Here is a 144,179-nt window from a genome sequence, read left to right as displayed (position 1 = left end):
GGCGGCGGAAAATTAGGTGGGTGGATGAGGTTAAGTTCCCAGAGGTCAAGTGGGTGCAGCTAGCACAGAACCGGGTTAATTAGAGAAATATGGTAGAAGCCTTCGCCCTGCAGTGGGTATAGTCAGGCCGATGATGATGATGATGATGAACATCGCAGAGCACGCGGACGCCTCTTTGTTTCACCTCCATCTAAACGCAGCCGCCGGCAATCGGAATCCAACCCTAGTACTCCGGCACACTGCACCACTGCGGCGGTACACGTATTTTAAGGCGAGAGCCTTTACTGGCACATGCGACATCCGGTGTCCTTTCCCACTATAGCTGTCAATAATCCTGACAGCCACGCCGGACAGTTCTTGTCTCGCGTAATGCCAGCGCTGTTACCATGGAGAGTGATTAGTTAATTATTGCGTAGTTAATTAAAATTTGGTAATACGTTAATTCGTATTAGGTAATTAGTGACTAGGGAAGTGAAAGTGATGATTATGACAGATGACTAAGACGACATCACTTGGTAAGTCGTAACGTCACCGCGACGTCACATCCGTTCATGACGTCTAGACTGGTCATAACAGGGCCATTTGTTTAACCTACACCAGCTACACCGGTGTAGCAAATGTCCTATACCTACAATAGATTTTTGCTGCACTGGTGTAGCTGGTGTAGGTTAAACAAATGGCCCTACTGTCACCAGGCATTTAATGCATTAGGAAGATGACCCCACTTCCATCCAGGCGTCCGTGCGGTGCCTTTCATTTGGCGCTTCCTCAAATGCTGTACCACACAGCATACGGAAGCAGACTCAGTACATCATGCATCAGCGGCGTTTAATAATAATTGGTTCAGAAGAAAGGAAACGCGCAGTATGTCACACTCATTCTGCCGACAGCTGAACCACACCGTAAGGGAAGGGAGGAAGGTGGGAGTGAAAGCGGCGTTTCAAATTAGTTTACAGGAAATACAAGGAGCAGTATCTGTCACAATTCTCCGTAACTGAGTCATCAGAAAAAGACGCAAGGTAGGAGTGAAGGAAGAGAGAGGTGCCGTAGCGGAGAGCTTCGGACCACCGCGCAATGACGCTTTGTTGTTGTTGTTGTTGTTTGTTGTTGTTGTTGTTGCTGTAGGAAGAAGGGAGGAAAAAAATTTGGAGGACGCTTAAGCTTCGCCTTCAAGAGTGGAACGTGATAGCGTTATTGCACCTCGTCGAGAAAACTTACTAAACGCAAGGGTATTGGGGCATCCTCGCGCCGGTACCCGCGCGGCCCGAAGGGCAGAAGCGGGTGAGCGAAGATAGTGATCTAAAGAAAGGAAAGACGCTTGATTCTACAACCTGTGAGGGTGCACGGCGAAACGTCAGGGGCGAGTGGTGCGCCACGTGTCGGGGCAGCGCCGCACATTGCGAGGAGGGGTTCTTCTGTGTTTGCCGCAAGATGGCTCTGCATGTGTGCAGAGCGCAGAAGAAATGTAGCGGAAACATACTTCGCTACTCGTGTAACTGCGACTTCTGTAACATGCTCATAATTACCGATATACACTGCAGCATAACGTTCTACAGCATGTTTCTAAGGCAACACAGCATTCACTAGAAGCGCTTTTGTACCGCTTTCAAGCATCGAACTCGTGGCTGAGTGGGTCATCAAAACCAACTCAGCCACGAGTTCGATGCTTGATGACCGGCAATAAAGAAAAAAAAAAACTCGTGGCTGAGTGGTAGCGTCTCCGTCTCACACTCCGGAGACCCTGGTTCGATTCCCACCCAGCCCATCATGGAACTTGCTTTTTATTTATGAAGTGCATGTTTATTTATGAAGTGCATGCCGGGATTTATCGCTCACTGGACGCCGACGACACCGGCTTTTCTGCGACACGAGCTCCTTAACGCTACCGCGTTAAAAAAGCACGGGCCTGCTACTGGCTCTGTTGCTGAGCCACATCCGCTGCCTCGTGCGAACAGAAGAGAGAAAGTAGTGAAGAAAGAAAGAAAAAGAAGAGCTACAGACGCGCGCCGCAACAGTCGTCGTCCACCACCTAAGTGGTGGCGGGTGCAATGATAACCGGTGCAATGATAACCTACACTAATATTATTTCGTTCCCAGGAAGGAAAAGGCGCAGCATCTGTCACACTTGTTTTTGTGGACACCTGTACCGTGCCGTAAGGGAAGGGAGGAAGGCGGGAGATAAAGTGGGGAGAGAGAAAGAGGAGCCGCAGTGAAGGGCTACGGAGTAATTTTGACCACCTGGGGATATTTAACGTGCGCTGACTTCGCACACGGATGGCCTACAATAGATAAAAATTTGGTGGGTGGCTAGCCCCCGCTGCAAGCGGCGTTGACCTACCGTCCCAGCCCCGTAGGGCCAGGAACAACCACCCAAGATCATAATCCCCCAATGAGGCTTTCGCGTCATCGCACTTTAGTGGTCCAAAGTGCCCGCAATGATAACCGGTGCAATGATAACCTACACTAATATTATTTCGTTCCCAGGAAGGAAAAGGCGCAGCATCTGTCACACTTGTTTTTGTGGACACCTGAACCGTGCCGTAAGGGAAGGGAGGAAGGCGGGAGATAAAGTGGGGAGAGAGAAAGAGGAGCCGCAGTGAAGGGCTACGGGGTAATTTTGACCACCTGGGGATATTTAACGTGCGCTGACTTCGCACACGGATGGCCTACAATAGATAAAAATTTGGTGGGTGGCTAGCCCCCGCTGCAAGCGGCGTTGACCTACCGTCCCAGCCCCGTAGGGCCAGGAACAACCACCCAAGATCATAATCCCCCAATGAGGCTTTCGCGTCATCGCACTTTAGTGGTCCAAAGTGCCCGCTAGAATTTTTTTTCCTGAAAATAACAAAAATTGGTTCAGAGGGAAGGAAAGGCGTTGTATCTGTCTCACACGTTCTGTGTACAACCGGATTTCTTTCGAATTCGGTTCGGGTTCACGCCTTTCGGGTTCAGGTTCGGTTTCGGCTCCGGAGACCCATTCCGTTCCGGTTCGAACCGGTTCGACTCTGCCCGAACCAGTTCAAACGGGTTCAAATGAGTCCAGAAACAAAAAAAACCTTCGTGTGTATTTTTGCTTCACTTCTTTAATGCTGGGTTGTTTTTCCTGTTTCAGTACATAAACCATTTTAGGGGACACTTTAGACCACTAAAGCGATGAGGTGAAAGCCATTATTGCGTGCTAGATCGTAGCCCTCCATTACGGGTCCTCTATCCCCATCCCTTCTTCCACACCCACCTTCTGTATTCTCAGACCCAGCGTATTGCAACCCGTGAGAGCGGAACCTTACCCGGCTAGTGCACCTGTTATAGTGGGGCGATGGAACTGCAGGGAATTCAGAGCCAAGCGTAAGGCTCTGGAATATGCCGTTTAGGCCCAAACATGGCTTGGTTTGGTTTGGTTTGTGGGGTTTAACGTCCCAAAGCGACTCAGGCTATGAGAGACGCCGTAGTGGAGAACGCCGGAAATTTCGAGCACCTGGGGCTCCTTAACGTGCATTGACATCGCACAACACAAGGGCGCCTTGCTTTTCGCCTCCATCGAACAGCTGCCGCCGAGGCCGGGATTCGAACCCGCGTCCTTGGGAACAGTAGTCGAGCGCCGTAACCACTGCGCTACCCCGGCGGGGTAGTTTTGGCCCAAACAACCAGATCGGTAGTCATAGCACTTCAAGAGACGAACACAGAAGCAAAACTTGCAGGGTATACAGCTTACAATGAGAAAGTGTTGGCTGAGCGCCGATCGATCAGAGCTACACTTCTACACCGCAATCTAACTGCAAACCAACTAGATTTGGAAACACCGGAGGTCTCATACATTTATACAAATCCTGCCGAACAAACGAGCACAATCTCCCCTTTACATTCTAAACGTATACAGTCCGCCTAAAGACAAATGCACGAAAATAGCCACACTCTTTCGTAAGGCGCATGTAGCCGCTCATAATGGAATGTTGATGACTGTTGGATACTTCAACGCACCCTATGCAGAATGGGGCTGCTCAGTTAACAGCAGAAAGGGAACTATATTATGGGAGACAGCTCAGACGCTAGGGCATACCTTACTCGTCGACACTGATAAAGCATTGGTAACAATGTAACTAGAGATACGTGCCCTGACCTTACCTTTGCTAGAAATATCCCCTATGCAAGATGGGAAAATCTAAATACAAACATAGGAAGCGATCACTTTGTATACGTACCACATTCCGAGCCACCCATTGCAAAATGCGTCCCCAGGAAGTGAAGCACGCGAATTGGGACGCCTTTAGATATGTCCGCTCGAAAACGCCAGCGGTATAGTAGATTTAAGACAATGGACGCCGCAAACACTTCAAAACTGTGACACTGGAGGACCGCAGTCCCAGCCCGGACGCTAAGCTACTGCACATGATTGAAGCACAAAGTATTCATGCTCGATGGCGTAAAAAAAAATAAGCACGATCGACGTTTAAAAATTCGGCTAAACCGGCTTGAAAAGGAAATCGAAGCTTACCCGTGGGAACTTAGCCGAGAGCAGTGGCATCAGACTTGCGACCGCCTTAATGGGCACGTGGTGCGAAAGCGCGAAGAGAGGATAACCGATGGTCACTTAGGGTAACAAACTGGATTCCAAGGGAAGGAAAGCGTAGCAGGGGGCGGAAGTTAGGTAAGCGGATGAGCTTAAGAAGTTCGCAGGGGTCAAGTGGATGCAGCTAGCACTGAACCGGGTTAATTGAAGAAATAATGGAGTGGCCTTCGCCCTGCAGTGGGTATAGTCAGGCTGATGATGATGATGATGATGATTGTGATGAATGGGCAACTGGGCAACAAGAACACATGGTTTCTACTTAGACAGTTACTCGATCCTACGAGAACTAAGGCCGAATACCACGAGAACCTACATAGGATCTCGCAATCTTTCCAAGGCACCGACGAAGAGCTCATGACTACATTAAAGGATCAGTACTTTAACACCTCCCAGGATATACCCACTCCACATGGGTTCTCAGGATTGGATAATCCTCCCATGGATCGCGTCTTTACCGCAGCAGAGATCAGCACTGCTCTTAACCAAATTAACACCACCTCGGCACAGGGAAGGGGGGGGGGGGGGGGTCGTATTGCCAAAACATATCCCGTAGGCACACTGGAGCAGACGACGTTCTGAACGAGTTAAACGGCGATTGTTGCTGAAAGGTCTCTCGGAACGCAGCCTAAAGGTAACATAACTCACTGTAAACGGCTATTGTTACTGAAAGATGTCTCTGAACGCAACCTAAAGGTAGCATACACTTATTGACGCAGGAAATGATAATGGGAAATGAAATTGCTTAGTGTAACTGTTGTCATGCCGATTGTTACTGAAAGTCTCCCTGAACGCAACCTAAAGGTAACATACACTCACTGAAAGCAGGATATAATTGGGGTGAAGGCAACTGCAAAAACATATTCAGAAAAAAATTACAACATAGGAGTCGAACAGATGTTACAGTGGCGTCAGTGCATAGATGGGTGACGGGAACGGTGGCCTTTAAATGCGTTCTTATTCGCTTTAGACAATATACACACTATTTGTCGCCAGGTGGCGCTGCTCAGAGGAATCGCAGTGTCGTCTGCTGGAGTGCTCCTACGGGATATGGTTTGCTAATACGCCATCGGGGGAAGATTGCATCACCAATAAGATGCTGCGCAATTTAAAGGACTAGAAAGTAGAGGCGCTTACGGACCTCTTCAATAGGTACTGGACAGAGGGCAGCGTCCCTGACGAATGGAAGCACGCTAAAATTATTTTCATACCTAAACCGGGCAAAATACTCGAAACGGGGAACCTCCGCCAAATCTCGCTAAGGTCATGTCTCGGGAAGGTAATAGAACATGTTGTCTTAAACACGCTCTTTGTGCACACCGATGCAGAAGGCGCGTTTCCCTCGTCCATGATTGGGTTTCGAGCAGATCTTTCGACTCAGGACATCATGCGGAAAATTCAACATGATTCTAGATCAAAATCGGATAATAGCCACGCGAACCGTCCTGGGACTCGATGTGAGTAAGGCCTTCGACAAAGTGTCACACGCTTCTATCCTCACTCATCTCTCACAGATGAACGTAGGCAAGCGGACATTCGACTACATCGCTACCTTTCTGAATGCGCGTACGGCTACGCTTCATTTTGCTAACACAACTAGCGACAAAATTACGCTAGGGACGAGAGGAACACCGCAAGGCGCCGTACTTTCACCTTTTCTCTTCAAGATCTCTATGAGCAGCCTCCCGCGTCTGTTAGATGATATCCCACACACATCACGTCATTCCATATACGCCGACGGCATCACCATATGGACCAATTCTGGCTCCGATGGAGAGATTAGAGAGTCATTACAACGAGTTATCGACACGGTACTGTTACACGTGCAGTAAAAGGGTCTTACGGGTTCACCGGCGAAATCAGAACTCTTAGTTATATAACGAATAAACAAGCTTCACAGGCAGAACCAGATTCTCGAGAACCTATCCAGTTACACATGGACAGCCATCCGATACCCCCGGTAGCCACGATCAGAGTTCTCGGAATGTTGATTCAGAATAATATGCAGAACACAAAAGCTATAGAACGGCTACGCGTCACGGCGCACCAGATGGGTGGGCTGGTGAGACGCATTGCCACACGTCGCAGGGGTATGAGAGAAGCCGACCTGTGCAGGATCATTCAAGCCTTCATGATAAGCAGAATCATGTACGCTTGCCCGTACTATCATCTGCGTCGTAGGGATGAATATGCAGTTAATAGTATAATAACAACAGCATACAAAGCGGCCCTTGTCTTGTCGGTATACGCCAATTCAGATCGACTACTGCAGTTGGGAATTTTTAACGCGCTACCTGAACTAATTGTAGCCCATAAGACAGCACAAGTGACCCGCTTGTCACGCAGCGTTGAAAGACGCGTAATTCTCGACAAGCTCCACGTACATCCCACTGAAGAGGTGTGCGCAACATTTCATTTATTGGCTAACATTACTAGTAGACAAGTTGTTAAACTAATAGCCAAAAGCATGCTACCAGGTTGACATGATGCCCTCAGGAAGAAAAGAGCACAGACCGTTGAGAAACAGTACGAGGATTATCCACAAGCAGTGTACGGTGAGGCAGCTCAACACATCAAAAATCAACCTTCTTTAACGCCGTAACATTTCATGCTAGCTCCATATCCGAGGCAGAGGAAGTAGCTATCCCACTGGTCACCGTGGATCTCCGCAACAAAACTCTTCTAAGTGACTCAAAGAGCGCCGTTCAAAATTTTGCCATATATTCTGTAAACGCACTCGCGACGCGAATTCTAGCAACCGATCTCTCAGTCACAACATCAATCTCGTATGAGTTTCGGCTCACGCGGGTAACTCCGCAGACGAAGGGGTCGACCGTCTAGCCCTAGGCTCGACCAACCGGGAGACAGGAGATCTATCGGGAACGGACGCGGCCGTCGAGGCGTCGCGCACATACGCGGAGGTAACAAACTTTTATCGCGAGCTAAGATGCACGCACCCCGCCCCTCACCCCGATCTGGACCGGGTGCAAGCCACGACACTCAGACGCCTACAAAAAAATACCATTTGTAGCCCCTACCGACTATAGTTAATTATGAACGGAGAATACAACCCTGAATGCCGGCACTGCGGTGACGGGACGCATGCCACTCAAGACCATATACTATGGGAATGCGCCAGCAATACCCCTTCAGACACTCTTGCCAGCTCCCTCAGCGGAGGGACGGGGCAATCTGTTTGCCTGCCCAAGAAAAACTACGCAGCTGGCCCTCATCACGCGAGCTCAAGAGGTCGCCCCCGACTGGAGGCCACCCTGGACTCGCCCCAGCCCGAAATAATTCCTTTCATTTTGTGGCAATAAATGTTGTTACCACCATCTTTACGACGTGGTACATGCGTCCACGGGGAATTGTGACAGATACTGCGCCTTCTTTATTCTGTAAATCAATTTGAAATTCCGCTGATGCCTGCTGTAATAACGCCTCCTGGGTCTGCTTCTGTTCGCTGTGTAGTGCGGCGTTCGAGGAAGAGCGAAATGAAAGGCGCCGCATAGGCGCCTGAATCGGGCGCCGGGGCGGGTGAGCTTCGTCTATGCATGAATCACCTGGTGACGTCATGAACAGTCGCGACGGTACATGGCGCGCCCCTTGTCGAACACAACCAGCCTTCAATTGAATGCATCAAAGTTCACCGGTGTTCTATATTTCGTTTACAGAAAATAGAAGGCGCAGTATCTGTCACTCGTGGATTCCCGCTATCCTAACGGTAGACAAGGGGAATTATGATGAACGTTTCACGATCGGAGCAATAAATTAAACAAAAAATATCCGATGCGTGGCGCAGTTGGTAAAGCGCGCGCTCGGTAAGGGATCCAAGGAATGGAGGTTCTGTTCTCGGTGGAGACAATGTTTATTTATTGTTAGCTATCTCCTTCGAAAGTGTGACACCCTCTTCCGACAACGATTAGGCGTTAAAGGCTTTCGCCTCACTAAACGCTAAAATTTCATATAGCAGTACGTCTCTTATTTTTGTCGTAAGATGTGACGGGTTCTAATCGGTTGTACAGGCGTCAACAAAATGTTTATAATGAGTGACCGAGAATTAGAGCAGGATGGGAGAAAAATAATGATTTTCATTGGCACATAACCAACTAAAGCTGTCACGCACCGAAGGTAAAAGAAAATGCTTCTAGCTGCGCTCTTCCGGTACAAAATATTTCACATGAATTTTAGTTTAGAGCGAAATCTCTACTACGACAAGTACACAAACGTTTCGTCTGGCTGCCAGGAAAGGACTTTGAAATCAGATCAAGGTCGAACTAAGCACACACCCTAAGATTAACTATATATATATATACCATGTATGACTATATATATATCGCCTAGCATGCGGGCCCCTTTACATTTCGCGTTTCCATACAGGTAAAAGACAAAGGCACCCGTGTGTTATGGCCCGAAAGACGCTGACAAATGTCCTCTCCACCACGTATTGGAGTTCGAGTCATTATCGTATCTGCCGGAGAACCAGATTAATTCTCTCACTCCTGTGGCCGCGAGGAGATGCGACCACCGCCTTATTGCACGTCATGGTTGCCTGCATGGGCAGACTATATAACGTCTTCTATAATATTGAGGCTCTTAGACTGGTATGTTTATTCGCATAATTTACAGTAAGCATATCATGACATTATATTATATTAAGGGCTCAATGAATGCTGCCAGCTTTTTTTTTTTTTATTTGCCGGCATAAAAGACCGAAGGAAGAGCTCATTGTCAAGGGTTGTTGACGCTATCCGTGTTCGATGAGAAGAGAGGATGTACTTTAGTTCAAAAATGCTCTCTCGGCTCTGGCTTTTGTATATGGCACAGCAAGTGCTACTGTAGATAGTGAATACAGTTTTGGGTGGGCCGCAACTTCTCCAAAAATTTTAAAACACTCCAGTCTTCGATTATTCTGGGCGCCTCTTCAAATGCGTAAAGCAGGCTTTGTACTTCATCAGTTTTGAGAGAACTGCAGCTGTATCCGATACCTTGCAGGCAGTCTTCTCTTTCCCTAAGAAACGCTTCAAACTGAGCTTGTAATCTCTTAGGGGCAGATTCTGCTGCCCGTTGTTGATGTACTTAATTGCCGCCGGCGATCCTACAAAGCTGCTTCCGTGTTGTGACCAAATGCTGTTTTTCTCGGCACGTTTCCTCGCTGGTCAACGTAATGTGATATCGAAGTCCCCACGCTGCACTTCAGAGGTTGCACAAACAATTACTGCCATTCCCTCTATTTTTTCTATTTTTTTTTTCATTTCCTAAGGTCTAGTCGAAGGGTCCTTCGGTCCACTTGACTTCGTCCCTCTCCCTGCTTTTCAAGGTCTTTGTCCCTAACTCCCTCGTCACCGCGCAACTTGCAGACCATGCATTCTAGTCATTAGCTACGTTTTTTTTTTCTCAATAGTGCACTTCTAGCTTTTAGTGCCACTTTATAGCCAGTCTTAGGTATTCGCATCAGTAATGATGGCTAATGCGATGAAACGCATTCTTTTCTTCCGACACCGTAGTTTTACAGGCCGAAACGACCGCACAGCAAATAGAGCTTGTGAATTAATACTCCTACCGGTAACTTCGCTTGCTCCACCCAGCCTTCACATTTGAACATCGAAGCTTTATTCCTGGCATAGTCTGACATGCGAAGAGAAATAAAACGAACAGTCATCGCTAGGGACAAAAGGAACATAAGACAAAATGTGAAATAGACTTATGAATTCATATTTGTGCTAAGTTCAGATACAACTCAAGAACATAACGCTAATTTGCTGCCCAAGGTGGCCTTCCCACCATGAGCGCCGGCTTATCATTCTGAAGTCTCAATCAACCAAATTGCGTCTGTTGGTGTCGCATCGCATACGGCTGCTGTGCACGTGCCCTGTGACTCATTGCGACGTCGTCGAACGATAGGAAAATAAAATGATTTGTGTGATATTTTTAACAGATTTATCATTTCGTTTTGAATTGTACACGGTTATATATTTATCTAGCACCCAGCACCTCCACCAAATGTTAAGGGAAACTTACACAGCGGTAAACGCCAGGTAACTCTCAGAAGCACACACCACCAGCACGAACCCAGCTTAGCCTGAGCGTCGTCTTCTTCACAACACCACACCAGTGCGTCGTCGTCTAGATATTGCGCACCGTAACAATATGTTACTCAACTTACGATTTATCTGCAATTATTTCACTGTCTCGGAACCTCTCGAATGGTTCCTAGACAGAAAAGGTAATGAAGGTAAATTACCAGCAAAAGTGGGTCGGAACAGTACCACGAACCGATTCGGAACGGTTCCTCCGATTTGTTGCGGTTCAGGTTCAGTTCTAAAATGGCCAAAACATTTCGGGTTCGGTTCGGTTCCGGTTTTCGGTTCGGTTTCGGTATCGGTTGGACACCCTGGTTGGAACCTCCGGTACTGGGCTGCCATTCACTTCTACGATACTACTGGGGGAGAGTAGGAGTGGCGCTTCTTGGAGCGGATGAGCAGCGATTCGGACTTACCTGGGGAGCAGGATTTTCGGTCTGGGGTGCTGCTTCCTGTAAGGTATATTCTATACCGCTATCACTGCCGTCAGTAGTCCACAGCGTGAAGTCATGGGCATAGAGGGTATGTTTCAGTTGGGGTATGTCTGACAGATTCCTGAATAGGGGGATCAGGATGACGTTAAACGAGAAGAGAGGACGGACCATTGCGGGGTGCCAACACTCTGAAGCGTGTAGGTCGAGGGAGAAATAGGGCCGAAGTGTCTCTCAGCCGTGCCGTCATAGAGGAATGCTCGAATCTAGGTGTACGTTCGCGCACCTACATTCAATATGGATAGGCAGCCATGATCGCCCGATGTTCGATGTGATCAAAAGCTTTGGATAAATCCATAGTTAAGGCTGCTTTAGTGTGAACAGGAAAAAGTGGGTAAAAATGTTGTCAGTTGTAGCATGACTTCCCGTACGGATAGTTGGGGCGGAATTCCACCATGCTGTTCGGATTAGTTTAGTTTTCTGCCATATGTGTTGTGAGCCTCGCTAACTCAACGCGCTCGAAGAGCTTCCCGAGGCATGAAGTTAGCGAAATCGGACGAAGGGTTTTGAGTGCAAGTGGTTTGTTGGGTTTTGGTACGAATATAGCCTTCGCGTGAAGGCAGGATCTCGGGAGGACACCTTCCAAAAAAGTACGGTGTACCGTATGCAGCAGCAACGCTCAGGCTTTCGAATTTCTCCACTGCATATGCTGCAGTGATTTCGGTTCGTATCCAACACCATTGCTAACAAAATCATTATTTTTAAAAAAGATTATAAGCATAGCCGCCTGATTAACACAGTAGAATAACCCTTCATAACTGAGACACAGGAAACGCAATGCTGCTGAAAGGGCCTGCTGCGCCACGATATTCCGTGACAAATTGGGTTAAACAATCCGTATTTTTCTCCGTGTACGCCTGAACTGCATAGCAGCAGTTTGTCCTCCTGCTCCTTGGTGGTCAAATGAAAACCCTCTGACCTTGACCCAAGGTGACTTAGTGAACCTTTCTCTTCTGAGGTGGTAGTACTGCGTACTAGCGGGAAGGTTGAGGTTGTAGTTTCGCTGAACAACTGCTGCTGAGCTTACTGCTGCACCTTGTGCTTATAGTATTTGTATTGCCCATTGCAGGGAAGTGTACTGGCAGAAGTTCTCTGAGAAGAGCAGTATTTTACTGGCGAATAGTTCCACGAAACGAGTGCTGAGCTGGGACAGCAAAGACTGTGACATCCCTATACGGCTGTCCCGAACGGTGTTTCGTTAGCTGACGAACTGCTTACCCGGGAGGAGCATCGAGCCCCACCACTGCCCGTCCAGCTGATCAAACGTCGGGAAGCTATGCGGGCTACATAAACTTGAACACCTGCGTCCTATTTGCAAATTTTTTTAAGCTCTGATTTCTGTCGCGCTTCTCTTGTCCTATGTAAACCAAAACACGTAGCTTAGATATGGCTAGCAATAGTAATTGATGTGGTTATCAACGCCTGTCATAAACACAAAAAAGATAAGTATGTGTTAGGTCTTTAGATTTTTCGATCTTTTATTTTTGCGGTATGTTTACTCATACGCCCTTAAGATGTCGTTTGTTGTTCCGGCACTAACGATTTATGTTAGTTCTATTTCTTTAAGGATGAACCCGAAAATGCCTGCATATTAGTACAGTATCAAGAGCTCTGAGTTGTCTGCTTAGATTGGATGCGCATAGCAGAAAGATTAGTCCGCGCAAAAGGGAAAATGCGTGCTGATTAATCATGGGAGTAAATAATACGTCTCTGTGCGCGCAGGTCTCGTATGATATGTGCAATTTTGAGCAGTGCTTACTCTCGCAGAATCTGAAGGAAATTTTGCTACTTCCACTCCATCTGTGTGAAGCGTTAATCTACAAAACTTCTCGCGAGGCGTCTTCGGTGAAGAGGACCTGTACTTTCTTCTTCTCAAACTGCAGCCACACCAAGCGTATGTTGTGCAGGTGGCTCTACACTTCCGGAAATGCTTTGTCCTCGCCCTTCGACTCAAAGTGCAAATGCTGTCCTCTCATTTGTGTCTCAGTTTCTGACTTCTAGCCGCTTTGGTTTCAGAAATGGTGGTTTAGGTTTGGTGCTGGTATACTGCCACACTGCGTTACAAGCCTCGTGAGCAACACACAGTCTAGATTACACTGTCAGACGCATTAGACGGAGCGTAGAAAATGGAATGGAGCCCTTAACTTTCATAAAAGTAAAGATGGGTACCTGAGCAGCTTATAACTACACTCCTAATGGTACCGCTCGACTACTTAAAAAGTTCAGGGCCTCTGGTCGGCAGCCTACTTTAGTGAAACGTGGCAAGTGACCGGGCCGCGGTCACAACAGAGGCTGCCGGCTCAAGTCTGGCCACCAAGGTCAGGTCAACAATCAGTTCAGATGTAAAACCAGATGTCCAGCAAAAAAGCTTTACATATGAAGATGACCCATGTTAATCAACTTTCACGGCCACTTCGTAGTAAGCAAGGCACCTAAGCTCAGTAGTACTTGAGAGCGGGCTAGTTGGCTATACGACTCTATATACTCATTATCTCCACTTCATCGAGTATGCGTTCTCATGGACTACATAGCAGAAGCAAAGACGAGGACACCTAAGCACGTGTGCTCGGATCTAAATGCCTGTTCGGAATACAGGATTTTTAATGCAGCAGATATATATTCTGGACAGAATAGTACAAAAGGCTTCAGCAAGAGCATCCATCCGATGTCAAAGGCCTGCGCGGGAAGATTTCTTTGCGTGGTATTTGTGTAAGAGGTAATTCATCCAGTAAAGGCACTGATCGCAAAGGCTTTCTATTTATGACAGGGGTTCGCACCCACAATGGCAGTGGTCCTGAAAAAAGCTGTTCGGCATATTTTTTAGCAAATATAAAAGCCACGATTCTCCTTCCCTATTGATGAGGCAGCACATAACGTAGAATTACTAGAACCCCGTCAAAAATTTGCCGGCTCGTTTTTTTGCGTGACCGCCTCTCATGTATGCTGAGGTTAAACATGCCACACTGATTGCACCCGGAAAACTAGACACACACACCCTCACTCCTTGGCTCCAATTTTTTCACGAGCAAATACCTTTAAACAGTTTTTTTTTTTTTTTTTCAGAATTACCACTGAATGGAATTCCTTGCCTTCGCACACTTTGATAGCCAGTGACTTTGTTGCAGTATTGCTATCGCAACAAAATAGAGCTGCCATGTTACCCATAGCCTCTGTGTCCACCACAGTTTCCAACACACCCAGATAAAATTACTAGCGGAGGCTTCTCCTTGCGAAATAAGTGCGATGACTTTGGACCTCCATAGAGGGCCAATTTACGCGTTTAGAACAGCTTCAATTTCCCTTTAGCTCGAATAATCAAATATTGTACCAGTAGGCAGCGCTTTTTAAAGGTTCCGGAATTACTGTATGCCACGCATAGGGTAATGTGTCTGCTTACGCAGGTTAGTAATTCGCGGCTCGCAGCAAGTACCAGTCTTCCTGTATTTGACATAAATAGCGGCACAAAGCAATATCAGACGTGCTTTCTGTGCAGGTATTCCCGCATTAGAGCGCAAAATATAAGGACATGCGTATGGGCAGACTCGCGAATAACGCTGTAGTACTGCAATAAAAGCTAGGCGCAAAAAGGTAAGTAGGCGGACTTTTACCCTTGTGTGGAGGTGCTATAGTAGGAAGTTGGAGAGGTTGTGCGAGATATCTAGAACTGAAGTAGCCCACTCCTCGCCGGCCACAAACAAGGGCCCGTCTCCTCCCTTTCCTGCCTAGCCTGTGCTGCAGTGTCACAGAAAGTTCTTGGCGAGTTCACCATCGCTCGACGCATGGTTAAAGCCTACAATGTTTCACGGGAACTACTCTCAGAATAACTATTATGTCTACTTATTCGCTGCAAATTTTCTCGATATTAATGCCTCCTAGTAGTGTTTCAACAATGTCGACTGGCAACAGCTCCTGTAAGTTCTCTGTTCTATTCTCGGACGCTTGGAGCCTACGAGGCGACATGCATAAATAAACTGTCTCATTGTCTCATTGTGTCGCTGTCTCGTGTCGTTGCACAGACATACACGCAGAACATAAGCGGGAGAGGTGAGTCCGCCCATAGCCGTGACCGGCAACGCGTACCCTTGCTCACACATTCTGCTGTTTGAAATGTTTGTGAAACAGGCTGACATGTGAATAACTTTTTGTATAATCGTGTTATTCATACTCCTGACATTTCTTTTGTCTTTGGTACCCCGTCACACATTTCTCCGACGCTTGGAGCCTACGAGGCGACATGCATAAATAAACCAATATACCGCGGCTGAATCGATTACACTTTTCGAGAATAACTGTGCCAGCACCCCTTCGGCTGCATTCTTATCGAATGAACTCGCATGTCTCGATTGTGTGCTTTGCTATTACGATGTCATGGTGGGGCAACTACGATACCATTGTATAAAACGTTTTTTTTTTTTTTTTCAGCGATAAATCATTGCTGAAAAACAGCGCTTTGTTTTTATGTCTTGTCACTCCTGACATTTGCGCTGTTTTTGCAAGACGTTGAGTTGTAGTTGAAATAGTTCAAAAAAATGATTTAGCTGATTAGGAGAGTGTTCGCCGTGTCCTCAAGCCGGGAATCCGTTGGTTGAAGTCTATGCACAAAATCTCGCAACCAAGAACCCATATCCCACAAGGTCGGAGCTGGACAGGGCCGCATCGAATCCACCAACGTTGGTATTTCTAAAATGGGTATGGCTTAGTTACTCAGCAAATCCGTACCATGTGGAGAGATGTTCATTCTCTCTACAAACCTGCATACAGCTACGATAGAATCGGAGATAATGTTATTAATATTGGTATATATATAAAACATCCGCGTGTCGACGGAATTGCATAAACAGGTTTGGGGTGCGACCTGATGCCGGTGAACACCTCCGGCAACGCACTCCCTCACCAGAACAGGAGTTGGCCACCCTGATGCAGTAATTGGCCGCCACCTCCTATGATAAGCTCCATAAAACCCCGGCCCTCAGTCAGCAGCGGCTGCGGAACAACTGACCACGGCGGCGGTCAGACCTGTGACGCAGCAGGGGGTGCTAAGAATTCCTGGCTCCGTTGGACAGGCCGCCATTTGAAACTGACCTTGGCAACGTTTAACGCTAGAACCCTAGCTAGTGAAGCTAGTTTAGCAGTGCTGTTAGAGGAACTAGAGGGTATGAAATGGGATGTGATAGGGCTTAGTGAGGTTAAGAGGCCAAATGAGACATATACTGTACTGAAGGATGGGCATGTACTGTGTTATCGAGGTTTACCAGAAAGGCGACAACTAGGAGTAGGTTTCCTTGTCAATAAGTATATAGCGGGTAATATAGATAAATTCTATAGTATTATTGAGAGGGTGGCAGGAATCGTAATTAGGCTTAATAAGCGGTATAAACTGAAGGTTGTACAGGCCCATGCACCCACATGCAGTTATGATGACCAGGCTGTGGGAAGCTTCTACGAAGATGTAGAATCGGGAATGCGAAAAGTAAAGACGCAGTGTACTGTAGTAATGGGCGACTTCAATGACAAGGTTGGGAAAAAAGCAGGCAGGAGACCAGGTAGTAGGTGACTATGACATTGGTTCTAGGAATAGCAGGGAGGAGTTACTAGTTGAGTTTGCAGAGCGCAATAACTTACGAATCATGAATACCTTCTTCAGCAACCGGAATAACCGGAAATGGACATGGAAGAGTCCTAACGGAGAGACTAAAAATGAAATCGACTTTATAATGTGTTCAACCCCCGCCATTGTGCAAGATGTAGAGGTAATCGGGAAAGTGCGATGCAGTGACCACAGGATGGTGAGGTCCCGAATTAGCCTAAATCTGAAGAAGGAACGAAACATATTAGTAAGAAAGAAACCCATCAACGAATTAGCGGTGAGGAGGAGGGCAGAAGAGTTCAGGATCTCGCTACAAAATATATATTCAGCTCTAATCGTGGATGGTGACATTACCTTAGAAGCAATGAACAATAATTTCAGAGATATCATTACTGAGTGCGCGGTAGAAGTAGGCGGTAGGATAGTTAGAGAGGATACCGGTAAGCTGTGTAAGGAGACGAAAGATTTGATTAAGAAACGCCAGAGTACGAAAGCTTCCAATCCAACAGACCTGATCGAATTGGCCGAGATATCAAAGCTAATCAATAAGCGCAAGGTGGCCGATATAAGGAAGTATAACACGGAGAAAATTGAGCATGCTGTAAAGAACGGGGGAAGCCTTAAAGCGGTAAAGAAGAAATTGGGCATAGGCAAAAACCAGATGTATGCGATAAGGGACAAGGTGGGCAACGTCACCACGAATATGGACAAGATAGTCAAAGTAGCCGAGGAGTTCTATACAGATCTCTACAGTAGCCAAAGTAGTCAGGACCACAATGAGATTGGCTGTAGGAAAAAACAGCCCGACGTTCCACCAGGGACGAAGGAGGAGGTCAAGAAAGCATTAGAAACTGTGAAAAAGGGGAAATCAGCTGGAGAGGATCAGATAACTACAGATTTGCTGAAGGACGAGGGGGATATCGTGCTAGAAAAATTGGCCACCCTGTATACGCAGTGCCTAGTGTAATCGACGGTACCGGAACCATGGAAGAATGCAAACACTATCCTCATCCATAAGAAAGGGGACGCTAAGGACCTTAAAAATTACAGAACAATCAGCTTACTGTCTGTTACGTATAAGGTATTTACTAAGGTAATCACTAATAGAATCCGGACAACCTTAGACTTCAATCAAGCTAAGGATCAAGCAGGGTTTCGGAAACGGTACTCTACTATCGATCATATCCATACCATCAATCAGGTGATAGAAAAATGCTCGGAATATAACCAGCCCTTATACATAGCATTCATTGATTACGAAAAAGCATTTGACTCAGTTGAAACCTCGGCGGTGATGCAGGCATTGCGAAATCAGGGGGTAGACGAGCCGTGCGTGAAAGTGCTGGAAGATATATATAGTGGCTGCACAGCAACCATAGTTCTGCATAAAGCAAGTAATAAAATTCCCATAAAGAAAGGTGTTAGGCAAGGAGACACAATCTCCCCAGTACTATTCACAGCTTGTTTAGAGGAAGTATTCAGAGACTTGGAATGGGAGCTGTTAGGGATAAGGGTAGATGGAGAATACCTCAGTAATCTGCGATTTGCAGATGACATTGCCTTGCTAAGCAACTCGGGGGATGAACTGCAAATAATGATTAGTGACCTAGACAGGGAAAGTAGAAAGATAGGCTTGAAAATCAATGTGCAGAAGACTAAGGTAGTGTTCAACAGCCTCGGAAAGGAACAGCAGTTTACATTAGGTAGCGAAGTACTGGAAGTAGTAAGCGAATATGTCTACTTAGGACAGGTAGTAAACGCAGATCCGGACCATGAAAAGAAAATAACAAGAAGAATAAGATTGGGATGGAGCGCATTTGGCAAGCACTCACAGATTGTGACTAGCAGCTTACCGGTATCGCTAAAGAGGAAAGTATATAACAGTTGCATCTCACCTGTACTCACCTATGCGGCTGAAACGTGGAGGCTAACCAAGAGAGTTCTACTTAAGTTGAGGGCAACCCAGAGGGCTATGGAACGAAAAATGGCAGGGGTAACATTAAGAGATAGGAAGCGTGCAGAGTGGGTCAGAGAAATAACTCAGGTTACCGATATACTAGTGGAAATTAAGAAGAAGAAATGGGCATGGGCAGGACATGTAGTGCGAAGAGAGGATAACCGATGGTCGCTTAGGACAACAAACTGGATTCCAAGGGAAGGAAAGCGTAGCAGGGGGCGGCAGAAAGTTAGGTGGGCGGATGAGGTTAAGAAGTTCGCAGGGGTCAAGTGGATGCAGCTAGCACAGAACCGGGTTAAGTGGAGAAATATGGGAGAGGCCTTCGCACTGCAGTGGGTATAGTCAGGCTGCTGCTACTGCTGCTGCTGCTGCTGCTGCTGCTGCTGCTGCTGCTGCTGCTGCTGCTGCTGCTGCTGCTGCTGCTGATGATGATGATGATGATGATGATGATGATGATGATGATGATGATGATTACAAATATTGATTCGTCCATTTGATATTACAAATGTTACTTAAACGAGTACAGAGCTTATTCGCATGATGTCATTGCAGGTTTGCTGAAACCATGGCATGCGCAATTAACATCAAAGAGAGAGAGGGCCTACAGAGAATAATGACACTGCGTCGGTGAAATCCGAGATCTGGTTAGACGGCTTTGCAAAGCGTCTCAAGTGTCGGACAAATGAGCGGTGCTATATAGTGGTGCGCTGCCGCCGTTTCGAACCGCCCAAGAGAATGTTTTTGCAGGTCCTCAATTCTCAATCACGTGACACATGAGTGACGTAGCCTACATGTCCCGTACGCGTATCTCGCGGAGTCTTTTTTTTTTTTTCCTTGTAAGAGGAAGCGCTCGCGGCAGTTTGTTTTGTCCACGCCATGGCTCCTCCTCCAACACAATCTTCTCCCCTCCCCCGTGCTCCAAGCAGTGCTGGTGCTGACATGACTATGAGTAGCAGAAAAACTGAATTTTCCTCCCCCAGGGGAATGAGTAAGCGCAGATTCTGTGCGTTTGCAGTCTTTTGCTTTCGTTCTTTTTCTTCCGGTGGTCTGGCGGGATTAGAGCTGGTATTCGAAGCGACACAGGGACTTCAAGTCGCGAGTCTGCTTCTTCGCAGCGCGCTGCAGGGATTGTGAGTTTGCTTCCTCACTACAATGAAAACATGCAAGAGTACTGACCTTATGCGGGGCCGCAAATACATTGAATACCTGCGCACGAGTCATTTGCTCACACGCGAGCCCACAAACATGCAGTTTTGTAGTGGCAAAAAAAACAATAACTTTAACTGCATGAGAGCATATTGTGCGTAAACGTTGATGTTCGGCATTAAGCTGTGTGAAATTATACAAGATGTTACTAGCTTATGGGCAAGAAATTTTACGTCCCTACACAATTGTGACTCCAGGAACGTGGTATATATGCTCGAGTGTGGCGAGTGTCAAATGCAATACATAGGGCAGACCGAGAACCCCTTCCGAATTCGTTTCAACAACCATCGCGCGCACAGCAAATCTCTCCCCCACCTTCCCCTGTCCAAACACCTGCAACAGAAAAGTCACAAATTCGACAAACTTAAAGTTTTCCTACTCCAGAGCGGCTTCCATAGCAACCGCGAACGGGAACAGCGAGAATCGTACTTTATATTTAAATTTAATTCCCTGCATGCCGGTATTAATGAGAGCCCTGGTATTCTTTCTCCACTTTAAAGTTCAGTTACCCCGTAAATTCCTTCCTCAAACACACCCAAAATGGCCTAGTCAAGCTTACTGCCGGTGGCCCAAAGGAATGTCAGCCTCCCCCACCATACACACAATGAAGGTCACACAATTCCTGCTTTTGTCGCCTGGGGTCATACCTATTACTGTGCTTCCTTCCATGTGCCGTTTTTTTTTCCCACCTGCACTTTCTTCCACTCCCCGCCTGCACCTGCTTTTTACCCCACCCATCACTACAATGCCATTGTACTCTGCGCACCTGTCTCTCTTTCCACTCTTTGCATATAAAACCTACTCCCATTGCTTGCATTCACACTCCTGATGAAGGCCAGCTTCTGGTCGAAATGTCGAGTCTAATAAAATGTTTCTTTAAATGAAGCGTACCCTTCGCTCTATATATATATATATATATATATATATATATATATATATATATATATATATATATATATACATATATATATATATATATATATATATATATATATTGTTACGATCAAATAAGAAGGGGTGTTTATTTACAGTGCTGATGTATCGATGTATCGGAACAAGATGAAGCCTACTAGCGCCCAGAAACCAACGCTTCTCCTTCCTCTTCTGCCACACCATCACCATCATTCATCGTCGTCATTAGCGTGACATTTCCCCCCTGCTCAGACGAAGCCCTCTGGGCGTGTTCGTGAGCCGTGCGAGGCTGACACGGCTTCAAGCAGGCAACATGACATAGTTCGGTTTTGGCACATCGGCGACCCGATGCTGTCAGGCGGGCTATTTCATAAGTTAAATCACTATAATGCGTTTGATAACCACATATGGGCCGTCATAGTGGACCAAGAGTTTTTGATGTAGGCCACGGCGCCGAATTGGACGCCATAGCCAGACTAAATCACCTACAGAGTACGTGACCCGCCGGTTACTGGCGATCGTAATGCACTTTAGAACTTTCTTGTGAAGCACCAGGACGTAATCGGGCGATTCTCCGAGCTTCTTCGGCGAGGCAGAGGGTCTCAGCCAGGCAGGGGTCTTCACTGCTTGTGAAGGGCAGGATAGTATCCAGAGAGTAGCGTGGCGGTCTGGCATAGAGCAGAAAAAATGGACTGTACCCAGTCGTCTCATGCGCGGCGGTATTAAACGTATACGTGATGAAGGGCAGTATGGTGTCCCAGTTCTTATGCCCTGCGTCCACATACATGGCTAGCATGTTTATAAGCGTTCTGTTGACGCGCTCAGTCAAGCCATTTGTCTCGGGATGGTATGGCGTCGAGTGCCGGAAAGTTACGGCGCATAAACGCATGAGCTCTTCAACAACATCAGCAGTGAATTGTCGGCCCCGGTCAGTGATGACAATTCGTGGCGGCCCGTGTAGTAAGATGAATGAGTGCAGCAAGAAAAGGGACACCTGATGCGCCGTAGCAGATGGAAGAGCGGCGGTTTCACAGTAACGTGTGAGATAGTCCACGCAGATTACAATCCAGCGATTTCCATCCACGGACTTCGGAAACGGACCTACGAGGTCAATGCCTACTTAATCAAACGGAGCTGTCGGGGTCTTCACAGGGTGCAGCAAGCCAGACGGAGTTGCAGTTGGACGTTTGTGGCGTTGACATTGCTTGCAACTGGCAACGTATTGTTCAATCGTCGAGCGCATTCTAGGCCAGTAAAATCTTTCCTGAGCACGGTGGAGTGTTCGAACCGATCCCAAATGCCCAGAAGTTGGATCATCATGCATAACACGCAATACTCGCCTTGGGACCTGCAAGTAGGTATCGCTGGCCGACAGGCGAATAACTCTTTTTCTATAGGAGGCCATCATGCACACAAAAACGGCTTGTAGGTACGTTGGCTTGGGCAAAGAGAGGCTGCAGACTGCTATCATTTTGCTGTTCCGTTTTGAAAACATTCGTGTCGGGGAACGCTGGCTCGAGGGTCGATATATAATTGTCTAAATCGTCGCTTTCAGGTCCACTCGTGGCCATTGGCATCCTAGAAAAACAGTCTGCGTCTGCATAACGCCTCCCGCTTTTGTACACTACGGCAAAGTCATATTCCTGTAACCGGAGGGCCCAGCGTGCGAGGCGACCACATGGGTCTCGAAGGTTCCGCAGCCAACAGAGTGAATGATGGTCAGTTACGATAGTAAACGAACGTCCGTACAAATATGAACGGAAACGCTGCACAGCGAAAACTACAGCCAGGCATTCCTGTTCGGTGGCTGTGTAGTTTCGCTCCGGCTTGCTCAGGGTACGACTTGCGTACGCGATAACATGCTCTCGTTCATCGTGCCGTTGGACAAGGACTGCACCGAGACCGATTCCACTAGCGTCCGTGTGTACTTCTCTCATTGCAGTAGGATCGAAGTGACGTTGGATGAGTTTCGATATTGAAAGAAACCAGTTGACGGAATGACGCGTCGCAGTCTGGTGTCCAGTCAAAAGTAGAGTTTTTGCGGAGAAGGCACGTCAATGGGTAAGCAACGTCAGCAAAGCGATGTATAAAGCGTCTAAAATACGAACACAACCCTTGAAAACTGCGCAACTCCTTCACTGTCTGCGGGTGCTTAAAAGACTCAACAGCGGCAGTTTTCTGGGGATCCGGCATTACACCATCACCATTGACAAGGTGTCCTAGCACCAGCGCTTGGCGTTCTCCAAAGCGGCACTTTTTGGAGTTCAGAATTAGGGCGGCGTAGTGCAGACAATTCAAGATACGTACTAGACGGTCATTGTGTTCTTGGAAGGATTTCCCAAATATGACGACATCGTCCAGATAGCGAAGACAAATGTCCCATTTTAAGCCGCGCAAAACTGTGTCCATAAAGCGTTCAAATGTGGCTGGCGCATTACACAGCCCGAATGGTATAACATTTAACTCATAAAGGCCATCTGGCGTTACGAAGGCTGTTTTTTTCTTATCCGCAGGGTCCATTGGAATTTGCCAGTAGCCAGATCTGAGATCAAGACAAGAAAAATAGGACGCACCAGAGAGGCAGTCAAGGGCATCGTCTATGCGAGGAAGAGGATAGACGTCCTTTTTCGTAACATAATTTAGACGCCGATAATCGACGCAGAATCGCCACGAACCGTCTTTCTTGCGTACAAGAATAACAGGGGCAGCAAAGCTAGGGCTAGAGGACTCTTGTATCACCTTCTTCCGTAGCATGTCCTCCACTTGCTCATGAATTACTTTGCGCTCAGGTGGGGACACGCGATATGGCTTTTGACGAATGGGACGAGCTGAACCAGTGTCGATGATATGATGGGTCCGATGTGCAGGGCGAGAGGTTGGTCCATCTGTTTGAGAAAAGTCAAACATAGGCGAAAAAAGTCGAAGAATATCCACAAGAGTACGGCGTTGAGGTGAGCTGAGATCGGCGCTGATCATGCGGAAGATCGAAGTTTCATCAGCAGGCAGAGGTACGGTGGCACTCGTAGCATCTGTGACCAAAGCAACGACGTGGGGCGCATCGGGTCCACAGGAGGCAAGCTTCAATCCCGTTGGTAAAACTGCGGGCTCGGACGATGGATTGATGGTCCATAACGAGGCACTACCGTGATGCACGGAGATCATACAGTGAGGGATAATTACATTTTTCTTCAGGCATGCTGAGTGAACTGGATGCACCACGGCCTAGAATGAAACCTGCTCAAGAAGTGGAACAGACGCGGGGACGAACATGGCAGACAAGGGTGGAACTACTGTGTCTTCGGTAATACTAAAAACTGTTTCTTCATCACGGCCACTTTCAAAACGAGTCGGCAGATGCCAGCCGTCAAAATGAACCTCTTGACTTCGGCAGTCCACGGTAGCGCCACAAAACTTCAAGAAGTCCATTCCTAAAATGATGTCATGCGTAGAGTGGGGTAAGACTACGAATTCAGCTTGAAAAATTGCACCACCCACAGACACTTGCGCGCTACACACACCCAGTGGTCGCAACGCCTCTCCACTCACACCACAAAACGTTGAAGCACGGTCATATTCAAACATCACTTTGCGTCCCGACAAGCGCCTAAACTGATTACTCATCACAGACACAGTCGCACCCGTATCTACCAAAGCTAATGTACACACACCATCAATGAACACACGAATTTTGTTTTTGAGCATTGCAGTTGGAGGGATGTTGGCACACAGCACATTTCCAGCGGCCTCACCCTCATCGGTCGTGCTGGTTAGTTTTCCTGATGGGGCGACATGGAGCGCCGCCGCGGTGATGGAGAACGACGTGCACGGAAGGCGGGTGGAGGAGTAACACTTCGCTTAGACGCTGGGGAATGGTCGCGGAGATTCCCGTTCTGGATGTTGTCGAAGTACCCACAGGGAGTATTGGATTGCTGTAAAACGGGGCTGTATTGCCGATTGTTGGGTACTGCTGGAGGCACCGGGCGGTTATAGCGTGGCGGGAACCTACTGAGGCAGTACCTGGCGATGTGACCTTCGACGCCGCAGCGGTAGCATATCGGTGGGGAAGGTATAAAATGCTGTTGTGGGTACGAGCCAGGCACAGCAGGGCACATCGTAGGTCTGGCTGAATGCTCACACTGCACAGGAATCCTTGTAGATCGAATAGAAGATCTAGGTGCACTTGAGGTGACGTCATACCTTGGAGCTTCAAGCATCGACGCAGTCGGGTTGGCAAAATACATTGGCGGGTAGTGAATAGAAGCTGCAATTTCAGGAGCTTGGGAGAAAGGCTGCACTTGAATCGCTTGTGGTGGTGAAGCCGGCCGTCTAGAGGCCCTCTGGACAGAAACCTCAGCAGATTCATGCAGGGGAAGCGTGTTGATCCGTAGAAGTTCTTCGCGCACGATTTTCCGGATAATTGACGGAAGATCTAGTTGGGCATGGTCATCAAGACTGGCCACGGTAGGCACGTTGGCTAGCCGCCCAAATTTCGGCGCAATACGACGTTTTAAAAGCTTGAAACGCGCGGATGTGTCTAATGACATCGGAGACAGTGTCAAGGCTGTCTTTGGCGATTAAGAAGTTGCACACGTCCGCCGCGATACCCTTCAAAATGGGACCTACTGTGTCTTCCTCGGGCATGTTGGAATTGACACATTTGCATAACTTGAGGATCTCTTCTGTGCAAGTTGTACAAGTTTCATCGGGCAATTGAGCTCTTTGTGCAAGGGTCTGCTCAGCCCGCTTTTTGCTGGGAACAGAGTCGCCAAAACGCAGTTTTAACTCGGTGGCGAACCGTTCCCAAGTCGTTAAGTTATCCTCGTTATTCTCAAACCAGGTCATAGCCGTGTGAGTGAGAAAGAAAACGACGTTTGTTAGCATGGTAAGAGGGTCCCACCGGTTGTACCGACTAACTCGTTGATAATCAAGTAGCCACTTCTCAACGTCCTCACCTTCTTCTCCGGCAAAAGGTCGTGGTTCCCGGTAAGGCTGGGACGGAATTGGGCTGGAGTGGGCAGGCATGCCGCCAGCCTGGCTTGCAGCGTCGCGGCTTGCATGGTTTGAGTCGGCGTGGTCCATGATGGTCGTGAGCGGTGGCAGTCCAGCGATGCGGCGACTACGTCGAAGCTCCAGTTGGTCTTGCAGCGCTGTAGGTAGGGATCGAGGGATCGTACGGAGCACCTTCCACCAAGTTGTTACGATGAAATAAGAAGGGGCGTTTATTTACAGTGCTGATGTATCGGAACAAGATGAAGCCTACTAGCGCCCAGAAACCAACGCTTCTTCTTCCTCTTCTGCCACACCATCACTATCCTTCATCGTCGTCATTAGCGTGACAATATGTGTGTGTGTGTGTGTGTGTGTGTGTGTGTGTGTGTGTGTGTGTGTGTGTGTGTGTGTGTGTGTGTGTGTGTGTGTGTGTGTGTGTGTGTGTGTGTGTGTGTGTGTGTGTGTGTGTGTGTGTGTGTGTGTGTGTGTGTGTGTGTGTGTGTGTGTGTGTGTGTGTGTGTGTGTGTGTGTGTGTGTGTGTGTGTGTGTGTGTGTGTGTGTGTGTGTGTGTGTGTGTGTGTGTGTGTGTGTGTGTGTGTGTGTGTGTGTGTGTGTGTGTGTGTGTGTGTGTGTGTGTGTGTGTGCGTGCGTGTGTGTGTGTGTGTGTGTTTGTGTGCGTGCGTGCGTGCGTGCGTGCGTGCGTGTGTGCGCATGTGTGTGTGTAACTTTTAAGGTGCAAAAGCGGCCGATTGAGCCAAGTGCACGCACACAGCAAATCTTCAGCGCTCCCACTGCCGCTCAGGCCAAACCAGCCCATACCTCACAGCTAGGGGGGAAAAAGAAAGGAAGCAAGCGTGCACACTGTTTTGCCGAGGGCAGCTCAGAACCGTCACTCGTTTGAAACCACGCTCTCTACGTTGCCTAGCCTACCCGCCCTTCCTTTCAACCTTTCCCCACTAAAAGGAAGAAAAAAATACAGAAGAAAGCGCGCGTCCTGTTGAGTGCGGACGGCTAGATGCTCTCTCTCCAGCTCGAAGCCGCGCTCCGACGGCCAAGCGCTTTTCTCACTACCCCAGTACAATAAAAAAAAATCGACAGGACACGCAGTTTATTGAGGGCATGATTGAGGAGCTTGGTTGCACAACTTTCATTTCCACCGGATATGGGCGTCCTCTTCCACGCCCCCGGCACGCGTGCCGGGGAAGACGGGGAGTGGTGCGCCCTCGGATTAGAGGCTGGCAGGTAGTCTTTAGCTTGCTGCGGCTTCTTCTGCCAGATGGACGGTGCGGTGCTGGATCGCAGGGTCCGCGCTTCGCAGCAGGGTACCCCAGGCTACTGTACTTGTAATATTTTGTCCTACCCCTGGAGATTGTGGGCACTCCCAAATTATGTGGTCGAGGGTCCCTCTCGCCCCACAGTGTTTGCAGAGGTCATTGTCCCTAAGGTCTGGTAGCGCGCGTGAAGCGCCCAGACCGGGTTCATGAACGTATTAGTTTGTAGCCGCCTCCACGCGACAGCTTCTCTATTATTTAGTCTAACATGTGGCGGGGGTACCAGTCTACGTCCCAATTTATAATGGTCGATGATTTCCCGTAATTTTGCAGACGCTCGTCGTATGCCCAGTGTTCGGGAGGCTCGACGGCTACGCCGGCTTAAAAAAAGTGACGTCAGGGCCTCTCCTAAGTTCTTTCCTTCCTCCATGCTTTTGTTACAGTGAACTGTACTTTTATGTCATGTGATTGCACGTTCAGGATCTGCAAAAATATCTTCGTAGTACAGGTACAGTGAACTAGAATATTGGGTAGTGTGCTCACAAGCGCCGCTCGAGGTGTCCCCGCCGGTGTCGACGGGGAGCGGCGGTGGGCGGTGGCGCTGCGCGCGTCTCCACGGTAGGTGCTTCGAAGCGCGCGCGCTCCACGGGTAAAAGCCAGTGCCGCGCTCGGCCGGCGTCGCAGTAGCCGCGCCGACAAATTGAAATATTACCGCGACATTTGCGTGGGTTTTGCTGAAATCGTTAAGCGGACCTTGAATTGAACTTTATATCTGCGCTGTGCACATGTTCAAACAATGTTAATCAATGCGCTTGGCTCGTTGGGACGTTCACGTAGTGTATGTCACTCGAGCCTGCATTGTTTCACTGGAAAGAAATTATAATGCACTGCATATTCGGGGGTTATACAGCTCTTTCCATTAATGCTTAAAGTCAATAGTAATAGCTTGGGATTCATGCCAGGGATAAACGAGGAATGAAGGAGTGTCGGCCGCAACAACTGCTTATTCACAAACACCCATGCTGCAGCACACAAAAACAAAAAGGACATGGAGATGACAGGTAGAATGAATGCATGTAATTCTGACAAAGTAAAAGGAAAGATGCATTATTTACAATTCCCGTTTTTCGCAGCACGGCAGCCGCACCACAAGGTTTTCAAACCAGCTACTGCATACTTATGTGGAGAGACATAAAGTCACTGCTTTATGAAACATGAACAGATTTGTCACCGCTGCGTATATTTATGTTCACGTATTTTGCCGCTTATTTCCTTCACTTGCTCCAGCACTTCACAACAACGTTAGCAATGGCTTAGTTTGAGGTGTTTCGCCCGTTCTCGTTTTTCTGCCTTTTTTTTTTAATTAACCCCTTTCACATAGAAGTGCAGTCTGGTGACTAAATAAAACCTTATTACTTCTTCAGATCGGCCTTCTGCGTGAACGGGGCAACCAACTTCTTTATGCAGTCTATTTCTAACCATTTCCAAAATATCAAGAATACGTTCAGAATCTGTTCGTTTGGGGCCGATTCCTACTCTTCTGTTGTTACGGGTATATCGGGCAGACTAGAAAATTTTGTTTTCGAGGGCCCGTATGAGTTACAACACCAGTGGGTTTCCTCTTCCTTCGTTGTCTTTCTTTCGGTATATTTTTTGAAAGATAGGCCGGCAGATTCGGCAATAGCGTCGGTGTGGCATCGGGGGATAATGCTGGCTTCCCACGAGAGATGCGGACTTTTTCCCCTTTCACAATATGAACATAGCCCCGTAGAACGAAACGAAGTTCGAAATGAAGCTCACAAACAGCACAGCTCCACAGCTCTCATCCAGCCGCTTGTCCGAGTGACGGAGGTTGATCTCCCACTGCTTCCTTAAAAGTCATCTTTGGGAACGCCTAGCAGGGCTATTTTTGGGCCACCTTTAGTATGCACATAGCCAGTCTTGCATCCAGGCGCGTAGCAATTTGACGACGGTTTTGACGACGGGCCGGCATATTTTGGTTTGGGCCTATCTGCAGTGACGCGGTAAGTTTGTTGTGCGGGTATATGTGAATGATATATGTGACCACGTGAAAGCATCCACTATATTCCTTTACGCCGATGACCCTTTACTAGTATCAGGCAAACCTAAGTTTTCATGTGCCTTGGCTAACCTTCAGGAGGCGCTATTAAATTTGGTCATTGGTTTGTCTCAAACTTAATACAAATAAATGGCACTAAATCCCGGCTTGTCTGTTTTCGTAGCCCGCACAAAGATGTACCAAATGTAGGTTCTATATATTTAAACCCCTCATATTGCTATTTGTGTTCTTGTCAACCTATATCTAGCGTCCCGTCGGTTACGTATCTTGGTTTAAAGATACGGTATGTGTTGTTTTTTTAACTGCTCTTTCACATGGAGTTAATAGGAGTTTGAAAAACATCGCTACAAGCGTCCTCTACATGCCACAGGAGAATTTGCCCAGCAGTGTCTTTAGAACAGCCGGTTTGCCTGCTTTTGACAATCTTTTTAAACAAATTGTAGTACTAAAATATTTTTGGAGCAGTGCATACAGGCACAAAAACACGAAACCGGTACCGTTAAGACATGTTCCTCGTTATCTTAAACCGAGAGTCCGCATTCATTACGGTAAAGCAACAAGACGCTATTATGTTCCAGCCATCCTCAACGAACTACTGGACGACGTATTTTCTTTGACCACCCGCAAAACATTGAGAGTTGCTGTTAAAGCGTTAGAGAACATATAATATGTACTGATGTTGTCAGTTCATTTTTGATAGTGTGTTGTGCTAAATGTTTCTTTTTTTTTTGCCTCTGATGGAGTTCTGATGTGGCGCGAAGATTGCAACGGCTGCCGGTTGTCGCCGCACAAGCCCGCTTGTGGCTTCGGCGCTTCCGTATGTGTATGTTGTTCTAACCATACTAAATAAATATTGTTATTATTATTATTATTAGCAGTCTGTCCCAGTGAATTAACCGGTTAGTACAGGCCACATGTCCGCTTACCCCCTCATGTGCGAAAGAAAAGCACAAAGAGTTCTGATCTCCAGGCAGAACACGCATACACCGACGCACGTGGTGTAGTCAACACTCACTTTCGATGGGAGCTTAAACAAGAGACTGAACTGGCCTTTACTGAACAAACGCTTGAAGTGACCTTCGATAACCGCCAAAAGAACATGCGCACAGCAAAATAACAACGAAGCCACAAATGCACACAACGCAGTGACAAATTGAACCGGCTGAAAGCGACGGGCGGAGCAAAATCCTACCGTGAAGTCTACCGTGGCGCCACCTGGTGCCGGTGCTGCAAAGCAGTCGCCTGTCGACGCACGCGGGGCCTCCGCTCCCCGTAGAGCCGCCGCGGAGTGAGCACACTACTATCAGTTCAGTTCAGTCGTTCAGTCGTGTCCGACTCTTCGTGACCCTATTGACCATGTCACGCCACGCTTTCCGGTCTCTCACTATCTTCCTAACATCACATAACTTCATCTGCAGTGCCTCGAGGATGCCATCTAACCATCGCGTTCGCTGCCTACCCCTTCTCCGGCAACCCTCAACCTTTCCCAACATCAAATCTTTCTCCAGCGACTCCTCTCTTCTCATCAGATGACCAAAGTAGCTGAGCTTTAACTTTAGAATTTGACCCTCCAATGAGCAGTCAGGGTTTATGGTCGACAATATTGACTGATTTGATCTTCTGGCAGTCCAAGGAACTCTCAAGAGTCTTCGCCAGCACCACAATTCAAACGCGTCAATTCTTCGGCGGTCAGCCTTTTTCACAGTCCAACTCTCGCATCCATACATCACAACTGGAAAGACCATAGCACGAGTTATACGGATCTTGGTTGGCAGACTAATGTCTCTGCTCTTTACTAGGCGGTCAAGGCTAACCATTGCTCTCTTTCCCAGAAGCAGGCGCCTCCTAATTTCATGGCTGCAGTCTCCTTCCGAGGTAATCTTGGAGCCCAAGAAGAGAAAATCTGTCACTGCTTCCACTTCTTGTCCCTTGATGCTCCAGGACTTGATAGGGCAAGACGCCATGATCTTTGTCTTTTTAATGTTTAGTTTAAGCCCAAACTTCTCACTCTCTTCTTGTACGCGCATCAGAAGTCTCTTGAGTTCCGCTTCACTTTCTGCAATTAAAGTGGTATCATCCGCATATCTAAGGTTGTTGATACGTTTTCCAGCAATCTTCACTCCAGCTGAAGACTCGTCCAGACCGGCCTTCCTCATGATGCACTCTGCATATAGGTTAAATAGGCAGGGCGACAGTATGCAGCCTTGCCTCACTCCTTTCTCAATCGGAAACCAATCAGTAAGACCATGCCCAGTTCTGACTGTGGCCTCTTGCCCTTCATACAGGTTCCTGAGGAGACAGATGAGGTGAATTGGAACTCCCATCTCTTGGAGAGCTTGCCACAATCTGCTGTGATCTACGCAGTCAAACGCTTTCGCATAATCAATAAAGCAGAAGTAGATGGGTTTCTGGAACTCTCTTGCTTTTTCCATGATCCAGCGAAGGTTGGCAACTTGGTCTCTAGTTCCTCTGCCCTTGCGAAACCCAGCTTGCACGTCCGGAAGCTCCCGATCCACATACTGCTGCAGCCTACCTTGGAGGATTTTCAACATCACCTTGCTAGCATGCGAAATAAGCGCGATCGTGCGGTAGTTGGAACAATCCTTGGCACTGCCTTTCTTTGGAATGGGGATGTAAACTGACCTCCTCCAATCCTGTGGCCACTGCAGGGTTGTCCAAATCTTCTGACATAATGTATGCAGAATGTTAACAGCGTCATGGTTGAGGTTTTGAAGCAACTCAGCTGGAATGCTATCAATTCCGCTAGCTTTGTTCTTAGCAAGGCTGGCTAAGGCCCATTCAACTTCACTCTTCAGGATGCCCGGCTCAAGATCAGTTATCACAACCGTCTTATGTTGGGTTTGCACATTCGAGTCCTTCTTGTACAGTTCTTCTGTGTATTCCTGCCACCTCTTCTTTATCTCTGCGGCTTCAGTGAGGTCCTTGCCTCGTTTGTCCTTTATCACGCCCATCTTAGCACAGAAGTTTCCTTTGATATCTTTGATTGTCTTATACAGAGCTCTTGTGTTCCTTAATTGGCTGTTGTCCTCAACTGCTTGGCACTGTATGTTCAAGAAGGCATTCTTATCTCTCCTTGCTATTTTCTGAAAATCCGCATTGAGAACCTTGTATCTTTCTTTTTCCCCCATAACTTTTGCCATCCTCCTTTCCTCAGCTATTTGCAAAGCCTCTTCAGATAACCAGTTTGCTTTCTTGCATTTCTTTTGCTTTGGAACTACCTTAGTAGCAACTTCTTGTATTATATCACGAACATCAGACCACATCTCTTCGGGCTCTTTGTCTTCTAGATCTAATTCTTGAAATCGATTCCTCACTTCCACAGCATATTCTAATGGAACTTGATCCAGATTATACCTGAAAGGCCTTCTAGTTTCCTGCGTTTTCCTCAATCGAAGCTTAATCTTGGCAACAAGAAGCTGATGATCGGTGCCACAATCGGCCCCAGGCCTTGTTTTTACTGCTTGTATAGCGCTTCTCCATCTCTGCCGGCAAATAATATAATCGATCTGATTCCTGTACAGACCGTCCGGTGAAGTCCATGTGTACAGGCGCCTCTTGTGCTGTTGAAAATGAGTATTCGCTATGGTCAGGTTGTTTTCTTGACAAAACTCTACTAGCCTCTGCCCAGCTTCATTTGGCTCACCAAGACCGAACTTGCCTGTAATTCCGGATATTTCTTCACTCCCTACCTTGGCATTCCAATCTCCTATGAGAAAAACGACGTCTGATGATGGGGTGCGGTCTAAAAGGCATTGTAGGTCCGCATAAAATCTCTCAACGTCAGCTTCTTCAGCAGTAGTGGTCGGTGCATAGACTTGGATAACTGTTATGTTGAAAGGGTGACCTTGGATCCGAAGTGAAATCATTCGGTCGTTTTTGGGGTTGTACCCTAGCACTGCTTTGCCCATTCTTCTGTTTACTATGAGAGCGACCCCATTCCTTCTCTTGGATTCGTGCCCACAATAAAAGACATAATGGTCGCCGGAGTTAAATTCTCCCATTCCGGTCCACTTGAGCTCGCTGATACCCAAGATATCAATGTTCAATCTGTCCATTTCTCGCTTGACGATATCCAGAATATACTGGCTAGTGTGCCGTGCGAAGGGCTCTCTCAATGGGAGGAGGTGTCCGCGCCGGCGATGCCTTCCAACTTTGGCCGCCAGGGGCGCTGCTCATCGTAAAGGTGCCGTCGACGCCGTCGGCCGCCAGCGCGCCCTTGATTTGCCGCAGCTGCGCTGGCCGAGCCATCAGTGGGTTCGAGCGCTTTGGACGCGTCTACGCTGTTCTTTTGTTTTAGTCGTTTTGTTTCTTGCATTCATATGAGATAATTAAATTTGCAACGACTAATGATGCTAAAAATAAAGCATCAGAGCAGGGAAAAGGCATGTTTCGTGTCGCTCTGTCGGAGTGGCTACCGCTCAGGACTAGGTTTCTATGTTCGGTGTGCCATCGGACCCTGCGCAGCTTGCGTAGTGGAAGCGGCTGATTAAAAGACAGGACCGCAAGTTGAATTCAACGTGCGTTGTCTGCGAAAAATATTTTGAGGAGAGCTACATCGAGAGAACGTTCAAAGTGACAGTAAACGGCATCGTCAACGAGCTCGCTAGAGATAGACCACGAATTAAGCCCGAAACCGTGCCAACGCTATTCGACCATTATCCGAACCATCTTCTGCCTAAGAAGACATCGAAAAGAAAGTTGAGGAACCTCTGCGACCAACCGGCCGCTAAACGACAAAAATGCAGTGCCGTAATGCCAGTGGTGCAAACGACAGCCATGCACGCACCGTCAAGGATGTTTGACAATGCTTCCAAGGAGCTGGCAGCAGAAGAGCCGAGCGAGAACTCAAGCCCGCAGCAGCAGACGTGCAGCTTTGAACCTCGGGACCCGTTTGACTCAATTTACATACCTGCAACTTGGACCAAATTAACCGAAGCACCTGCTGGATCTGTAGCCTACGCGCGTTATCGAGTCTAAAAAAAAAAAAAAAAAAAAAATAACTTTGTCACTTTGTACATAGAAAAAGTGATAACTTTTGGAAGCCTGAACGCAGTTCTGTGGACACAATAATGTATATTCTCGGAAAAGAGAAAAAACAAGCGCGTACAATACAACAATGTCTAAAGCTGAAGATAGAGCTATATAGGTAGAGTGCACTGGAGGGTCTTTGTTCCGAATGTGGCCTGCAACCAGCTGATTCAGGAAGCACATATCATTCATGGGAATATATTTTGCAGAAAAAGTGTCGCTTGACCGTCAACTCTGAAGGGGTTAGCTGCGCTTAATGCAAATACCAGCGGAGGCTTACACAAGATGCGCAGAAAGAAGGAAAAAGCATGCAACTAGCCAAATAAATGCTGCAACATTTCTCGCGCTCTGAGAAGAGCTAAGAGAAAACTGGCATGGAGCGCAGAACAAGTGGCTCTATTGAAAGCGCAAAATGAGGAGCTAATAAGTGAGTCTGTGGTTAAAGTTTTTTTCTTTTTTTTTTTTTTTCAAATCCCGCGCGTGACCTAGACAATTGTGACCGTACAAGAACCGCTCGGCTGCTGAAACCGCGAAGCCGAAACTGGTGAAGAAAGTAAGATTAATTATAAATTACTTAGCGGTGGTAAGCGAGAAACCACGTGGAGAATTATACAGGAATACCTAGCGCATCATTAGCAAGTGAAAAAAAAAAAAAAATACCACCAAAAATTGGTATCAGACTACTTTAAAATTATTGCGGTGTCGTATGTGCGGCCTTTGTCCAAAACCTTTAGCGGTGCATTTCTATATTTTTATTTGTTTATTGCTGCTGCGCCTTTTTGCTCAAATTTTACTATATTGTAGACTTTGTAAAAAAAAAAAAAAGAATCAGTGATACAATCACCACTTTTGTTTCTTGCCTTTCCTTCTGTTACAAACGAAAGCACACCGCATAATAATCATTTATGTATGAAGCAACAATTAAGTGACTTCCTAATAAAACAAATGAATAAAGAGTAAGAACAAAAACTGCAGTCAGATTCAGACTGCTTGTGTTTATTGTCGCATGCGATCTTTGAAAACATGCGCGCGTGCAATATATGTTACGAAAAAGCAAGATCGCCCTTCTTTTCTGTAGCATATATGTGACGCTATAAAACGTTACTAACCTGATATATATCACCTTAGCAATAAGCATGACTGAATTGCAGAAACGTCGACGTAACCTATCCGAAAGCATGAGGCCCGTATACGTATTGACGTTCATAGCACTTGACTGCGGCATCGCGATATACCATGGACCATAAGAAAAGACCGAAGAGTAAATAAAATTCAAAGTTGGATTAATGAACAGTGTAAAATATTAAGGGTATTTTCTGATACCTATGTCACACGGACAACAACAGTCGTCGTCGATCCGTTCCGGGTTAGATCGCGATTGAGAATATAGTTCCCATAATTCGGGACAACCACCTGGGCTGACTGAGCGCTCACTCAGAAGGAAGATGCATACGATACCTTACATCCGTAATCGCGATGCGTGGATCGCAATCGAGTGGCTCTAGATCAAATAAAATCGTCATCGGAATATTTCATAGCAATATATTGAATCCGGCCCGGACTCGATCGTTTAATCAAAGATTAACAAACTATTGCAACCAACGTGTCAACTTTAGATGGTTTTCTCAAATTTCTTCTCTCGCTGGATATCAGGAAGTCAATATGTGTTCTGCTTAAGACCTTATCCGGTTCAGCTGAATAAATAAAACAGATATATAGCAGACATGGACCAGACAGTATTTGTTAAACGCTTCCTCGAGCGCTATTTGAGCGTATGATTTTCTCCGCACAGTACTAGGACGGTATGAATGTCTTCCACCAAGACTGTTTTTAGACACAAAGTGCGCTTAAACCGTCAAGAGACAGGTTTCGCAGTGAAAAGCGCAGCGCGCTATCCGGACCTATATGCCGCCTATGCTGCCGAGCGCGCGAACGCGGAGCGATAGCACCTTAGCTATTGGTAGCGCCGCCCCGCGGTGGCGGCGGGAAGGCATCACCGCGGCGGACACGCCAGCGCGCGCCCTCGGCACACTAGCCAGTATATTCTAGGCACTATAACACTACCCAATAATCTAGTTCACTGTAGTACAGGGTTGCCACATCTTCCGCCTGCTAAACCTGGTGGGGAATAATTTTTAATTTGAGTTTTAGTCTTTGTTATAATACGTAAGACGTTGTTTTACACAGAATTCCACGTCAAACTAAATAGGCCTACGAATCCTGAATAATTTCTAATCACATTTTTTTTTTACTTGTTTCGGTTTCAGTTTCAACAGCCGAGCGATGGCTGTCAAGTTCAGGTCACGGGAGGAATAAAAAACAATTTCATATGATCGTTCGTCTTTCGTTTGAATGCATTCCGACGCTAAAGTCAGCCTGTCAAATGAACAGAAATCACAACAAACGAAGAGTCCGCCATTATATTGAGGTTGTTTCTTGCCGCGTGTGACTTAGACTTTAGTGGGGCTACATTCGAGCCAGCCCGAAGGGAAATAAACTCTGGCAGATTTCCCAGCACCTGCGATGGACGATCTTGAACAACCCGCAAGATCATACGAGGATAGGCAACAGCGTGAGCATAGACACCTCTCCAGACCTCACATTTGTGAATGGTATCAGGGATGCAAAGTGGGTAAACACCGGACAGCCACTGGGAAGTGATCACTATATCCTTTCCACGATATTTAGTGCTGCTAAGCACAAGGACAAGTTGAAAGGAACTCGAGTGACGGACTGGGACCGATTTTGGAAAGTCAGGAATGATACAGTGAACGGAGAAATCGAGGACTTAGGAGCCTGGGTTGAGGCACTCAAGCAGGCCGTGAAGAGTACCACAAAAGAGGTTCCAGCGGAGGAGGAGGGCTCTACGGCTGACTCCAGATTGTTACACATGTGGGAAGCACATGCGAGTCTCCTTCGGAGGTGGAGGAAACAAAGGCATAATGGTGTCCTCCGTAGAAAGATGGCCAAGTTAGAACGAGAAATCGAAACGTACACATTGGAGTTACAGTGCAAACAGTGGAGGCAGATTTGTGACCGGATGAATGGGCAATTCGGATGCAAAAAAACGTGGCAGTTGTTGAGGCACCTTTTTGACCCGGCGGCAACCAAATCTGCGCAGAAGGGGCAAATGGCTAGGTTAGTGCATCGGTATCAAGGCACGACTGGGGAGTTTATACATGAACTCCGAAGACGTTACATAAACGCAGAGGCAGGCGGTTGCTTGCCGGATTACTCGGGAGAGGAAACCCCTGAATTAGATGCAGACTTTACGGTGGCGGAGATGGAGTTTGCAATGGGTCAGCTTCGTACCACGTCAGCAGCTGGTCCGGACGGGGTTACTAATAAGATGCTGAGGAACCTGGATTTCAAGTCAGTAGGGGCACTCACGAATTTGATGAATAAATTTTGGGTGGCCGGGGAGATTCCGCCAGAGTGGAAGCATGCTAGGATTACATTTATTCCTAAAACAGGGAAGAAGCTCTGCATTGAGAATCTACGTCCCATCTCGCTAACGTCGTGTTTAGCCAAATTGATGGAGCATGTGGTCCTGAACAGGCTTCAGGGTTATGTAGAGGACAAGGAGCTGATACCTGAAACAATGATTGGTTTCAGGGCTAATTTATCAACGCAAGACGTAATGATACAGCTCAAAAAAGACATGGTTGATCCTGGGTACGGCACGGGCACCAAGGCTATCTTGGGGCTCGACCTAACTAAGGCCTTTGACAATATTACCCATGAGGCAATATTGAGGAACCTATCGGACATAAGACCAGGGGGTAGAACCTTCCGGTACATCAGATCGTTTCTGGAGGGTAGGACCGCGGAGATTATAGTAGGAGAAATGAAATTGGATCCTTTCCCATTGGGGGGCAGGGGGACACCGCAAGGGTCGGTATTATCGACGTTCCTATTTAATCTCGCCTTGATCAAGATACCACCCAGGCTGCAAGGGATATCGGGACTTAAACATACATTTTATGCGGATGACATTACTCTTTGGGTAGCAAGATGCAGTGACGCACATTTGGAAGAAACTCTACAGCACGCGGTGGATATTGTTGAGGAGCTAGCAGGGGAAGCAGGACTCTCGTGCTCTCAGCCCAAGTCCGAGCTTTTTGTGCTGAGGAACAAACCAAGAGGGATACATGCGAGGCACTATGTGCCGCCACCGCCTTTAGAGGTCAAAGGGGGGGGAGTGCCGGTCGCTGAGGTCCAAACGATCAGGATCCTGGGTATGTATCTGCAGACTAACAGGAAGAATAGCGAGTCCTGGAAAAGGCTTAAAAATACGGTCAATGCTACCGTGAGGCTAATCAGGAGAATCGCCAATCGTAAGAGAGGTGTTAAGGACTTAACTGTGTAAGCTGGTGCAGGCGTTTGTGCTCAGTAGAATAGTGTATGCGACGCCTTATTTGAAGTTGGAGGCGACGGAAAAAGGCAAGGTGGAGGCTATGATTAGGCAGGCGTATAAAGCGGCCCTTGGGTTGCCTCACAATGCGTCTACCGAAAGGCTGCTGGGATTAGGGGTGCACAACACCCTAGAAGAACTGGCGCACTTGGTGATGCAGCTCGGTAGGCTTTCAAAAACAAAAGCAGGAAGGGACATATTGGAAAGGATCGGCATTGGAGTGGACGCTCCAGCCGGTGACACTAAAATTCAGATTTGGCGGGAAATGCACGAGGGCTTGTACATAAAACCTTTGCCGAAGAAGATATGCATCCAATACATCACGAGGACCGCAGGAAGGCAAGAGCCAAAGCTTTACATGCTAATTACGGGAAGTACAACGGGGCAGTCTATGTAGATGTCGCCGAGTATAAGGACAAGGACGCATTTGCAATTGCGGTGGTGGACGGGCGGGGACGCTTGATTGCCTCCGGATCAGTCAAAACCCGCTCCCCAGAAACTGCAGAGGAAGCGGCGATAGCACTAGCTATTACTAGTAGTAATGCTGACTTGATCTTCAGCGATTCCAAAACAGCCATCCGAAATTTGGCGAGGGGCAGAATATCTGTCACAGCGGCGCGATTGCTGAATCGGGCCACTGGGCGAGGGACTACGGAGGCGGAAATTGTCTGGGTACCAGCACACTCTGGGAATCCTGGGAACGAGACGGCTCACATGAATGCTCGAGGTTTCGTCAGCCGAGTAGGTGAGCCGGACGTTCCGGGAAGGTCCACGAGAGATGGGCTGGTATCCTTTCATGACATTACTAATCATTTCAAACTTGAGCGGAGGATTTACCCACCCCAGGAATGCGTCTGGCGACGATTGCAGACTAGATGTTTCTTCAACCCATATGTGTTGAGCAAAATCTACCCGGACATTCAGCCGGAGTGCAAATGGTGTCAGGAATTGGCAACCTATGATCACATATTATGGAGCTAGAGTTACTGTATATGTTACCAAAGGTAGCATATACAGTAACTCTAGCTCCATAATATGTGATCATAGGGAGTGCAAATGGTGTCAGGAATTGGCAACCTATGATCACATATTATGGAGCTAGAGTTACTGTATATGTTACCAAAGGTAGCATATACAGTAACTCTAGCTCCATAATATGTGATCATAGGTTGCCAATTCCTGACACCATTTGCATATACAGTAACTCTAGCTCCATAATATGTGATCATAGGTTGCCAATTCCTGACACCATTTGCACTCCGGCTGAATGTCCGGGTAGATTTTGCTCAACACATATGGGTTGAAGAAACATCTAGTCTGCAATCGTTAGCATATACAGTAACTCTGGCCCCGCCGGGGTGGTGCAGTGGTAAGACGCCCGACTACTGTGCCGGAGTTCCCGGGTTCGAACCCGACCTCGGCGGCTGCGTTTCGATGGAGGCGAAACGAAGAGGCGTCGTGTGCTGTGCGATGTCAGCGCACGTTAAAGATCCCCAGGTGGTCGAAATTACTCCGTAGCCCTCCACTACGGCTCCTCTTTCTCTCTTTCCACTTTCATTCCCACCCTCCTCCCTTCCCTTACGGCGCGGTTCGGGTGTCCACAGAGCAAGTGTGACAGTTACTGCGCCTTTCCCTTCCTGTGAACCAATTTATAATTTATTATAACTCTATATGGAGCTGTAGCATAGCACCGCCACCGGCGGATATTATGCGTGATCCTTCCCTCGAGCAGTGGGACAGTAACTCTATATGGAGCTGTAGCATAGCACCGCCACCGGCGGATATTATGCGTGATCCTTCCCTCGAGCAGTGGGAGGCCGTGTTGTCCAGCTCAGACCCGGTCGTCCAGACCATGGCCGTGGAGTGGGCCACCCAGGTCGCCGTCAGCCATGGGTTGATGGCCATCTAACACGGAATCGTCCACACGTGCTCTCTGACGAAAATAAAGTTTTTCCATCCATCCATCCATTGTGACATCTAGCCATCTCTCGGCTGCTGAATCCGGAACCGAAACTGCTGAGAAAAAAAAAATGTTCAATTATAAACATCCATCCATTGTGACATCTAGCCATCTCTCGGCTGCTGAATCCGGAACCGAAACTGCTGAGAAAAAAAAAATGTTCAATTATAAATTATTTAGCCGCTGTATGCAAAACCGACGTGGTGGTGCATATAAAAGATGCCTTATGCATCATTAACAAGAAGAAAAATGTCATAAAAATGTTGGTGTCTAGACTTCTTTCATCTTTAACGTAGGTTAGTCATCGATCCTTTCTCAAACTAAAAGCACATAAAAATGTGTAAAAAATACTACTTTCTTCTACTTCTTTTATTTGATGTTCTGCCAATTGGTTTTAGTAGGTGTTTTTACAGTAAAACCACCACGTATAAGCAACGGCAGCTGCGTTTTATTTATTAGCGCCTGCTTACTGCTGCCACCTTCCGCTAACGTGGATCGTTTTCACACTTAACATCTCCAATGTCGCGTCCATCATCGCCAGCTATCGCAGCGGAGCGCTTGTGCGTTGTGCTCTACTGGTGCTTGTATGCGAGTGTTCAAAGCTACCTAGCCTTACCATATTTCATCCCATTTCTCATGCGGAGCGCCCCGTAGATCATCCAACGACCACGGGGCGCCATGAATTTCGGAAAGCTGCTCAACGTTGCCGAGAAAAACCGCACGGCTTCGGCAGCCGAGGTGAGACCCATCGCCTCCTCAAGCTGCTGTTTCAATGTAGGACGGCTGCCGTTGGGACGTTGATGCTGTCTGTGTGTAAATTTTCCCGTCTAGGCTCCTGCTACGTGTTTCCTGCGAAATGACGCTGCGCCTCTCAATTCGACCAAAGCTTCGGCTTATTTTTTTCTGGGATCGGGGCGAGTCCGTAAGTCTTTCCGCGTCCCAGAACACCGGCCACGGGTCGTAACCACGGTGGACGGGAAGTACCCGGACACTCGTTGCATCGGCCGTGCGGGTCGCGCAGGGATCCGTGCGATTCCATTCCGTGCTGCACCGTGCCATGGAACGCATGGTCGCGAAATATTGCGCATCCTAGGTGGCCTTCTACGCAGCCCGACCTGTCAGCTGTTCCGCTTTTCCATCTCCACTTCGGTCGGCGGCGTGCTACCTGAAGCCAATGCCTGCGAGCGCGGCTGCTGGCGGCTGCAGTGATACATGGGCACGTTTGTGTGCTAGTGTGTGTGGCGCCGTCGGTCGATGCCGAACGAAGATTGGTTGGAAGCGCTGTGCGTGTCTTCCATGGACCGTGCCGTGGTGATGTGCGTTGTGCGCCTTTATTTCCTTTTGGTGCTGGCCTGTAGGATTTACCAGTGGCTACCTTCGTGCATTTCCCCCTAGTACCCATAAATTGCTTTCAGTCAGTGGTGGTATTTGTTGCTAAGGTGAACAGACGAAGTATTCTGGGCTCCCTTATAGCTGTAACCAAATTTTTTGCTGTCCTAGAGCTAACATTTCCTTAAATGTAGGAAACAAGATTTGTTGGAAAAGTATTTTGCAGTTAAAGGCGGAAAGAGATGAAAAAAAAAAAAAAAAGAAAGGTAATTTATTGAACCCCCCTCCCTCCTCGCACCTTACAACAAATACATTTTTTAACTGCTGGTATTTAAGTGGGGCATATGGTGTCAAACAGTCAGTGGAGTACACTGTCACAAAGTATAGCAGCCCTTCCTGATCTGATCTGTATCCTTGTTTTCCACTTGATTAAATTAAATGGTATTGGGCACTGGGAAGCACTTTATACCAATGAATATTGGAACACAGCTAGACTTTTATTAGAACTTTGTTTTCATGTCTATGCAGTCATTTGGTGCAGTTTTATCTTGTCTGTGCTTTCGGCAAAATACAAATTTCTTCTGGCAGTGTCAAAGACGAGCATAGAATCTTAAGCAGGGTATGTTGCCGGGCTGGTTGCTTTTTGTCGGTCATTGCAGAACCACAGAGCTTCTAGGCAGAGCAGGGATGCACACAACAGTGCAGTGTGTACGTCCTCTCTCTCTACTTTTCTACTCTTGATGGGGTTCCATAATGACCGACATGAAATCTTGCTTTGAACTTTGAACATGCAGCTATTTTTCTTGGTTTCTTTCTTTTTCATAGATTTTTACGTAAATGACATCTGAAGGTTCATTTTTGTTAACCTTGACAGTGGTTCCATCTCCAGGGCATAGTTTCATCTTCAGTTGCATTGCTGCTGCACTAGGTACATCGCGCACCCCTTGTCGAACACAGCCAGTGTTCCGTTGAACGCATCAAAGTTCACTGGTGTTCTATAATTGGTTTATAGGAAAGCAAATTCACAGTATCTGTCACTCATAGAATCTCGTTAACACGACAGCATAGCAACGCTCGGGTTTGCACATTTCTCGATGCAGATTCTGTAGCGATCTCGAAATATTTTTTTTTTATTTGATTAATCGACACTCATTGCACACTTCTGATCACTATCATGCATTTATTTGGCTCATTAATTCAGAAACACATCCACTTCCAGTTGGTGGGACGTCACATCCCTTGGACGTCTATTTCAACGTCTGATTGATTTTACTTTTACATTTTTGGCTCTAATTAATTAACTAATCATTTTATTGACATAATATTTTTTGTTTAGCATCCTCACACTATTCTCTTGCGATTGCAACCACTCATTTGATCTCAACTCTTACGAGGACGACACAGGACTGTACACACATTTTGCACACACGACCTTTCTGAATAGCCTAGTAATGCTTTCGCATTAATAATTACTGCCTATAGGCTAGCAAGAACATTAGCAGTGTATGGGCACCAAAGAGAGTGTCACATCACCCAGGGTATAGGTTGAGAGTTGGGGGTCTCTTATTAGGTTTTTAATGCAGCCCTTGTTGCCTCTCGCTTACATTAGTGTAAGTGAAGCGTGGGGCATATCTAAAAGAAAATGTTTTGAGCGCCATTTGGTTAGCAGTACTTTTTTGTTCCAATTGAAGGAGCCTGAGTGTGCTGTCGTGTGTGGAGACGCCAGAGCAAGAAAGCATACTTCAGCACTGCACAGGCCATTGTTTCACAAGCAGAAGCAGCATGTGAGAAGCAGTGGGAGCACTCGCTGTGGCCGCTTTGCCTTATTTTTATTTGCTTCTTTCTTTCCTAATGTGGCACCATCACAGTCTAGGGCGTAATTTACTTCAGTGCAACAGCTGATGAATACAGTAGGCAAATATGGCATTGAAGCCATCTGCCAAGGGCCCCCATCATGTTAGGCACAAACCAGAAAGCAGTTCAAGGTGAACATGCAGAAATACACATCTGAACGTCATGCTGTGGTACAGGCGTTATTTTAAATTCTCATGCAAGCCTTGAATTTGAGATTATTGTGGTGATTGAACATTCATTTGATGAGAGAAAAAGGGCTTCAAGAGTAACTGTGCTTTCTGCACGATTCATGTCCAGCCATTGCATCTTGCCAATGGGGAGCCATGTCCTCGGTCTTGCCAGCCACGCTGTCCGATTAGTTCAGGTGCGATTCAGAGCAGTTGTGTGTGCCGGTTCAGGTTGTGTCGGCGAGACTGGCCATCCCAAAGGACTTGTCGGCTGTCTAAATAGAGCAGTATATAGGGGCTAGAGTGAGATTTGGGGCTCATGGCGTTATAACTGGTCTTGTGAGGTTTGTTTGAGAACTAGTGAACCCGCATGTTGAGCCATTATCCCATGTCTTTGGGTGGATACCATGCTACCAGTACCAGGCATTGTTGCTGAGCCAAGTAGAGAAACTTGAGAATAATTTGTGTCTGAACTAGCTGGTACATTTTTGAGCTGTCAGCTTGTGAACTGACACAAGAGAAATACTTGGAAGAATTCTGAGGAAACAATTACCCAGACATGCCTGATATTTTGCGTGGCTGAGCACTCCTGTAGCCCTCCATGCTTCCCTGGACTGTGCTGCCTTTCATCACCGGCAGGTTCATAAAAAAAATAGTGCTTTCAAGCACCACTGGCGTGCGATATCTGTGATGGGCATGGTGAAGGGAGAGGGGGGTGCAACATGCCAAAATTACCGTGGTCCATGAGGGATGCTGTAGTAGATGCTTTTGGATTAATTTAAACGTCTGAAGTTTTGTAAATATCAAATCAAATCAAATCAGATTTATTTTCCAACAAGTGGATGGTAGCCTGGGCTAAAAGCTGTACAAACAGCTTGACATACTCTAACATCCCAGAGCATGTCGGCATTTTCAGTATAGCTTATATTCAAAGAATAGGAGAATGTTCTGTGCTTCCTAAAGAATGCAAAAGCGAGAGAGGAGGTGACGGGGCCAGTGTGCACATTTTTAGCTAGATGAAGGGGCTTATCAATGGCTGTTGTCAAACTGACCATTCTTTTTTCTGTAGGAGTTAAACAGCGTCATCTGAAACACATGCAGACCCTTGAGCAGATGTGAGCTGGTAGCAAAACACTTCACCATTCAAAGTCTATTATTTGGCGCAGAACCTTAAAATGTATGTGCTGGCTGTTGCTAAGTCCTTATGCTGATCTAGAGGAAGGAAAAAATGCCTAGTTTCTTATTCTTTCTTTTATTGATTCTGGTGACCTTCGAACACTGTGTATGGGGGGCTCACTTATTAGTTTCGGGTTGTGGTTAAAAACTTGGTCGAGTGCAACTTTAGGTGGTTATTGCATATTATGGCACCTTCCTGCCTTTTATCAGGCTGAATGTTCAGTCTTTTCATTTTTCCTTTCATTTTTTCTTATTGCAATGGCTTGTCTTGCAGCATAAAATGGTGAGCCACAAATGCAGGTATAGGCCAAATTCTTCAATATCTAGTAAGGGCCGATGATGACCTAGTATCCATGCGTCCGCATCCAGCAATCAATCTGGGGAAAGCCCGCATAAGACCACGTGTTTCTGCTGCCCAAAGAAGTACGCCATCTGCCTCTGAGATGGGAGCAGGACAGAAGGGGCAGGCGTTGTCAAACGCGACATCATAGTGGGCTGGCCGCAACCAGGTTACCGCGGTGGTCAGGGCGACACGAAGGCGCAACCTTTAAAGGAAGACTTCTTTCCAGCGCACAATACCACCAGTGAGGTCAATGCCACACGGTGGGAGAAGCACTCGTTTAGCGTGTCGCAGTCTCCAAAGATGAGGCGGCCATTTCAGCAGGATGAGATGATGTTGTGTTGTGGCTTGCTATGTCTACCAAGGCTTGAGTGGGATGACTATTTCTATGAGTTCATTGACTGTGAGTGAACTGTTATGGGGAGTGTTTCAAATGTATCTTGAGTATAATTTGTCAAAGCTTCAGAATTTAGAACGCTCCGCCGAATGCGGATGCTGCATTTTTCATGCTGCACTCCTAAGGCTTTTCGAGTTTACCATGAGCAGGATAGATAACTGCGCAGTCTAGTAGGAGACGAAAGTTCATCTTGAGAAAGAATCTATGCCAGCTTGCTCACTTGTCTGCCTTGAGATGAAAATTAAATGATGAGCGCAAAGGCAAGGCAGTCTGGACTGTCGTCTTTTTCTTTTTGTACATGAATATGTGTGTGCATGCAGCCAAAAAGCAGTTTCAGTGCTTGTGCTATACAAATGAACACAATTTCTCTCCAAAGGCGCTTCTGCTTGTGGTCTGGCAGCACGGTTGTCGTCCTTTTCTATAGCGAAAGCTACACTGCGGTAGGTTTTCAAGCTGTCGGCGTGGCATCGTGGAAGATGAAGAAAAGGAAGAAGAAGATGGAAAAGAAGAGAAAAAGAAAAAGAAGGAGGAGAAGAAGAAGAGGAAAAAAAAAGACTAAGAAAAAGAAGTAAAAGAAGAAGAAGCAGACAGATAACTTTGTAGTTGAGAGGCGAACGACAACAGCGAGTTGCTAGGACAGAAGGTTGGTTCGAACGTTCTGATGGCGGTGTGCCCCGGAGTTCGATGTAAAGACGATGTCATACCACTAAAAGTCTTCTGTACCCGAATGAAAGTGGTCAATGACGAGAGTCAAGGGGGGCTCATTAGTGAAGTGATTCCTCTATGGCATAAATAATGCTGAACCATAGAGTAAACTACTATGCACAAAAGCCATGTCTTACTTTGAAGCCGAGCCTAAATGTAGTCATGCAGATTGCTTTCGCGTACCTCTAGTTTTAACCACAAGCTAAGCCACAGCAAATTTTTCTTTTTGTACGTGAATGTGTGTGTGCAGTGTGCATGCAGTGAAAAAGCAGTTTCTGTGCCTGTGTTACACAAGTGAACACAATTTCTGTCTAAATGCGCTTCTATTCATGGTCTAGAAGCACAGTTAAGTTCCTTACAGTAACCATGCTGGGGTGCGATGTGTGTGCAGACGTCGGTGAAGCGGTACAGCACGGAGGTGGCCCCTGCTAAGAAGGCACCACGCAGCAATGTCCAGTCAGCTGCCATCCGGGCGTTTCTGGAGCGCAAAGAAGAGGAAGAGCGCCGCAGGCGTCAGTGGCACATTTTTTTTTTTTTTTTTTTTTTTTTAAGAGCTTCTTTTGAAGGATGCTGGAATGGCACCTGGTTGGTTATATGTTATGCTTGCAACACGCTGTGCATTTGCAGACAAACTGTTCATCTGTTCTGCTTTTTCCGTAAAATGTCTAGCGCGTTGCAAGCACAACCTTTTGATGGAGCACAGGTTCCCGGCCACCCACATTGATCAGATGCTTCTCTAGCCCCTTTTAAGCAGCCCCGCCAAAGTGGCACAGTGGTTAAAGCGCTCGACTACTGTTCCCAAGTACGCGGGATTGAATCCTGGCCTTGGCGGCCGCTTTTCGGTGGAGGCGAAAAGCAAGGCGCCCATGTGCTGTGCGATGTCAGTGCATGTCAAAGAACTCCAGGTGGTCGAAATTTCCGGAGTCCTCCACTGTGGCGTCTCTCATAGCCTAAGTCGCTTTTGAACATTAAACCTCACAAACCAACCAACCAACCATTTTAAGCACACCTTAACTTTCATCACAGCCCACATTGGTGGTGCAGAATCTTTATTGCATGCAGATCTCTGGAAATACCTCTGCAATAAAGAAAGGCCCTCTTTTTTGTGTCCATGTGTGGGCACCCACTTATGTTTCGTGCAAAGGGTTATACTGAAGGTGTTGACAGTTGCCTTATGACCGGATAAAAAAAGAAATTTGGGGTGGTGTTTAAAAAAACGTTTGGCCCACAAATTTGTACATTTTGGGTTGTGGGCTATGCAAAACTATAGAGCTAAAGATGTTCATTTTAAGATATTGGAAAAAATTTAGTATAATGGTGGCATGTCACAGAAAAAAAATGTTTTTTAAACAGATGTTATAAGTAAAGCATGTTTAAAAATTAATGACTGTCACTTTACATGACCAAGAAATTTGAGGGAGCAAATTTCCCAATGTGCATTTTGTAGCTTGTGGTGTCAGAAAAAGGATGGAAAGTTGTAAGCTTAGTGGTCCAAAAGACCGTAAGAGAATTTAACTTGAGGGTGAAATGCAGTTTCTGATTTATACGCAGCATGGTGTTACCTGACCAAGGAAAGGCCGCTACCAAGTTAAATGCATAGTTTTGAACTATTAATTAGAATAGTACAAGTGGGCAAATAGTACTTATTCTGAATAAAATACAAATGGTGGACCTCCACTAGCAAATAAAATACGAATAGTATAGCTTTCATGACAAATGAAGCCACAAATGAATAGTGATAGCGCTGAATCTAAATATGAATTGAATTTTAGCACTAATGTTCGCTACTTTTTCAAATAGTCATACAAAACAAGGAGTAATATGAAACATTGAAACGCCAGCATTGGCCCTGTGGCATGATGCTAACTTTTCGAGTTAAAGCCATAGCAGTTAAAGGACCCAACAGTAATCTTCACTAGCGGGCGACAAGACGAATCCGGCATGTTAACTCTAGGAGCGTCAAGTAGACAAATTAGTTTTTCTTATTGATGACAAAAGATAGTGAACTAAAGCCACACCTCAGGATATGAGACAGGCGACGGTGCACATCAGCTATGATCTTCAAGATCAGGCCTGAAAACAAAGTTGCTAAATTCTCTAAACCTTCCCTTGCCACTCAACCTTAAAGGCCATATATGAGCACAGGAACGCTTTTACATGAATGGCTGCACTGTGTAGTGGTACTGACCTTTCCATCCTGCACATACTAATTGCTACAAGATGGTATGCATCATTGGTGCAGTACCTATTTTTTGAACAGTTGAAGAAGCATACTATGACAGGCCTTATTCGAACTTCATGCTGTTAATTCGAAAAGCACTCGAAAACTTCATGCATATTTTAATTTGTTTGTTTGTTTGTTTGTTTGTATTAATTCTGAAATAGACTGTTTGATTCATTTGCATAATCAAATATTTGATTTGCTGTCCGAAATATTTGAATATTTGCACATTCCTACAGAAAAGGCATGGCAAAGACGATAGTGCTTAGGGAGGTGCTACTCAGGTGAGCTGTGTTCGTTTGGAATAGTTTGGAAGCTTCGTAAGTTTACTGCAGTCAGGCACTTTATTGTGATTAAGGATTAGTAGCTAGCCACATACGATTATGTTAAATGTTACTGGTTTCCCAAACATTTAGTTTAGCTGGGTACTGTTGAACAATTACGTTGTGTCCCTAGGGGCATTGAAACCGAAATCACGCAACCAAGTGCACTGCCATGAGCAAGTGGCACATGGCGCCGCACGGGCTGTATGCCCTTTTTGTGTTTAGCCAGGGCTGGAGCCAGTGCTTGATGTCTGCGTGGGCTATAACATGCAATCCAGATGATGGTAGCTATACTGGCATCATCAGTTTAGGCTGGCTGTGCATGAAACAAGGTGGCAGTGGCTCTTGTACGAAACAGCTGACACAGGACACATGGGAAGGTTTTTGCCTAAAGGGACACTGAGGTCAGATTAAAGTTGGCCTGTACCACATTTTTATGGCCAAGAGGCTGCGTGCAATTAGGGCGGAGCTTTTATCAGTGGGAAAGGCTGGGAGATGAAATACAGATATTAGCTTTATCATTTTCAAAAACAAGCAAACTTGGTGCTTCTCGGAACAGGATCCTGAGGCCAGGCTACACTTTCCTAACAGGAATCACAGAATCCACTTCAATTCGGACACCATAATTGGAATCGAGTATACTGGGAAAATAGTTAAAATTTTCTAAGTAATAAATGTGTCTTTTTGCTGCAAGTACCGTACGATGCAGGACACATTAAATGGCAACTCCGTGGGTTTTCCAGCATTTTGAGTATAATTTCATTATATTATCTGAAGTCTTCCCTTTCCTGTGCAAAAAAAAAATATATATATATAGTTCTGCAAAACATCAAATAGAAGCATTGAAAAGAGCACGAAATCAGGAAACTGACACCCAATATAGGTTCCAACCAACCTGTGGCATCACAACTGACCAACCTCTGATGTCCAGGATACAACCACAAAACCTATCGTGTGCGCATTGATTAGCTAAATGGGTGATTGTAAACAGTTGAAGTCAGTGCTTGTCTGAAATGACCAAATGCAAGTTAAAACTTTCATCCTGCGGCAAGCGCAGAGCAAATATGGATGGCCGTGTGTCCAGTGACATCGCACACCAAAGGTTGCCTGTAGAAGTCTTCCCATTTGAAATCATGAAATGGGAAGCGCCGTCTAAATTTGTTTGCACTGCAACAAGACATCGGACCAGCGAGGAATCTGGCACAAATAGGCAGCAAAACAAAGAACATGTACAGTAAATGTTCCAGTGAAATCTGAGTGGGTTAGAAAAACGCCCCCAAGAGGTTAAAATTTCCGGATCCCTAGACCGAGTCATTTTGGGATGTTGAACCCTATAAACAAAGCCAACCATGAACATGAACACAGCCAGTATGAGCCATGCTTTCCTTACTATCCCTAGCGTGACTACTCCGGTCCTCTGCTGCCTTTTTCTGTGCAGAAGAGGTCTGCAGAGAATGAAGTCTCTGGTTTGTGTGGCCATGGTTTCAAGGTAGTGACCTATCACCTAGTTTTCTGAGTCATTTCAGAATGTGCCTGCTACACATCATTGGTGTGAATGCTGAGTTTGTCAGCCAGCTTGATTAGATTTATGAAATTCTTGTCTGGTGACTGCGTTTCCATATTGATGGCAGTGCTCTCAGAGTGTTAATATAGCTGCCTCTTTGTGGCCTTGTGCAGAGGTGGAAGAGCAGCGGAGGAAAGAAAAGCTCCTCGAATTGCGCGCCCAGAATTCCAAGTCTAACAAGCGTGCCAAGGTGAGTTCACAGAGGCTGCCTTGTGCCCTATTCATGGGAAAGGCTTCTGTGGTATGACGCATAGTGAGATAATAATTAGTCCCAGCAATGCTGTGTTCATGTGTGTATGTGCGTAAAGGATGCAGGCATAGAAGTTGACTAAGTTCAATGCTGTTTCATGGGACGGGTTTTTTTAGTTTTTTGTGCAGCCGTGGCACAAGAGGGACTAGCAAAGAACAGAATTGTGCCCTCCGACAATTCCTTAAGGGGATGCAGAGCCATGTTTAGGCTTCTGAACCAGAGTAGTTCCCAAATGTACTCGTGTTGGACACAGATTAAATCTACAGCTACCCAAATCTTTAACTGGCGTGTGCGACAGCTGCCTTTTCTGGGTCCCTGCCCCTTAGGATGGATCAAACTTGCGGAAAGGTCGAGATTAAGCAAGCGCTTGGTGGAGCTCTGCTTAGACTTGATCTTTTCTCAGGTTAGCTCCTTTGTAACATACAGAAGGTCAGAAAAGGCAGCTATTTCATGCACTAGTTAAAAATAGGGCCTAATGTACATGTTGCAGGTATCTAACTTTTCCTGATATGTTGACTTAACTGCAGTTCGTTGCTTGCTTACACGCTTTAGTTTTGAATGTGGAGCAGCCACCCCTAACAATTTCTGTGTCGTCACACAAGATGCCACAGTGGCCAAAAGTGATGCAGTGCAAAGGCTTCAATTTGTACAATGTGGCAATCAATACATACTGCATTGGAATGGAACACTGTGGCCTTATGCGAGTGTCTCTGGCCACTCCTCACAGCAGTGGCTGGTGCAGTGCTGTGGTGTAGTGATTACTGTTGTCGTCGCCGTGTGCAGGTCATGGCATCGCGCACCAAAGACAACAACTTTGGCCGCATCCGGCTGACGGAAGACGAGGAGGAGGCACGGCGCAAGCGGGAGGAAGAGCTGCGGCGCAAAATGCTCACCGACAAGGTGGAGCGCATGAAGGCCCGCATCAAGCTGCAGCAGGAGGAGGAGGCCCAGCCACACAAGCGCAAGCGCAAGCGCCGCAACTCCCAGGGGGAGGTCATCTCAGAGCCCGAGGTCAGTTGCCTTCCTTTGATGCATGCCGGGAAAAACGGCGGATGTTCAGTTTTTCTCAGTCCCCATACATGTACCTCTGTCTGCGCTTTCAAACTGCGCAAAAGAAAGACAAAGTTTCACCTGTAGCAGTTGAATTTCTCAAGGGTTACTTGTTCCACAATACAGAATGTTGGGCGAATTGGTTTCAGACTTCGATAATTACTATACGCATTTGATGGCATAAAGAAGTGCCGTTATGTCTTCCTCTCAATGCCGTCAAGTGCGCTGTAGTTGTAGGAGGCTGCTTGTTCCTGCTACTACTTGACTACTAAGGACAGCATAGTGCAGTTTCATCGATTTCATTGCCCATTCAGAGCTGGAAGCAAATGTTGTATGTACTGCTGTCCTGCCCGTGGCATCCTTTCGTTGTCCTTTTACCTGTTGTTCAGCACCAAAGTAGGTTTGGAATGTTGATGTAGTTTTCTTATTGGATATGCTGCATGAAAAGAAGAAAACAACAATGTACTACTTGTGTTGTCCAGCTCTTCTTTTTTTTTCCTTATCACTGCTCTAACAGTGAAGGCTCGTTGTACTCCGTTGTTATTGGCACACGGACGAGTGACGGTTGTGCTAGGAGCGTCAGGTTGCCACGCCTGGCGAAAATTTGGCCCCCCTACACTCCAGCCGCATTGACATTGGACAAACACTATGCAGCTGGTGGCACACATGTGCACAATGCTGTTAATCAGGCATGGCGCATCGTGAAAATCACAAAGCAGTATCCCAGTAGCGGCTGAGCTTTCCTCAGTCATGCACAGCGCATCTTGGGTTGACGGCACTTCAATGCCTGACACAAAATAGGCACATGTTTCAAGTCGCTGCCAGCATAGTTGAAGTGCCCAGAAGTTGCCCAACATGTCGTCAGTCAAGCGACGTTGAAGTATATAGGGTACCGTTATGCACAAGGTGATGTCGCTGTGCTGCGCACATGTGAGTGTGTTAAGTCAGAGTATAAGCGCGCCTTGAGCCTGCCAGTAATGTTTTATATAGTGTACATTGGCTGAGTCATTTCATAGAGGTTTTGAGAGCTTTTTAATACAGTAGAACCCCCCTATAGTAAATTCGGATATAGTAAAGTTAAACTGAAGTCCCAGTTCAGCTTCCATAGACAACTGTACATTTTCCCCTCTTTATAATAAAGACATTTTCGGCAAACATTGGTTGTAGTAAATTGCGTCTGGCCGCGACGACGACTCCCACGATATGACATCGCCGCCCGCGCACTACCGAGGATCGCGAGGAAAAGATTTTTCGTATCTAAAATTTAAAAAATAACTTCGAGTGTCCTTTTAAGCAGCTTTACCACCAGACTGAGCAGCATTCAGGAAAAGCCTACTTTACGAAGGTCTTGGAGCCGTGAGGGAAAGCACGCAACACAAGGGGGGGGGGAAGTAAAGCTGCCTACAAACATGGAAAGTAGGCGGCGCGGTCTGTTCAGAAAGTAAGGGAGAGTAAAAGTGCAGCAAGAAATAGGAAAGGGGAAGAAATGGAAGAACATTCACGGCACTGTGGAGCACATAGCATGAGGCATCAGAGGCAAAAAGTGGAGGTGCAGCGTGTGCGATCTTGCAGCACTTGACTGCCATGCGCATTTATCATTTATTGCTTCTTAAAAAACAGCAACGGCAAAACGTAACACCGTGTTCATGTAAGGCTTTGGTTTTCACATGAAATCAAACTTGGTTGTATTTGTAGCCGCAGTGTCCTCATGCTTAAGAGGTGCTTCCACAAGATGTAAAAAATTTTTATAACTGGAAAGAAGTTGCACGGAGAGATGATAAGAGAGAGATGAAAAATATTTCAGAGCTTTTTTTTTTTTTTTTTTTCTTCATTAAGCAACAAGACGTGTTCAGGATGTAGGCATTTAATTTCCAGACAGCATCTTCACGACCGTGTCATCACCAACAACTGATATAGTAAAGACCCTGATATAGTAAAGATTTCTGCTGGTCCCAGTGACTTTACTTGTTTATTTTGTATACACGATACGGGACTTCGATATGGCAGTTGTGACAACCACTCTTGGCACAAAAGACGTGCTCCCATGTGCTGCTTACAATTTTTCAGATTACTATCAGTTGGGAATAGATGCTGTACAAATAGAACTCATCAGGAAGGCAGGCTCTTCCTCAACTATTGCACAGTAATAATCATTTACTGAAGAGTCCATGAACAACCTGTTATTCTTGGTCATACTTGAGTTATTATAAAAAAGTAATACCGAGAGGTTTCAGAATGTCTTTGCAGGGGGTGTGCGCTCTGGTGCTCCCGAACGACGGCTGTCTAGTTCCGCAGCAAATTGTTAAAGTCAATCCTTGTAAGGCGAGCAGTTGACGTTATGTTTCTGCCAAAACTGCAACTCTCTTTTGATAGCAGTTTGGTTCTCACGTTTCTGTTTCAATTTATTACGCAGAGCTCGATTTCAGATATATACTGTCATTGAAGTAAACTTAGGCATTCACTTTGACAGTGCCTTCACTGGATATCGGTCAGTCATGCGGCATTGTTTGAGGCTATAGCAGGGTTGACCGAAAAGGTGCAGAGAGTGGTGTTGCCCTGTTCAGCCCAGAGTTTCACATCTCAAAAAGAAAAATCTGAACTGCACCTAAAACTTGTTTCAAAAACTAGGTTAGTTGCCAGTGGCTACACAATAAGCTGTGCACACTAAGCAGGCACATATCCAAAGTGTGGCCACCTGAGGTTATTTCTATTGGCAAAGGGACACTGCTAAGAGAATTAAAAAATTCAGTTGGGCTGTGCCTTGGATATTTGGCTGCTTGGGTCTCTCCTGAAAAAGATTGTGGCCACTTTCCTGAAACTCAGAGAATACAAAGGGTATGCAAGCGCAGCTGCTCTGAGGATAGAGCAGGGGTCGGGGCATGATGAGCGGCGCTTTCGAGCAGGAGCCGGTCTCTGCCTCGCAGAAGAAGGATCCCCCCGAGCGCAAGCCCCGCAAGCGTAAGTACGAGCTGTACACGGGGGAGCCCTCTGGTGGCGAGGAGGAGGAGCGTCGCAAGCCGCCCGCACCCAAGGTGTCATCCCGGCCGCCGCCCATCGTGGACTACCACACTCTGCTCCAGCTGGCCAATGCCAAGCAGCACGAGCCAGTGGTGATTGAGCGGCTGGCACCGGCCAAGACCGAAGATTCGCGCCCCCTCACCAAGCAGGAGAAAGAACGCCGTCTCGAGGAAGAACTGCACCGCAAGGTGGGTCATGAGAGGATCCTTGCGGATCTGTTGTCGGTGTGATTGCTCGTGGTGTGCCGCATTGCTTGCCCCTGTATTCTCCTGCAGGTTTTTGAAGGGACACTGAGTACAACTTTATCCATCCCTTTTTATTTTGGTTCAATAAACGGCCCCTAAAATTATATTTGTGGCAATGTCCTAATGCAAGAAATCCATAGAGGTTGTCCATTAAAGCAATCGAGTCAAATTGAAAGCTTTGCGTGGAGCGTATACTTTTTAAAAAGTGCTCCTAGCGACCACTCGTGACCAATACAGGCGTAGCATCCCCGCGCGAACCTTCCATATGATGTCGTCTCATGTGCTTGCTGGGCGCACCCGCTCATTAGACACTCCGAAGTTACCCGGGCGGGACAGGGCGTGGGGGGAGGGGTGGGGGGGGGGTGCCGTAGCGACTTGTTTACTTCTGTTTTTCTTGCACGCCAGCATGGGCTGAGTTGAAGAGGTAGAGAAGGAGCTTCCTTTTCAATTGCCCATTAGTACTTCAGTGTTAATAAGGTAGCTTACAAGTTTTTGTGTTCCGGTAACAATTGATGGGGTACCTAATCCTCATACGAGTTTTGTAGTTTTCCTAAATAAAGCTTTCTATGGGCCCTTTAAAACTGATTCTGTTGCTTCTTCACCTTCAGTTTACTCAGCGGCGAGGGTCTTACTTATTACGTTTAAAAACTTTCCTGCTGCTCGTTTCAAACTCGTCATGTCAAGACCGAAAGGGACTCTATGATCCAATTAGAAAGGGACTCATGTGAAAAGCTATTTTGAAGTCGTAGCAGTCTACTTGCAAAAAATTTTTTGCCCTCTCCTAGATTATAAATGTGTCATTTTTCATGAGAGAAAGGCCTTTGTCATTAGATTATGCTAATGCTTCAGTGTAGACCAACTTCAGTTTGTCCGAATGCTCCTTTAAGCATTTAGCATATTCTTTGTGTTCTCTGTGGGGGGCCCACGGGCATGATGTCTGGTGGGTTCCGAAAGTGTTGCCTTTTGCGACATGTAGACTTCAATTGTGGTGGCTCTAGCCTGCAAAGGCTGAGATGGTGCCAACCTGCGATATCATCAATTTTTTGTTTTTTTGTTTTTAACTTTATACATGACCGGGGGCGGCAGAAAGTTAAGTGGGTGGATGAAATTAAGAAGTTCGCAGGGGTCAAGTGGATGCAGCTAGCACAGAACCGGGGTAACTGGAGAAATATGGGAGAGGCCTTCGCCCTGCAGTGGGTATGATCAGGCTGATGGTGATGATGACATGGCATGAAGAGAAAAATCGCACTGCAAACTTTGTGTAAAAAAACACTGAAAATTTGAAAGGCAAGATTATCAAAATAAGCACTGTACAAGTACAAATAATTCAGGCTATGCAAAATGTGATACATTGTCTCTTAGGTGTAAAAATTTATTGCACCCATCTGCAGATTTCTGCTTTTAGTGCTGTTTGGAAGCAATGGTCACGATTCAGTTTCTGAGCTGGTTGTTAAAAGTCTAGCATACCTGTTCTCTCAACTTCACTAACGAAGTGTTTGCATACCTAATTATTAAGGAACTAATGTGCTGAAGTTCATTTTGATGGCATGCTGTTCTCATTCATTTTAACTCTGTTTCTCGTCTCATAGCATAGTTTAGTTCTTGCGTTTTCAAACCTTGTATGGTTATGGCTGGCGCATTTTGCGGCATGTTTTGCTACAAGTGGCAGAGTGTTGTCTAGTTTGTCATAAGAATTGAAAATCTGCTCTAGCAGCTATTTTCTGAAAGCTAACTGCTCAAGATCCACCCGGCATTGCTGAAAGAGCTTCAGAATTGTTATGTACTAGAGCTTTCCTTGTCACTGAAGCCCTAGCGAATGGAAATTCCTAAACCAGCAAGTGCACAGAGTGAGCGTGTAACTCAAGAGCAAGCTTAAATTAGAAACATGCTTTTCTTTAACCACTAGTTGAAGTTCTAAGCTGATATTGTCCCTCCAGAATAAATGTGTTGTGGGCAACCTCTCTCCCCTGTTCCCCATCAGTTCCAGCGTTCCTCACCATTGTATTGTATTGTATTGTATTCGAGCATTGCCAATGAGTTGAGAAAAATTCCTTTCACATTGTGTCCCTTCCCAGAATGACATATTGATACTTGTGCCAAATCCCCACCGCTTGGCCCCGTAGGTATGCCGTGGCAACTTTCACTGTAAAACATTTTTCCCCTTTTGTGCATTGCTGTGGAACAACATCCTGCGGGTTTTGTGCTTATCCAGCGCTGCTGCAGCAGTATGCCTTGTTTGCTGTGGTCTGCCCTCTGTACCACTGGGTGCACTCTGGCTTCTTTGCAGGGTGTCAAGGTGCCATCCAAATTCCCACCAGCCAAGCGGAAAGATCGGGCCTCAGGGCAGCAGCCATCAACGGCAGCTGTCAATGGCAAGCGGCCACCCACTGGCCCTGACAAGGCATCCAAGTTGTCGGAGCGGACAGAGCAGGCGGAGCGGTTAGAGAGGGCGGAGCGGTTAGAGCGGGCGGAGCGGTTGGAGCGTGCAGAGCGGTTAGAGCGTGCAGAGCGGTTGGAGCGTACAGAGCGGTTGGAGCGTGCAGAGCGAGAGCGTGCGGAGCGTTCAGAGCGGTCAGACCGTTCTGAGCGTGAACGACTCTTGGCAGAGCGCCAGCGGCTCATGGAGGAGGAGGAACGGGAGCTGAAGGAAATGGAGCAGCGACTGGCTGAGCGTCGCAAGGAGATTGCACGCAAGCAGCGAGAACTCGAGGAGAAGGAGGTAGGTGATCGATGAGCATTCTCTCTCACTGCTGCAGAAACGTTGCCACTGTCATTGCAATATTGGGGCCCATATTTGATGATGTCCACTTTGGTCCCCGCCAACTCTTAAGAGCCCCAGTGCAGAAGTGGCTGCTACGTGACAACAGCTGGCATTATGGCTCGAACTGGTCTATCCATTGCAACAATTATTTTATGGTGCTAAATTGCATATTGCACCACTTGTTCTGTAGGTACTGAAGATCTATACAATGGCATTCAGTAGCAGATACAGGCAGCTGCATTTTATGTAAAACACAGGGTGCTTCTGCACAGCTAATGCGATCCAATACAATGGTGATGTCGGCAGTTCTTTAGACCAGGCTCATTTGGACATGTCATATTGGTTGACCTATCCGGAACGCAGGCCCTCAAGTTGGTGCTTATGGAACCTTGTAATTCCGTGCTTTGTGTTGGAGGGCGATTGCACCCCATTGAAGTCTCCTCATTATTCTGTGGCAGAGTTGTGTGCAGGATTTATTTCGTCCCTTGCAGGCAAAGGCAGCAGCTGAGAAGCGATCATCAGACAAATTGGCGCCACCCCGGAAACCTCCTGGCCAGCCCACGGTGCGTCCCGTCTCCACAGGGGGAGAAAGGAGAGACCGGGAGGGTCCTTTATCAGCCAAGAAGCCATCCAGCAGCAGTAGCAGTGTGGCCAATGACCGAAGACCCAAAAGCTCAGCTGAGGCCGCTCACAGTCGGACACCATCCTCATCCATCTCCAAAAAACCATCATCATCATCAACATCATCATTGTCATCTAAAGATGTCCTCAAGGTGAGCGACTTGGGCCATTGCAGCTCACTTGCTGTGTCTTTGGCTGTGATGGCTTGCTCAGTGCACTGCTGCTTCAGTGTACGCTTAGAAAGCTGGTGGCCAGTCAATCAGTGGAGAAGAATGCAGTAGCTTAATTAAAACCGAAATGCCATAAAACATCCTGTACCCTGAAATGCACCCCCAAGTGATTTGGCGAGCTCGACATCGAGAGCAAAAACGCTTAAGCTCTTTTGCACTACATCTAACACACCCACCTGGTCTTCAGTGCTGGTGTTCGGCATGTTTTCGTTTTCTTGCCCAGGGGTCCTTAAGGGAAAATAAATTATATTGATGATGACTTGATTGTGGCAGAGAGCACTGTGATCATTCTAGTAGCAAAAGTCACCACAAAGCTCATGTAACTTGTAGATTAGCAGATTACGCCACCAAGCTTAGCTTTCACACTTTCTGCTCTCAGATGTTGAAAGGAGGGATGTGTAAAAACTAAATACTGACTTTTTGGCTCGAAGCAAATAAGTAAAAGCACATTAATTTGAACTTCGCGGACCGGAGAAGTTTGAATTATTTGAAGTTTAAATTATCTGAAATTCGAATTACCGAATGGCCTCAAAAAAAAACTGACAAGAACCACTTTAATTGTGGTAAACTTATTTGGGGAAACATTGGGCTATAGTTTTGTAGTTTTAAGACAAGAACAGCGCAATAATGAGTGTTTTCCGAATTCTCAACAATGCTTTATTGCATGCACACTGTCGGGGGTCGGTGCTCCCGACAGAGTGCATGCAATAAAGCAGAACTGCTCGAAAATGGTAAGCGCCTACCTGGCAACCTCCACAGTGTGATGTGATAGCGGCGATGACTCCGTTCACCCTGCCTTGCATGTGACGCTTCACCGCATGACGTATTGAACAGCACTTGACAAGTGCAGATTTTCGGAGCATTGGGAGAACCATGGGGATGGAAGCACGGGAAACGCACAGTATCGCCAATGATGCGTCAATGATGTGCCAGTGTATGCTTTCGTATTGGAGTCTACCTGCCGTTTGCACTTTTATGTTCTGTACATTAGCGCAATTGGTTGTTAAGTGAACCATGAATGTGCTCATCAAACAAGAAGTATACAGTAAAAGCTCGTTAATTCGAACTTCAAGGGACCGGGAAAAAAGTTCGAATTATCTGATGTTCGAATTATCGAATGGCCTCGACAAAACTGACCAAAACCGTTTGTACTACAATAAATGTACCGTATTTAGTCGCGTAACGAACTCGCTCGCATAATGAACCCACCCAGCCCCGATTTGTGCCTACGAATCTGAAAAAAAAAAATAATAATAATAAAGGCGTCAGTCGTTAGCGCGTCCCTCTGTTTCGCGCCTTCACGGTCCACAACACATTTCTTGGCAGTGCGTCAAGATGCTGCGCAGCGATAACGGCGTGTTTATCTTTTGACTTTAGCTCGGGCAGGGGGGAGGAAAGCGAACTTGGCAAAGTGCCAGCGCTTATACAGTTGTGCAAGCCTCCTTTTCAGTACGTTCGCTTTATCATGCTATGAGCGACTTGGGCGGGCGGCACCGTCTACTGCCACTCCAATCATCGGAGCGAACGGCGCTAAAAGCCGGCGTCATGATCGCAGCTGACTCGTGTGCTTCCGTTGACGACTGATGGGTGGAAGGATGGATGGCTATCGCAAAAAAAAAAAAAAAAAAAAAAAAAAAAAAAAAAAGTTTAACTCATAGTGCTCGTTCCAGATCATAGCCTTTTATGGGCATTGGCTGGGACCGCGCCGACAGTACTTATCCCTATTTCCAAATTAACAGGGTTGGAATTAACGAGTATTTGGTTGCGAGCTACGGAGGTTGCGCAGAAGAGAGAGCAGGCAGCCGCCGCCGCGCGGCCATGCACTGACCTTGCCGCGGCCGCGTCCCCTCCCTTCAACGCCGCCGGCCGCCACGCCAGTCATGGCGTCATTTAAGTTTTACCCACTCTTCCATGGTTTTACCTGGTTCCTTATTCTGTCCCCGTTTCGGACGTGCGCAGCCTCTAATTATGCCTACCGATCGCGGAGGTGTTTCTTTACCTTTTTTTTTGGCCGCATGATGTGCGTCAAGCCGTCCAGACGCGGCGGCGCATAGTTCTAATTATCCGTAGCGGAACCGACTCGCTTTTGAATTAACGGGCTTTTTTATACACAGATCTCTATGGAGCTTGGCCGGACCAAGTAGTATAGTTCGAATTATCCGAAAATTCGAATTATCGAGGTTTGAATTAACGAGCTTTCACTGTACTTCTAAAATAACTTTCACCAAGAACTTGTGGTATTGTGAGGCTTCTAGAAGTGTTTGAGTGGGCAGAGCCTTCTAGAGTTTTAATGGGGGTGGTTAGAGGCCTTTAATGATTGAGGATGGTTATGTGGGTGGTGGGCAGGCTTTCGTAGGTGGGAGACACACCTTTTGGACCCAAAGGTGAAGGCTTCACACACCAGTGCCAGCGCTGGATGCTTTCTCTGAATGTGCATTCTAAAGAAAGTCACCAAAATGCATTCAGAAAGGAGAAATCAAGATAGTGTCTTTTGCAGAGAAAGCCAGGATACTACTGCCTGTCTGCATATTGTGTTTTCTATTTCTAGAATGGCAGCCGACCACGCGACGTCCACCCTTCTGCCTCCAAAAAGCCTGTGTCATCGTCCAAGCCCAGAGTCGAAGACGAGGATGACGAAGACACCTTCTACGCCTATTCGCACAAGCCCAAGGCACCGCTGCCCAAGGGTTCCTCCTCATCGTCATCACAGCCGACCAAGAAGCTGTCGTCTTCCTCTGGTGCAGCTGACGCTAAGCGCAGCTCCTCCTCCTCCTCAGCGTCTTCTCAGCGGCCTTCCTCGCACAGCAAGGGTGACGGCCGGAATTCAGTGCATAAATCAACGGCAGTTCCCAGCAGGGCCCGAGAAGAGGCACGCCGGAAGGACGACGAGAAGCCCATGTCACGGGTGAGCTTGCATTGGTTGCACTGGTCTAATAGCCTGGTGTGGGGTGCACATTTCTGGGTGCTTAAGATGGAACAAAGGGAAACAAGTGGATATATTGTCTTACCTGGTGCTTGCTGGCGACAAGGTTGCAGGAAGAAAGTAGGATATGACTGACACAGCTCAAGCATTATGTGTGTAGACGAGACGCGGTTTGTTGCGATCGGAATCTGTCAATCAAGCAGGCGGATGTAAGAAATCAAATGCGCTTGAACGCAAAGAATTGCAGCATAGTGGCTCTACAGTGATGTCCCTTCTTACAAGCCCATTGCTTGCAAACAGACAGACAGTTCAACACATGCTTAAGTGCTCTGAGAAAGGAGCACTGCACCAGAGAAGGTGACTTTATTGGCATTATCCCTTTATTGTTTATCCCTTTACCCCTTTCTGCTTGTGTATTCATATTAAAGTATCGTGTGGCTTGTAGAATTACTGTGCCCGAAAGGTGTAGTGTTATCAGCTGGCACTCAAGCAACAATGACTGGCAAGCCTTTATAGTGTGGTGTCACTGGTTTGAAATTCTCACCAAAGTATGACCAACTATTCGCTGTTTTGCTTCCAAGCCAGCTGCTTTCAAGCACCGAACAGCAATTTCTCCTTCTCACCGTTGACTCCTTTACACCCGCAAGAAACGGAACTGTCTTACGCAAGGCTACGGCTTTACACAAAAAAGCACTAGTTTGTCATGGAATTTTAAACAAATTGCAGTCCCATGTATGCTGACCCATGAAGGAGTCCTTTGTGGAGCCACCACCATATCTAGGTCGTTAAAGTCGTCAATGTCGTGCACGGGCCTAAGGTTGACCTGCAGTATCAACGCAGCCACACACACACACATACCACTTATGCAAAGCCGAAACTGTGTCTCCTTTATTGCCACTGTTCCACATATAGGCAACTCTCTCAGCAGCACAGGGCTGTTAAGTGTTGTTAGTTGCCTGTTTTAATGATGATCCTGTTGAGGGGCAGCATGCCCTCTACAGCCAATAATTAGCCAACCGATGTTTTGGACTCCAGTAATTTGGACTCTGTTGGGGGCCGTCACATTCCTCATAGTAGTGTGAGCATACCAATCCGTGCCAATATTTCGGACACTTTGGAGCCCAAAAAGTTGATATTTCAAACTAAAGTATCCACCAGCAATATTGCGAAGGTAGTTTTTTATCTCAGCCATAACATTCTTTTTTGAGGTAACATAAATGCAAGCAGGCTCTGTTGTCATAACCAACTGGTTCTTGGATGCATCGCGGCACATTCGCAGCATGACCTGTCAAGAGTCTGCAATTTTGACACATGGTGGTGGTTGTGGTCATGAAAGTACTATGACTAACTCAAATATGATGTGATATTATCGCTTGAATACTAAATGCAGGAAGTGGCAGACCTCGAGCCATTTTGTGCCAATTTCTTGCTGCAAAATTGTTTTGTTTTTTTGTAAATTCAAAGACTTCGTGGACCTTTCGGTTATACAGATCATTTCTCAAATTATGTCGAGTTCAGAAGGCAGCACTATCTCATTAACAAATCTTCTTTGTTCAGTAGCACAAATCATCTGCCAAAAGCGCGTTGTAATTATACCTCATTGCCGAGTATCATAATCACTGCGAGTTCTTTTGTTCTGTCTGGCTTCTGTCCTGCAGCATGCTTTTTGGCACTTTGAGAAATAGAAAGAGGAAGGAATTGCTTGGGTCGTTCTCTTCTTGCCCTGCTTGTGAAAACATCTCTTCTTGGAACTTGCCAGATGCTTACTAGAACCTCCACGTCTCTTCAAAATTTTTCAAACTGCTTCCCAATGGGAAGAAGTATAAAAAAATATGACAATATATATGTGGACAACTGGTCATCATTTTGCAGAAATTGTTTTAAAGCGATTGCTGCCCCTGTGGTACTGATGCAGCGCAGTTGAGTGCATGAAAGTTTGGTTTGGTTTTGTGGGGTTTAACGTCCCACAGGGACTCAGGCTATGAGAGACGCCGTAGTGGAGGACTCCGGAAATTTCGACCACCTGGGGTTCTTTAACGTGCACTGACATCGCACAGCACACGGGCGCCTTGCTTTTTCGCCTGCACGTGTGTGTGATGAAATTCGTTTGTTTATACCAATTAGGGTTCTGTGGTGGCTAAAGCTTGTTTACTCTTCAAATGCTTCTCCTCACCTCGTTATTGTTATCACTTTTCAGCATCACTAACGATGTTGCTGATGGTGTCATCAGTGATGTAATCAGTGCTGGTGAAGTCTGGATAATGTTCCAGCACCTTCTGGTGCACCCAGGGTCACTGATGCCATTGCTGATAATGCTACATCAGACAGCCCACAATGACCGGATGTGCCAAGATAGGTGTGGAAAGGGCCACTAGCAGTGATCGCTGGTGAAATGTGAAATGCCGTGCCACTGGTGTTCACTGTGGTATGGTGCCCCAGCACCATATTTTTCATGTATTGTTGATGTGTGTGGTGCATTGTGTGCAGCTGAGTGCGGAGGAGATTGCAAGGCGCAAGGAGCAGGCGCTGCGCATCAAGCGTCAGCTGGAGGAGAAGCGCAAGCAGCCCGAGGAACCCGCGCCCAAGCCTGCTTCCAAGAAGCTTAGCTACGAGGAGCAGTACGAGGACCTGTACCGGCGGCTGCAAGGAGGTCAGTGTGCCTGCTGCTTTCCCATCTCTTCTCGCAAACGGAATGTGTCAAAGTGCCTAATCAATCCTAGCCAATCAGCCAACGCGATGATGGGCTGTAAATTCACGGGTCTCCAGTGTTCTCGCAAAGCGCCTAAAAGTTCCTCGCTGATGGGTCTGCACTACACGTGTTGTGCACACTCCCCACGGCTGGCCCAAAGTTGCTGACCGCTGCCAGTAGGCAACATCAGAGCTCATAGGTTGTCTTTCATCCACTTCTAGGCATTGTTACAGAAACAAGGGGCCCATATTGAAAAACAGATTTTGGCACTGGTGCATTTGAAACAGGTCTTCATGGAAACTGCTTTGCTAAATGAATTTGGTGCAGTCAGTGCTCAAAGTCTGGCTTCATTGGAGGGAGGTCTCTAGTGGTTCCAGCACAGGTGGAAAGAGAAATAAAGAGGGAGAGAGAAAGTGCCTGGTGGCCAGCCTCACACATCGTTTTATACAAATTTAAGGGGAGAAATAATTTTTTTCTCGGGTCTTGGAAAATATCTTAATGGCTTATTAAAACTAACTGAGGAGTTGCCGGACCAACACAGAAGGAATCTTCTGATGATCGCTGATGTACCGCTGACAAGAAGAAAAGATGTCAGTCTGCTTTCTATTCATGCAGTCCTTATACAATATTCAAGCGCAGAGGGACCCCTCTTAAATGCTGGTGAGGGGGTTACAGACCCTCCTAGTTACACGCGCCCAAAACGAGGCCAGCTAGGTTCAGTAGCGTTCCAAAGATGTGCTTGCTACTACTAGCAGACAACTGCAAGGAAAAAAACATCAAATTTTTGACGCCCAATGTGGGGGGTGCAAGCATTATGTGAGTAAACACGGAAAAGCAGCTTTACAGCTTGTGTACCACAATATCGCGATGAGGCACCAAGAATGTGGTAGACGGTGCAACAAAACGAGTAACATGTGCGGAACAAAGGAATAATGACAACTAGACACAGAGACACCTCACAAAATGGCGGAACGAAGACTGTCCCGACTGCACAACTCAACAAGCATAACCTATGATGATTGATGATATACCCGAGCACGCTATCGCTGCCTGGTAGTGTGTGTACACAACTAGGCCAGCTAGTTTCAAAAGCGCTCCAAAGATGGGGCTTGCTACTACTAGCAGGCGACATTCATGGTGGTAAATTTGGTGGTGCAGTGATTATATGAACAAAAATGTGAGAGGGGGGGGGGGGGTAACCATTATGCGAGCAAATATGGTATATGTCAAAGGTTCTTGCACAGACCAACCATAGACCAACAAAGGCATCGACAACACATATTTTTTCCGATGCTAGCCAGCAGTCCGCCGCCATGCTATTAATACATCCTGCACTGCACCCAAAGCATGCATGCACCTCCATGACTCATTAACATGCACAGCGTTCTGCGCATGCTTATGTTACCCACACAGTGACTGCGTACATTCAATTTTTCAGTCCTGGACTACTTGCTGACAGATCTCAGCTTCCGCTGTGACACGAAGTAGCGTTATGGTCACATGACCTTGCCAGCTTCCACAATTGGCTCACGGTGCCAAACATCAGTCACCACAGCACAGTTCTTTGGTAGTGATGCCACGCAATCATTTATTTCATGTCGAGCGTGTAATACTAAAGATAGATAACAGAGGCACGAATCAATCGATGCTTTTCACGAACAGAGAGTAGCATGCCTGAATGCTAAGCATTCGACAGATCTCGGTATGGCAGGGTTCGCTTGCCGTTGTTACTCGTGAAGTTTTTTCATGGGTCCAGTTTATTGCACTCAAAAGCAGATGAAAGCCTTTGCAAAAGCATTTACAACAAGCTTTAGCTGTTCCAGTACACAGAGGCTTGCTTGCAACGTTTGAAGGCCTGCGCACTGAAACGATCACGAAACAAGTAACCTTAGGACTGCACAAGCAAACAATTCATGCTCAGGGCTTTCGACGCATTCATGTGTATGAAATTCAAGACGAGAAAACGAAGATGCAAGATTCAAATGTTTTGCAGCTGCTTAGGGATCGGCTACGAAGCTCGTGTTTGGGTTTAATGCATGATATCATCTGCAGGAACATGAAAAGTACTTAGAATGCGCATGTGGAGTCTAAGTCACTATGGCCGCTGGCACGACGCTACTTTCTCGTGAGCTGTATTAATGGGTGAAGCTTCTGAGCCGCCCGAGAAAAATCGGACGCTGGACTCCTGTCAGCAAATAGTCCAGAATTGCGTGGGACTGCAAAATCGAATGTGTCCACTGCATACACTCAAATAAGGTTCCTAGAAACGTTTTCACACAACGCTGCTCTGGATGGAGGTGTGACATTGGCATGGGCATGGACAAGGCGCGTGGGTGCCGGTGCACGAAGGCACGAGGTGGAATGCAGGTTTAAGTGTTTATTTTTATAAGGCGGGTACTTGCGCATAATCATGCGAAAATGTAGACAGAAGTGCGGAGGAGGCGTGCCCCTATACAATGATCTTGAGCATGAGTAAATGGCGGTTGTTTTTGCAACGAAGAGTGTGTACACGCGCCGAAATACTTCACCGTGCCGTCTTGCTGATCACAGTTCCTAAAATAAATAAGCAACTTTTGTTCTCTTAATTTCAACTGCTGAAGCATGAAAAGACTAAGCTGTCACCAGCTCTGAAATGGGTTTCTAGCGACACTGCAGTTACGAGAGCCAATGCTGGCGGAGCGCTCGCCTCGGTCATAGTGGTAATTGTGTGTTATCTTTTTCATCATTGTTCTTTCGGGCCCTCCGTGCAGCAGATGTGCAGAGAAGTTTCCGCTATTGCATGCTTGCTTTCGCATCTGGGCTTTGCTCCATCACATGTGTTTATGGACGACATGCGAAACCATGCAGCCGTCGAAAGCAGAGTTTTGAATGTGGCTACTGCGCCGTGTGCACGACGCATGCCAACATCCAGAGCAGTGCGATGGTATGGCAATGTCAGAGCAAACATAAGACTATGAACTGCTTCCTCCAAAAGTTTGTATTCCTGAATTCTAGGACTTCAAATATACTACTTCATAAATATCTAGTGTTTTAGAATGCTGCTAATCATTTCGAGGCTCAAATCGAATACCGCATTATTTGCTTCAACATTCGATTTTTTTTTAATACATATTCGCTCAGCCCTAGTAGAAAGCTTTTGTGTGGCACCTTTAAAAGTTGCGCACGAAGCAATGCTATTCCTCTTCTTATCATTCCTTGAGTGTAGGTTTGTGCTCACTAATACAGGTAGTGGCGAGGGAACCCATATGGGCTGCTGGACTTTTCTTATTGGATACCGCTCGTGTGAGTTGATTGGGCTCGGAAAGAGAAGGAAGAGCTGTTTACAGAATTGGGACAAGGCATCGCATGATATCTCACTTCCACTTCTGAAGGTCTGCAGGGAGCGGAAGAGTCCGAAAGTGTGTTTGGAAGGGAGAGGGGGGGGAGACTGTGACACGAAACTTGGCTTCATAGGCCACGTCTGTTGCTTAGTTTATGACACTACTCAGAAGTTCCGCTGCCTTGGGTGTTCTTGCATGACGCGCACTTCTACTGTATTCTGAATGATTTGGATTCTAATGTATAGTATCATTCATAGAGGTGCGCACTGAGTGGCCATAGGTGAGGGCTCCAGCATGTGGTTGATGCATCGCCTCAGCAGAGCAACTCATGCATACTAAGAAAATGTTTGTCACATTAGCACTAGCATTTTCTAGAAATAACTGAATGCATTAAGCCAGATAGCTTCCTACTTCCCGAACCAGAGGCAGTGCTTGCTAGAAGTGCATTCGCTATCTCGCATGCATTGGGCACGCATAGAGGTTGATTTGCGTTTGGAGCGCTGTAGGCCAAGGGTAGTGAAACTAGTGTTGTCTCTCAATTTCCTTTCGTCGTGGGAAAGCTGAAGGGTACGAGAACAGCAGAGAAAGACGTGCCCAGAGTGAAAATAGAAAGGCTTCGGGTGTAGAGCTCAGTACACTTTTGTTTGTACATTGCTGTCAGGCACCGACAGAACTGTCTTGTGTGCCAGTGTAGATCTACACTGTTGAGGCAAAACTTGCAGTGGCCTTCTCCAGCCTCTTAGGCGCCACTATAGCTGAGCGGTGTTGTCTGTATTGTGCATGGTGCAGTCCAGTACATCGAGTCGGAAGAGGACGATGACGAGTACGAGGACGAGGAGGACGAGATGGATGACTTCATCGACGACACGCCACAGGATGCCGAGCTGGACTACTCCCAGCACATTCGGGAGATCTTTGGCTACGACAAGAACATGTAAGCGGACATCTTTTATCCTTTCTCGGCTGTGTTGTGTGAGAATTCGCACCTTGGTTCTAGCAGACCTCTTCACAACCCTCGTAAAAACCAGTTTGACTGGGCCGTTGAGCTCTTTCCTGTGCTACGAAAGCAGCGCATTGCCCAATATGGCAGTTCCGTCCACCCATCTATAAAATTGTGTATAACCTGTACAAATTTTGCACTGTACCTTAGGGCAGTACCCTGGGACCTTTCCTCTTTTTGGTGTACTACATCAATGGTATTTTTAGTACTGTTGACAGAAATGTTAAAATTGGCCTGTTTGCTAACATCCATATGCTGTACAAACCTGCATCTTTACTTGCTTAACACATTGTACTTAATAATTTGCCAACTATTTGCCCTACCTTGATGTAACAAATGGAAAATGAAAATCTCTGCAGAGACAGCAGCTCTGTTATCTGTAAGATGAAAGATAAAAAGGTTTTTTTTTTTTTCATTACTTATTGCATAAGTCACAGTCCTGCAACAGAAGTTTCAGAATACACTTAGTACTTTGGTGTTATCATAAACTCTCATGTAGCGTGGACAGATAATATATAACATTATAAATTTATTAATCAGCATTTTGAAAACCTGGATGCCAAATAAAGTTTTTAGCCTATAACTATTAATAAACTTCTAATTTGTCCAAGTTAGAGTATGCATCAATAATTTACGACTCCCGCACAAAGTAAGGAATAGATGATTTTGAAAAAGTGTAGCGGTGCACTGTTCATTTGTCCATGGACAGTGCACCATTGTCGGTACACTGTCCAGTTTGTGAATCAGCAACGCTGATTCACAAACTGCTCCAATGACTTCAAAGCGATATTACCTCTGTAAAAGTGGAAAAGCGTCGTGCTTGTCATTACGCACTTACTTACTTGTGGAAAATTAGGTATTTCACCTACGGACTGCCTAAAACTATTGGCCATTCTTTAGACTCGCCATCATCGTAACTGCTCCATTTCTCCATACTTTGCACACATAAATGCATTTGAACTTTCCTGCTTCCCTCAAACTGTTTCAGATTGAACCAACTTCCCCTAAGATGTACCTGAAAATTAAAATTTTGAGAATTCATTAATGGATTACAGTAAGCCCTTGTTTAGATCAGCTCAGTTAAGAAAAACTTCTGGACGAGGTGAACAATGCAAAACCATTTAGCTGGTATTCCATAGGGATCTGTGCTTAAAAAAAAAAAAAAGAAAAAAAAAATAGAGAGAGAGAGAGTCCACTTAAGATAACTGTTTTGTGTGTACTCAGTTAAACTGAACTTTTGCAGTGACTGCATACCTCAGCAGTGCTGTCCAATGGGATTCACAGGGCACTCCCTTGGCACTGTCAAGGAAAAAGTGTACAAAAAATGCTTTTACACAAACAACACCCAGTGCAGTACATATTGCGCTTTTGTGCAATACTGCAGGGAAGCGGTCTTGCGCATGCATGTGTGCTTTCTTACGAGAACCTTTATGAGAACTTATGAAAATGCAGAAGTGGCCAGATAGCACCGCCGCATGTATGGCTTGCCATGTATGGAAAGGAGCATGGAGTGCCTGTACGTGGCATTGGCAACAGCTATGCTGCAGGTGTAGCAATGTAGCTTAAGCAGTGGCCTTGTAGTGGAGAATCTGCCTCGCATTCGGGAGAGTACCAGGTTTGACTCACAGCACGGGCTGACTTGTGTCGTAATGGCGAACGTGTGGAGATCCTGGACTGTGTAGGTACAGGGAATCATCCAGGGTGATCTTGTTATCTGATGCACGGCGGATGCTCCCTCACTGCTATTGCTGCTTAGGTTTCAACAAAAATGGCATGCTACAATTTTGACAGAAGTCGTATGCCAACTGGCTCGGCACCTTTTTGTAATATTTTTTTGTAATTTTTTTGAGGAGCTGCACATGCAGGCACGGGACGTGATTGGTCTTTGTCAGTTTGTCTGGCGCAGAGAAAGATGAAATGAAAAATGTGAAAGTGTTGTTCCTGTCGGAAGGGCCCTCAAAAGCTACTGAGGGGTTAAACAGTCGCAGAAAAGCTTGTAGGCACCTTCCTACATACCCATAACTGGGGCAGCCGTTTTTCAATACAACCATGACTGCAAAGTCTAACTGTAGCAGTCATTTCGAAATGTCTTGAATGACATTTATATGCCTTGTGTTTTTCGTGCAGGTTTGAAGATGACGAGGATGATGAAGCTATGGAGTCCAGCTACGCGCAGCAGATGAAGGAGGAGGTTCGAAGGTGAGAGTTGCAGGGTAACCTCGCAGCAGGACTGGCCATATGTTGCATGCCAGAAACCGAGGCTTATGAACCAGTGTTTGTTTCGAATGTGCCCACTTGAACCTAAATACGTGCCGTGTTGAAGCTTTGCTGGATGCAAGTACAGTAGAACCTCAATGATATGTTTTAAAAATATGTGGGGAAGAAACATTATGCAGCAAAACGTATCTGCACTGCCTGATTCTGAAAAATTTAGCTGTTGAATGAGGAATTTTCTGACAATTTCACTTCATAAAATGACTTAGATTAGCCTTTCTTGGCATAAGCTGCAAACAGCCTATTTTTTATTTCTCCCATAATTCAGCCTGCATTTGCGTTGGCGCTAGTACGGAAGAGGTTTAGTAACACATACGGTTCACTAACAGCAACGCCTAGTTTTTGGATGCATTGCCCCCCTTACACCATAACACTGAGGAGGAGCCATTGTGATGGTTGACTTTCGCCGCACATTTACTATTCATGCTGCATTCTCCAGACATGGCCCGCTTGTATGTAAGCGCATACTAGGTAGTTGGAATTCTCAAATGCTTCGCCACTATGACCCTAAGGCGTTGCAAAAGTTGTGCCGTGTTTCCCATCTTCAAGTCGTGTCTCTGCCTCTCATTTGTTGATTCATTATCGTTCGGCTCTGTTCCTTTGCAACTATGCGCTGCAAAGAAGCCACCATGGTGTTGAGCACCGCTTTTTTTCGGTGGTCAATGTGGTGCACCACCAGGTTCGGGCCACTTGTATGTTGGCACATGTGCAATTGTCGCCAAACTTATTATACAGCAACAATATGTTGAAATCTTTGGATTGTCAGAACTGGGAAATTATGTTAACTGGGAACATATAGACCAGGAGAAAAATATTGTAACTATGGAAACTTATGTACCACGATTTTGGGCTTATGAATCGGGAAATCATGTGACCCAGTAACGTATTAAGAAGGTTCTAGTACTACGCAGTGAACAGTTCATTGGCTTCACAGAACAAACAGCATACACGCTGTAAATGCTGGTTTGTCAACGTGCATGTGCTCAGGTAGCAAGCATCTGGTGTGGAGATACATGGATCAGTAGGCCTGGAACTTATACTAATCGATGTAATCGGGGAGCAGGTAGAGCTCAACGAGCCCTCCAACTACTTGTGGTCAGGGGCACCTTTTCGTTGCCTGCGTTTTCTGGTGGCAAACATCCGTTCGATGGCACAACACTGCTGAGTCCTTTCTGCCTTGTACACGTTGAAGGTGTGCCCTTAAAGGTCCACGGAAACGGCCCTCAAGAAACCACTGATACAACGTGTTCAGTGTGTAGAACACATCCTTTTGAGCAATAACGCAAAGTATAACTCCTTGGAACAAAGCCAGCGATTTATTATTAATTTTTAAAAACAGCGTTTTTTGAAATTCGCGGGCAGAGAGATTGTCGCTTGGCGGTGTCGCATGGAACTATTTCCTAGTCCCGTGACGTCACGGGTCGGTTGACTGGCAAGGCTTGCTAGAAGCTGCCATTCGCTGCGGTCACTGCAACCATGACGTCACGGACACACTTCCGGTAGCTGCGAAAGTCGTCTGCTCGTGCGCTGCTCGAACTCTGTGTGGGTTAGGTGGCCACTGCCCATTAAGTGCAACAACCGAAGCGACGCAGGGATCGGCAGAACGAAGCTGCATTTACAAATATCTTATTTATATAACGTGGTTTCAGGAGTATCGGAGTGTCGTCCGACGAGGCGTCAACAGCACAGTCAAGCACCGCACGATGGCAGCACCTCCTCGACCGCCGTAAACACCGCCGTTGTGGCCCCTCCTCCCGCATACCGTTCGCGAACGACACGGCGGATCGTTAGCACCGATGTCCGAAATAAAGCGTGCTAAAATTTGTTGACGTCTGGAATACTGAGCCGAATATCAAGTATGAAGCCCTCGTGAGGATCGCTGACCAGCAGCAAATTGCTGGTAAGAGCGATAGCCGTGATACAAGCTAGTTTCTGCTCAAGCCAGCTGCCGCTGGTGCATTTCGGCTGAACTAGCTCTGCGATTAATGCGTCGGCAGAGTTAATCCTATAATTATTTTACTATGGCAGGATAGGAATCACTATAAGGCAGTTTCATAAGTAGACGATTTACGACAGCGTTGATCATGTTCCAAAGCGTCGACCGCCGCAGCTTCGAAGCGAAATGTAGGCCTAGCGACGACTAGGGACGGTCACGCACGGCGCCGGCGTTCGCCGCGCTCGCACGTTCCACCCCCGCGGTAATTGTGTAACGTACCTCAGCCTGCTCGTGGCATACCGTGCTGCAAGCGTTGCAAACTCGTGTACTTTCATAGCTAAGGCCGCGTATTTTTTGACGTTCTGCTCAGCAACAAGCCGTTCAAACGATACTGTAGGCAAGACAAGGCTTCAGTACGCAGTCGCTGCGCTGTCGGCCGTAATCGAAGATGTCGGGCGGCACCATAATCTATACATCGATCTTTAAACGTGATACAGTGGGCAAATGAATAACTGTGAAGCAGACCCGCTCGTACGTTTCGCGCACTCGTGCGCCGACGAGTAGCTTCCGTCAACAGACGCCGTCATAACCTCGGCGCCGCAAACCGAGGTCGTCAAGCTCGGTTTGCGGTAACCGCGGTTAGTGGTGCAACCATGGTTTGGTCCGCCGTGTAACATGGGATAACCACGGGTTCGCGGTTACACTAACCGTCGCTGCGCGAACTGGCGAACTCCTCCTCAGGCGTGTGCGAGCGAGGACGGGTTGGCGCGAGTACGCCAGCGAGCGAGCGCGCGGCAACCGGAAGTTCGTTGAAGTGACGTATGTCTGGGCGGAGCTTTGAACTTGCTTGTATTCTGTTTTTTTATGGCTCCCTTCGGCGTACGAGTTGAGAGGGAAAATTGGAAGGGTCATTTTTAATCGCCGATATCTCTGGTGTTGCAGAAGCTAGATCGAAAATTTTTGCGGGAGAATGATGGGTGGTTCAATAACTATCAGTGTTATGGCGTTGTTTACCCTTCTTTGTGACCCCTTTCTGGGGACCTTTAAATGCGCATTTTCATCTTACTGAGAACTAACTAAGTGAGGAGAGACAGCCCCGCCGCAGTGGTGCAGTGGTCAAGATGCCTGACTACTGTGCCAGAGTACCTGGGTTTGATTACGACCGCCAGCAACTGCGTTTCGATGGAGGCAAAACGGGTGCTCTGTTGGGATGTCAGTGCATGTTAAAGGTTCCCAGGTGGTCGAAATTATACTCCACTGCAGCTCCACTTTCGCTCTTTCCACCTTCACTCCTGCCTTCTCTTCCCTTTCCTTACAGCCTGGCTCAGGTGTCCGCAGAAACAAGTGACAGATACTGCTCCTTTCCCTTTCTGTGAACCAATTATTATTATTATTATTATTATTATTATTATTATTATTATTATTATTATTATTATTATTATTATTACTACTACTACTACTACTACTACTACTACTACTACTACTACTACTACTACTACTACTACTACTACTACTACTACTACTACTATTGAGGAGACACATAATGCAGCAAGCACCAAGAAAAATGCCAGAAACAGCTAATGGTTGACTGATTGGTGGCGTGGCCCTTCTTGTCTGCGCAGTGCAAGAATCGGACTCAAAGAGGACATTGAGGACATGAAGCGTGAAGAGGAAGAGCTGCGGCAGAAGCAGTTGCGGAAGCTGCAGATGATGCGCAAAATGCACCGCAAGCTGTAGTAGTGCTCTCCCCCTCCCAGCGACATGTTGCAGCCATGGTGATGTGCCACTGCCGCCCCAGAAGCCGCTGTTTGCAGGCTGGAGCAAGGACGAGGTGTCTGCCTCGGGAAGTTTTTCCATTGTGAAAGGGGGGGGCCTCCTTCACGCCCATCATTTGGCCACTGTCATTCGTTGTTGTCACTGCAGCTTGGCTCACTTCCTGCCTCGCTGGGGAGATAATCAGGCAGAATGCTTTTGCATGGAAATGCTGAACATCTGTGGGGAATGTCGTCGGTACGTACGAGTGCAATGGTCGGTAGCGGATATGTTGTCTACGCAGTTGCAGTCATGACTGCTGCGCAGTATGCATGCTGAAGATTGCCTTTATACATATATATATATACATATATATACACGCATGAGCTTTTCACTGGTTTGCTGGGACACAGACACCTTGTCTGCATACCGATTGCAGATGTGAATGGTGTATTGCTGTAGTTGTTGCTTTCATGTGTGGGCCAGCCAGTATTGGTGCAAGCTGGCTGTCCCACCATTACCTTCTGTGCTCCTTATGTCTGGCACAGATTCTTACAGGCTATCTTCTCCCTCGCCATTCAGGGTGTTCCATTATTGACACACAAAGTGCCGCATATTTGGAGTGGCCTGTATGCTTACCACCTGCACAAAACAAATGCAGTCGTAAGGTTCGTGCACAAATTCTCTTGTGGCAAACCGAATGTTGCTGTCTTCGTCAACCACAACTGCTAATACTGTGTGCTGTTGGCACTGCCTTCGCTCGCTAAGTCATAGTGTTGACCTTAACTTGTGTTGGGTAAACCTTGATCATAAGGCATGCCTGTCTATCTCAGGCAGGGTGTCGGCATATTATGACGCTGCAAGTTCATACTTGTGGCTCACGGGTGAGTGGTTAATGTTGGTGTTGGTCAGCCATTGACCCAACGGCCTAACCTTAGCCGAAACTGCCAACACTCTCGAGCCACCAAGGTGGATCTCTGCCAGGCTCTGAAGGCTGTTTTTCTTTTGCTCTTTATTTCTGTGAAGTGATTGCCTGATGTTAACTCTCTACATTGACTGTGTTCAGTGCTCAGAGGTGTGCACACTTTCTTCACATTTCTGTGCAAGGGTGGCGTGTGTGTGTGTGTCAATCTCTTTGTGCATCTTATTCGAAGCTAAGCGGAAAGCTTCGACCCTCGGTCACGAGCATTTTTCATTGCGATGAAGCCCTTCGCCCAGCTTAAGGTGCTGGCGTGGTGCTTATTGCGGAGGAGGCTGGCATCTCGTGCCTCTTCGGCATTATTTGAATGTATGGTATAGAGAAGGATAGGAAGTAGCCCGTGCGCCTTGCTTGCGTGGGTGCCTGTGATGGGAGGCTGCAGTCAGCCCTTGAGGAGTCATATTGACTTCTTTGGTTTGATTAAAAAAAAAAGAATAAAATATTTTTGACAAATTACTCCACTGTCCAAGTCTCTTTTCCAACATGGCAACACCACGATATGAAGGCGTTAATCTCTGCATCACTTTGACTCGACCGTGCACCTTGCAAGCGAGAGTTGAACTTTGCAGCACGATCACATGGATGACCACCATCTTCTGGAAGCTGCTGTTGGAAGCAGAAGGTGTTTTCATCCGTATTTTACTTCATGTAACACTACCAACAGCCTCTATCATGGAGAGCAACGGTCATGTGGTCTCCTAAGCCCAGAGAGCAGAATGCATGTTTGTACAAGTCCAAGTAGTACATCGTATGTTTCCACAAGAAAATACTGAACTGAATGCTGCTGCTGAAGCACACAGAATTGAAGTGTCTTGCTGTGTACCCTCAAATGGATTGCTTTGGCGTTTAGTACAATTAGTAGATTCAGACACAGTTTGAACCATTCCCTGCTTGTGTTTGCAGTGAGAGGAGAGCAGTGCATATTGAATGATAATTAAGATACTGTTGCCTCCCAAAGTGTCTCTTCAGCCAAGCTTGTGTAGCCTTTGGGTATTAAGCAGTCTTTGCGTTGGGGCTAGCTAGCCGATCCTTACGCATGGACACCTTTGTAGCGCAACACATTCAATGAAAAAAAATAACGAAGATAGGACAAGTGCTAAAGTCGTCAATAGTCTGTTTAGCATGAAAACCTCTGGATATAGTTGTCTTCTTGAAGCAAAGTGGAGGCATTGGTTTCAAGTTTCCTGTAGAGGTGGGAAACCTGTTATTCCTAAGCGTGCAAAAGCCTGCATAGAGCCAAATGTTGGCATTCTGCTGAGCACAAGGTTGGAATTTCTGTAGAAAGTTTAAAAATTGTACTTTAGTACTACTATGGGTGTACTTTAGTACCCGTACGTGCGGTAAGGAACACCTTGATATTCTTTTTGGGGGCATCGTCCAAACTTCGGTTTGGCCACATCTTAAGAGAGATGGGTCCTGTAGCTGGAAAGTCACTGAGAATGCAATGCATCATACATGACATGTTGCTTCTGTTTATTTAAAACCTTTAGAATTCCGTCGTATCTATGTTGAAGACATCAATGTATGCCTTCGTTTGTCTCTCTTTTGCAAGCTTGTGCAGCCTTTGGGTATTTAAGCAGTCTTTGCGTTGAGAGTGAGAACTGGACTACCGCTTTCGTTCCATTGCATAAAGCTCTGATTTGGTTTATGGGGTTTAACGTCCCAAAGCGACTCGGGCTGTGAGAGATGGCACAGTGGAGGGCTTCAGAAATTTCGAATACCTGCGGTGGGAACCCGTAGGTACCCTCATCATCTGATCGGTACTGCTCTTCTTGTATGAATTACACTCCGCTTGTGCCTGGTGACTCTGACATTGTGACACTGTTCGACTTCTGTTGGGAGCTTTCAAGGTGGCATGACATTATGTCCTTAGCTCATCTCTATTCTTGTGTATTAGACATAATGTGATGGCTACCCGAGGACGAACTGCCTTTATGTCTGCTTGTTTGTTCCTCGTTCTAAGGAAATCTGTCTTTAGATATGATGTCACATTTTTTCCAGCTTCTTTACAGGATCCTGTCGTGGCACTTATGAGGCAAGAAAGGCTTCTGCCTTAAAATGGTTTGGTACTCTTCGTCTCTACCTTTTACAAAAATTATGTCACAAGTGCTGCATTTTGTAGTTGTCATTAGCATTGTGGCAGTTTGCTGTGCTGTGCGATGTCGGTGCACGCTAAAGAACCCCAGGTATTCACTGCGTCATCTCTCATAGCCAGAGTCGCTTTGGGACGTTAAACCCCATAAACCAAACCAGAGCTCTATGGGATAAAACAAAAGCTGTAGCCCAGTTCCCGCTAAGTTTAACCAGCTTTTTTTGGACGTGCTGCCAACATTTTTCTTCTCTTGCATGCGTGTCCAACTGCTACATAGGCAAACACAGTGCCTGAAGTTCAAACAATATGTTTCTGTGGAGTGCCACTTTTCTTTTACCTTGAAATCAAAGAAGCACAAGATTGGTACATATTGCACATGTTTATTTACACAAACAGTTGTGTGACTCAGACAGCGGTGTTCTATTCCAGAGCAGAAAACCTGAGTTTTGGGCAGAGCTTGTCCAGCAAAAGTGTCAACTGGATGGTTCATTAAAAAGAAAAAGCCTCGCACCTGCACGTGCTTTCTCTTAAAAAAGGCTTGTTTCAGCACTTGGGCTATGCGTTCAATAGCACTTAAAATAATTAACACATCAGTGCTGGACATTTACTAAATCAGTTTATATTTTTCACATCACATATAGAACTAAGGATTCTTTCAAGTTTCAGTATTTTAGGTACCCATCATTTGGTGTCCAAATTTTTGAGCTCTGAGCATCAAGATGAAGATATCCTAACCACATAAGCGGGCTTTAGACATTTCAAATGAAAACGAGCTAACCCAGCAAGGTACAACTGCACACACAATGTAAGCAACAAATCCCATGGGCCTCTTGTATGTTTGAGGCATGATCGCACCATAAATGCTGTCATCCATGAGCACTTCTGCTGGAAAGCCATATGGTGTCACTACCCACATTGAGCAGGGACGTTTGGCCACTGCACACTTCTCACAAAGGAACTGTAGCGAGACCACGGTTCGCTCCTTGCTGCACACAGCAAATGGACACCAACAACTACAACCAAAAGCAACAGCCGGCACTTTGCACCACCATAAAGCATGATCAGATTTGGTCCAATCCTTTAGAAATGGTATTAAGTTCACAGCCTTCAATCACAATTTTACACACATATTCATTCTACGATGACATGCTTGGTGTCGTACAAAGACTGTCCACATCTGGTCAGGCTGGCCTAGGCAAAGGTCCCGAAGCATTAGTTCTACTCGTATTTGGAGACTCATTCATCTGTGTAGGTGATGGGTAGGCAACCACATGCTTTAATAGTAAAAAATTACTTCAAATGGTGCCCTTATCATCACTGATACCAAGCTACTGCCTACAGATGCTCCGATGACAGTAGTTTTCATCCACTGCCCCCATTCTACACTTGTGTTCAATGGGCCTCTACTATAGCTGCAGAGCCATTACATATAATACCTTTTGGGAAATGGAATTCTTTATACTAAGAACATCATTTTCGTAAGAGCACGTATGCTTGCAAGAGCCACGAAGTGCAAAAGCGTTCAGTCTGTTACCTGTTGCTCAGAAAACTAGCGAATTGCGAAAAACGAGGGAAAATAGTACAAGAAGGTAGCCACAAGAATGGCATACCATTCTGCAAGTGTCCCATCTGAGCGAAGGGGCAACAAGCTCTGACCCTGTCACTTGTCACACCCACCTGCTGGAACAAGCATCATAGCAACAGGGGCAAGATGGCTTAGGTTGGATGTTTTGAAACAATGAAACCAGGAAGCGCTTTAATAGGACTAGCAAAAACTGAAGTGGTTGTAGGCAGGGCTTACAAAATGTTCATTTAGTGGACACAAAGCAGCTGTGCCCTTTTTGGGAACCACATTTTTCAATGCATCTCTAATATGAAAACATGCTCTCCAGACAGTTGCCAGGGTGGAATTATGCAAAAGCCAGTAGAGCCTATGGTTTGCTGCATTAATGTGGCCAATGAAGAGAAGGAGACATTGACTAGACTAGCCTAACCAGACTTTTCCTTGCCTGTATTTTGAGAACAATGCCTGAATGATGACTTTTTCTACTCTCCCTTGTGGGCCTAGTCCTGATTTGCCATACATGAATAGCTGCAGAAAAAAGCTTTCTGCAGATTATTCCACACTGAAAGTAGGTCTTAGTACAGTGATCTACTACAAGCTCATGAGATTAAAATAGTCGTAGTAGGAGTATGTCATCCCACCGAGAGGTGAATCACATTATCTAGTAGTTTTTTTTTTCTTTTCTTTTTTTACAATTAGTTACTGCTGTGGATACATTATGGACACTTATGTCAAGGAACCAGTGTCCAATGAAGCACAACTGTACTCCCATATTGTGTTGATATGTTCTACAGGCCAACTAATTCTGCAACAAGAAAAGGTAACTGGAATGTTGTCGAGGCAGACCAGTAAAGCTCCATGCTGTCATCTTACCACTAAGACGGCCGGCAAAGCGCACCGAGAGCTTGGCGTTGCTAATGCATCCAAAAAACATTGCCGTTATGGCATTTGACCCACTCTGTAGACACTGAAGTCTCGTGCAGCGCTCAAATTTTTTTCAATGTGACAACTCGCTTTGAATGATGCCAAGTACTGAACTGCCAATGTTCAAAAGGCAGGTCTCGCCACGTGGTTGAACAATTGCAGGTGAGCTCGTGCCAATCTTCATGTTGGATTTATCCAAGAACATTTTGCGTAGGTCTTTTGAAAAATAACTGGCGTGTGAAATCTTTGGAGGCAGCTATTACGATAGTAGCTTTTAACAAGAGGGCTTGCATTCAGCCAGAATGCATGACTTTTCATATCAGCATAGTTGGCATTAATCTCTCGTTTTACTTTTTGCAATTGGAGCTGAGCTGGTACCTCACCTTGCCAGCGATTCCCACATTGGTTGGCCCCCAAGTAAACAGGGCATGTTAAGGCGAGGGTAAGGAAAAAAAACAACAGCAAATTATGGTTGTGAGGGATAGGTAATGTGCATCTGCGTGTTTTGGCTTGATATTTCAGTTAACCCTTAAATGAGCATTAATCAATCTTCTGCAAAATAAACATTGATTTCAGTCTGACACTGGTGCCTCCTTTTCCTTCTCTTTGTCACAGTCCTTGTTGTGGGGTTCAGTAGAACATTTCACAGTAGACATGAACCATGGTGGACCATGGTAACAGTGCCTGTCCTGTCCATTGCATATTCTGCTTCGTTCTAAGGCTATGCTGTTGGATTTCACTTATCATCCTTGTCACATTAAGTGGAGAACCTACCAGCCTTCTAGGCGTACACCATGCGAGACCAGTGCCTGTGTTTTCTCGCCTGGCTGAGCATTGCTAGCTCCTACAAGACGTCCCCGAAACAAGTGTGGCCCCAGAAGTCCTGAGGCATATACACTGGCCAGCAATCAGGGTACACAACAGATACTCAAGTTTTGCAACTCTTGCCCTCCTGCTCGGCAGATGTACACAACTACTTGAGCAAACAGACTGGAAAACTAGTAGTGGGTCATCACACTCCATCCACTGGACACTCGTAGAAAAATAGTTGACTCGTGCACATGAGGAGGCTTGGTGAAGCAAAAAAAATGACAGGATCTGTGGCAACGGTGCAACAGGCAACATGCTTTAAAGCTCCTTAGTCTGAAATGTATTCTATACAATATATATTATATATATAATCTACACAGTACTACTAACACACATTGTGCGTATGAGTCATCTCCTTTGAGGCCACACAACCAAAACCAGGACCAGAGTCTGCGCAACTTCTCTAAATGCACCAGTGCTGACCAGCAGCCATTGGCAAACTGTGTCCGCAAATCACAAAGCATACACAGTGTTGTGAGCCATTCCTGTGGCCACCACAGCACATACTAACGTGAATGCACTGGCAACCATGGTGAAACCAGCACCATAACAGTCTTCCTGCTCTGCTACTGCCACTTTAATGAGACTCGATAAACTGTTTGACGTGGTTAGAACAGCAGCACGACAGCATTTGCCATGGTGGGTCCATGCAAACTAGACAATAACATGACCCCAACTGGCCCAGCAGCCTCATATTTACTGCAATCTACGCCAAGCAGCAGGTGGCATTCGGTAGTGCTCCCTAGCAGTACAGTGAGCACTGTATGCTCACTGTACGCACCCTATGCACACAGAAACATCATGAAAAAGTCAAAGAATTGGTACGCTTGGTACAAGCCTTTCATCCAACTCAATGTTACGAAAACAAAACACTTTCCACATTCCAAAGATTTCCATGGCTTCTTTGTTAGATATCCAGATGATATGAATGACATTGCTACCAGCATATTATCCTGATCTCTTACAAATGGTTTAAACAATATGCTTCTGTATGCACAGCAATACTTGGATGCCACTGAACCACCTTGAGTAGAGAGAGCTCAGAAGAGGCCTGGAGGGGGGGTACCTGACTTGCTGTCTTTCCTTTTCTTTTCGGAAAGAATGCTTAGTGTATGAAGTCCCTTTCTCCCCAAGTCCTAGCTCAACACAGTAAAGGCAGTTTAGCACAAAGCTGAGCCATGCCAATGCCATCCAGCACGTGCATACTTTCACTGATCACGGGAAATGCTCAACTCTGCAGTAAGTGACTTTTGTTCAAAAATACTGAGCTGCATGCTTTATGAGTACACAAACAGAGACACAAAGACATTGGCCAGAGGATGTGCATTAGAGCTTCACAAAGTTTCAATGCTCTTTTGACTAGCTACAAGGAATATACACGTGTGCACATTTAATCTTTGTCGCAGATTCGTTCGGACCTGCTTTCGCAGCAGTTTTACACATTAACGCACATGCATCGATGCCAGAACAATGAAACCATCAGTCTTGAACAGGTCTCTACTAGTTACCGCCTCTGACAACTTTGTGCATGCACTCTGCTACGACCAATTTTCACTCATCATAAGGACAGCATTACAGTGACTGAGACAAAACAATGCAACAAACATTTCTACCAGCAGAAAATACTCACACTGCAAACCACAGTTACACTTTTCGTCACAGCACTCGGGCTGTAAATTTTCACAACTCATGACACCTTGACTAATGATGCACATCACAGATCCAAGCACATTGATGACTGGGAACAGTGCGGTGACAAATGCTGTACTCATTGGCATTCCAATAATGCAAACGCCTTATATGGTAACGTCTCATTTCTATTCGTATACATATTGTGCGTGGACATAGTTGAAACGTAAAGCCACACTACTTTTAGCATCACAGCCTGCTTCTTGATTACAAAAAACTACAAATGAAAGAGCAGCAACCAGCTACTTCAGCATCGAGAACTAATGGCTTGAGGTAAGTACAGGTGGTAAAAGCTCATACAGCCACGCGCAAAACATCACACGGCTGCATGTGTGGTCTACTGAGGTTTCAGAAAATATGACTGCTAGCAGACCGACAGATTTTTGGTTCTCCAGTGAACCGACATGAATCCCAATGAAAAATATATATATTTACACTTTCAGGTTCATGCTACCTTACTTCAAAGGTTCTCTTAAAGAAAACCTGAAGCACTCATAATTTCTTCATTACTGAAGATGTTTTACAGGCTGTCATACAGCATGCATGAAACTTTCAATGCTCCATAACACGATGTCACTGTGCTCTGGTGTGAACGGTGGGCACCAGTGGGCCACGCTACCACAATGGGCACCGGCCAACTTGGAGCTCAAGATTCTGCTCCGCGACCTGCCACCCGCCATGGTCAGCAGGAACACGGACGTCTCAGAGAATCTGGTGAACGGCAGCATTAGGATCCTAAAGGAACCCTAAAAGCTAGCAAATCCTACACTTAAATGTGAATCTTAAGTGTACTAAACTGCACCAAATGAGATAGGGTGGCCAACACGAGAGTCTGCTCACATAAAATTTCTCCCATCGGTCACAAGGTGACTAGGTAGAAGCACAGTAGGCTGTATGACTACCGTTGAAAAAACGAATGCAAGCTTATCGTACCAGCCACTGATGACAAAGACACCTGGTTTTATACAATGTTGCTCGAATTTCACATTAGCGAGTATTGCAATCGTTGGTTCATTTTATAGATTGAAAGCTCGCCTTCACAACCAAAGCTGCGAAATCCGGGCGACTTTTGAAGAGTGACCTTGATTTAACCTTGTGAGCCTATAAAACGAAAGTGTGGTGCTGCGTATCGAACCTGAACCATGTAATTTCATCAATGCTGCAGAAATGATGCAAATAGGTTTCCAACATATTAGTCAACCAACCGAGTTTCATAAAAATGAATGCATTGGCATAGAGGTACTGGCTTAACAGAGAACTAAACCAGGCTAAGAACCTTTTGCTCGATAACTCACATTAAAACCCTACCAATTTTTTTTTACTTTACACTTGTTCTTAACAATGCTATCAAGAATTTGCCCTCACTACTTGATGCATAAGGAAACTAGCCAATGGTAGCATTTCAATGATCAAACACATGCTATGACAGTTAGTGAGATTTGAAGAAATATTAGATTTGGGGAAGGGTAAGACACACGGCCACCTCAACCGTGCCTTAAGGGGAGAAAGGAGTAGCAGGGGGCTCCACAATAACTTCCATCAGCTGAGGATCTTTAATAGGCTCAGACATTGCACAACACACAAACACCTTTTGCATTTTGCCTCCCCTGAAAAGCAGCCATCGTGGCTGGAACTGAACCTGCCAAACGCCTTCAACCCCGAGCCACCATAGTAGGTTCTTAGAAGCAAATATGGTAGGAGACATCAAAAAGATAGTTCTAGAACCCCTTAAAGTATGACTGAGCACTCCTTGGACAGAGTACTCACTCTGATTGCAGCACAGCTGAAGAAAACAAATTAGGTATGCACTAACAACTGTGTTTACAAACAAAGGAGGCACTAAGGGCGCAGCATCAGACTGAGGGGGAAAAGTGGGCTTAGTTCCCTTAGTAATACACGAAAGCGAAAGCTTTCAAATCAGTTTTCTAATATCACAAGGCACCTATGTTGCCGTCATTCGGTACCAAGCAAAGATGAACACCCTACAACAAATTTTGAAAGCATAAAACACCACCTCAAAGACTCAGCATATTTAAACACTGTGAAACGTATGGGGGTGCGAGTCAGGAGTGCAACCCATAGAAACACATGTAAACCCAACTTACCGCAACATTTTTCTCATTTCGCAGAGCACGAGCAGAGGTGGCCGGTGCGACAAAGTATGGTATGCCATTTCAGAGGCAATCTATTTTTAAAACGCCACTAAAGATATGTGTTGTGATGCCATACATGTTGCCGACAGGCTCGTTATCCGCTGGGTGTTCCTCCGAATCACGCAGGCTTCTCTTGTAGTATGATATGCTGCTATATGCACTGAATTTGCTTGCTAATAACAGTCGTTCCAGGTGAGGAGCCCAGACAAAACTAGATACTAGATTCAACAAGCACTCCTCTAAAGTCATGACAATGGTAAGAAACAGAACGACCCACTGTAACAGATGCAGTCTATTCGATCGCAGACGGTAACGCTACTTCTGTGAGCAGACGAGGCCTTTTGCTTGACTGCTGCTGCATGCAGTCCGTTTATCATGCTGTGTGAGGAATGTCTTTAGCTTTAACGTCTGTATCATAGCAACGGCGGTATTCAAGAAGGAATGCAGCCTGCATGGCAGCATGTCGGACAACACAAGCTGTCGCAATTGCGAGAAGCGCCCTGCGTGTAGCTACTTTTTTAGGGGTATGTCGGTCTTTAATCTGCACATTTATCGAAGCACTTTAAAAATTGATGGGCATCAAAATCACTTAGCATATATTGTTACACTTTTTCTTCAAGACATTCGCTAACTTCTAATCACGTCATGTTTATTGGCGCTCCTTTAAACCGGAAAAGTATTTTGTAAGTTTCTTGCCTGCACGAGTTTCTTTGGGCCGTGCTTCCGACTTATACTCTTCTACGTTTCATGTCGTTTTAAAATTAATTACTCCTCCTTTGTAATGGGGTTTAATACCTTCACAATGTGTTCTTGGATGTTCACAGTTACTCTGCATCAAACGACATCATAGGTGCACTGTGAAATCAGAAAGCTGCTTAGAAATTTCTTGGTTCCATGTATTCCTATGGCCGCTAAGCCTTCTTTCCACCCCGTCGGCTCAGCCTGGCGACAATAGTGCCACCGCATCTTGCTTATGTCACGGATCGGTGTTGGTCTAAAACACTTTAGTCACTACCTTAGAGGTAGAATGCGTTGACGGTTTGTGGCCTTCCAGAGTGCTTCTGCATCAGCAAAAGCTGCTTTCAAGCTTATAGTGTGAAGGCATCATCTGTACTGGCAACAACATATCAGGCTTTCGATGGTGTTCTGGTGGCCGCTGTATACCGGCACAACAAGTTTTTTTCCCCCGACACGTTTGCCTCAATTCGGAGTTATGGTAACGGTGATGGCGATGCCTTTTTGATCAAACTAGCCTCATGCGCTATCACAGAAAAAGATGCGGGAATGTACATTCGACTACCTCACATTAGACGTTCTAATGCAAAATGCCTACGCCCATTCATAAAAGCGCAGAAGAGAAATGCAACACAGCATTTCTTTCATTTAAGATATGCACCATAAAAAGAAAATTTCGGGGACACTTAAGCTCCACATTTAAGTGTACGTCGCAACAGCATTACTGGCTCCTGTCTGAGACGCCCCTTGTGGATTCTCGTTTGTGTACGTGCATTTTGCTGCTCGTTCAATCATTAATCCTGGAATCTGTACTGTCGCCTCACACATACTCGCTGCCATACACTCGTAAGCTAGGATGTCACACAAAAGACCGCCCAGCATAACTTAGCGACAAAAATAAAAAGCAAAACGAAAAGTCAAACTACCTTTCTATAAAGCTTTCGAGTTTCTTGAAATGGCACTGCTGCCATTGGAGCACAGCAGATTTGGTTTGTCAAACTGCACACGCAACACAAGCTGCAAAGGTCTGTCACTTCTCGAATTCGTAGCACAGAAGAAAAAAAGGCACAAGAAATTAAGCTCCATAACAATTGGCATATATAGTGTAACATGATAAAAATTAATGCCAACAAAATATTTAGTTAAAAAGAAAAAACAGTAAAGAGTGGCCACTAAAAGCAACAATAAATTCATCAAAGAACTGCAGCTCTCTTAGAGCCCATCTCAAAATACGCCCTCCAGGGCCGCATAACAGTCTTGTTAGCCATGGTTGAGATAAGCGGTGGGCATGAAACGACCAAACGTACACGCACTGCTGTTCACAGGTGCCCAAAGTGACCTTTTTTTTACATTTGTAAACTTGTAATAAGTTTAACAAGCACACATCACTCTGAAAACCTGTGTTTCCATGCAATGCATGAGTGTGATGGTACAGGAAGAAATTAGTGTTAATACATTAACAACAGACTCCGAGAATAGACCCATCATAAGTAGACTTCTACAGTCAGAAATCAAGGGTCACCTTTCACCTCACTGAAGTCAACCCAACTACCTTTGGACTACGGGAGGCAGTAATATGCAAGGTTTGAGTGCATGTGGACGCTTATATTTCAAAACAGTCGTAACAAACTCATAAAAAATAAGGATGAATTCACTCATTGTTCCCATTTTAAGAAAAAAAAAAGGAAATAAAACAACTTACCGTAAGAAAAAGCGCTTCAAAGATGCACGGGAGCCAGCAACTCAAATTTTGGTGTGCATTAGTGTGAAAGAATGCAACAAGTGCAATTGGGATGAAGGACCACACTGCTTGGCTCAAAGGTTGCGTGGCCCCCTACTCGCGCCTCCTCTACCCCTCGACCATCGAAAAAGTAAGCGCTCCTTCCATCCATCACAAATGAAGTACTGTGAGCTTGGAGAAGCTCAGTGGTTAACACACACAATGCAAGGACTGAGTAAGGCACTGGAAAACCAGACCCATGATGACCACATGTGCGTGAACTGAAAATAAACAGCTGTAGCAAAAATATCAACTACGTTCTTTGTCTCGTCACAGAGCTACGAGAGAGTACAGCCCCACCGCCAGTTCAGACATGCATGGCGGTGTTGCGAGGCAGTGAGGTGCAGTGGTGACCACCACCACCGGTGAGACCATTTTGGGCGGAGGGCAGCAGCCACACGAGGTAGGGCTCGTTGGGAGGAAGGGCACAGACTCGCGGTCGAAGCTGCCAGCCTCATTAGCCACTCCTAGGAGGAGGACGGCAGCCGCATGTCCAAGAACTCTGCCTTGTGCCTCCGGTACATGTCCAGACGCTCCATGGCGAACCTGCGAAAAGAGAGCAGACAGAATTACATGGCACAGCCCAAACACACGATGCTGTTCTGTGGCAAATAGCGTTCCCTGAGGATTAAGGCTCACTGGATGCTGCAAGTGAGATTTATAGTCACTGAAAGAAGGAATGTCGCTTACAGCATTTCAGAGGGCTGCACTGGTTTCACGATCAAGGCTGGTCAGTCAGTGAAAGCAATTTCATTTATACTTCTATGTCTGTCACAGGAGATTTTCATCAAGTCCTTGGCTGTTTTCCTGGACACTGCAGTGAGTTTCTGTGAATTTCCTTAGGGACTTTGTAAAGCGGAACACGTTTGTGCCAATTCAGTATACCTGCCTGCGCTGCAGGGCAGAACACCCAGCAGCAGTACAATGCAATGTCTGCTCATGGTATAAAATGGGCTCAGTCATCAGGAGAGCAATGAAGCCTGAACAGAATGCAAACTGGCGGACCTTGTGCAAGCCTGAATGTCCCCTGTGAATCGCGCTTCGATCTGAATGTAGTCACGACACCTGAAGTCTAGCAGAAGTAGACCAGGCCTTGCTGAAGGCTGCAGCAGTTTGTCCAAATGCATAGCACTGACCCCGAAAGCAATATGGTTACGTCTGGGTGCAACTTTACAGTCTCTCAAAGACTTCTCCAGACGGCAGGTGACCTCATGATCAGGAGTACAAGCACGTGCCTTCAGAGATACCCGTGGCTACTGTGACCAGCCCGAGAGGAGTCAAAGACATGCTGAGTATGTGTGGAATATGTGGTGGCCTTGCATTGAATACCACAAGGTGGTTGTGCCCAGCATGTGCAGGCGCATAGTGGACATAAGTTCATAACCTGACCAAGCGTGGGATGCACAGTGGCCTTGCATCGAGCACATGACAGCCACGTGTTGACCATGTGTAGAATATGTCCTAACGCTGAAATCCCCTTTCTCACACAGACTAGCTGTGGCGGGATGCTGTCAGGCATATTTAAAGTTGCTAGAGATAACTATAGCGTGACTATTCCAACTTCGTGTCAATTATATTGCAATTTATTTGAAAAGTTTGAAAGGCATTTCATTCATTCCAAATAATTTTGAACATGCGCTACGTGACTCGCTTGGCAAATCAAACAGGAAGATATTCAATTCACAGCTGAAAAACTTGAGCACCCTTACTTATTTTCATGCTTCAAGGAATCAACTAAGTGCTCACACTTTGCAAAGAAGCTATGCCTCCAATATTTTTTTAACTTTGTCTGATGACGCGAAGTGAAATGCTGCCAAATGAAAATGATAGGCACTGGAAAACAACTGTCAGCTCTCACAGGAACTTGCTTTGAAACAGCGCCTGCACTGGTGCACGTAGATCCCGCTCCATGGTAATGGCACTCGGACAAAACTCCCCGTCTTGGGTGAGACGAACTAAAAGCGCATGCCAAATTCGGCACCTGCTTTCCTGAGCTCTTTGCCAGGGCTTGTTCAGCCTTGGTGCATATGTCCATCTATGTCTGCACTTTGACGGAGTGGCTAAAGTCGAAGTGCCCATCACAGTACAGCTAAGTGTGACCCACTGATTGGCCCTGTTCAGAGCGCACAGTTTTTTTGAAAAGGCAGGAGGGTGTCTCACTGGAGGAAGTCAAACTTGATGGTAGAGTGAGCAGCCTGGATGAGTGCCCAGAGGCTCCACAGCATGCACGAAGCCTGCAATGATGCAATAGACACCTCTGTCAATCTTCACTTGTTCTTTTTTACATTAACGAGGACCACACTCTAGCACACAGCGCATGTCAAGAAGTGAAAAACGAAAAAAAAAAATATCTGAGTGCGGCTCGATTCATTGCACATCTCACACAATCAACTTCCCAGCAGTGCTCATAGGCTGGTTATGAATGTGCAGAAAAAAAAAAAGCACAACATTTTGCAAAGAAATGAAAACATTCCTAAACTTTTATTCAACTGGACATATGGGAACAAGTTTGCTAGTTCTGTTTTAAAAGCAGCTGCCCCTGGGGCATGTGGCTGAATTCTAAAATCATATTTCACAGCTAGGTAATGCTAACAAATTCTGCCAACCGACACATTTATAGCCATGTTTGTTGCAGGCTCTCAACAAAGCAGGCACAGAGAACAGCATTTATGACCACTCAACTATTGATTTCACCAAGATATAAGCTCCGAATTCCATTACCCATCACCCTTTTGCATAGTTTGAAACAACCAGCACAGTAAAATCTAGCTAATCTTACCACCATTAATTTGGATAATTCGTCTGTGCAAGTCTATAGTGCTGGACACTCGTTGATTTAAAGATTGGTGGCTTTGGGCCAGTCAGACCGCATTCAGGTATGACCAGCATAGCTACAGATTGCCCTAATAGACCTCCTCAAGCCTTAACTGCACGGTGCCATGTTGCTAAAAAAAAACTGCATCATGCATGAATCATTCCCGATGTATGCAAGATGTGTGCATCATGTGTGCATCATGTGTGCATGATGCACATATGATACATTCACAATGACTATCACAGGACTCCTTCTCTGATCGGCAGTCTAGTCTTACAGTAGCTGCAACAGCCAGCCAGGTCAGCATGCCAGCATAATAGTTGGGGCACTTATAGGTAGACATCACTACTCTTTCTTTCTGAAGGCACTTTCCTGTTCTGGCTCTGACATGTTCCCTTCAATTCAATGTTTTTAGTGCAAAAGCACCAGTTAAACCCATTCCCGAACCTTGTGTGAAGCCTTTGCCAAGCTCAGGGAAAATTTCTCGGGGGGAGTGAGTATGAAACCTCGCATCAAATCACTGCAGCCAATCACTTTACGTCTTAAACTGCAACACAATCTTGTGCTGTGCATTGCATGCAGCCATCTTTATCAACTTCCATCCCTGTACAATAAATCCAAACCAACTGCAAGCTGCATTAAAGACGGGAGATGGTTTCACTAATGGACTTGGCCAACCTCTGAAATTTGGGTGGTCCAGCTCCAAAATTAGGTACCAATGTCAGTGGATGCTTTTGCTTGATACTCTATTGCTGCTGAGGCATTTTTCTGCAGCAATACAGCCTTGACACTCCCAGCAGTGCGCAGTAATGCAGTTGACTGAACTGTGAAAAATTGTAGTTACCACCCAATTTTCACCTCAAAGAAACGGCACCAATCACCCAGGTTTTTACTCAATGAAATTACTACAAATGAGAACTATAATGCCAACGGCCCTGGAACCACTTTTTATGACTATTCGGTAATTCGAACTTTCACACATTAAAATGTCTTTCCAGACCTTGAAGCCAAAATTAACTGTTACGGTATGTGACCAGCATGGTGGTTAGGAACCTTACACACCCTGTGCTGTAGCTTGTACCTGAAGACCACAGTAATTGATGAAAGTGAAATGTAATATTGCCTCTATGCTCAGTTCGAGTGTCCTCTATACACCCAAGAGCCTTGGCGAAACAGTTTTGAGCTGTGAGAACTGCTCTACCCACTTGTTCCTGCTTCAAGCATGAATCCCCTCCTTCCTATCCTAGACTTTCAGAGGCTGTTCTCACCAGGGCAAACTTGTTCACTTGTACGTAGAGCAGTTCGACGTCCTGCGCAGAGGCGCTCTCACCCCGCCCCGCCAGCCGGTGCCACTCATCCAGGTAGTGGCGTAGCCAGCACAGCTGGAATTCCCGGTCAGGATACAGCGAGCTGTCAAAACGCTCCACCCCTGCGAGAGGCAAAAGGAGAATAAGTCGCCAAAGTCAATAGCCGGTCCAGTGGGCAGCCAAACCGGCAGTGCGACGAGATCAGGAGATTCACGGGCAGTATGTGCACCCACAGTTATCACAATGAGGGAGACCATCAGGACAGGCATCTGGACTCAAACGAGGCTCACGGTGTTTTTGAGGATGATACTGAAGACTGAATGCACAGCACTGATACAAAGAAAGAGTGTACACTGGAGGAAAAAAAAATTTTTCTTCACTACAGCAGGTAGTTCGAGCCTTCAGTGTAGCACTGGTTTTCACCTTCAAGTGGCCTTGAAAGATACTGCACTTTTCCTTTCTTATAAACTAATTTACAATGGAAGCAAAACCTTCACTATGCTAGGTTTAGTAAGTGTCGTGTGCCACAAAATTTGCCCTTCAAATGACCTTGACCTAATTAAGTGTGGGTGTCCAAGATTTCTTGTTGTTCACCCAAATGTATGCTGAGCCTTCCTTTCCCAAAAACCTAATAGAGAGGCAGCCCTGGGTTGTGCGAGGCCACCTTGAACAATCTTGAAGGTCAAAGAAAAACAGATACTGCACCTTTCCTTTCTTATAAACAGATGTACAATATAGAAGAAAAAATATGAAAACATGATCTTGATCTGGTTAAGTGTAGGTGTCCACAATTCCCTGACGTCCACTCTTTACTTTCCCCAAAACCTCATTTAAATAAAAATTACGAAAAAACCGCGGATTGAAAAAGGGGATGTTAAAGAGGCTAACGCTGCAACGCTCACAGCTTGCGCTCTATCACTAGGTTCAAGCCATGCCTAAACTGCTGCAGTTTTTTTCCAGCTGGCTGCAACAACACCACAAGAACTTTACGTTACACAAAGCCAGTATGCTAGTGTCAGCTGGCAGCTGAAAGGCAAGCGTGCACTTGACTACTGTTTTTTTTCATATCAATCGTTTTTTGCTTTTACTTGACTTTTTAAGCATTCTCAACTGCACTAAAATGCTCAATCTATTTTTGCTATCTGTTAAGTTACCATCATTACCACCCAACATATCAGCGATAGTGCGTAAGAGAAAATGAAGAAAACAAGTTGTGACAGCACCCCACCATGCCCCATCCTGCCTGCGTCACATGGGAGCGTCCAATCAGTGGGCGCGATCAGCAAGCCCTGATGACATCATTAGGGAGGGGACGCATGGGGAAGTGTCGCCCCAATCGTTTGCAAGCGGTCGCCAGGAGCACTTTTTAAAAATTAATTGTAAATTATAGGCTCAATGCAAGGCTTTCAATTGTACCTGAATGCTCCAAAAGACCACCTCTATGGAATTCTTGCATTAGAATACTACCACCTCTTCAGGGGCCCTTTTGATTCAAAGCACTTTTTAGCAGTTTCTGCACTACACTGATACAAAGACACACACACGCATGCACAGACAAGATACTCAGACGGCCCAATATCTTGCTACGCTAAAGGTGCGAAGCTGAGGTCAAAAGCCTAAAAAAAAAGTAAAGAAATGAGAAACAGCTGGAAGAGTTATGGCAACTGCACTTGTCAGCAGCAACCGCAAGTAAGGAAGCCAGTGATAGAAAAGTGAAAAAGAGACGCCTACCCCCAAATTCGCAGAAGTGGTTCCCTATGTCCAGGGCCTGGTAGTTGTTGTCAGCATACTCAAAGTCAATGAAGATCACCCTGTCTGGAATGGCAGGTGAAGAGACAGGGGAAGGTGGTTACCTTTGGGGGTGCTCCATCAGATCGGTTAATGTGCGTTCACACTGGTGGGTTGCAGATGTAGTGCAAGATAACTTTGTCGAACCGTGACAGGCACCGAGCAACAGCAAGTCGAACCAGTGCATGACTAGCTTCACAATATCTCTCGCTCTGAACAAGATTTCACGAAAGAGCTCACTGTTGTGCCCTTTCAGCCCTTTTCATCAGCTAGCATACTTAGAGTTAATCACACTCTGTTCAGCCTTTGTCAAAAATATACGGTCCAAGGGGTTCGCTTCTAAGCACTCTAGCTAAGCCACTGGAAGCAATATTGGAATATATAGGTAAGCATAGAGAAGAATGGGGAATATATTTTTCGTCTACTAGACTTCGAATGGTGCAGATGCGTACTGAGCCCCGTTACGGGGCTTAGAAGCAAAACCCTTGGGCTGCATATTTTTGACAAAGACTGTACATATATTTCAGTGAGGAAAAGTTTAGTTTGTGGGGTTTGAAGGTATACTGAATAAAAAAATTGCCGCCGAGATTTCTAGCCCAGATGGTAGCTACTGCATTGAAAGCAACGAAAACAACACACTTTATGAAAAAAAAATTAGTGGAAAGTAAGTATTTTAATGAATATTTCTCAAATCACCGCACCTAGCAGCCTCCTGTGAAAGCTCTGACAAAACCGAATATCACGTCACTTTGACCTGCATCCCTCATGACCCCATCGCGAGCAATCATACTCATTGATTTTTTCCTTCCTCCGTGGCACTCAGGATTTACAAAGCGCACGAACAAATGTGTTTTTTTTAATAAAATGCAGCAAGCCCTAAAACTGCTGCTCGTGTTCCTATGGGACAGTGGACACAGTGTGCAGTTGCAAACAACTCATTTTTCCCTCCCAGCGCGCAAACAATTGCCCTCCATACCTGTCCCCCTCAACCTCCCTCGTCTGCAGCATTTTACCCTAACGTAGCATTGTGCACGGCGCGACGTGGGGAAGCCGACACTGCGTGTGACTGGTCAACCAGCTGAGGTGCGGGGGCAGCGGCGAGGGGGCCGCGGACGTCATGACGTTGCCGAGGGCAAATGTGATGTCACATATGCCAGCTCACACTCAGGAGCGCATTGTTTCCGATCCGGCGACTGCTCAGAAAACTTCAAAAATACAGCCATCCGTTCAAAACTAACCCGAATTATGTGTCTGTACTAATGTAATCATGTCTTAAGAATGCAATTGTGGCGCTTTCTCAATATTCTTGGATATTTATTCGGTATACCTTTAACGTCCCAAAGCAACTATGAGAGACGGCGTAGTGGAGGGCTCCAGAAATTTCAACCATCTGGGGTTTTTTAATGTGCATTGACATCACACAGCACACAGGAGCCTTGTTTTCACCCCCATCGAAAAGGAGCTATCGCGACCTGGATTCAATCTCGCGTCCTTGTGTTCAGCAGTCGTGTGCCCTAACTACTGAGCCGCCGCGGTGGGGTTTAGCAAGAAAAGCTTATGATTATGCTTAAGTCGGTGCTGTTTTGGCAGCCAAAAGTACTCTAGTTTGATGAAGACAGAGTTGGCAGTGGTGAATACGCTATTGTCTGCAGTCTTGCAAAGTAGCAAATCATGAAATTGTCTCATGCTGAAGCTCCAAACACATTAGAAAAAATAGAACCGCGAGTCAGTCAGCTTCATTTTCCTTCCTTGGTATGTGTTAAACAACTTTGAGTGCGGCAAGTAGTACATGCGCGAGAATGTACTCGTATTTTCTCACCAAAGAAAGGAAGCGGGAGTAAATAAACATCACTTCCTACAGCGCCGTGGATTGGCTGATGAACCTGCAACCTGGAAGTCATGTCATAAGAAATCGTTCAGCGAGCCACACGCTCAAATGAATCACTGGTGACTTGTTCAGGTCGTCCCCTTCATGAAGAATTAGCCTATTATGCCAAGCAACCTCCATGACTCACCAAACGCACCTTTAGGCTTTACCAAACAGCAAGGGTAAGAGTTGACGAAAACAAAAACTGGAGTGAAATCTGTTGCAGTGACGGAGAAAAATTTGCACTTTTGGTCACAGTGGCACGTATGAAGTGCACTATTGGATACTCGGCCATTTATGTCAAGGCTGCAATGACACTGCACTTCTTCATAGCTATTGTGGTCTGCCAACTCCTGCCTCTCACAGTGCCTATATAAGGACATAAGTGAATTCCGATGATTGCCAACCGTACGCAAATTTTGCAAAACAATGGTGCCGTTATGATAAAATAACTGCGGCTAATTCCTCGCATCCATTTTCTTTTGCGGCAGCCTGCGCTTCCTTCTGCCATTTTTGAGGCCAGGGACCATATTACGCAGTGATCACGTAAAAATAAATTGTCACAAACCTGTCACGAGATGTTCTATTAGCCCAACCCTATTGGCGGAGGCTAACTGCCAGGCTTGCGACAGTTTTTGTGATGCAATTGCTATGTAAACTGAGCCCGGAGCTTCGAATGAGAAGACCACGGCACAGAGTGTGAGATACAGAGATCCGTGCCCGCACCTTCTTTCTCCTGGTAGATGATGTTCTTGACCAGGAGGTCATTGTGGCAGAAGACGACGGGCGAGCCCAGGCCCGAGAGGTGTTCCTCGAGTAGCGACACCTCTCGCTCCAGCTCAGCCTTACTTGGGATGCACGACAGGAACCTGCAACAACACCCATAACCAATTACGCCCACGACAGCCACCACAAATTACTTGCGCAGAATGTGAGTAAAAAAAAAGTACGAAAGTAAAGTAAAGAAAGAGAGGCTTACAGGTGGGTGTGCTACCTGAAATAATCACTGCAGTCACATTTCCAGCCAGCATCACGGCTGCAAAAGTGGGACATTGGCCTTTGCACTGCTTATTCCAGCTGAGTCCGTACAGCCTGAGGAATACCTTTGTGCACGCATCGGACCACGATGTATGTATAGGATCTGCTCTTGAACTGGCTCTGACTCATAGCACGAGCAGAGAGCGGTGAATTAAGTGGCCCAACACAGTTCAACAAGCATAATCAGAGCTGTGCCTCTTTCCTGCCATGACGTGCAATACCAAACAAACAAAGAGGCGCAAGCACACATCCCATGAAGCCCGAGAAAGCTCCAGAGCAATACAGGCATCAGCTCTTCTTGCAACAGGTATAATACTCTCTGATGCCGATGGAAAAATGCATTTCACTTTATTTATTGCATTTATTTAGCAGCCTGCAGTCCATGCAATGTGCAGGCAACAACAATGCAAAAGAAAACAGCTTGAACAAAGGAATGGATTTCGCTCCTGCTTCTGCAGTGAAGTTGAAAAAGTCTCGTGGGCATTAATCTACCAACAGGCACACATTTTAGAGCAAAGAAAAGCATTTTTCTTACTTGTTCTTATAAAGCATTCACTGCCTGGTTGCAAACAGTGGTTACTTTTCATACTGCGTGACGCACTTCTGTTGCGGTCAGCTCAATAAGTCAACGACCACTGCCCATGACTGTGCCTTTTTTGATCTACAAGGCCCATAGGCGCTAGCCTGCTTCCAGCAAGAGGGCAGCCAGCATCATTCGACCCTTTATGCATGAGTGCAGAGGGCATGCCATGCAACGCTGGCTACCACAGCCTCTCAACTCACTCATTTTTCCACCATGACTGGTTGCTGGAATGGAGAAAATGATAACACCATGCGCATTCAAAGATGTGTGTCGCACAAAAGCACCCAAAAGACAGGAAAAATAGAAGCCAGAGTTAACGAATGCAGAGCAAAATAAAGGGTGAGAAGAGGGCAGTTTCGCCAGACTGCATGTCACGTTACAGTGGAAAGTGGGCAGAGCAGGCGACCAGCAATTTTAAACATTCACAGTGCTGCCATATAGCAGGCCAACGGCCAAAAATGTGCAAAGGAAGGAGTTTCCACGGAGGCTGCATGCGGAAACCAAAAATTAATGCCGTTTCAAGCCCCTCAAGTCTTTTCCCATTGCACCCACTGACCATTCTTAGACTGCTAAGCATGGACAAGATCACCAATTTCAAAAGCTTCCATAACATATTTAGGACTTTCTGCATGATATGGCTTGGAGCTAGAAAATTAGATAGATTTTCAATCAGGTCTTTTTTTTTTTTTTTCAACATAGTTGTGGAACGAGAACCACCATGCCTCTGCCATGACATGCACCCAGAGATTATTTTCCCTGAAGTAGGCATCTGCAATTGGATAGGGCAGACATTTTGCATATTCAAAAGTTTCTTTAGATTTCTTAATTTTGAATCCGAGCATATATTTATAAATTTAGTTCGAATTTTACCTATAAACCTTGATTTTGCAAATGAAATTGTGTTGTAAAAAACAAAAGAAACCTGGACGAAACTTATATTATTGAAAATTGCATTTATTCAGCTCCGTTTTTATGCTTGCAATAATTTTAAATCTGGCAAAAAAAAAAAAAAAAAAAAAACAAATTTTGAACAAAACTAAAACTAATGAAAAGTAAAAGAAAAAAAAATAAATTCTATTTTTGCCATAATAGCGAAATGGTTAAAGCCAGAAGGAGAGCTTCAAATTACAGCAGTTATACATTCCAAGAGCAGGCTTGAGTAAAAGAAAGAGTCAATCATGCTGCGGCCACTGAAGCCAAAAAATGACAGCTAGTAGCCGCCAGGCATCCTGCATAGTATACTCGCCTCTTACTACATCGTCCACCAGGGGGACAGCAGGTTGGGCCCACACAATTAGGGTTGTTCACGAGGGGAGAGGAGAGGGGGAAGAAAAGAAAAGAAAAAAAAACCTAAACCAAACACTTTAAAACAAACAAAAGAAAGTAAACAAGGGTAATGTAAGAACACAACTGGTAGTTAGCATGGCCTCCTTAACTGCTGTTTTTGGAGCAGACCCCCTGAACTGATTTCAGCAGGGGCTGCCTTATTAACGTTGGGCTTTTGTACACAGTACTCCTTGCTGCATTTAAAACAAATTGTCACCGCTGCCATCATCTGTCAAAAACAGGCTACGAAAAGGGTAGGATTCTAAACATTCTACTGTGCTCTACTTTGGATAGAATAAATATGCACGAATTTCAGCAGCCACACTAACCATCTTCTGTTTTATGTCACTGATGCAAGCTCATCATTTCTGTGGTATTAGTGCAAGGTTTGCAGGACAGCGTACCCTAACTAGGCAATAAGGCCCAATAGGTAACTTCGTTTTACAAATGAGAACGAAGAGTAAAATAGCTTGAACTAAAGAGCCATGCAGGAAGAAAAGAACGCAAGTTGGAATCAGAACCATCAAAATAAGAAGGGACCCACAGTTACTGTGGCAAAGCACTTTAGGGGACACTTAACCTCCGCCTTTAAGGGTACGACGCAACAGTGTTAATGGCTCAGATCTGCCAGCTCACCTTGTCAATCTTCGTTCACGTAGATGCACTTTTCTACTGATTGAATCACTAATCCTCTAATCTGTGCCTCTATTATCTCACACATACACATTTACCATAGAGTCATAAGCTACCACATTATGTGAAAAACCACCCAGCAAAGATATAAAGCCCTGCTTTAACCACACCATACAAGTGTGCCTGTGTGGTCTAGGGGTAACGCGCACTACACAAAATCCAAGTGTCCCAGTGGGCTTGATTCTCATCTCACCCTCTAGTCTCAAAAGAACTAGCCAAGCTTGCAATTCCTGCCACATCATCCATCTCATGTGACCTTGTAACGCCACATAAACAGCCAAACAATCCACGCCCGGCCACATCCCCTGCCAACATCATGAGGCGTGCTCATGATGTCAGGCTCACATCGCTGACAACGCTAATGCCGGATTTTCAGGAGGAAACAGGACTTTATAACACTGTCGCATTACGAGGTCTATGTTTGGCTGAACTCATATGGCGCCAAATTTGGTTAGGGTATGGCCACATTTCTTTGCAAATGCAAGGGTGAAGCCTTTCACATTAAGGAACAGAAATGAAAATAAGCAATAGCTCTTGGGAAAAAGTGATACAACTGGGATGACACGAGCACGCAATAATAGCACAGCAAACCTGCTGACAGCAAAACAGGACTGCAACATAAGCTTTTATTCTATGTGCTTCCTAAGCAAGAACCGAGGAAGCTACTCCTGCACCCACAGTTGCGCATAGTCACGTTTAAAAAAAAAACTTTTAAAGTGCTAGCACTGACACATGCTGCAACACCCACACACACATCATGGAGGCTGCGCTTGTCACAGTGCTTCTTTATGCAAGCTCAAAAGAAGAGAGAAAAATAAAAACGGAACAGGTCCACTGTTCCCTCTAGTTACTCATGCCTTTTCTCAGTTTCCTTCATGACTGTATGTCTGTTGCGGGCAGTCATTTTCATGCTCTGTCTCTTGTTTCTATGCATTACCACATAATAGAAAGTTACAGATCATAAAAGGTGTCCAGCGTTGCCATGGTAAGTCTCGATACAGTGGAGGCAGAGTGAAAAAGGTGATTTAATCTCCCTCCCGACTTTCCAGAGAGACAGGAGGGAAGGAGATGGAATAGAGTGAGAGACAGTGAGAGAGGAAAAAGAGAAGCTGTGGCTGCCAATCAAAGAAGAAGGGTGGGGAGGGAGTGCGACATGTTACGCCACAACTGACGGACAGGATCACACCATCCGCTCACACAGTCTAAGCATGTCATTGGCAGCTCCGTCCAGGCGAGTCACTAAGCATGTACTCTGCCACATGAGTCATGTCGATTGTCTGAAAGATTTTTTTTTCAAGCTTGTAATCTGCTCACTCAGAAACTGCCCCTTAAAATAATTAACCAGCTGCTCAGCGAGCATATCCCAACATCTAGTGAGCACACATTATGCCTTTGATAGATCATCCCTTCAAACCAGACTGCAACCGGCAAAGCTACGAATCGGGAGAATGACAAGCAGAAGACCGACTCGTTGGTAGCACACCCAAAGAGGTTTGGGCAGCGTGCAGCATGTCACGAAGAGGTCGAAGTGGAACATCTGCACAACTGAATCTAAGGTATCCAAGCAACCGCACAAGTCAAGCATGGAAATGCAATATGCTAGAGTGTCGCCCTAGAATTCACAAATACTGCCACAAGCTAAAGAGTTCAAAGAAAACAACTTCACATTTCTGCCTTTGTGACAACATAGAAAGTTGCTTCACCAGATAAAAAGTGAAACATGCCTCAACTCTGCACATGATGATGACATGTGGCACTCCAGCATGCACAAATAAGCAGTGTGGTCACTGCCGTGAGAACTTGCGGCACGCTATACCTGCCACAGTGGCGAAAAACATAGAAGCTTGGAACTGTAGCTCTTAATGGACACAAAAAATGCATGTCGATTGGAAAGCAAAAACTGAAAAGTTATTGCCTGCTATTTTTTTAGAAGAGCAAAAGAGAAAATCGTAGCTCTGAAATGTATAATCAGTCATATGAAATGCAATCATGCCATCAAAGTAAGAATCAAGTGCATTGCAAAACATGAAAAAATAAATAAATAAATAAAATATTTAATAACAGTGGGTCCTATACTATTACTCCGTTGTCCAATCAAAAAAGCAAGTGAAGTCTGACTGTGATGTATTACACTAAGCAAGACAACGGAGTCAAAATTCTTCAGCTCATTTTGTCTGATGCTTAGGCTTTCATTTAGGTAAACAGACAAGCTTCTACAGAGGAATACTTTTTTGTCCCAGAGAAATTCTGTGCAGCAGTAGTATTCAGACCCCCCCCTCTTTAATAAAATCTTGCTTTCCTGCTCCTGTTCAAGTTGTCTCAGTGTTTTATTTTACACTGACAGTACATACATAACAGTATTCATTTAATAGGTTTTCTCAGGCATTGAAATGCACTTGACTAGCTTTAAAAGGGATGTAATGGATCTATTTTGGTGAAACCAAATGCATTTAGACAAAGGAATGTAAGTACTGTACCAAGCTCTAATTGCATGCATTTCATGGAAACATGCAGCCAGCAGTGCCCCACCTGTGATTCTTCTCGAGGTCATCGAAGTGGGTGGGCACCAGACGGAGGTACTTGTGCAGGGTTGGAAAAAGAGAAGGCACCACCTGTCCACCTTTGCGCAGCTTGACAGAGTGCATGCGTGCCAGTGTTTGCGCTATCAACCTGCAACACCGCACCCGGCATGCACACCCCATGTTACATCGAAATGTCACAGGAGCATTTTTGCTCGACAATGCAAGGTGGCTAGAATGGTTAACCAGCGGAAACTAAAAGCTCAACGCTTACCATTATTACAATGCCTTCAATGACACCAGGCACCAAAGAGAAAAATGGGTGCGAAGAAAAAAAGCAAGTTGCACAAAGAGGAATGCTGCACAAAAAGGAAATGCAAAACTCTTCTCACAGGACATGCACACAATAAATGATGGTCACATTATTGACAGGAAGGTGCTCCCACCCTCCATATTCAACTGATTTTGCTTCAAAGATTGGTACCTGTCTTCAGTGCCACCTACAGTGCTCTGGCTGCACTGTTCTCTCGTTGTTAGCATACATCACTTGAATAAACCGGGGGTAAAATGGTGTAACACACAGAAGAGAAGGAAACGAAGCAACCTGTCATAGGGGACACGCTCAATTCCTAAGAAACATTCTTTTCTTGTTTGTTTCAACACAAACCTACCCTGTTTACAGTTCCCTCTTCACGGTTCAGAAGGAAAAGAGCAACAGTGTTGGTAGACCTCCTGTTCGTCTAGCCAACAAGAAGCTCAAGTTTTCTACGAAATTTTCTTCCATTGCAAACATTATGTTGTCACCACCACTTAATGTGCATGTTTATTTGTGCAAGCTAATGGCCTAATGTTGCTTGCTTTGGTTTGAGTTATGTCCCAAAGCGACTCGGACTATGAGGAACGGCATAGTGAAGTTCTTTGGAGATTTCAACCACCTTAGGTTCTTTAACCTGCACTTACACTGCATTGCTTATTGCTTTCATCAAATCTAAGCAGACAGTTTCTTTTATTTTTTTCAGAACATGAGGTACAAAACACCCAGCTCCGCTTAAAGTTGAGGAGTTAGTTTTGACAGTTACTGTTGACGGAACATATTGGTGCTTCTCACTCGCGCTGCTGACGACAAAGGCACCAGCTTTTCTGCGATACAAAGAGCTGTGCTCAATTTTGCATTACCCAATTATCATTATCATAACCGTCTGTGTCTGTCGCTTTTTTTTTTTTCCCACAAGCTTCTCCACAATTTTCATAGAACTGTGGCTCTTGCAATCGTCCCAAATGACAGCAGGTAATGCCTCTCTGTCTGCCCGAACATATACAGTGCCCGAGAAGCAGCAGCGTAGAAGAACGGAAGAAGCACACAAGAATATTTGCGCAATTTTTGCTCTGGCCACTGCAGCACTGCACAGTTGTAGTGACTGGAACCTGCTGCCAAGGAAGGTGACAAGAAAAAGGCGGAAGACAGAAAGAAAAGCCTCGGAGCCAACCTATGCAACCACAGCTCATACAGCGTGCTGATGGTGCACCATCTCTCGCCGCACAGTTTAGGCTGTGCGCTCCAGTTTGTTTACACTCACGTAACAGCGATGATGAAAATGTGCTCACAGCCGCAGTGAGAATTCACGCTGCCTTCAAACTTGAGAGGCATTGGAGCCAAACGACTTGGCTACCGCGAGACTGGTTCGGAATGATGCAACGGCCAAGAAAATGCAACACCCGAGATAGCAACAGCAGTATCATAGCATGTCAGCGCTCATTCTTTGGTCCTTGTGGTCCATTTTTTTTTTTGCCCTTTCTTCATTCACAGGATTATACTCCAGCAAAGCTCCAATAAATGTTGGTCGTCGGCAACTGCCTTCTAAACTAAGACAGTCCCCTACTAAACACTTTTCTCACAGCGGCAGCAGGCTTGAGGTTCGCAGACTCCCACCTGGAGATGTGCGGGTCCCTGACCATGTCTGTGTCACCCACCCGGCCTGGGTTAAAGCCGTAGCAGAGGCCATTGCGGAAGGCACAGTGCAGGGGCGCTGCCAGGCCGTGGGAATGCAGCAGGCGCATGTTGAGAACCTCAGCCGACCGGTCGATGAACAGCTCTGTCTTCTGGCCGTACACGCGCAGCAACACCGCGCCCTCACCCAGCTCCCTGCCACCCTCCCAGCAGCCCACCAGCTGGTTCGTGATGCCATCTGTGAACGTCTGCGAAAACGGCCCGGCAGCAAAACAAGATTATTGATCAAAGGCAGCTCCGTGGAAGAAATTTAGCTTCGCAACAAAAAGCCACTTGCTTGAGGTTTAACAGTGAAATTCGCACAGTCGCAAAATGTCTATTACAAAATGCATGGAAAGACTGAGATGAAATTAAACTTTCACCACAGTTATACTTTTTGTATATAAACATTTCAATGCCGTTGTACTGAATGCGATTGAAACAAAGGCAGACATTCAAGCGGCACACCTCAGAACACTGTGATAAATCTGGAGTAATCACCAGAATCAAGTCAAATATTTGGCGGAAAGCATTGAGCGCCAACCAATCGTTAAAACAACGACGTCATTGTTGTTTTAACCACTGGTTGGCACTCAATGCTTTCCACCATGAACATACCCGACCAAACGGGTTTCCGTCAAACCCTGGATTTAAAGACAAATTTTTCAAGTCCAAATCTGCTACATATGACACAGGTCCGATTGCGCCACAAATGGCCATTCTGAAAACGCCCTATCAAGACTACTCTCCCATGGCTACGAAATCCACTTTCCTAGAGAGCACAACTGAACTGCACAGGCCTCCAATATTGATATTCAGTGCACGTGCATCCACGTGGAAAGTAACACTGCAAAGTAGTTGCCTGCTGTTACATAACCCAGAGAAATGTGCCTGCAAGAGACTGCAGCCTGTGCTGGAACTACCATAGAAAAAGCATTTAATCTGTGCCATTTTTCTACACAATTCCGATGGTGCACAAACTCATCCGGTGTTAAAGGCCCATCTATGCTTAAACTTTGCACATCAGAAGAATGCTTGACAAAGTCGTGGGAAGCCTTTTTTTACCTTTTTCTATCATCATGATGAGAAAAAACATGAAAAATAAACAAAAACAAATCATTTAATATGAAACGCCCTAATACCCAAGTCACGGTTGTGGGCATTTCCACTGCGTAGAAGGAAATGTGTATTGATCGACATCATATTCACAAATGAAGATGACATTGCGGAGGCCGCAGGAGATGAAGAATGGAAGTATGCTTAGCGCCCGTAAGAATACATGAAAATGAAAGTTTTGAAAGCAGTTTTCTGATCTCACAGTGTATATTTGAAGCTGTCCCTTGGTGAAATGCAACCATGAACACAGATCATGAACATAAAAAGGTGAAGTACTCCTGAAACACTGCAAAATGTATGGTGTACAAGTCAGGAGCATGACCCACAGGAAAACATGGACAAAGCTTACCGAAATATTTTCTTCGTTTCACAGAACACCAGTGGGTCATTAAAAATTGGGAGTGTTTTAAAAAACACTATGACACCATTTCGAAGACAATCTATCTTTAAAAACGTCTCAGTAAATGTGTGTTGTGAAGCTGAATGTAGCCACAAAAGGCTAAGTATCCAGTGGGTGCTTCTCTGAATTGTGAAAGCTTCTCTGTAGCCTGTCATGCAGAAGCATTGGCTAAATTTATTTTATAATATTGTTCCTCAAGCTATACCGCCTAGACAATATTGCATTCAAAAAGCAATTCTCAAACACCATAGCAGGGAACAAAGGAGAATCATGCACTGCAGCAGACGATAACTGACTTCAACATCTGCGAGTGCGGCCTGTGTGTGTACAATGGAGGATGGAAAACACAGGAGAGGCTGTGACATCAGAATGTGTGAAGCCGGAAGTGAAACCTCTGCCATATGCAGGTCTATTACGTCCCAGCGTGATTTCACATGCACCTTGAGAATGAGCAGACAATCTTGCATCGCACATCTCGGCACTCTGCGCATGCACTGCGAAGGCCAAGAAGGAGCAGACGATGCTGCTTTGTGTCTGGCCGTCGGCAACTGACAGATGCGAAGAACTTTACACTGACCAGATATCAGCTTTGCTATGCCTGACTTCAGCGTGCCTGGGAGGCCAGTCACGCATGCCAGAAAACAAGCCGAGCATCCCTTCACACAGGTACAGTCACACACAAAGCGATCACAGCATTCACGCAGTGTTGTCGTGACCCAGCCTTCTTCATGGTTTTTTACCCGGCCGCTGTGCATTTAAGCGCATTCTCACCTATGTGCTATTTTTTAAATAGCATGCATCGCTGATGGGAGTGATTGCCCAACCGAGACATGCCAAAAGAGGCTCTAAGCCTAATTGGCGGATGGTAGTGGTCACAGACTTCCAACATAAAGAAGACTTGCTTAAGTGAAGTACACATATTACATTCAAGTTTAACCGTGACAAAAGGCCTTCTGTACTTTGTGGCCGCCCCGCAAAACAGAATGGTCACACAAAACAGCAAATTTTTAACTGCACCCAGTTAACTAAGCCATTACTCTCGATAAGTGCAATGCAGCCGCACTGCAATGATGACGCTTTGTTGCACCAACAAATCCCATGATTCCACGCTCAAAGCGACAGCACTTCCACCACGCTTTTTGCAATGCTATTCGGAAAGCAGGTGTTCTCCTGTCTTTTCCTTCCTTCAGGATATGTACAGTGTTGGTTGTTTGCTATTGTGCGTGGTTCACTTATCGTTTATCATGCTGTCTGAGGGCTGTCTTTAATCTACATATTTATTTTGTTGGAACAGTAATATTTGTGAGCGAATGTAACATGTACCGCAGAACGTCGAACTACTATGAGCTGCCCCGACCAACCCATGGCTACCACTGGCACAAGCTGCGCCAAGCCACTCAGGAAACTGGTTTCATCTATGCTTCGTGTGGGCAACTTACGTGATGTAGCTTGCATGATTCTGAGAAGCACTCAGCAAACATTGAATCATTTGCGGGCATGTGCCACTTCATTAGACACATTAATAGGGGTGTTTTAAAAATAGACTAACCTCGAAATGACGTAGCACACTGTGTCACACTCTTCTTCAAAGCACTGGCAATTTTTAATGACTGGCTGCCTCCACTAAAGCTTTGTGAAGAGAGAAAACTATTTCGGTAAGCTTTGCTTTACAGGGTTTTCAGTGGGTTGCACTCAAGATTAGTACACCCATATGTTTCGTGGTGGTTTACAAATACTCTGCCTTTGAAATGATGTTTCATGCATCATGCATGTTTCATGCACGTTAAAGAACCCCAGGTGGTCGAAATTTCCGGAGTCCTCCACTACGGCATCTCTCATAGCCTGAGTTGCTTTTGGATGTTAAACCACACAAACCAAACCAAACCAAATCATGCACCTGCAACCTGGTCTAGTATTTTTAGGGTTGCTCTTAAGTAAAGGACGACATCGTAGGCTTACAATGAAATTAGAAAACTGCTTTGAACGCTGGTTTGGGCAGGGCCGGATTATCCAGGGTTCAAATGGTTCAAATCAACCGGGCCCTCTGTTCTCAGAGGCCCCCTGAGAGCTGGAAAAAGTTGGCAGATTTTGAGGTTTGGTCCGAAAAATAGTCAAATTATATTTTTTTCTTTATTTCCCACGATTAAAATTAGACCTTATGTATTGCCATGTTGAATGCTTCAAAAGCTGTTCATTGCTTTGTACAGCTGATCCCAAAGCCAACCTCATAATTCGCCGGTCAAAGTACAAAATTTTGTGGAAAAACTTCAAAAGGTTTTATCTGATTTTCATTTCATTCAATTAACTTCAGTTTGTCCCAGCTAATACCGGACTGGGATTAAATGGTTCCAGATGCCTACTCACTGAAAATCAGCTGGTCCTAGTTGGTGGTCGAATGGAATAAATGGGTTCTGGCTGGTTTTCAGTTGGGAGTGAGATCATACCAGCCAAATGACAATTATTATTGCTGTTGAGGACAGTTGTGTATCTTAATATTCCGAAAAAAGAAGTAGTGAAAAGTAGTAAAAGCTGTAGTGAAAGCAATAAATTTTTAGTTAGAGGTTATCACGGCTGATAGCTGACAAGCATCACAGAGGTTTACCACTGCTGAGAGTAGAGACAGAGATTCTAAGGCGGGTCAATATTGAAGATCTCATTAGGAACCTCTCCCTGCAAAAGGCTCGAGAGCACTTATAGAAGAGCAAATACTTTTCTTCACCTCCTTAAGAGGGGAGTAAAAAAAAACCAGCTTCCCCGTTCTCTACGCTGGCCTGCCGGGCCACGTGGCTGACGTCAGAGTAGCGCGACCACCGTAAGCACGACATCTACTGGTCCGTCTTGCTGACTGACTGGTGAAGGATGGGCGCACACAACTATTTGTGTGCGTCGCTCACTGCACACATTTCCTTCGCCACAGCCGGACTGAATGCAATGAATGCAGCAGCGCGCGCTCCCTTGCCCATTCCGTTTTCGTGCACGCAGAGTACCATGTCCCACCTCCCGCCAAACGTGGAGAAGAAAGGGGAATTTGTCTTGCGGAGGCTAGATGACCGGGCAGAAGAGTGAAAAACCTTTTCGAGGGAACGGGAGGAGAGAAACAACAGAATCGAGTGATTGTGCTGGCTGTAACTGCTCTATTAACTACTCTCTTCAACATTTTGTGACCTTGCGTTCTGGGGGGCGAAGCCAGAGAAGAAAATATTTTCGACCGGAGGGCGGACAGTGGGCCTTTAAGAGTACACTTTATTTATTTTTTTTCGAACGCCATCTACAGCGGTGGCGGTTTCTCAGTGGAATGAGCTGCATATGCTAGATCATAAAATGTATCACAGAATATGAGTGTAATACATGCAAAATGCTTCCTTCTGTTTTAAAAGCGGAAATTCTGTGCAAAATTATATATACTGTCTATGTAAATGTGAACAATGTGTAAAAATGTAAATATATATTGGTGAATAATTGAGCGTGGTAAAACTAATTTTGTGGCACTTCAGTAAAGATGTCAAATTTTTATCACCTTTTCGAAAAGGTTTAGCTGCCCACATCATGACAACGTTTGGAGTTATAAGCATATTTGCTGTACTTTAGGTACACAACAAAACATAATGTCGGAGTTTCAGTAGAAACACTGCTTTAGACAAGCTACAGTTTGTATTGCTGGTTTAATTCCGAGAACGTTCAGGTGATTGGTCGCATATTTACCAAAAGAATTTGCAAACAGCTCATGAACAATACTCACCTCTACTTCATCTGTTTTCACATGCAGGCAATTGTCCTGTGCCTTTGAGTTAGCCAAGCAAATATCTATGCGAGACATACATTTTTCACGAATCGGCGCGTTCTGATTTTTGAGGGAGGATGCTGTGTGTCCTGTCATTTCCTAGAATAGCTCAGTCTAGATGCCAGTCTGTTCGTGTGCTCCATAGAAAAGTATATACTCATGCGATGTTCATAAACCGTCTGCAGACTCCAGTAAATATTGTGTGTGTTCTATGAAGAAAATTGTAAAACACATCAAGTCTGAAACAGAGAGCAGGGTAAGATAAAAGGGGTTATAAGGTCCCTCTTAATTTTTTTGAACAGGGCATTCATCACCGTTAATCCACCCCAGGGTTTGGACTGGATGGTGCAACATTAAGACAGCAAATTATAGAGCCTGTTTTGTGTCATTTCTTTCCATGTTTGTCTTTGTAGAAGCTATAATTTCCTGTCTTAAATATGCTTTGAAACATGCTGTTTCAACGTATTACTGTGGACACTAAGCCTTTCCATCCTTTCGTTTTCATTTTTGTTACAAACCGGCGTTCGCCTACACCATGTAAAGCTGCCACCTTAAGAAACTCCTGCAGCTCTTTCTTTTCTAAAACCAATTCATCCCTTAATTTCTTTTCTTTTTTTTATAAACCACTGCCCAATCAATGCGAAAGCACTGTCCAAAAAATAGTTTTCTCTGCCTGGGAAACTCACCCAGTATGGATAAGTATGCTCGCATACTATGCAGTGAAGAAAACAACCTGTATATTCTCAAAGTTCCCCTGTTTATACCCCAGCAGATATAAATGTCCAAAAAATAGTTTTCTCTGCCTGGGAAAAAGAACACACTTTCCATGACAAGAAAATGGAAGGAGACTCACCTTAAATTGGATGGAGCTCAGGTCCCAGCAAGGACGCACATGCTCAAGCACCTGGAGCGCGCACTCTCGTAGGGACGCCTCCGTGGATCCATCCACAAAGACATCGACCACATCCAGCGGCTCCCCGGCACCATTCTGGTTGCACAGTGTCCTGGATGGAACATTGGGCGAAACTAGCTCCGTGGCTGGCTCAGCTCGGCTTGCGGTTGTGGTAGCCATGGGCTGTAGTTGGTCAGCACTTTGTTCCAACACCCACAAGCATGGCCTGACAGGGTGCCTTCCGGGCACAGGCACGACGAAGCGACCTGAAGTGAACACCACGTCTGTTGTTTAAATGATGAAGGCAACTCTGAAAGGTCAACTTACAAAGCTGTACATTATAAAGCAGAATGAGCTAATCATCTCCATACCAATTGTGACAATCATGCACACCTACTTCGCAATCCTAAACATGCAGCAACCTGTTTCTTAGCACTTTTGTGCACACCAGCCAGTTGCAATGACACCAGTGCTCTCCCTCGACAGTTGGCCTAGATACACCGCAGCGAGGATGCGCCATCATAGAAATGTCTTAAGGAGAAGCTGAACTTCCCTTCAGTCAAGTCCCCTTAGATCTAAGGTTTTCCGATGGGAACTTGCTGCTGCACGGAAGCCAAACTGTCATCGGGAATGTTTCATTCAACTATGGTCACACAGCACATTAATAGCTCGATCACTTGGTGCAGAGCCACAAATTTTGCACTACAAAATTTAAGGGATGTTCAGCACTTGCTCCCTGCGTAAAACATTACACGTGTCACAGCTAAAAGAAGAGCTAACCAAACAAAACCTCATAGTGGCTAAAGACGATGGGGTGCCTTCATCTATTGCAGCTCTTGGGCATACACAACAATACCATGGTGGTCTTCCGAACAACAATGTCCCAAGATTTCTGTCTCTAAAACGTCATCCTGTGATCAGCTCGTACCTTGATTGCTTCCTTGAAACCAACAACATTGTATGGGTGGATGAGATTCTCAAGATTACTCAATAATTTGATCGAAACAAAGTTTATTTTATGTGTGCTCATTTAAAGCCCTACTTTGTGCCTATTTTTTAACAGCTGTTTTTCAACATTCATTAGTAGTTTCTGAAAATGTAAACACACTCTCCAGCAAGAATTTGTTCTCGAAGATCAAAAACAATGCATATGCTCTGTTGCACTAGGAAGCTTCAGATGCTTTTACTGAAGCAAGAGAGTAAACTTCTGAACACAGTTGCTTCAAATGAAATGTCAATGCTGAGGATATTTCCATCCAGAGAAATCGATGGATCCCTTCCATTTGCTAAAACTCAGAACCCGAGATGCTATGGCCACAGTCATGGACTCAAGTTTTCAAAATATTAATCTTTGGTTACAACTGTGGCTTTTACTTCAGATGCTTTTACTGAAGCAAGAGAGTAAACTTCTGAACACAGTTGCTTCAAATGAAATGTCAAAGCTGAGGATATTTCCATCCAGAGAAATCGATGGATCCCTTCCATTTGCTAAAACTCAGAACCCGAGATGCTATGGCCACAGTCATGGACTCAAGTTTTCAAAATATTAATCTTTGGTTACAACTGTGGCTTTTACTTCAGATGCTTTTACTGAAGCAAGAGAGTAAACTTCTGAACACAGTTACTTCAAATGAAATGTCAAAGCTGAGGATATTTCTATCCAGAGAAATCGATGGATCCCTTCCATTTGCTAAAACTCAGAACCCGAGATGCTATGGCCACAGTCATGGACTCAAGTTTTCAAAATATTAATCTTTGGTTACAACTGTGGCTTTTACTTCAGATGCTTTTACTGAAGCAAGAGAGTAAACTTCTGAACACAGTTACTTCAAATGAAATGTCAAAGCTGAGAATATTTCCATCCAGAGAAATCGATGGATCCCTTCCATTTGCTAAAACTCAGAACCCGAGATGCTATGGCCACAGTCATGGACTCAAGTTTTCAAAATATTAATCTTTGGTTACAACTGTGGCTTTTACTTCAGATGCTTTTACTGAAGCAAGAGAGTAAACTTCTGAACACAGTTACTTCAAATGAAATGTCAAAGCTGAGGATATTTCCATCCAGAGAAATCGATGGATCCCTTCCATTTGCTAAAACTCAGAACCCGAGATGCTATGGCCACAGTCATGGACTCAAGTTTTCAAAATATTAATCTTTGGTTACAACTGTTGCTTTTACTTCTGATGCTTTTACCGAAGCAAGAGAGTAAACTTCTGAACACAGTTGCTTCAAATGAAATGTCAAAGCTGAGGATATTTCCATCCAGAGAAATCGATGGATCCCTTCCATTTGCTAAAACTCAGAACCCGAGATGCTATGGCCACAGTCATGGACTCAAGTTTTCAAAATATTAATCTCTGGTTACAAGTGTGGCTTTTACTTCAGATGCTTTTACTGAAGCAAGAGTAAACTTCTGAACACAGTTGCTTCAAATGAAATGTCAAAGCTGAGGATATTTCCATCCAGAGAAATCGATGGATCCCTTCCATTTGCTAAAACTCAGAACCCGAGATGCTATGGCCACAGTCATGGACTCAAGTTTTCAAAATATTAATCTTTGGTTACAACTGTTGCTTTTACTTCAGATGCTTTTACTGAAGCAAGAGAGTAAACTTCTGAACACAGTTGCTTCAAATGAAATGTCAAAGCTGAGGATATTTCCATCCAGAGAAATCGATGGATCCCTTCCATTTGCTAAAACTCAGAACCCAAGATGCTATGGCCACAGTCATGGATTCAAGTTTTCAAAATATTAATCTTTGGTTACAACTGTGGCTTTTACTTCAGATGCTTTTACTGAAGCAAGAGTAAACTTCTGAACACAGCTGCTTCAAATGAAATGTCAACGCTGAGGATATTTCCATCCAGAGAAATCGATGGATCCCTTCCATTTGATAAAACTCAGAACCCAAGATGCTATGGCCACAGTCATGGACTCAAGTTTTCAAAATATTAATCTTTGGTTACAACTGTTGCTTTTACTTCAGATGCTTTTACTGAAGCAAGAGAGTAAACTTCTGAACACAGTTGCTTCAAATGAAATGTCAAAGCTGAGAATATTTCCATCCAGAGAAATCGATGGATCCCTTCCATTTGCTAAAACTCAGAACCCGAGATGCTATGGCCACAGTCATGGACTCAAGTTTTCAAAATGTTAATCTCTGGTTACAACTGTGGCTTTTTTACTTCAGATGCTTTTACTGAAGCAAGAGAGTAAACTTCTGAACACAGTTGCTTCAAATGAAATGTCAAAGCTGAGGATATTTCTATCCAGAGAAATTGATGGATCCCTTCCATTTGCTAAAACTCAGAACCCAAGATGCTATGGCCACAGTCATGGACTCATGTTTTCAAAATATTAATCTTTGGTTACAACTGTGGCTTTTACTTCAGATGCTTTTACTGAAGCAAGAGTAAACTTCTGAACACAGCTGCTTCAAATGAAATGTCAACGCTGAGGATATTTCCATCCAGAGAAATCGATGGATCCCTTCCATTTGCTAAAACTCAGAACCCGAGATGCTATGGCCACAGTCATGGACTCAAGTTTTCAAAATATTAATCTCTGGTTACAAGTGTGTTGTGTTGTGTTGGGTTTTATGGCGCATACGCAACTAAGGCTATCATGCGCCAAGAGCGAGGTTAATGTATGTTCTGGTTGCAAAAGAGGAAATGGATATGTTTAATCTATAGTTTATTTAAAAAGCTTCCTTCTTCTAGGAAACTGAGAACAGATGCTAGGTTTACAAGTGCTCTTTCTCCTAAAAGCAAGGTGGGATGGAATGGGATGGTATGATTGTAAAATATAGTAAAATGTTTTCTCCGTAGTGCCTCAAGTTTTGAGCATGTAATTAGAATGTGGTTTACAGTGAGTATCTCGTCGCATTCTTCACAGGTCGGTTTGTTATGTTTCATTAGCAGAAAGTTATGTGTTAGATGTGTATGTCCAATACGAAGACGGCATACTATCACTTCCATAAAACGTTGATGTGTGCTCGATTGCCATTCTCCTAGTACAGGCTTTATGAGACGCAACTTATTATTTTCTTGGTTGTTCCATCTGGACTGCCATTTATTCATCTGTTTATGTTTTATTAATTTCAAGCAATCACTATGTGGTATGTTTACTTTCTGAATCAATTTGTTGTGGGCAAGTGCAGCACATTTGTCTGCTCTTTCATTGCCGTCAATGCCTACGTGACTAGGGACCCAACAGAACACTATGTTATGTCCTTGTGTCGTGATCATTTTTACATTATGTATTATGTCACCGATTAGAGGCATGGCAGCATTTCTGTGATTTAAAGCCATCAGTACACTCAACGAATCGGTGTAGATGACACTGTTCCCAATGCCTTCATTCACTATTTTTTCTACAGCTGTCAGGATAGCATAGGATTCAGCTGTAAAGATTGATGCGCACTGAGGAAGCCTAATTATTTGTTCCCAGTTCTCTTCAACTACGGCACAGCCAACATAAGTAGAAGTTTTTGATCCATCTGTATAAAACTCTGTATAATTACTGTACTTTTCTTTTATTGTGCGAAATTCTTGTATTATATGCTCTTTAGGAGTTTGGCTTTTGTTGAAGTGTGTTAGAGTGAGATCGCAGACATTTGGAAGTTTGTACCATGGGGGTAGGGGGCTGTTTTTTGGTGCAGTGTCGGGCAAGGTGTCCAGAATTTCTAACTCACTGCAAATGTTTTCGAAACGCATTATCAGTGGCCTCGTCGCTTGTGGTTTATTTGTGAAAATTACTCGTGAGCGGCATGTTGAGACTATTGGATAGCAGAGGTGTTTTTTCTGTGACCTTATTCTAAGGACATAAGCACATGTAAGTGAAGCCCTTCTATCTTTCAGCGGAGGCTCGTTCGTCTCTGCATATAGACTATCAACAGGGGATGTTCTGTAAGCGCCACAAGAAAGGCGTAAACCTAAGTTATGTACCGGGTCCGATTTCCTTAGGTATGATGGTCTAGCTGACCCGTAGACTATGGACCCGTAGTCCAAGCTAGACCGCACAACAGATCGATATATATGTAGAAGACACGCCCTATCAGACCCCCAGTGTTTCCGAGAGAGAACCTTCAGTATGTTTAGAGATTTTATGGCTTTCCTCTTTAGGATGTTTATGTGAGGCAGGAATGTTAGTTTTCTGTCGAACGTTACACCCAAAAATTTATGTTCGCTCTTTACTGGCAACTCAATCCCATTTAAGTGTAACTTGGGATTGATCTGTATACCTCGTTTCAGCGAGAACATTACTGCCACGGTTTTCTGTGGGGAAAATTTGAACCCATTTTTAAAAGCCCATGAGTCTAGTTTATTTAGTGTTAATTGTACTTGTCTTTCACAAATTGATATGTTTGAGGATGTGCAGGCTATTTGAAGGTCGTCGACATACAGCGAGAACATAATGGATTTTGGGATTACCTTGCTGATAGAATTCATTTTTACAATAAACAAAGTTGTACTTAAAATGCACCCCTGAGGTACCCCATTCTCTTGAATAAAGTTCCTCGAGAAGGTGGTACCGAGACGTACTTGAAATGAACGACCTGATAGAAAGTCCTTCAGAACATTTAGCATCCGGCCTCGGATGCCCAAATCTGCTATATCGCGTAGGATCCCGAACCTCCAAGTCGTATCGTATGCCTTTTCCATGTCAAAGAAAACGGCGAGGCAATTTTGTTTATGTATGAACGCTTCCCTGACAGTATTTTCAAGACGCACTAAGTGGTCGGTCGTTGCACACCCTTTTTTAAAACCACACTGATGAACATTAAGAAGTTTATGAGATTCTAAGATGAAAGTTAGTCGGATGTTTAAAACACTTTCAAAACATTTTGCTAAACAGCTGGTCAGAGCTATGGGTCTGTAACTGCCCGCTGAGGTCGGCGGCTTTCCTGGTTTCAGAAACGGAACAATAACGGCTTGTTTCCAAGCCTCTGGGAGTTTACCCAGAGTCCAAATTTTGTTAAAGAATTTCACAAGTGCCTCTACAGAGGATTCGGATAAATGAGCCAGCATTTCGTAATGAATTTCGTCAGGACCAGGCGCAGTCTGTTTTCCAGCAGCAAGGACGTTCTTTACTTCTTGGAGTGTAATAAAACTTATATGATTCATTTCTGCCACCACTTGTTGGGAGTTTTTGTTTCTCAGCTATGTTTTTGTATTTTAGGAATGTTTCTGTGTAGTGTGACGAACTTGAAACGTGTGCGAAATGTTCGCCTAGTATATTGGCCTGTTCTTCTATGCTAGTCTGAACACCAGGGGCTGTGAGGATGGGAATTGTAAACGGGGAAAAGTTTCCACAGAGTTTACGAACTTGTTCCCACATTTTCTTAGACGTCATTGAGCTATTTATTGACGTTACATACCTCTGCCACGATTCTTTTTCAGCCTTTCGACGAATAAATCGTGCTTCTGCTCTTGCCTTTTTAAATGCTATAAGGTTTCCTTGGGTTGGGTACCTGCGGAAAGTTCCCCAGGCCTTATTTTGTTTCTTTTTTGCATCCCGGCATTCTTGCGTGTACCAGGCTTTGTTACTGCTATGCACAACTCCCGAAGACTGTGGAATAGCTAGTTTTGCTGCACGTATTATGCAATTAGTAAACCTTTCATTCAATTCATCTACAGTGAGCTCCTCTGAGAAAACTTCTTCCAGATTGGCTTTGGACTCGAAAAGTGGCCAGTCGGCTAAATGGAGCTTCCATCGTCGCGGTTTGCTTGGGGTGACTTTTGGTGATGATGACATGCGGATTAGTACTGGTAGGTGATCACTCCCATATGGATTCTCTAAAACTTCCCATTTAAAATCATTAAAGAGAGAAGGTGAACAAAATGACAGGTCTAAAACACTCATCTTTCCCGTGCTCGGAGAGCAGTAGGTCGGTTTACCCGCGTTTAGTAAGCAAATGTTGTTAGATAGAATAAAATCTTCAATAATTAGGCCTCGCGCATCAAATTTTTCGCTTCCCCAGAAAGGAGAATGTGCATTAAAATCACCAACTACCACATAAGGTTCCGGTAGTTGATTTATAAGGTTTTCTAAGTCATTGAGAGCTATTTTTCGATGTGGCTCAACATACACGCAGCACACCGTGATTCTTTTAAATGTAAGCAAGGTGGCTGCCACTGCTTCAAACTGAGTGTCAAGTTTGTATTCACTAGCTGCAATATCATTCCTTACAATGATAGCAACACCACCCGAGAGCCTGCTAACGTGCTCTCGGTCGCGGCGAAAAACTTTATATTTTTTTAGTATGTTTTTATGCTGCGCACCGAGATTGGTTTCCTGAACGCACAGTGCTGCGGGTAAGAATGAAGCAAGAATGTCTTTTATATCGCTGTAGTTTCTTAAAAGTCCTCTACAGTTCCAATGAACTAAGAACGCCATTTTATATGAGGAAGGTAGAGAGACTAAGTTTTTTCTGGCCCGGTGATTCGGGCCTTTTCTTTTCTAGTTCGCTCCAAGGAGCTCCGTCGCCTGTCAGATGTTGACGGCCCCGGACGGTCGTCGTTTGTTGTGTCCATTGCGTCCTCGGACGTGCTGGACGATTGTGCAGACTGCACAGACACATTTGTGGTAGATCTCGCCGTTACTGGAGAGACCTTGGGGCCAGCTGACCTAGAGGCCCGCGCAGCCTGCTTTGGGGGTGGTGGAGCAGCCCCAGCTACTTCCACCGGGGACGTAGAGGTCCCTGCCTTAGGTGCACCGTGTGTCACCTGGGCAGGTTCCAAAGACTGTTGTGACGCCGCCCCCTTTTGCGTCACAACAGAATAAGTTGGGGTGTGAGTGGACGTGAGTTTCTTACGTGCTTCCCTGTAAGTGAGGTTTTCTTTGACTTTTAGTGTGATGATATCTTTCTCTTGTTTCCATGTTGGACAGGTTCGTGAGTAAGCAGCGTGGCTGCCCTCACAGTTGATGCAAAGATGCGTTTCGGATTCACAGTTCTCAGTGGGATGCTCGTGGGAGGCACACTTCGCACATGTAAGTTGGCCTCGGCAAGTCTGTGAGCCGTGGCCATACCTTTGGCATTTGAAACAGCGACGCGGGTTAGGTATGTACGGTTTCAGTTTTATCTTCGTGTACCCTACCTCCACAGCCTCGGGCAGTGTGCTCGATTCGAAGGTAAGGACTAAGTGCCTGGTCGGTATCTCTTTGTTATCCCGTCTGATTTTAATTCTGAACACATTGATGACATTTTGTTCTCTTAGTCCTTCAAGGAGTTCTTCTTCACTTAGGTACTTTAGGTCGTCATCTGAAATGACTCCCCTCACCATGTTTAGAGAGCGGTGTTTGGTGACATTAACTGGGCATTCCCCAAAGCTGGTTACTGTAGGAAGTTTTTCATTTTGATGATGGTACATAATTTCCAAGAGTAGGTCGCCATTTGGAAGTTTTTTGACATTGTATCCTTGGCCTATTGCTTCAGTCAATGTCTTGGTCACGACAAAAGGAGATATTTGCCTAGCTGTTTTTTGAGGGTCTTCACTGTGCACCACGTGGAAGCGTGGGAATCTGTTTGCATTCTTTAGAAAGAAGTTTGCAGTTTCATCGGTCCGTCCCCTTTTTCGGGAACGATCATTGGAGAGCAAAGAAGAAGCCATGCAGTAAGTTTTTGTTCAGCCGGGGTGGCGGCCACCCACCATGGAGCCCAACGAGGGGACGGGACAGGAACTCGCAAAGCAGACCTGCCCGCGCCAGCCGTACACCCCGACTATAACCAAATATGGCATAACGCAGGGTGGTTAGCCACACAAGGTTAACCCTCGCCGCCTGGAAGTAGGAAGAAACGAAGAAGGTAAGAGAAGACAGGACAGTTGTAAGAGAGAGGATAGGAAAGTGAAAGATGGAGGGGAGGACAGGAAAAGGCGACTGCCGATTTCCCCCGGGTGGGTCAGCCCGGAGGTGCCGTCTGTGGGAAGCGTGGGCCAAAGTGGTGTGTTGCCTCCGCCGAGGGGCCTTAAAGGTCCAAACACTCGGCATCGGCTCAACCACCAGGATCCCCTTTTCCCCAGACACGGCGATGCCACGCACGGCTAAGCGTGGGTGCTCGGGGTCCGTGGTGTCGCACAGTACACGCAAACATCTGCTTTAACAGATGCCCCCTGCGGGGAATCTCTGGTTACAACTGTGGCTTTTTTACTTCAGATGCTTTTACTGAAGCAAGAGTGTAAACTTCTGAACACAGTTGCTTCAAATGAAATGTCAAAGCTGAGGATATTTTTATCCAGAGAAATTGATGGATCCCTTCCATTTGCTAAAACTCAGAACCCAAGATGCTATGGCCACAGTCATGGACTCAAGTTTTCAAAATATTAATCTCTGGTTACAACTGTGGCTTTTTTACTTCAGATGCTTTTACTGAAGCAAGAGAGTAAACTTCTGAACACAGTTGCTTCAAATGAAATGTCAAAGCTGAGGATATTTCTATCCAGAGAAATTGATGGATCCCTTCCATTTGCTAAAACTCAGAACCCAAGATGCTATGGCCACAGTCATGGACTCATGTTTTCAAAATATTAATCTTTGGTTACAACTGTGGCTTTTACTTCAGATGCTTTTACTGAAGCAAGAGTAAACTTCTGAACACAGCTGCTTCAAATGAAATGTCAACGCTGAGGATATTTCCATCCAGAGAAATCGATGGATCCCTTCCATTTGCTAAAACTCAGAACCCAAGATGCTATGGCCACAGTCATGGACTCAAGTTTTCAAAATATTAATCTTTGGTTACAACTGTTGCTTTTACTTCTGATGCTTTTACCGAAGCAAGAGAGTAAACTTCTGAACACAGTTGCTTCAAATGAAATGTCAAAGCTGAGGATATTTCCATCCAGAGAAATCGATGGATCCCTTCCATTTGCTAAAACTCAGAACCCGAGATGCTATGGCCACAGTCATGGACTCAAGTTTTCAAAATATTAATCTCTGGTTACAACTGTGGCTTTTTTACTTCAGATGCTTTTACTGAAGCAAGAGAGTAAACTTCTGAACACAGTTGCTTCAAATGAAATGTCAAAGCTGAGGATATTTCTATCCAGAGAAATTGATGGATCCCTTCCATTTGCTAAAACTCAGAACCCAAGATGCTATGGCCACAGTCATGGACTCATGTTTTCAAAATATTAATCTTTGGTTACAACTGTGGCTTTTTTACTTCAGATGCTTTTACTGAAGCAAGAGTAAACTTCTGAACACAGCTGCTTCAAATGAAATGTCAACGCTGAGGATATTTCTATCCAGAGAAATTGATGGATCCCTTCCATTTGCTAAAACTCAGAACCCAAGATGCTATGGCCACAGTCATGGACTCATGTTTTCAAAATATTAATCTTTGGTTACAACTGTGGCTTTTACTTCAGATGCTTTTACTGAAGCAAGTGTAAACTTCTGAACACAGCTGCTTCAAATGAAATGTCAACGCTGAGGATATTTCCATCCAGAGAAATCGATGGATCCCTTCCATTTGCTAAAACTCAGAACCCAAGATGCTTCAAAATAAGTTTTCAAAATATTAATCTTTGGTTACAACTGTTGCACTTAAACAGTAGTGAAGCTCAACCATACAGCAATCCACTTTCACCAGAGATATGCTTACAGTTTCTTCTGGCTTCCCAACTGATAAATGAAAATAAAAATAAATAAAAGAATTAAGCCTGGATGCAATGAGATCCCTGCTATCCAAATCTAAGCACATATAAAAGGTCCAGAAAGCGCAATCACAAACACTGCTGTCTCCTTGTCTCTGAAAACTTTTTCTTCCCTTGGGATTTCTCGCATGCTGCAAGGTAGAGCATGCTTTTGTGCATGATAAAGTCATGCAGTTACCATACAATAAGCACACTGCAGTTGCTACTAGTAGTACCGTGCTATACAAGGGGTGGAAAGTTACGAGTCTATTAAGCTTTATTTTACGGCTTCGTAAATATGCATTGTCTTAAGAACTTAGCAAGCTTTTGGCACATGACATAACAGGTTTGGTTTGGTTTGTGGGGTTTGCATCCCAAAGCGACTCCGGCTACAGGCTACTGCTGTCGTTTACCTTATATTGTATTAAAATAACCCTCGTGCCTTTATTTCAGGCAACTGGTCATGAATTCCAGTTCAAATACTAGATACCACTGCTCATCATCTGGTGCTCAGGGCTGTTTTCGATGCTTCCGTTTTATTTGCCATTCTTGTGATTCAAAACAATCTGATGGCACATGCATAACATATGCATGACACCAGGTGAAGGCCAAGGCAAGAACAGCCACTACATCCTTCCCCCAGGTGAAGTATGCAGTCAGAAATAAGCATGAGCATTAGAAGGACCAATGCAAAGGAATAGAGTGACTGCCATATCTGTCAGTTGCAGATAGCCAAGTGGAGAGAATAGGAGGAGGAGGAAGAGAAAAAAGGGAAGGGGGAAGTAAGAAAAAAAAATAGAATTGGAATACAGAATAAGACTGATATAAAATTGGAATTAGTTTGAAGTAGACAGAGTTTCTCAGCTGCTCTGATCTTAAGCATGCCTTGCCTTATATGCTATACACCCAAAAATGACACAGGTGTGCCAGTCGCAACTTGAGTCTGTCATCAGTCGGAAGTTGAACCATCAACCACCCAATGCCCCAAAGTCTGTGGAAGCAGGTTGGTCCCTTGTCACAAAAGCTTGACAAGGGAGTCTCAGTACAATGCGTGGCATGCAGAGATGCATAAGGGTACACAGCAAGGCCCTATGTGCATCTTCATGTCATTTCTTATTATGCAGGAATTAGGACTTCCAGAAGTTTCATTTGACAAAAAAAAAGAGTTCCAGCTACATGGAAACCTGCATTCAATCCAACATCAGAATTATATGTTATAAGAAAGCGCGTGACAACCTATGAGGTGGCAACGAGCCTTACCCAAGCATTAACTTCAGACTCATGACTCGTGGATTGCCTGGCAAGTGAAATTATTTTTTACCTCACAGCGTGCCATCACACAGGTCCTGTAACTGTTATCGTTGCCCCATTTCAGGTGAGATACCAGGATGTGCTTTTCAGTTCACACTGCAGGACATACCAAGAAAGGAGTGTACATTGACACCATAAAGCTGCCGCCAGCAGCTGTTATCAGTGAATGTCAGTTTGCATATGGCTGGCATGCTGTCCAAGAAAAATACTGGCAGAGGCTATACTACTATCTTGTGCTATCTTGTGGCACTATCTCTGCTATCCAGCAGCCGCGACAAGAGCATGCACAAGCAGGCAGAGCAGTCTTGCCACTTTCCTGTCGACGATTCTGCCACGCCCCCGTCAGACAACAAGCCCGCCACTCGTGCTGCTATCAGTGCTGACATTACAAGCCAGCAACTCTCCAGATGCAGCATCAGTGTTTACTCGGCGAGTCGGCCCACCGTGCCATGACCTCTACCTGCCAGACCTTTTTTTCCACACTTGGTGCAAGACGATAAAAAGCAAAAGATGAGCAAACGTGAAGCAAACATGGCACTTCAACCTAGCCTTAGGGATTCCCATTAAAAAATAAACGCTGTCCTCCCAAAGCCTGCGTATTGTTTTCTTCACTCCTTCCAGCTTACAATTAAGCTCTGCTTTCACCGAGAGTGGAGTGTTTGTCAGCAATGTGGTGCCTTACCGATACAAGCACACTTCAGGAGAACAATTATTTCCTAAAATATCGCCAACCCTCAAATGAAGATATCCCATGTTCCCAATGGGACTCATTTCAAATTTGCAGACTCCTACTCAAGGCCAAGATGGAACCAACGGGTTATATCAAACAGCATTACCATACAACACAGGCAAGGGACCCGAAATATACTGCCACGTGGTGGTGACAATGCACTTAAATAAACTTATTATTAGGCTGGCTTATGTGTGCAAAAGAATAAACATCAGTGACAGCTATAGCAGAAAGAGTGCTCGTCGATCATCGAACTATGAATGCCCATTGCATTCTTCAACACTCAATTTAAAGTCAGCGAAGAAGCATCTAGATAGAGCCAAAAAAGCTGACTAGAATAACCTGGATCATTGTGGAAACAGACGCCAGTGGCTGGAATCATTCGAAATACATCTCGACAAATCTTGCACGATAAAGAAAATGATAAAGCAGTGTCATTTTCTTTGGACATGCCCAGGAACTTCGCATATACGCAAAACCATTTTACAAAAAGCTGGACTTTCACCGACTAATGACTCTCATTTCCACTTACGGATAACAAACAACATTTATGCATGCAGTTTATGTGACTTCTTGCACATGGCTGCACTCCACACATTTCTGTGACTCTACCACCACCTTTTATGCCGCGTGGCAACCTCAGCGCCATAAATAAATAAATAAAGCAGTGTCTTGGCAACAACGAGCATAAATAAACAAAGCACACAGGATCTTTCTGTGCGGTGGAAGCAAAGTGATAAAGATGCATGCCAGCAGCTACCAGCAGCAACAAATAAAGATTACAAGGGTATGCGGCAATATAGCCGCAGTCAAACCTCATCATAAAAAAAGCTGGTGGGAAGCTCCCATTGCTTTGCCATGGCCAGTGCTTTGTCATGCAATAACTGCCCAATGATAGCACCAACACAAGTTAGTGGAAAAAGCTTGAGCTGGGAAAACATTAGAAGCAAGAAAATTTTGTGATTTTGAGCAGAGAAGTGATAGCAATGAAAAGCAAAAGTGATGTACCAGCCAGAAAATTATGAGAGAGGGCATATCAACAAGACTCTGCTTCATCACTAAGTTTCCACGACATTTTAAAAATGCGTACTTAAGTTGTTATGCATGTTGCATTCGATACATAGAAGAGCAATGGCGTGGAGGTAAAGCATCCACCTTGTATGCAAGAGGACAACAGCTCGAGTCCCACTGACAAGCAGTTCTTCACCGGATTAAAAAAAATTGCATATCAACGTAACTGCATAATCAGGTTTGTGGTGAAACCTGATCCTGGTGACAACTGCCAATAAAGCACAAAGCCAACAAAAACTAATAAAGCAAACTAGGGTCTATATGAATATGGGAACTGCTAACAGGAGCCTTATCCAGTGCTACCAGTCTAGCAGTGCTGTTTGGGGCATTAAATAGAACATTGCAGGGTTCACTGAAGTCAGGACAAGTGAAGAATTTACAGTACTAAATGGTCGGCACATACTGTACTATCGTGGTCCAGTAGAAAGATGAGAACTAGGTGTAAGGTTCCTGATCAACACACATACAACCCATAACATAGAAGACATCTTTAGCATTAACAATTGTATTGTAATTAACCTTAATGAGAGGTGCAAACTGAAGGCGGCACATGCCTATGTGACCTCATCTATCATGATAACCAGTTAGTCAACAGTTCCTATGAAGACAGAGGATTGGTATTAGGCAAGGTAAAAGCACAATATGCTTTACTGACAGTTGACTACAATGCCAAGGTAGGCAGGAGGCAGGCTGGAGACCAGGCAGTGAGTAAATATGGCATAGGCTCTATACTTGGGGACAGCTTTCTACGGCTATGCAGCTAAGTTTAGAGAGCGAAGCTTTCCTTGGAGTATTAATATGCCAAGTGTTTCAAGCACTATAGCCTCAGTTATGATTATGGTTTTAGTGCGTTGACATATATTGATAGTTTTCGAGCAGCAAAATACAGAAATGTGTTTCTTTGCACCACTGAATGCCTTGAGAACAAATATACACAATGTATGCTGGCAAAACAAGCACACTGCAAATGCGTACAGGAACTTGTGGGAAGATGCAGCAGATGTGGAAGACCTATGCTTCACGAAGTTGCCAATGAGCAGCATAGTCATTGGCATTTGCATGGCGTGATGTATGCATGCTGTACTGTTTATAGTATTGTATTGATAAAATAGTAATGTTAACAATTTTGCAATGGTATAATATTCTTATTTCAGAGAAAAATCCACAAAATTTCTGGGGGGCTATATTCTGTTGCAGAGTGAGGTGTAGCGCTTCGGCTCTATAGGTTTCACTGCTTAGCCAGAAAAAATTGCCGCAGAGTACAGAAAATATGTAGGGGGGGGGGGTCACAGAATAGAGTAATTAAGTAATCATGAATACTTTCTTCAGCAAACGGAGGAACCTGATGACCCCAATGGAAGACCCCAAATGGGGAGAATAAAAGTGAAACAGACTTTATATGGTGCAAAAACCTTGGCATCATGGAGGATGTGGAGGCTATCACAAAGGTGCAATGCAGTGTTCATAGGATGGTAAGGATTCGAATTAGTCTAGACTTCAAGGAGGAAAGAAAGAAACTAGTAAATATGAAGACCCTTAAAGAGCTAGCAGAACTAGAGGAAGTAGAGGAATTCAGAAACTCACTACAGAATAATTTTGCATTAACAGAGGAAGATGACCTTAGCGCTAAAGTAATGAATGGTCATTTCAGAATGTGCACAGTGGGTGCAGGTGGTAGGTAGTTAAACATGATATTGGCATATTATTTAAGGAGACAAAACAGCTACTTAAGAAATTATCAAATTATGAAAGCCTCCACCCCAACACACAGAAAAGAAGTGGCAGACCTTTCAATCGACAGATGTAAGATAACCAACGTAAGGAAGTATAATATGAAGAGAATTCAATGTGCTCTAAAGATCCTGGTAGCCTGAAGGCAGTCAAGAGCTTAGGCATAGACAAAAATCAAATGCACGCGCTAAGAGACAAGGCAGGCAATGTCATCAGCCATTCGGATAACATAGTTGATGTAGCTGAGGAGTTTTATACTGATCCAAGACAGTAGCCAAAGTAATCAGGATGATAATGAGAATGCCAGTAGTGTAGTTCAATCAGGCATTCCACCAGTAATGAAGAACGAAATACAGAGAGCCTTAGAAGCGATGGAAACAGGGAAAGCAGCTGGGGAGGTTCAGGTAACTATGATCTGATGACAAAGACGGCGGAAAGAACATGTTAGAAAAACTGACTACCCTGAACACACAATACCTCAAGATTTTGACAGTACCGGAAACATGGAAGAACACTACCAATATCTTAATCCATAAGAAAGAGGACGTCAAGGGCTAGAAAAACTGCAGATCAATCAGCTTAATGTCCGTTGACTACAAGGTGTTCACAAAGGTAATTGCTAATAAAATCAGGACAACCTTGGGCTTCAATCAACCAAAAGATCAGGCAGGCTTTTGTAAAGGCTACTCGACAATAGATAATATCCACACTATCAACCAGGTGGTAGAACAATGCACCGATTATAACGGACACCTATATATTGCCTTCACAGATTGAGACAGCATTTGATTCAGTCTAAACCTCAACAGTCATGCCGGCATTGTGGAATCAGGGTGTAGACGAGCCATATGTGAACCTAAACGAAGATATACATAGTGGCTACTCAGCAAACGTGGTTCTCCATAAAAAAAAGTAAAAGGAAGGGTGTTAGGTAAACAGACACAGTTTCCCTAGAGCTAATTATCACTTGCTTACGAGAAGTATTCAGAGTCATAGACTGAGAACAGTTAGAGGATAAGAATGAATGGAAAACATTGGAGTTGTCTGCGATTCAATGATGACCTTTGAAAACAAAGAAAAATTAATTTTCCAACACTGCAGCATTACAAAATCCGGTGTTTATGTTTCATACAAAACCAAAACTGAGCACATTAGATGCATAGGAAGCTCAATGAAAATGTGACATTTGTTGGTGACATGCTGCAATGACTACAGCACCCAATTCAAACATCTTGCACTATTGGGCAATGTCATATATGTTCTTTTGCTTCGCAGCTTGGTGCAAGGAAATGAACAGCCATTTACAACTACGTGGTCATTGCTTTCAAAAGCCACAAAACAAAATAAATTTCATGACATAGCCCAGCAGAGCAGGCAGGTTGAATTCGGTGCTGTGGTCAGTGGAGTCCGGTGATATGGTCATCACCGGTGCACTTTGAGCATAGTGGTTGTCTTTAAAATTTACCCTCTATAATATCTGAAGACAATGCAGGCACCTACAAGCTTTACTCCAGACATCAAGACAAAGAAATCTGTATTGAACAGACCATGAGAGCTTTTTCAGAAGACAAACATCAGGTATACGAAATGACAATGTCCAGAAAAGAAATATGAAAAAAAAAAAAAAAGGCATGCTTAGTCACTGGTTTTCCATACTGTGGATAAAAATGTATTCACAGTATGGATACATTTTTATCCTTTTTTTTTCAGTTATTTTAGAAACCATATGCGAATAGAAAGGAATTTTCATCTTTCAAACACTGCTGCATAGTGTGGCATTTCAAAGGTTACTGCAGTTAGTCCAGGAAATAAATTGAAAAGGAGAAGTGGCTACAACCCGGCTTGACAAGGCAGATGTTGAAATGTTTGGTTTGGATTATGGTGTTTAACGTCCCAAAGCGACTGAGGCTATAAGGGGCACTGTAGTGAAGGGCTTCGATCACCTGGTGTTCTTCAATCTCAATAGTTGAAATTTTTGGAGCCCTCCACTACATCTAAATACAGAAATGTGACACATGCACTAATGCTACCACCTAAATTCTGTGTGACATGTAACCATTAAACTCTTGTACAATTTTTTAGCATGCCTCTGATACTACACAGAGGGCCAATGAAATAAAGCAGAAAATTCAGAAGGTAATGAGCATTTTAATACAAAACATGCCTCCTCCTCCAAAAAAAAAAAAAAATTCCAGTAGCGTTAAAATACCAAAACAGCATAGCAGTTACCACACACCATATTAGGAAAAAAAGAAACAATTACAAAAACAATTGCACTAAGTGTGCAAGAGTACAAATGCCACAGATCAGATACAGGTTCTCAAACACAGCCATGAAAACAAGGTCGGCATAAACGCAGCCTCGATGTCAGAACATGAAAACAGAGCTCTCTTTGCTGAAGCAGCAGCTGTCAATAATGACGGTGAGGCCCACCGCAAAGCGTGTGGCATATGTTTAACCTAGAGCATTCTCCGTGAAGCGTGTTACTACCACACCCCCTAATCGCTCCAGTGGCCTTGGTAGGAGGAAACTGCGAGGGCAGAGCAATTACCCCACCAATCGGCAAACAACAGGTTTGCCTGACAGACTAAAGGCCTCCATGGCAGGCCACACAGCTACTGCACTGGAACAGATGAAGGCCCATCCTCAGAAAGGCTGAGCAAATACACACGCAGCTCCACTGCTAGAAACTGTACAGCAACTATTTTAAATGTTGGCACACAACATGGGAATACAGAAGAGGCCCACAGGATACAGAAAAAGACACCCCATATAGGTGGCCAAACATCTAAGACACATAGAAATGAGAAACAGGTTGGCTACAGGGGCTCAACGGTCAGGACGCTAAACTGCCGATACCAAACGATGCAGATTCAATCGCAGACACAGAAGGCACCTATGTACTGTGTGATATAAGTGTCCGTTAATGAACCACAAGTTGTCAAAATTTCCAAAGCCCTCCACTATAACATCCCTCAGAGCTCAAATCATTTTGCGACTTAAACCCTATATAAACCAAACCGAAATAAGAAACAATTTACTCATCAAAGAAAATACTTGCCGGTGACTCAACAGCATCATTTCATGCATCTTGACTTTTTCACTAAACGCTATCAAACAAACGCTCCTTCATATTAAAGTGCGACAATACTTACTGCCGCTTAGTTCCTTGTCAGCAGAGTAAAATTTAAATCAGCTTTGTAAAAATGAGAGACTTACTTAGTAAAAAGACAGCCCAGTAGGTGAGGTGTAAATTGGGCATCTGGGTGCAACATGTGCATTGAATTCACAGTCTTTTGCATTTGTACATTACTTTCCGTACTTTAGAAACATGTCAAGGGCTACGAGTTATCATTTTACAGACTTCAGCTACAGGTGTCTTGAAGGACTTGCAAGAGAAAAAAAGATATAGAACAAACTGTCAGCTGCCTAATCATATGACTTGAATATTTAACTTTCCACAGTGCCTCTTCCTCAATAACAAAATGCAATAAAGGATTGCAGGCCCCGCACGCGTGACCCACATAAGATGTAGTTGGGCCAGTATAACGAGCTGATACGCAAATAGCTGTTTATCTACACTGCTTAAAGCTTTGTGACGGTGCAGTGAAAGAATCTTATCTGTGACTGCAAGTTTTCCAAGTACCTTTCACAGTGCCATTATTGTCTGGGAGAAAAAGAATGGAGCCCAGTGCTTCAACAGACTACGACCACTTCAACTTGTGATGCCACATGATTGAGATAACCCCCTAAGAAATAAAACTAACTACAAGCAGAAACAAAGAGTGCACGCCCCCTTAAATTGCTGCAGTAACCAGATGGTCAGCAACAATGATGATATTAGAGCTAGCATTAACATAAGGAGGTTTAGATCATGAAGCCTCTGACAGCTGCAGTAATAAAAGAGCAATGCTGATAGCAATTAAATCAGTCATAAAACAGATAAATTACATCCTCAATCAGCAGATATCAATCAAGCAGAGCAACCCTGTAACGATACCTAGCTGGGTCGCAAAGCAAGTTACCAGCCTGTGAGTCCGAATTTTGCTTTTTCTATTCTCTTATCAAAGAACCAATGAATGTCCTATTAGAGAATTCATAGCAAACTTCCTCGACTTATCACGGCCATGGTCCTTTGAACCCTGAGGCTACATGTGTGCATTTTATTGTGGACTTCATTTTTACAAGCCTATGGGTTTGGGGTAAAAAAGAGTCAATAGAAAAGTCACCAGCAGCAAAGAAAGGACTCGAACTGCAGAGCCCTTGACACCTTTTTGCCAGATTTGTAATAAATCCCACACATTTGCGATTTTCCATTAAAATGTAGTAGCGCCTCTCAAGATGGGCTGCTGGTGAGACTTCACCATGACGTGGTTAGCCCAGATGCAGGCAATTTAAAAAGTTACTGCTGCAGCAACAGTGTAAAAAATGGTTATCACAGGTCACCTTCTGGCATTGTGTGGCTCAAAGAGAAGAGGAAACAACAAAGAAGGAACCGGGAAGGCATACGAGCAAAAGACAGTCTGCTCACAAGACAAGTATTATGTTAAACAAAAAAGTAACCACAAGCTGGGGGGGGGGGAGGGGGGTGTAAAAGATTAGAAACCACACAAACGGATAACATAGGCTAGCTCTACTGTTATCCTAGTCTTTGCTGCCACATCAAGCTCTTGGAATGCTTGGTGGCTGCTGCTATAAACACTCCTATACTTGTCCACTCGTTCTTGTAGCCTTGTCGTAATATTTGATTTCTGTCAGCTTAGCTCTCAGCTTCTTTGCAGGACAGACTTCAAAGACAAAGGCATGCAGTTTACCAGCATATTTTCGCATGGTTCTAAGCAGCAGCAAAAAATTTCATGCTATGAGCAATGTATGCTTCACCATGAAAGCCTGCTGCAAGTTTGTAACAAATATTGTTAATGTTATGACATGAAAACAAGCAATACATCGTGACCTGTTTCTGAACTAAGAAGCCATCACATGACAGTGGTAATAGGGCACTTAATGTCCCAAAGCTAAATAGGCTACGAGGGACGCCGTAGTGGATGGCCCAGGATTAGCACATGTTAATGACATGAACACACACTGTAATTGGGTGTATATCTGGTGAATGCAGAATATCGCCCAAATTACACCCACATTATGAGCCTCCAAAAAAAAAAAAAAAGAATGCATTTAGAGGTCAATAATATGTTTGCACAAGACAACCCCGTTAAATATATATTAAACTTGAAACTGCAAAACAAAATCAATGACAAGTCAATTGTGTGGAAAGCCTAGGCAATGTTCACAATGTAACCAGTACTGGTTATCTTTTGACTGTTTTTTCAAGAGTAGGTACGTTCCACCTGCCCCTCAGCTGCCATTTCTTCCTGGCAAAAACGCTCACATATGTCAGTTTTTTATTGCTCATCCCGACACTGTAGCACTTTTTCGTTAAAATGTTGCATAACGGAAATTCTTCACTATGCGAGGGCCACTAAAACTTTATATTAGGTTACTGCACCCGGTAAGCTAAAAGAAGGGAAAGCACACAATAACTATTTTGTTGGTTTACTTGGAGGGCATAAGTCTTTGCAAGACAATGCTCATATATATGTATTAAGGTGCATGCTGTATTACCAAGCAGCACATTTTCCCTTTTGTGTTTGCAAGATTAAGTAGCAGGTCTCTTTTCAAACATCAAATACACTTTGATTATATGTCTGATTATGACGTTCACACTTCTAATTCTAAGAATTCAAACGATGAAAATCGCCTGCAAGAAAAATTAATTAGTGCTACCATTTCGCTAGCCATTTTTCACATAAATAGTTCAGCCCACTGGACTCGCATAAGACGTCAGCTAGAAAAAAGTGAAAATGGCATGTGTCACACGACTGCTCAGCAGCCCGAATGAATGACCACAGCAGAAGGCAACGCGCGAAGAGCCGTGGTCATCGCCGAAGAGGGTAACATATAACGATGTTATATCGCGCGGTATAAGATCGAACCGCGCGGGCTGGAACGGCGTTTTGTTTCGGTACGGCCGTGCCACTCATCGATCTGCACGTTAATGAGTCGTGTCGAGGACAAGTTAGGGGCGCAACAAGCTGCGACCAGCGCAGCGCCCGGCTTCAATGAATGACCACTGAAGAAAAAAAAAAAAAAATCAGACGGGCTAAGAGCGCCGCCGTTCCAACGGCGCGACACAGATCGTGGGCTCCACGTGAAAATTGGCGAAAGCTCTGCTTGGCACACCGCTGAGCGCATTACCTGATGTGCTTCCCGGCGATTGAAGCTCTTCGCCAAGCAAACAACCGTCGGTCGCGCGCCGGCTCGGCTATGGAAATGAGGTATGTTTCCGTGCGAAGAGGCCGCCGACGACAGTCCGTTCACGCAGCCTGCAGCTGCACTGGTGTTCTAACCGCACAACCAGAAAAGCAGCTGCACACCCGCGTCCGCTTCGCCGTCATTACCAGCTCAGCCGTCGAAATCAGCAGCGCGGCAACGCAGCGCAGCACGCTAAATACACCACGCGAAACTCGGAACTGTGAAAGCTGCAAATTGCGCACGACGCTGGCGGCACCTTTGGGCAGCCTCTAGTTTTCGACACTACGTGACGCTAGGAGACATTTCACTTCTACAGATTGTCGAAGCGTCGAAGTCTAATGTCACAACTTGTATCCATTACTTTTGCAAAGCAACCGCTTCTTAAACACTTGCAAACGCATGTAGTGACGGGAAGTTTCACTTTCGTGAAACCAAATTCTTTCCTTTCTCCATGGTGAAACCTAAGCTGCATTGTTCTAGGTGACGTATTATGACTGTGCACTACTAGAGCAACAAAAGGCGCTATTCGAGCGCACCTGTCGTCTGCCATCATCGTCGCCGACAACTTCGCATTATGTTCTTGCGTGCCGTCTTCGCTCGCTTGCGGGCTCCTGCATTCGTGCGTATCTCCCTCAGGACTCGTAAATTGCGGTGTTGTGTGTGTGTGTGATACATCATGTGCGTCATAACAGTTGTCGTGTGGCATTATCACTGCGATGCTGCACTTACCACAAGTCTCTGCATGTACACACTCCTTGCTGCGTTGTTCATCCACGATTTGGTCATTTTGGAACGTTACCCCATGTGGCTGTAGCGTATTTTCCTGGATCATTTAGCATTCAAATGTTATGTTTACTGGCAGCTAGTAGAATGAGTGCCCTAAAATTCACCGGCACTGGCGTATGCAAAAGCAGTTTCTCTGCTGTTAACGCGATTGCATTAAGGCTGCTGCTGGAAAAACCGGCTGTATTCTAGTAGTTTCAAAGGGGGGGGGAAGGCAGGTGACATGACCCGGCACTGACTGGCCAGCGGGTGTGATGTCATAAGATCAAATGACATAACTTGCTTGGCAGGAGCTTTACTGAGGATGAAATGCAAATAGAATCTGGACCCTTAGATCCTGATTCAGACACGCTGACCGAAGACCATGCTCAGAAGTTTGACTGAAGTGTGTATTGGGTTGTCTGTATGTAATTAGTGTATGAGTGTGTGATATGTAGGGGAGGCATAAATTGAGGGATGATTGATTATACGAGCTGCAAAGTGTAATTGAATACAGATCTGAAGGAGAGCCACAGGCGGGAGCTGTTAATATGCTGTTACGCCTTTAAAGACAAAGCTTAAGATCATCCCGCCCCCTTTCTTTTTCCATCACCCCTGCATTAAGAGGCTCACTTGTCTGCAGCCAGGAAAATTATCACAATGACGTGCACTTACTTCGGCTTAATTTTTTTGCTATAATTGTGGCCCTTGACATGTTAGTTCCTCTGAGCTTCTCAGCCCAAAGTTTGAAAGATACATTTTGGGCTACTGTTAATCTCCTAGCTGAAAAATATCAATCTCCATTGCACAACATCATAGGCGCGCGCAGGGTCCTGTATTAGGGGGAGCGATGTTTCACCGCTGCGCCCCCCTATACCCCCTTCCTCCCAACGAAGTCCCTACGGAGAAAATGCAGCTCAGAAATGAGGATTTGTTATCAAATGTTTATTTTGACATGATGTAATTAAAACGTAAAAACAATAGTATGAACTTAAAGTTCAAACAAGCCTCGCCATGGACGCGGAATTAAAAAGTAAGTGACAACACGCTTTCACAATGGTTCCTTGAGTCCTCGATCAGCTTTCCACAGGTAAAGGTAGCAAGTGAACAGTTCTTGTAATGCAACACAACGGGTCCTCAGCTGCCAGTGTCATCTAAAAAAAAAAAAGAAAACCTTCATGGCCATAAACTTGCATGGCCATGCGGTCCCCCTTCTACAAGCGTGCCGCGTATGGGGAGAGCCGACCAGACCGTTGGCGCCGGATTTGCGGGACCGTTGTAGCCCGAAGGTCATTCATGGGAACATGCATAGCAGAACGTGCTGCCGGGTGCTCGCATGTATGGCACCCTTCGTACTGGCCGGTAGAGAGCACCCAAATGACCCTTTGGCCTTTTTTTTTACACTGCGACTTTGAGCAGTGCGAAAGGAAGTTTATCCTGTCTGCAGATGCGACAAAAGAGCGCCCGAAGAAGCATTCAGGAATTGACTCGGGTATTGTGCTCAGAACGGGCAAGCCAGAAGCTCCCCTTTAATCCGGCGTCAGGCCTGCAGCGTGGCGGCTGGTTGATCTTTCCCTTTCCATGTTGTTGCTCGTAGTGGTAAACACGGGTGGCGCGGGGCAATGCACTGTGGAAAGGATTCAGCCAGCAGTGGCAGTGTAGATGAGGCGGCGGTATGCTGGAGACAAGTGGGAAGAAAGTCTCCCGAGAGGAGAGGGTTCGACACCCTCACTGAGGAAAGAGTTTTGCTGTGCTTTGTTTGTTGTAATTTGTATTGCTAGTGGGGCCCTGGGTTAGAGGCTAAGGCCAACCCATGGGGCTGTGCCCATCTAGCATATTTCCTTATTGGACAGTTGATGTGTGGGGCTGGCCTCTGAAAATGACCGCCCCTATTTCTTTGTTTTGTGAAGGTGTAAAATGAGACGTGATGCAAGAGAGTTCAGTCCAGTCTGAGCTGGGGCTCCATGCGTAGGCATGTAACGCAGCTGTTCTGCTTAGGCTCTAACTAGTTAGGTTGAAGAGTAATGTAGCGCAGCGTTGTTTTTTGTAAATTCATTTCAACTTCCAGTTTTACTCTCTGTATATATATGTCATGCTGTAAATATATGCTCTACCATCATCACCTTCCAGTACGCCTCCTGGTCTTCCCTACGCCGAACTACATAACAGGAAGGGTTTAAGAACCTTCCGAAAAGGAACGAACGGCATAAATTCTACTGGAGCCCCTAAATATCACCCTGCTTGCATTCGCTTGCAGCCCAAACAAGATCCTAACTTCTTTTGATTAAAATTTCTAAGCTGTACAATGGAGCATGAAAAAGACGGAGCACTTCTCTTTCCTGGGAGACAGCTGGCCTGTCAGCTGCGAAAGATCAGGTCACCACTTTCTTAAAGACGTGTTTCATACAGTCTTAGCCACTTGGAATGGAGCGCTAGGAAAATGTCAGTTCTTCTGACTGCCAGTAGAAGAAACACTGTCTTCTATATTTTAGCATGGAACTGATGCCAGTATTTAATCTGAAAAAGATCTGACAGGCTTGAATTTTAACTGTTTGTGGACAAACTTCTACCAGCGAAAGAAAGCAGCGGGCAGGTACACACTTTCAGTGGCTGTTTGCAAGCATCATTGTGTAGCAGTATGATTTCAATGATGCTGGGCATCTTGTACATCAGGTGCACACCTCTAAGAAGGAGATTCGCAAGCACTGATGCAGTTTGAGAAACTTAGAGCTCTCAAGCACTTCTCATTGTGAGTATTCTCTGTATGAAAAGCATTTTGTCGTGAGATGTTTGATGTAGAGACTTCCACAGAGTGCTGTGTGTGTGAATGATAACGATATGCCATGCACACTGATGCCGTCTTATGGTGTTGGGTGCACATTGTGGTGAAGTGCGCTTCACTCACCCTGATCGCACTATTGCAGCGGCTGTCGCAGTCACTGTGCACCCACTCGGAGGGCATCGATCTGCAGCAGGGGTGTGTCCGCAGGGCAAATGAAAGCACTGAGACGCAGCGGGCGCGGCTGCTCTACCAGAGTCGCAAGCGCGGCATGCTCGAGAACGACCTAATCCTCAGGTGTGTATGTGCCACTGCATGATCCCACTAGATGGAAGCTGCTTTTTGAAGTGATGCTGGGTGCCTCCAGCCAGCAGGTCTGCAGTCTAAATCAGAATGCTTCTGGCTGTTATGGTTACCCACGCTTGCTGTGCCGTGCAGCTTACAAAGGCTCTGTCTGTGACCGTTAAGGCTTATTTCATCTACACTTAGCATCGAATGAATTATTACCAATTTGTTTTGACAAAAAAAATGCACCTCTGATGAGGCAGCATGCAGAGAAAAAGCTGCAATTGGATCTCTTCCTCATTTCTTTGCCTACTTTCTCTGCAATAGAGGGCTTTTTAATAGCGAAGCTCTTAGCAACTTTGAAGGTTGCGAAGGATGCCGCTTAGAACTGTGCACCAAATTTGGCATTTAGTTTGGCACCATATTTAGTTTGACTGCTAGTGTAGGCTTTTTATTATTTGGCGACTGGTCAAAATCACGAAGAAGAAATAGTCATGGGCAGGACATCTAATGCCAAGGCAAGATAACCAGTGGTTGCTAACTGTAACAAGCTGGATTCCAAGGGAAGGCAAGCACAGCAGGAGGTGGCAGAAAGATGGCAAGGCGGATGAGATTAGGAAGTTTGTGGGCATCAAATGGATACACCTGGCACAGGACTGGGGTAATTTGAGGGAAATTGGAGGGAGAATTTGCCGTGTAGTGGGTATAGTTAGGCTGTTGATGATGTTGAGTGGTGGCATTGTGTTTGATGAGACTGCTGAGGTCAGGCGACCCGACGAGATGATGGAAACTTCTCACAATAGGTAGTCATAGGCTGTGTTGAATGGGGAAAGGAAATCTTCTGTACTCTGCTGAGATCTGGCTAACTTTACCTGCCCTCACTGATCGCTTAGGAAGCAAAGAATCAAGCCTTAACAGGAGACGAGGTTTCAGGCAGGACTTGACTCTATTGCTGCCAAGTGGCTAACAAAGCCGGCATGGATCTTAGCTTTTGTACCTAAGTGAAGATCTTGTTTTCTTCTTTTGGCCACATACCTTGCCAAAAAAAATATCAGCGCACCTATTACTGTAATTAACCCTGCAAATCTCATCCTGCTGGGTTCACCAACGACAAACAGCAATAGTAGTAGTAACGCTTTTTCATGAACTGTGCTTGGACTTTCCTGTGATTCATCCAGCATTGTACTTGCAATTGAGGCATGGTGCACCCCAAAACATTGTGGGTTTCCTTGTGGGTGTATAGAGATGTTCCTGAAAATTTTTATTATCTTCAGTGCCCATATCAGTAAGTAGTGCCTTAGAGGAAAGATAACACACAAGATGTGCTCCAGAAGCTGTTTAGTTTGGATTCAGTATTTGTGGTACAGTGGACCTCATTAATTCGAGGTAACTTTTATGCATCCAGTGTATTATGTCCAACCTGACACTTTGGTCCTGTCGACGTCAATTGTAACAAATTTTTCATCCCTTCTCCTAGTTCGAATTAGCAAGAGTCAGCTGTATATCTCTTTCAAAGTTCCCAAGATACTTGTGAACACATCTGGCACCTGAAGTGCAACATCCACCTCTGTTTCGATTTGCTCTGCGCAAAAATCGCTAGTGTTAAGGACAGCAGTCGGCGTGTCAGCACTGTTTCAGCTCGTCTGGTGTCAACCGCAAATCTTTCTGCCAGTCCAAGCCCATTCGAGCAGATTGATAACTCGCATGGTTTTTGGCAAGGCTACGACGAGCAGAGTGATGACTTGGATGGGTTGTGGAAAAATGCGTATACACATATATGCATGAAAAATGCAGCTGGGCCCCCTTTCCTTTGCAGCACGTTTGCCGCCAAGTACCTGGCCTCTTTCAGCGTTGAGCAGCTTCAACAGTACGACAGGCTCATCAACCTGCCTTCGAACGACTGGGACATCTACTACTGGGCCACCGGTGAGGGCATCAGAAAGACGCGTGAGAGTTCAGAAGTATGAGGCCAACTGCACTAGACTTCTGAATCCTCTAAGTGTTAAATGGTTTCCCATCACAGAGTCATTTGCTGCATTGCTGCGTCGACGACGCTTGCTGTTCAGATATTTTGTGTGCTTATTATTGAAGTCCCTCAGTAAGCATTAGAAATTGGAAAAAAACATTGAATACCAACTGAAAAGGTGTGGTTTTCTATGCAACAGCAGTGGTTTCTTTGGCTTAGGACAGATCATGTCACAGCACACGTCACATAAAGGCAGGCGAGACAAGCAGGAACTAACTGCTGTTTATTCATTGTATTAAACAATCTTATCAAGTAATGATTTCAAGAATCTATGTAGTATAAGGTGCGCTTTCTTTACAAGTAAACAGTTGTTAGTTAGCTCTTGTCCCATCTACCTTTATACAGTGCATGCTGTTCATTGTGTTATGAGGTAATCAAAATCAAATCATGCACCAATTAGGCCCTAAATAAACTCATCTGGTATTTTGGCTCTTTGGACTCTGTACATCATAGTAATGTTTTGGGTTCCTGATGCAACCAGAGCTCAGCCAATAGCAGACCAGGCAAGAGCTGATAATGCTAAGGCCAATCGTCTGGCTTTAGTCAGCGCTGTGTGCATGGCAGAGCCCCAAGCATTGCTGTCATACATGTGTAGATGCTTCATTTTGTTTGGACAGTGTATATTCAGCATAATAAAGTGATCTAGGGCTTTGCAACAATTAGACCATATGTCTGTGCTTTTCCTGGTGTTTTTTTGTCACCTTGCTATAGCTGAAATGTGGCCATGCTCTCTTCTTAAATCACTCCTGCTCTGCTCTGCCTTCTTCAGATGTTTGTGAGGGTGGTGCGTGATTAATCAAACTAAATATGCCTCTTGAATTTGGCTGTAGGTAGTCGCGCAGGTGTCTCACAGATGTCTTGTTTAGTATTTGCTTTGCAACCACATACTCCATTTCTATTGCAGGAGTCAGGCAGACCCCACCAGAGTTTGAGAACGAGGTGATGTTGCTGCTGCAACAGCATGTCCGCAATGAAGAGCGCGAGAAGAGGTTCAAGCAGCCAGACCTGCAGTAGAATGCAGAGCACTGTGGCACGAAGGCCTACACCCACGGATAAAGTGTGTCCACTTGAGGAAGATGTCGGGAAATGGTCACTTGTCTAGTCGGCGCACCTAGCTGCAGCTTCGGGCCTTTCCCCACTGCTAATCCGCTAGGGGCAGTGTTGTGGTTCAAAGAGCACTTGGCCCAATCTTTCAAGATAGGTCCAGCAATAAAGTTTATCGGCACCACACTTCTGTTCTCTTTGCGTTCTGTGTGCACTGCACAGTACCGAAGTGGTCGTTTTCTTTTTTTTAATGGCATGGAGAGTTTTTGTGATACTTTCTAGCATCACTTGCTACAATTCACAGGCATAATTGAAGAGAGTGCACTGGGGGCAAAACCTACTGCTACCTCTTTTTATTTTATTTCTTATAACATTGCTCTTGCAATGTTCCCTAAATTACTGCCTGTATGTAGTGCCAAATGAAACATGGCATTTTGTTTTTGGTACATGCCAACTAACACTTTTATCACATTATTAATGTTGAATCCAAGCAGTGGCGTTATGGCCTGCCCAAATGCCTGAGAATTATTTTGTGAGTTAAACAGATGATTCCAGCTTCCCTTCACATTTCATGGAATAAAACGCATTTAGTGCAACCTTTCCAGAACTTGTTCAGCAGACTGTTCAGCATTCATCGACCCATGTTGAGCTATAAAGCTCTTTCATTCATCCTAATATGTATACTAATGTAGTGAGAGCTTGTTCTGACTTAAGGCCCATTCACACTTGCGAGTCGCAAAGGGTTTGCGACTTGTTCATGTGACCAGGGAGCCACTTAGCTCCAGCGGATTGCTTTGCCAAATTGATCTCGTTGAGAATGAGAAGTGTCTTTCTTGGCTGTTCACCACATACAGTAAAGCTAATTTCCGTTCACTTCAGCTGAGCCGCTAATTGGTTATCGGTTTGCAACCAGCAGTCGCAAAGCTGGAAAAATGAACAATGCTGAAATGGCCTGTGACTGTCGCTTTTCAACCAAAGCGGTTGCGCAGCCTCACTGAGTCGCAAGTGTGAACAGGCATCCGTTGCATCCGAATCTTGCATCTCTAACCATCCTGCTGCATCTGAGATCACAAAACTGTTCTACGCACCATTCATCACGCTCAGCTCTTACAAGCTAAGAGCTGTGGGCTCTCTTGAACAATACTGACTTTAGGGCTGTTAATACTCAACTGGGCTGCTCTATAGATAATTTTGCCACACCTTGGGTGCACTGTTGCCTGCAATTTTAACATTTTTCAAGCAGCTGAAAACATGTGCAATGCTTTAGTGTACACGGTGACATAACTGTGGTTTCAAGAAGAAAATTAGCTTCATTTGCAGCTGCACAATGAGTTTATCTTGAGACATCGTGAGGAGCACTTTGCTTTTGTCCCTAAACTCACGATCACAAATGCTTTTGTCCCTAAACTCACAATCACAAATTATCACCAGGCTGAGTAAGTGTGATAATCAGCTTGCTTCCTCTTCTTCCTAAGCTAATTGAATGACATACTTATGGTTGTGCAATGTTTTGCTGTCATGCAATGATAACTCATCTCCCCTTTTGTTATCAACATAGGACAGCAGCTCAACTGGCCCCGTTCTGCATCTATTCATCAAAATGAACTGAGAGTGGCCACCTGTTTTCTTTCCTTGTTATAAAGTTCAAATTTCTTCCAACATAAGGCCGCTAAACAATCTGAACTGGTTATGTAAGCAAGAAAAAATGACTATTTTAACTGTCAGATCTCAGCAGCACTAGGTATGAAAGGGTAAATGAAAATTAGTCTCTTAAGCTCAAGGTGAAACAGGAGAAGAAACTCTCAGAAAAACCTTCAAAGTTCTTATGATACTTTTACTAAACAAAAGAAATGAACCATTCTTTTGGGGCAAGACATATAATGTTAAATTCTGGGCCTAGTGGGCCTATTTAGGCTCACATGTCTCATAGGCTATCTATGTTTTCTTCTGTCAGTTAAGTCGTTCAGTCGTGTCCGACTCTTCGTGACCCTATGGATCATGTCACGCCACACTTTCCAGTCTCTCACTATCTTCCTAACATCACATAACTTCATCTGCAGTGCCTCGAGGATGCCATCTAACCATCGTGTTCGCTGCCTACCCCTTCTCCGGCGACCCTCAACCTTTCCCAACATCAAATCTTTCTCCAGCGATTCCTCTCTTCTCATCAGATGACCAAAGTAGCTGAGCTTTAACTTTAGAATTTGACCCTCCAATGAGCAGTCAGGGTTTATGGTCGACAATATCGACTGATTTGATCTTCTGGCAGTCCAAGGAGCTCTCAAGAGTCTTCGCCAGCACCACAATTCAAACGCGTCAATTCTTCGGCGGTCAGCCTTTTTCACAGTCCAACTCTCACATCCATACATCACAACTGGAAAGACCATAGCACGAGTTATATGGATCTTGGTTGGCAGACTAATGTCTCTGCTCTTTACTAGGCGGTCAAGGCTAACCATTGCTCTCTTTCCCAGAAGCAGGCGTCTCCTAATTTCATGGCTGCAGTCTCCTTCCGAGGTAATCTTGGAGCCCAAGAAGAGAAAATCTGTCACAGCTTCCACTTCTTGTCCATTGATGCTCCAGGACTTGATAGGGCAAGACTCCATGTACAGCCCTTCAAAACGTGCAGAGATCATGAGCATACTGGTCAAATAAATGAAAATTGTCATGTTTTGTATTGCTGCAGCACTATGAAACTCGCACTGTAGTCTTTCAGACACTGCCTTGGGTTCCTTCATCACTGATGAATGGACAGCAGTCACCCTCCAGACATTGGTTCACTTAATGCTCCTCATTTGAAGACAAAGCAATCACCTGTACTCATATGTACTATTGCAACTGCTAAAATCTTTACAGATGGAACTGGTAGCATTGATGCTTTCAGTTCCACCTGTAAAGAAGAATTTAATAATACATACAATTAAAAATTGTAACTGATCTAACTGGTTTATAGCACAATGCCCAGCTGGTACCAGTTGGTTCCCAATGAGTTCCAGTTGTTCCCAAATGGAAGTCAATGGTAACTGCTAGAGCACCAGAGATCATAGGCTCCATCACTTTCCCTGCTGGCATGGTGAACTTGAGATGTCATGGGAGACTAACACGTTGGAGCCACAATAACAAATGTAGTTTAAACTACCAGCGCAAAGTCATGTGGCTATTACCCCATGGCACATTAGCCAATCAGAGCGACAGCTCGAGCGTTAGACGATTTTGCTAGGCTCTCGCCTCTGACTCTCCAGATTTGTGCTTTTGCACTAATAATTTGTTTTACGTGATAGCCTAAGGGTATTGGGCCGCAGAAAAGCCAGCATCGCCTGTTTGGTCGGTGTTGAGCATAAAATCCTGACTGGCCGTCAGGGTCATGTAGTACATGGCATCCCTGTTAATCTTGAACCATTCCCAACTCATATATATTAAATGTGGAGTCAGTCCTGTCATAAATTATAAACCATGATATCTGAATTAAAAGTGCTCATCTTTTCTCTCATATGCTACACAGTATTCTTGTACACTATACATATTGTAATGCTACTGATTAATAATAGTTGGTTCACAGGAAGGGTAAGGTGCAGTATCTGTCACACTTTTTTCTGTGGACACCTGAACCACGCTGTAAGGGAAGATGGGAGTGAAAGTGGAAAGAGAGAAAGAGAAGCTGTAGTACAGGGCTACGGAGTAGTTTTGACCACCTGGGGATATTTAGTGTGCGCTGACATCGCACAGCACACGGACGCCTCTTCGTTAAGACGAATATTGTACTGAGTGGCGTTAAGACGAATATTGTACTGAGTGGCAGAAGAGAAGGAAGAGTGGTGTTTTGAAGCTAGTATAGACCTCACCTTAATTATTCCGCTACCATCTGCATTGTAAATGCAGATGGTAGCGGGGTGTTCCCTTTACTATTTCATCATAACAATTTTCTTCAATGAGAATGTGTGTTGTGTCAGAAACAGGAGTACCTAATTCTTGTAACACTGCATCTCTCAGCAAAAAAAATATATATATACTTTTTTATGCCCCAAGAGGAATAAGGGGACACCTGTGCTACACGAGTATCTTCGAATGGCATTCGAGTCAATTGACATTCGAGATTTTAATTGGCATTCGGACTCACCGGGCTCCCGCAGTGCTAGACGAGTCTCCAAACACATTCGAAAGCTTCGGCATTCAGTCGTGATATTGCAATGGCGCTGCTGCATCCAGTTTTCTCGAATTTCACTTCTTTACGTTTGCTTGTTTTCAGTTTGTGCAAAGTACCACTGCACTGCGACGTGATTTTCGGGCCATCGATCGACACTGGGACGGTAGCCCATCATATCCCCGATATATCGTGGCAGCTTCACGAAAACTTAGGTTGACGAGGCGACTGCGTGATGACAGCGCTTGTATCTGCGTTATAAATATTGAATATAAGCGTAACGAGCGGCTATATATTCCACACTTGAACACTCAGCCAGCAATAAACGCATGCGAAATGATTAAATGAATACATTTTATTCGACGGCTGCTAGATATTTACATGGATACTTAGCATCAGCGAACATTGGCTTCCCATTCTGAGCATTTTGACACTTTAACCCTCCTTTAAAGCTTTTCATTTTCTTTTCTTTTTGCTCCGCCGGAGTGGTGCAGTGGTAAGACGCCCGACCACGGCGGCTGCGTTTCTATATGGAGGCGAAACGAAGATGGCGTCTGTGTGGTGGTAGTGGTTGATTTATTATTATTTTTTTTTAAATAATCAAAAAGAAGGAAAAGAGTATTGCCGGCCGCGGCAACTGCTATCTAACAAACTGAAGCACTTGAGCTGCGGCCGGCGGGAAGGAAAAGGGGATAGGGAGAGGATAGCAAGGGGAAGTAGAGAAGGGAGCGATAGGAATTGAAAGGACAGGGGAGCTTTTTACATTATTTACAAAGTAAAGACGCTCAACGAGTTCGCATCGCTCGCGCGCAAGTGTCCGAGCACTGTCCACAAATGTCTGCGCGCGAGCGGCCTCTGCAATTGTTTATAAAATATATACACATATATATGTAATATCATTGATGTTGATGCGATGTTGTGGCTGTAGGAACGAGGAAAAGAAAATGCACGGGCCTGCTACTGGCTCTGTAGCTGAGCCACCTCCGCTGCCTCGTGTGAACAGAAGAGATAAAGTATAGAAGAAATAAAAAGAGGAGGGTGAGAAAGACGCGCGCCGCAACAGTCGAAATGACGGCCTACAACAGATAAAAATATGATGGCAGGCTAGCCCTCACCGCAAGCGGCGTTGACCTATCAGTCCCAGCCCCGTATGGCCAGAAACAGCCACCCTTCACCACCTCCCTCGGCGATGTTAGCGCACATTAAAAATCCACAGGTGGTCGAAATTACTCCCTAGCCCTCCACTAATACAGCTCTCCTTTCTTTCCACTTTCACTCCCACCTTCCTCAATTTTTCCCTAAAGCGGGTCAGGTGTCCACGGAAACAAGTGTAAAAGATACTGTGCCTTTCCCTTCTTGTGAACCAATTATTATTATTCATTTGTTTTCCAATTATTTCAAATAATTATAAATTCCACTAAATTTTATTATTTGGCATCATTCAGCATTGGATTTTCATTAGAATTATGACACATTTGAACCCACTTTTCCAAGTTCTTTTCAATTGTTTCAATTAATTTTTCAGTTACACGCTAATGTATATTAATCAATATTCTGAGAATTTTGACACCTTTGGACCCTTTGTGTAATTTTTCATTTTTCAATTAGTTGCTTAATTATACACTAAAATTTCTGAATGAATATCATCAAGCATTGGCTTTTCATTCTGAGCATTTTGACGCCATTTGAACCCCTTAATTGTTCCAATTTTTAATTTTTTCAAACATTTAAATTACACA

The 144,179-nt window shown here is 45.2% G+C and overlaps 3 protein-coding genes across 4 annotated transcripts; 2 read left to right on the top strand and 1 right to left on the bottom strand.

Annotated features, from left to right (window-relative positions):
- The first annotated feature begins 41,042 nt into the window (after nt 1-41,042).
- On the top strand, nt 41,043-76,143 carry LOC146192655 (uncharacterized). Of its 2 annotated transcripts, none has more exons than XM_084602548.1 (12): nt 41,043-41,301; nt 46,923-47,043; nt 50,753-50,829; nt 51,673-51,900; nt 54,864-55,145; nt 57,490-57,921; nt 58,455-58,736; nt 61,363-61,719; nt 64,225-64,387; nt 68,536-68,680; nt 70,874-70,945; nt 74,579-76,143. In XM_084602548.1, the coding sequence occupies exons 1-12, from the start codon at nt 41,242-41,244 to the stop codon at nt 74,691-74,693; spliced, it is 2,334 nt and encodes a 777-aa protein (XP_084458674.1). In that variant the 5' UTR covers nt 41,043-41,241; the 3' UTR covers nt 74,694-76,143. The 2 variants fall into 2 exon arrangements, with proteins under 2 accessions (XP_084458674.1, XP_084458673.1); XM_084602547.1 differs by having other exon boundaries at nt 54,843-55,145.
- Nucleotides 76,144-82,902: 6,759 nt separating this feature from the next.
- On the bottom strand, nt 82,903-131,636 carry eas (ethanolamine kinase 1). The gene is made up of 9 exons (XM_084602549.1): nt 131,347-131,636; nt 109,568-109,872; nt 103,361-103,626; nt 101,441-101,581; nt 95,998-96,140; nt 93,348-93,431; nt 91,578-91,738; nt 89,655-89,728; nt 82,903-88,040 (listed from the first exon to the last, which is right to left on the bottom strand). The coding sequence occupies exons 2-9, from the start codon at nt 109,784-109,786 to the stop codon at nt 87,962-87,964; spliced, it is 1,167 nt and encodes a 388-aa protein (XP_084458675.1). The 5' UTR covers nt 109,787-109,872; nt 131,347-131,636; the 3' UTR covers nt 82,903-87,961.
- Nucleotides 131,637-131,769: 133 nt separating this feature from the next.
- LOC146192653 (succinate dehydrogenase assembly factor 2-A, mitochondrial-like) lies at nt 131,770-138,485 on the top strand. Its single transcript, XM_084602546.1, has 4 exons — nt 131,770-132,022; nt 135,090-135,241; nt 137,046-137,155; nt 138,160-138,485. Exons 1-4 carry the CDS (start codon nt 131,978-131,980, stop codon nt 138,267-138,269), a joined length of 417 nt encoding a protein of 138 aa, XP_084458672.1. The 5' UTR covers nt 131,770-131,977; the 3' UTR covers nt 138,270-138,485.
- Nucleotides 138,486-144,179: the final 5,694 nt, after the last annotated feature.

The sequence above is a fragment of the Amblyomma maculatum genome, chromosome 4, assembly GCF_055883805.1.
Source record: "Amblyomma maculatum isolate TAMU_Amacu chromosome 4, ASM5588380v1, whole genome shotgun sequence".
In the NCBI taxonomy this organism is placed as follows: Eukaryota; Metazoa; Arthropoda; class Arachnida; order Ixodida; family Ixodidae; genus Amblyomma; species Amblyomma maculatum.
Note: the sequence above shows the minus strand (reverse complement) of the source record. Positions and strands in the feature narration are given on the sequence as shown.

Coding starts and splice junctions, on each gene's coding strand:
- LOC146192655 (XM_084602547.1), top strand. CDS start 41,242: ATGAATTTCGGAAAGCTGCTCAACGTTGCCGAGAAAAACCGCACGGCT. Junction 50,830..51,672: donor AGTCTAACAAGCGTGCCAAG/GTGAGTTCACAG, acceptor CGCCGTGTGCAG/GTCATGGCATCGCGCACCAA. Junction 70,946..74,578: donor ATGAAGGAGGAGGTTCGAAG/GTGAGAGTTGCA, acceptor TTGTCTGCGCAG/TGCAAGAATCGGACTCAAAG.
- eas (XM_084602549.1), bottom strand. CDS start 109,786: ATGGCTACCACAACCGCAAGCCGAGCTGAGCCAGCCACGGAGCTAGTT. Junction 103,627..109,567: donor TGAGCTCCATCCAATTTAAG/GTGAGTCTCCTT, acceptor CCGTTTTCGCAG/ACGTTCACAGATGGCATCAC. Junction 96,141..101,440: donor GACCTCGAGAAGAATCACAG/GTGGGGCACTGC, acceptor GTGTTGTTGCAG/GTTCCTGTCGTGCATCCCAA.
- LOC146192653 (XM_084602546.1), top strand. CDS start 131,978: ATGTTCTTGCGTGCCGTCTTCGCTCGCTTGCGGGCTCCTGCATTC. Junction 135,242..137,045: donor GAGAACGACCTAATCCTCAG/GTGTGTATGTGC, acceptor TTTCCTTTGCAG/CACGTTTGCCGCCAAGTACC. Junction 137,156..138,159: donor CATCTACTACTGGGCCACCG/GTGAGGGCATCA, acceptor TTTCTATTGCAG/GAGTCAGGCAGACCCCACCA.